The sequence below is a fragment of the Lithobates pipiens genome, unplaced genomic scaffold (assembly GCF_037356315.1).
Source record: "Lithobates pipiens isolate NorthernLeopardFrog02 unplaced genomic scaffold, aLitPip1_a1.2 Scaffold_22, whole genome shotgun sequence".
Classification (NCBI taxonomy): Eukaryota; Metazoa; Chordata; class Amphibia; order Anura; family Ranidae; genus Lithobates; species Lithobates pipiens.
This window is the reverse complement of record NW_027507784.1, coordinates 253098555-253242733: the sequence shown is the minus strand read 5'-3', so window position 1 is coordinate 253242733 and position 144179 is coordinate 253098555. Positions and strand designations below refer to the sequence as shown.

General features: G+C 43.1%; 3 protein-coding genes across 7 annotated transcripts in view; 2 read left to right on the top strand and 1 right to left on the bottom strand.

Annotated features, from left to right (window-relative positions):
* The window catches only part of TMC7 (transmembrane channel like 7), a 149289-nt gene extending 140120 nt beyond the window's left edge, over positions 1-9169 (top strand). For all 3 annotated transcript variants that reach the window (XM_077448950.1, XM_077448951.1, XM_077448952.1), the window contains exons 15-16: positions 848-926; positions 5317-9169. In XM_077448950.1, the coding sequence (XP_077305076.1) occupies positions 848-926; positions 5317-5379 (142 nt within the window). In that variant the 3' untranslated portion in view covers positions 5380-9169. The remainder of the gene's footprint in view (positions 1-847; positions 927-5316) is intronic.
* A 16500-nt stretch (positions 9170-25669) lies between these two features.
* Positions 25670-120787, bottom strand: LOC143924570 (uncharacterized). 2 transcript variants are annotated; one of them, XM_077448947.1, is made up of 14 exons: positions 120707-120787; positions 99531-99621; positions 93505-93699; positions 90155-90207; positions 78767-78875; positions 77020-77059; positions 76777-76940; positions 64085-64258; positions 62934-63012; positions 58039-58188; positions 51981-53188; positions 47772-47920; positions 44906-44975; positions 25670-43664 (listed from the first exon to the last, which is right to left on the bottom strand). In XM_077448947.1, exons 1-14 carry the CDS (start codon positions 120757-120759, stop codon positions 43464-43466), a joined length of 2736 nt encoding a protein of 911 aa, XP_077305073.1. In that variant the 5' UTR covers positions 120760-120787; the 3' UTR covers positions 25670-43463. The 2 variants fall into 2 exon arrangements, 1 of the variants encoding a protein (XP_077305073.1); XR_013261891.1 differs by lacking the exon at positions 47772-47920 and having other exon boundaries at positions 43520-43664.
* A 281-nt stretch (positions 120788-121068) lies between these two features.
* On the top strand, positions 121069-140185 carry COQ7 (coenzyme Q7, hydroxylase). Of its 2 annotated transcripts, XM_077448945.1 has the most exons (7): positions 121069-121223; positions 128715-128914; positions 130954-131068; positions 131158-131297; positions 132858-132926; positions 136194-136293; positions 139701-140185. In XM_077448945.1, the coding sequence occupies exons 1-7, from the start codon at positions 121163-121165 to the stop codon at positions 139766-139768; spliced, it is 753 nt and encodes a 250-aa protein (XP_077305071.1). In that variant the 5' UTR covers positions 121069-121162; the 3' UTR covers positions 139769-140185. The 2 variants fall into 2 exon arrangements, with proteins under 2 accessions (XP_077305071.1, XP_077305072.1); XM_077448946.1 differs by lacking the exon at positions 136194-136293.
* The last annotated feature ends 3994 nt before the right edge of the window (positions 140186-144179 follow it).

The following is a 144179-nucleotide window of genomic DNA, read 5'->3' as shown; positions in this document are numbered from 1 at the left end:
ATGCATTTTTTTTAAATGCATAGTGAATTTTAGAAGCACTGCTATGCAAAAGCTACTGTGCTGCAGTGTCAAAGCAGCCCAACATCACAGCCATGTCAGGACCTGCTAGAGAAAAACGGTATTTGGAAAGGGTTGCCAAACTTTTGCCAATGAGATCCTTAATAAATTAGGAGTGACATGAAGACCTTGAGAAGAAAAATGCTGTCCGAGCCAGAAAAGGTAGCCCCAGTACCTGTCAGGGCAGACAGTAACCCTCAGCACAATAACCCCCAGCAAGTATCAATGCAAGCTATACCCCCCCCCCCCCCAAGCTCTGCACAATAATAATCCCCAGTGTAGGTGTTCAGTAGGTTTACTCACCTGATCACCCACTACCAAGAAGCTCCCTCTTTCCCCACTCCTCAAGCCCTTCCTTCCTCTCCTTTGCTTGCACCAGCCCAGGCATAATAGCTATTGACTCTAGGGCTGGCATATCAATCCTCAGGGGACAGCCCCAAGCCCAAAAACTGTTTAGTCTTCAGGAGCTGCCAAATTACTCTGTGGTTGTAACACAGGTAAGGAATTGCCCTGTCTGGCATGATTGCTAATTGCTAGAGTAAAAGTCAGTGACTGTTAATAAATATATCAATATTGTTGCTGGGCTGGCACTTGCTGCTGATGGGGATGCTAGGAGGTGCTATTGAGACTTTGGGAGATGCTATAGCGCAGATAAGAACTCCCCTGGCAATGACACTGATTTAAATACACTGAAAAGGCTATGCATAATCTTTAAGATACTACTTGCCTTTCATACACTGCTTGTATTTTATGTGCCATTTAAAAGTTACATGATTTTCTATCTCTACAGTCTGGTCATGTTCTATTTTATCGCATTGGCTGGAGCCCACAAGAAGGTGGTCGAGCAGCTGCAAGAACAGCTGGTCATGGTAAAAATTATACTATACATAAATAATATACTGTATTCTTATGATCTAAATTTACAAAAACTAAATGTGTTAACATTATCTGTTGTGTGTTTTTTTTTTTTTTGCTTTTTTATTTTTTTATTTATTTATTTATTTGTTTATTTATAAATAGGTTCCTAAAAAGCAATCAGTATAGTACACTATTGTCATCACACTAAAAAAACTAAGCCTAGGCAGTGGTGGCCGCTCCATTAGGGGCGCAGGAGCTGTGCCCTCTAATCCATGCACCCATCCCCTAATCCACCTGCAGGGTGTCGGACGCCTGGATTTCAATGGGGTTTATTTTCTATTTTTATTATAAGCACATGATTACATGAAAATTTATTTCTAAAGGTGCTATTGACATAAAATTTTCAACTCCGTGTTGGTAACAACCCATGCAATCCATACATTTAAAGAAACCAAAAGAATAAGTTTAGAAATATAAGTTAAGTGTAATAAAATGCAATGACACCGGGAAAAGTATTAAACACATGAACTTATTTAATACTTCGTACAAAATCCTTTGTTGGTAACGACAGCTTCAAGGCGCCTCATGTATGAAGAAACTAGTTGCATGTATTGCTCAGGTGTGATTTTGGCCTGTTCTTCCACATAAGCAGTCTTCAAATCTTGAAGGTTCCATCGCCCTCTTCTGTGAACTTTGATCTTTAGTTTTTTCCATAGATTTTTCTATTGGAAGCACGTCATGTGATTAGTTGAGCCAATGACTGTCTTGCTGAAATGTCCATTCTTGTTTCATTTTCATCACCTGGTAGATGGCAGCAGATTTTTATCAAGACTGTCTTGGTACATTTTTCCATTCATACTTCCTTCAATGATATGAAGTTTGCCAGTACTATATGCTGAAAAACAGCCCTGCACCATGATGTTCCCACCTTCAAACTGAACTGTTAGTATGGTGTTTTTGTGATGTACAGTGCCATTTAACCTCCAAACATGGTGTCTTTTATGGCATCCAAAAAGTTCAATTTTGGTCTCATCTGACCAGACTATATTCTCCCAGTATTTCACAGGCTTGTCTATATGTTGTGCAGAAAACTTATTATTGTTTTCTTTGAAACAATTATACCTGCTAATGACAGGTCTAATCTGTGTATCACATGAGCACATACTGTAGCCAGTCTGTGGGAGACAGAATTATTGTTGGTTGGTAGGGGATCAAATGCTTATTTTACTCACTGAACTGCAACTCCATTAATAACATTTGTATCATGTGTTTTTTCTGGATTTTTGGTTGATATTTATGTCTCTATAATTTAAAATACAACTATGATAACAATTCTAGACCCTTCATTTCTTTGTAAGTGGACAAACTTGCAAAATCTGCAGGGGTTCAAATAACTGAATTTCTGAACGTATTTGCTTTGGTTTCTTTGTATGTACAGTATGTATTGCACAGGTTTTTACAGACATGGTGAAAATTTCATGTCACTAGCACCTTTAGAAATATATTTACCCAAAAATGGTGACGTGTTCAATGCTTGTGTTACCCGCTGTCTGTATACTTAGTATATGTACAGTATATGCAGTTCTCTGAAATGACACTAACCACTTCCCCTCTAAATCCGTTTTTTACATTTTTGCAAACATGTTAAAATCCAGCATTTTTGGGCTAGAAAATTACTAAAAATGTGTGGAATTGTTCACAAAGTAAGTTTACAAACCTCAAGATTGATCAGGTGAATAGAAGTAGCCTTTAATGATTGTACATTTTGACCATAGGTATGCTTTAACTTCATTGCTTTCACAAAAAACACATAGATATACTGTAATATTCCGATTTATCAGGATTAACCTTGAGTTCAAAAATATTCCCAAACTCTTTTGGAAAATACCCTGAAAGAGTTTGGGAACATTTCTGAACTCAGAGTTAAACCTACTCTTTATCATGGATGGGTAGAATTGCTACAATAAGATGACCTTACTGCCAAGAGTGTTATACTACTTCCAAACCTAACTTTCCAACATCCCCTCCCCTTCCTTTCAAAATTTCAATCTTGTATTATTGCAGAATCTGGGGTTCTTGGGGGTGTAGGTTTGCCCAAAAGACAGTCTCACATCAGTGGGCGGATTAGGGGTCCCAAACCTTTTGAAGTAACACTACAGGACAGTACACTTGGCTCAACTGATCCAAATAATTTCACCCACTGATAAACCTGACTGGGTAAACATTGAATACCTGGCAGGCACACGTCCCACAATAAGCATCCTCATGTAGCCATCATTGGAACAATGAAACTACCATAGGGGATATTATGTCTCACACTCTTATTCACTTCCCCCTATTGGACAGCTACTGTAAATTGTCTACACTCAATCTGTGCATACCTCTGTAGCTCCACTTTTTTAAAAAATCTTGTATTCACCACAGGTCTCTAACGCTAACAACTCAATCGTGCCTAGATAAAGGACTGTACCATATAAGGCACGTTCTTGGCCATAGAAGCGTTGAAAACCCAAAATACTTCCCCCAAACGCTTGAGATACCCTCCTCAGAGGGCATGCACCAAATCTTAAACTTCTTGAATTTTATTAACCACTTGCCGACTACCATCTTGGCATTTTATGGCCTTCAAAACTGTAATAGGTAGTGAGAAGTGAAATCAAAAATTTACGCCCTTAGAAAGCCTGAAGGCGGTGCTTGGTTTTCGGGGCCCGGTACGCGGCTAGGCTCCCAAAAAGTCCCACATATGTGGTATCCCCGTACTCAGGAGAAGCAGCAGAATTTATTTTGGGGTGTCATTTCACATATGCCCATAGCATGTGTGAGCAATATATCATTTAGTGACAACTTTGTGTAAAAAAAAAAAAAAAAATTTTTTTTGTCATTATTCAATCGCTTGAGGCAAAAAAATAAAATATTCAATGGGCTCAACATGCCACTTATCAATTTCCTTAGGGGGTCTACTTTCCAAAATGGGGTCATTTGGGGGGGTTTTGTACTGCCCTGCCATTTTAGCACCTCAAGAAATGAGATAGGCAGTCGTAAACTAAAAGCTGCGTAAATTCCAGAAAACGTACCTTAGTTTGTAGATGTGACAACTTTTGTGCAAACCAATAAATATACAGTTATTGACTTTTTTTTACCAAAGACATGTGGCTGAATACATTTTGGCCTAAATGTATGACTAAAATTGAGTTTATTGGATTTTCTAATAACAAAAAGTAGAAAATATCATTTTTTTTCAAAATTTGCGGTCTTTTTACGTTTATATCGCAAAAAATAAAAATCACAGAGGCAATCAAATACCATCAAAAGAAAGCTCTATTTGTGGGAAGAAAAGGATGCAAATTTTGTTTGGGTACAACATTGCATGACCGCGCAATTACCAGTTAAAGCAGCGCAGTGCCAAATTGTAAAAAGACCTCTGGTCATTGACCAGCAAAATGGTCCGGTCTGAAAGTGGTTAAATACATTTTTGACATTACAGTGAGATTTGTTTTTGAAAATAGATGCACACAAGACACAGGGACGTAGTGGTGGCATGTTTGTGTTATACCAGATGTTTTTCACCTTTTCAACTAAATTACCTCATCATTTGGCATGGAAAGCTGATTTAAAAGTTGAGATCAATTAAACAAACTGGACCTCTTGGACTACTAGAATACCCAAGAGCATGTTAAACTTGACCCTAATTGAAGCTAACTATAAAGTATTCTACTGCCTCTAATCATTCATCTCTCATCTGGTATCTCTTGTTCTCTATATAGCTCTAAATGATACATGATTAATGTCCTGTTGGCATTGCTAATATAGGTACTTGGGGTGGGGCTCCGAGTATATAGTGAGGTTGATGTGCTATTTGTCCACTGCACTGGGCCAATGGACTTGGAACCTACTCTCTGACTGAGATTGACACAATACTGCAATACTGTCAGACTTTTGCTTTACATGCTTTAATTTTTACTTTTTCATCACTGATCTTGAAATGAGAAAAAAAAAATTGATTACTTTACTCACAAAAAATTTATACAAAGAAACCGCTTCTGACATAATATATGCTGGAAATTTTTAGACCAGTTTAGGTAAAAAGAGATTTTCACTGAGATCTGCATTGGTTTATACAGTGCCATTTCAGTTTTAAGGACTTTTGTAAAGTAGAAGTTCATTTGAAACATTTTTTTTTGTGTTAGAAAAAATGGGTCATGGTCAAAACCCATGTTAGGGTTTTTTTTCTGGCTGGAATTTAATTTCAATATTTGTTTTGTTTAGTTTTAATCGTATTATGATTTTGTTTTAATTGTATTATTGTATTATGAGAAATAAGTCTACAGATCACACAAAACGTTACTAATTTACAGTTTATCTAATTTAGTATTTTTTAATGTTTGTTTTTGTTTCCTGTAGGAGAGCAGAGACAAGATGTTTCTGATCAGACGTCTGACTGAAGCACACAGCATTTCCATTTGACAGCTTTGTTGTAGTTGAAGCTAAATGTTACATTGCTCTTTTTAATTAATTCATTAATTTATTACTGTGAAATTTACTCAAGGGAATAGTTTACCTCTGCTTGTACATTCATTTGTATTATTAAAGGAAGTTTCCATGTGTGACAGGGTGCATTTGCATCCTCACTGATGCAACAAAAACCTGCAAAATAACAGTTTTGGAAAGTGAAAGCTTTCCTTTACTGCCACATGGCTTAGCTTTTCTTGAAAGAGTTGAACAATGGCTGACTGCATTCAGTGAATGACAGTGCACTGCTATAGTGTTGAAACAATGGGGATTTAAGATGAAAGACTGTTATGTAAAATCGAAGTAGTGGCCATCTGTATTTTTTTCTTTTTTCTTCCTATGTCTAGAGAAATATGCAAACTGCCATTGCGATTTCCTGAAAATGCAGATTACCTTACTGGTATGCCAACTCATGGGTTTCAATATTTTTCACCCAGTATAAATAAATATGCAGATTAGGAAACTCAAATTAAAGCTATTTGTGTCTACATAGTTGTTTTAGGTTATGAATTCAAAGTTCCAAAGCCAAGAAGCAGGACAGCTAGATAGCTTGCATTTTCAGGAGCAGAGATTATACACATGAACAATGTGTTGCCAATTTGAAGAATTTTCAACCAGTACCCATTAGCTAAACAAATTAGTGGGTCAAGGCAACCTAAAAATATCCCTTTTATATAAAGTTGGTGGTTGCATGTCCTCTACTGTTATGTAAGTTTGTGCATTCAAAAGCTGGCTGAAATGACTACAAAATTGCCCCATGTATAAACCGTGTAAGGTAGTGAGTGTTGTTTTGGCTACTGGGACATTGTGATCGGATCGTGTGGCAGGGCTTAGCTCAGTTGTAGCAGATGAGCCCCTAGTCAGAGAGTTCCTTCATTCCGTTAGTTGCACAGAACAGGGTTTCTACTTGAATTAAGGTAATAGTATTGTTCAGCATGATTTTAAGTGTTCGCTTAAAAAAAAAAAAAAAAAGCCTTGGTGTCAAACCACCCTTTTTTAAGTCTATGTAGACTTCACTGCTCAGCATAAAACAGGGCAAGATATGTCACCGTGGTGTCACGGTGACCAGAGTAATCTGTCATGGGTGGATTTGGTAGTATTCCAAAGGAACACAAACTGCAAGTATACCCATCCAAATTGTTAATGAGGTTTACAAAATCAGTTTATCTATAGAATTGTATTTTTCATTATTTTAATGCTGACTAGAAAATAAATGGTTACAGGTTTACATATTTAATTTTTTTAAATTGTAAATACTGCTGTCAACTTACATAAATGTATAGTCTACAAGATGTAGTATCTGTGGCAAGAGTGCTTTTTCTTTTAAAATAAATTCTGTTAATCATTTCATAAAGGTTTGTTTATCAAAGCTAACCTTACATTTCAAATTTCTAGTGCAACATACAACAAGTATTGGGCCTTTTAAACGGCACAATCCTGAAGCATAATAGGTTAATGAAAGATGAGGTAGTATTACAGTTAGATTCTAGCTGTTGATTTTTAGTGACTGATTGCAGACCTAAAAGTTGTCTTTGCTAGAATAAACCTTTTTCCTCTACTTCGCTTATGAATTGGCCTCACTGCCTTTCTATACCAGTTACTGTATGGCCCTATTTAAGTGTATATAAAGAGGTTATTCTTTACACTTGTGGAGGCAGTTTATAGGATAACTATTTTCCCTCCCCTCACTCCAGATGTATTGCATACTTAATTGAATTCAACAAATACTGCCTTCCGAAATCTTCTTTCCATTCTGTAATCAACCTTCTAGACTTCTGTGGGGTTGTGTCCTAATACAGTAGACACTTGGTATATAGTCCTTCAGAAGTTTATGCAAATCAACTATGTAAGCATTGGCAGTGGAAGGAAGATTTTGGCTACAGCATGCAAAGATTGGAGCAGGCTGCGGTATTGGGATTCAGGTAAATACATCCTGGTCAATGGAGCAGGAGTTATGTTTGGCCAGAGGGACCAGGAAGGCAGTAAAACTGTACTTTCTGTGAAAACACAATTATCCTTTCAAGCAATTTACTATATGGCATTAGTTTCATTAATATACACTGGAGAACTTTTATTTGAATTAAAGTGTTTTTAAACCTATAACAGTTTTGTTTTTTTAAATAACAAACATGTCATACTTACCTGCTATGTGCAATGGTTTTGCACAAAGCAGCCCCTAGCCTCCTCTTCTTGGGTCCCCCGCCAGTGCCCACCATAATAGACCACTTGCTTTAGAGGTACTCGTGAAGGCTTGCTCCTGAGCCCCGCTCTGTGCATCCATTGACACACACACACAATGTTGCTCCACCCCACACCCCTTTCCCTCCTCACTGATTGTGATCGACTATCTGACCCTATCAGAGTGAGAAAATGGAGAGAACCTTTGCTCTTGTGCACAGCGCTGGATTAATATTGGGCTCAGGTAAGTATGGGGGTGGGGAGCTGTACTCAGTTTTTTACCTTAATGAAGAAAATTCATTAAGGCAAACAACCTTCAGCCTTTAGAACAACTTTAAACTATTGATGGCCAACCAGTCAATTTCAGCACAGCAGATTTCTAAAGGGTACTGGGCCTTCATACAGCCCCGTCTTAAGCTTGCGTGTTACCATTTGATTATACAATCTCTCAACAAATATACAGTGCAAGGGCCTGCCTGACTGGATATGAATTGATTAAATAGTTCAGGTAGGTTTTCATATTACATCGTTTTGGTAGCTCTAAATTTGCATGTACAAAGATTGTATGATCAGATTCAAACATGTATGGTGAGCGTTAAAGCTGTCAGTGAGCTGGGGGCAGTAAAACTGGCTATGCATGTATAGATTTATTTATTTATTTTTTTGTTTAGCCTGCAGGCTGAACAAAAGAAACCTAGCACATTCTTCCATCCTTGGTAGCAGTGTGGGTGGGAATTCCTCATTGGCTGTTGTCAGGTTACCCGAACAGTACCTGCATCTGGTTCAATACAGGTGCTGTTCATCTGAAAATATTCAGACAGGCTTTTTTAAAAATTCAATGGACTCTTAAGTGTAAAGTGTCCCCCTCTTTTCTGATGAGTTGCTTTTAAAGAAAAGGTAGCAAATTACATATATATGCACTAATGAAAAAATTATGCCTTTTTAGATGTAATTTTCAGATGCTCAATGATAACCATTCTTGAGGGGGGAAGTGATAGGGTAACGGCGCCAAATACAAATACCACATGATTCTAATGCTGCACCTAAAATTTGTAACAACTAATAACTTGTGAAAGATAATAATAAAGGGCACAATAAACAATATATTATTAATACACATTGAAAATTAATTAATAAAGTGCATAAAAGATTAATAAATCTGAAATGTCCATGACATCACAATGTTTGTCATGGACATTTCAAAATGATTAATCTTTTGTGCACTTTATTAATTGGTTAACACTGTGTATTAATAATTTGTCTATTGCGCCCTTTATTATTATCTTTCATAACCATTTTTGGGCCATTATTTATTTTAGGTAAATTTGCATATTACAAAGAGTAGTTTTATTTAGTCTGTCTATAGTAACGGGGTCATGTGGATTGTAAATGAATAGCACTTTATTCCATGTACATTACTTTATTTACGTATTAGTAATCTGACACTGAGATTGGGAAGGAATAAGCCATTTTAACAATAAACCTGGTATTTTATGTTTTAATGAAATGTTTTACTCTGTTACTATCTGCCAAAGAACATAATAGAATAAAATGTGTATTTTAATAATTTCATGGAGTATGTTTGTTTTTCTTTTTGTTGAAATTATTCTGTAGTCTAAAGTGAACCTGTGTCCAATGGAAATCTGCAAACAGAAGGACATACTGTTATATGTACCGTTTCTTTTAGGCCCTGCTCACATTTCACAATTTGAGATTGTAGGCAGAATCACTGCGATTCTGCCTGTGATCCCAAATGGTGTGGTGATTGCTGCACAATGTGCAATGTACGTTTGAATGCATTATCCCTCAGGCCCCGTTCACATCTCGCGATTTGGGATTGCGGATAGAATCACTGCGATCCTTCCTGTGATTCCAAATCATGTGGCAATCGCTGCACAATGCTTGTTTGGGTGCCATGATCCCTTAGGCCTCGTTCACATCTCAGTTTGGGATCTCACATGAATTGCTGCAATCCTGCCCATGGCCCCAAATCATGTGGCGATTACTGCACAATGTGCTTTTGGGTAAAAATGGCCCCTAATGGCCACCCAAATGCAATGCGATTCTGCCGTTATTGTTGCCTGGTAAATCATCCCTTTCAAAATCACGTGAAGCTTGTCATATGAAATGAAGCAGAAGCTCCTCTTCAAGCAACAAATCTGCATAGAGCAGCCCAAAAAAAAAAAAAAGCAAGAACGAGAAAGTGTGAACAGGGCCTAGGCCCAAAGTCCTGAAGAATCTAATTTACAAATCAGATCGGCAAACATGAGTTCTTGCAGTAGCACTGACCCCATCTATCTAACAAATTGCATGTTATTAGCATAGCTTTCACACAATGGTCAGCTGTGAAAAGGGGTTGGTTTGGTGTCAAGTGCAACTTCAGCTTTTTTAACTACATATTGCAGCTGCCTGTCAGATTTAAAGTACCGTATGCTACACTACAGTTTCTTTAGTAGTGTTACATGTACCCCTAGTGGTGCTGCTGCTTGTTAGGCTAAATGACAGCTTTGTGTTTTTACAAAAGATTGTACAAAACACTCTCCAATTTATGTCTATCATTAAAAAAAAACCCACAAAGGGTCTCTCAATATTTAAATAAATTTTAAAGTAGAAATCTCCTCAATTTGTGTATGTAGAGTATGGAAGGATTAGAGCCATTGTTTTAGTACTGTGTCCCATTAGTAACTTAAGCGGAGGTCCGCCCACCACTGCGAAACCTAAAAGCCAGCAGCTGCACATACTGCAGCTGCTCACTTTTCAATAATTGGACACTTACCTGTCCTGGAGTCCAGTGATGTTGGCACCGCAGTTGATATTTCCATCAGCTGTCGGGTGCATACGGCCTCCATTGCGAGTAAGGGAGTAGTGAAGTCTTATGGCTTAAAGCCGGGAACCCTATTGCGAATGTGCGAGGTTCGCTCCTGTCTCTTACTGGCCTGGGGAAGGAGGAGGGAGGGAGCCCGGGCGGTGATGTCAATACCCGCTGCTGAGGCTCCCAACAGTGGGAACAGGATACCGGTGAAAGACAGACAGGTTTCTTTAATCGTACATCACGGGACACAGAGCCATAGTAGTTACTATGTGGGTTATAGGCCACCTTCAGGTGCTGGACACTGGCACACCCTAAACAGGAAGTTGCCTCCCTATATAACTCCTCCCATACCGGGAGTACCTCAATTTTTTTTGAGGTGTTGGTCACGAGTAAAGATGTGCTGTGCTGAGCTCCACTGAAGCAATCCTTGCTTGGGCTAGCTGTGCAGCTGGATTCATTCAAAGTATCTTTTAGGCCGAATTGGATGATACCCAGGCCTCGTCTCCGAAGAAACGAGGTTTTGCCTGTAACGCTTCTCCTTTTAGAGAGCTAGACCCCAGGATCCAGTACTTTGGTATTTTCAGCCATAAAGTTTACTGGCAAGGTGCTATTACAGGTCCAGGAGTGTGGGTTCCTCAAAGGTCCCCGGTTCTTGAAGGTTTGTTAGTTGAACCCACCGTGAAGGATGAAGATTGGGTCTGTTGGTTTTACCACAGAAAACCCTGCGGTGGGAAAGGTAAGTGGAGTTTTTCTAAGGAATTTTACATTTTCTTATGAAATGTCTCCCCTAACCACTTCAGCCCTGGACTATTTGGCTGGCCAAAGACCAGAGCATTTTTGGCGATTCGGCACTGCATCTCCTTAACTGACAATTGCACGGTCATGCAATGTGGCTCCCAAACAAAATTGACATCCTTTTTCCTCAAAAACAGAGCTTTCTTTTGGTGGTATTTGATCACCTCTGTGGTTTTTATTTTTTGCTCTATAAACAAAAAAAGGGACAATTTTGGAAAAAAATGTAATGTTTTTTACTTTTTGCTATAATACATATCCCCAAAAAATATATAAACTTTTTTTTTCCTTCAGTTTAGGCCGATACGTATTCTTCTACATATTTTTGGTAAATCACAATAAGCGTGTATTAATAGGTTTATGCAAAAGTTACAGCGTCTACAAAATAGGGGATAGTTTTATGGCAATTTTATTAATATATATATATATATTTTTTTTACTAGTAATGACGGCGATCTGCGATTTTTATCGTGACTACGACATTATGGCGGACAGATTGGACACTTTTGGCGCTATTTTGGGACCATTCACATTTATACAGCAATCAGTGCAATTAAAAACTGATTACTGTGTAAATGTGAGTGGCAGTGAAAGGGTTAACCAGAAGGGGGCGCTGCAGGGGTTAAGTGTGTCCTAGGGATGTGTTCTAACTGTGGGGGGGATGGGCTACGTGTGTCGCAACACTGATCACCGATCCCGATCACAGGGAGCTGTGATCAGTGTCCTGTCACTAGGAAGAATGGGGAAATGCTTGTTTACATCAGCATTTCCCTGTTCTTCCTCTCCGTGACATGATTGTGGGTATCCCCGTGGACATCGAGTCTGCGGGATCCGAGATCACACCCAAGGAGCTTGCGGCGTGCCTGCGCGCCCACAATGCCGTGTCTTAAAGGGCAACGTACAGGTACGTTAATATGCCTGTACGTGTCAGCAAGGGGTTAAAAAAGTGTTGTCATGCCTAAGAGTCACCACTAGGGGCTGTATAGAGCACATACTTTCTCATGCTTTCCTCAGAAATCGGGCTGTGTCAGGAAGCAGCAGGCTTTTTTCCTCCGGCTAGCAGGCAGACCTCCAGTAAGTTTGGGGGGGGGGGTTCTTCCCCCATACACCCCACCACCTGGACAAAGCTCTCCCCCTCTGCCTGGAAAGGGGAAAACTGAAAACGATCGGCATGCCGCTCTGTTTTTCTTACCGCCCCTGCATTAGCGGCTTATCTAGGTATCCTCCTTGCCATCCTTCCCTCGCACACAAGCTGATCCTCTCGGATCGGAGGCATACGCTCAAACTAGAAAACTCTTTTGATAGAGAGAGGGGGGGGCGCGATGCGATGGAGGAGACAGAGCTTAGCACAGCGTTGTCGTCCTCCAACATTCGGTGCGGGAGTGTGTTTAAAAAGCTAAATTTTTGCTGCTGCAAGTTGTCAGAGGGGCATGTAAAAGGTTTGGTGACACAGGCATTCCTATTGACACATTTACTATTTCGCATCAGGCTGAGTGTTAATACCAGCGGCAGTGGCTGGACTATTGCTCAAACCAGTGGATGCGATTCTTCTGGTAGTACCTCTGCATTTATGCAATGGACTATGGTCAGAAGGGAGGTAGAAACACCCCAAAAGAGGGCTAAAGGGATCTCCCTCAAGCTCTGAAAGCCTAAAACTCATCTCTACAATGGCATCCTATTTCTAAAAAGGCTTTTTTTCCTCAGCCATAATAGCATGGGAAAAAGGTTTGTGGTTTTAATCGCATCCCAGATTGGGATAAAATGTGACAGGTGCCCTTCCATTACCCAAGGACCCTCACACTGAGGATCTGGGGGCGGGAGAAGATGTTGTCTCTCAGGGGACCGTGAACAGGCTGATGACGAGGGGTCATATGCAGAAGGATCAGCTTCACGTTGTGGGTGCAATTCCTTACTGAAATCAGTCCGCTCCACTTTTTATGCTACCCTTAATTGAGTGTCCACTTCTTGTTTTGGGTTTGCTAAAGCCTTCTCAAAGCTGTGTATGCCTTTCCTGTCTATTCATTGTTGGGGGGTAAATTTATGTATTCTGAGTGCAATCACCCAGATAAGCATTTTTTCCCTCCTAAAAACTTTTTCACACTTTATCCTATGTAGGAAAAAACTTATTAAAGGTGGAAGATACCAGCAATTGATGCTGCTATATCTTCTGATTAAAAGTTTGACTTGTCCGACAGACAGTGCTCAAATACTTAGGGATCCAACGGATAAAGAGTTGGAATTCCTATTAAAAAAAAAAAACATATTGTTTACCTGACAGGTTGAGTGTCTTGGCCTGTGCTGATAGTAATTGGTATATGTCAAAATCATTGGGGGACCAGTTTAAACAGGTGCTCAAGGTTATCCCTGTTCAGCAGGACCAGGATCTGGAAAGCTCCTAGTAGCTTTATGTTGGCAATAGAAGCTATGAGAGATTCTATCTTCAGGCCTCACGCCTTTCTCTGGGCTGGTACATATGTATAGAATACTATGGTTGAAAAATTGGTCAGCCAAAGCATCGTAATTCCTTTTTGCAGTGAACGACTGTTTGGGATATGTTGGATAATTCCCCCAAAGAATTTCTATTGGAAAGGTACCCCTTTGCCATTTAAGAAAAGGAGTAAATGTATTTCATTTAAACATGCTCCTCTCCAGTGCCAGAGGCATCAGGCTCCAGGCAGTCACGACGGCTTCCGCAGTCAAGTTCAAGAGGTAATCCTCAGGGTCAAGCCCAGGGACAAAAGAAACCTGCAAACAAGATACTAAAGCCTCCTTAGGAGAGGGCGCCCCTGCTCGCGGGGAGGGGGGAATACTTCTGCAGTTCTCAAGAGTCTGGCAGAAAGAATGTCAAGACAGATGGGTGGCTTCTTCAATAGCTCTAGAGTACAATCTGGGGTTTCAAGAGTTCCCGTCTCCTCGTTTTCTCAGATCAAACGTTCCTAAAGATCAAGAGAAAAATAAGTCTCTCTTTCTAGCATTGGACCATCCTTTGGCAAAGAGTGGTCATGTTGGTCCCCATGAAAGAGCTGGGGTTGAGGTTTTATTCAAACCTTTTTTTCAAGGCAAAATTGAATGGAGATGTCAAACCCATTCTGGATCTCTACAATCTAAACTGGTTCCTGGATATACGCTCTTTTTCGCATGGAGTCAATTCAATCCGTTGTCTCCATCTTACAAGGAGGAGAACTTTTGACCTCAATCGATGTCAAGGGTGCATACCTCAGGGGGCATATTTCTCCGCTCACCAGTAATATCTACTTCAAGGTAGAAAATCGTAATTTTCCGTTTGTAGCCCTATTTTTCGGTCTAGCTACTGCACCTTGGGTGTTTACAAAGGTTCTGGCCCCTCCTCTAGCCAGATTAAGGGCCAAAGGTATAATACCTAGACGATCGTATTTTGATAGACCAGATGGTAGCCTGCTTAGACCAAAGTATGGTCACCACATTCAACTACCTGGGATACCTAGGTTGGATTCTCAACCTAGAGAAATCTTCCTAAAAACCATTGAGGTTAAGGGTATTCTTGCCCCAGTTAAAGATCAGCGCCATAAAGGAACTGATTAAGGTGGTTGAAGCAAGATGAATCCTTCTATTCAGCTTGCATGAGGAAAAGATGGTGGCTTCCTTCAAGGCCGTTCCTTATGCTCAGTTTCATTCGAGACTGCTGCAAAACAGTGTCTTATCGGCTTGGAACAAGAGGGTTGAAACTCTAGTTTTTCCAATGTGGCTGACTCCAAAGGTGCGCCCGAGCCTCAGTTTATGGTTAATAAACAAAAATCTGCAAAGGAGAAAATCCTTCCTATAGTTACCTGGGAAGTTGTAACAACATAGACCGGCCTTTTTTAGGTTGGGGAGCAGCCCTGCAAGAGGCAACTGTCCAAGAGAAGTGGTCCAGATCAGAAATTACCTTGCCCATTAACATTCTACAGATTCAGGCAGAGTGCTTGGTCCTGAGGGCCTGGACATTTAATTTATGGAGCTATCCTGTCAGGATCCAAAAACAGCAGTGGCCTATATCAATCACACAAGAAGTTGTGCGGCCCAGTCAAAGGTGAACCATATCCTATCTTGGGCGGAAACAATGTACCTTGCCTATTGGCAGTTTTTCATTCTAGGGATAGAAATTTGGCAGGCGGTCTATTTTGAGTCGCCAGCAGTTGTTCCCAGGAGCATGGTTCCTCCACCCCGATTTTTTTTTTTTCCATAAATGTTATTGAAATCAAGCACAGGTAAATGTCATAAGAGCATAAACTTCATTTGGCACATTGGTAACGTATCTAACCATTGTTCTATGTACATTTTCTGCTACCCTGCTTTGTCTGGTACATTAATAATATCAGGAGCCCGAGTTTTAGAGCGAACACTGGAAAAAGTGTGAGAGAAAATATACATGAAGGCTGAAAAGAGAGAGAAGAGAGGGAAAGAAGAAGAAAAAAGAAAAAAAAGGGGGGAGGGGTAGGAGGGGAGAGAACAGCAGGAAAGGGGGAAAGAAGGGGGAAAGAGGGACACTAGAGAGGAGTCTGCAAGGGAGAGAGAGTGATGAGCCATGTCGCCTATGCTCCCCCCGCCCCCCCAGCCAAAGCCTTTTTGATTAAATTATCGTAAAGTATATGTATAGTGCGCAAATCGGCACCTTGTCTAGAAGCTGGCAATTCGGAAATAATCGGTTGTTTTAAAATGGGTCCAGCATGCCCATGTTCTTGTGAATTTTTGTATCCGTTCTTGGGAGATGTGTATCAGTTCCTCCTCTCTTCTATTTTGGAAAGTTTGGTGAACCATTCTCTAATTGTTGGGGTATTAGATCGCCAGTCTTGCTGCATTCACCATGTGCATGGTTAGGGATTTGTAGTAAGCACTTTTAGACAATGTAGTGTGATGTAATAAATATTGCGCTGGAGTGTAATTTAAGGTATATACATGGTGACCCGTGAGATGATGTCATGCACCTCCTTCTAAAATGGCTGAATGGAATCACAGTCCCACCAAATGTGGAGCATAGTGCCTTCTGCTTTACCACATCTCCAGCATGTGTTAGGTATGGATGGTGATAATATTTACGGAGGGAGTTCTGTACCACCGCGTTTCGATTTTATAACCGTTTTCCTGGATAGCTACGTTCATGGATCCCTTGTGTGCATATTTGTGTATAGTTTCCCACTCCTCATCGGCTAAGGAAATCTGAAGTTCCTTACCCCATGTGGTGCATGCAAGATCTCTGTTGGAGGTGGAGACTTCTTCCAAATGAACGTTGAACAGGCCTGTCTGTATGTCATGAAAAAGGCTGTCGGGAGACGTATTGGGATGGTCTACATCAAGTAAAGAAAGCGTGGGAGAATAGTCATTTTAACCACTTCAATACAGGGCACTTTCGCCCCCTTCCTTCCCAGCCCAATTTTCAGCTTTCATCGCTCTAGCGCTTTCAGTGACAATTGCGCAGTCATGCTACACTGTACCCAAATTAAATTTTTATCATTTTGTTCGCACAAATAGAGCTTTATTTTGGTGTTATTTATTCACGACTCCGTTTTTTATTTTTTGCGATATAAGTGCAAAAAAAGTGGAAATTTGGAAAAAAAACTATTTTCTTTTTTCTATTTTAAAAGAAATCCAATAAAATCAAATTTTTTTCATAAATTTAAGCCAAAATGTATTCTGCTACATGTTTTTGGTAAAAAAAATTCCGTTAAGTGTATAATAATTAGTTTGTGTGATCACGGACATATGTACGCAAATGATCACGTACATATGTGTGCAGATAATCATTGGGACATGTGATTTTGGTGGGACATATGTGGGGGACATGTTTTTATTATTAGGGACATGTGTTTTTATTATTTGGGGACATGTATGTTTTGGGGACATGTGTGTTTTGGGGACATATGTGGGGACATTGTGTTTATACTGTGTGGTGTGTTGTGTGTTTACACTAGACTGATGATCAGTGAGTAAAAAGCTGTAAAAAACAGCTCATACTCACTGATCATCAGCCGGCTGCAGCGATCTGTTCTCCTCTCCTCAGCAATGACTTCTGTGTGAGGAGAGGAGGAGCCGATTGCCTAGCAACCGGCTGTTTGTTTACATCACATGATGGCCGTGATTGGACACGGCCGTCATGTGATCAGGAGGGCCAATCACAGAGCCCTCCTGCCGATCTGAGATGCGCCGTGTCCGGGTGACACGAGCACATCGGGATCGCGCCGCTGCGTGGGCACGAATCCGCTCCTTCTGAAGGACGTTCCTGAACATCCTGTCAGAAGTAGACGGCTCCCACCCAGCCGTATATGTGCATTGGCCGGGTGGGAAGTGGTTAAGCAAGGCTGAGCGGCCAAACTAGGAGACATTTAAGCCAGCCCAGTCCTTTTAGATCTGATTTTGTTTTGTTCAGAGTTGCATGAAAATTGTATTTGTATAAATCTGACAGTTTAGTGGTGATCTGGCTACCCAGGTATGTGATTGCATCTCTCTGACATTGGAATGGGAAGTAGCCCTGGCAACAGTCTGTGTCCTGTGCGGGAAGTGAAACATTTAATGCATGCGATTTCGTATAGTTGACTTTAAAATTTGACAGGGCCCTAAAGTGTTCTACATCTTTCAATAGGTTTGGCAGGGTAATGAAAGGTGACCTGAGCGATAGCAAGATGGCGTCTGTATAGACAGCCACCTTAAATTCCCTGTCCCCTATCTGGATTCCTTTGATATCGGTGTTTGATCTCAGTTTGTTTAAAAAGGGTTCCAAGGTAAGGACATAAATAAGGGGAGACAAGGGATAGCCCTGGTAGGTGCCGTTGCCTGTGGGGAAGGCATTCGACAGGTGTCCATTTACCCATACACATGCGATAGGGTTAGAGTATAATGCCAGAATATGAGAGTATGAGACTGCATGCGTGATTGGAGACCTGTCATTTTCAGGACTTCGCGCATATAGTTCCAGGCCACTCTGTCAAATGCCTTCTCTGCATCCAATAACAAAAAGAAACCTGGGGTTTTAGATGATGTCATCCAATGGTGGACATTTAATGCATGTATAGTATTGTCCCTGGCCTCTCTACCTAGGACAAAACCCACCTGGTCTAAGGAGATGAGGCTGGGAAGAAAGGGTAGCAGTCTATTGGCCAGGATCTTCGCATATAGTTTAATAGCCATGTTAAGCAAGGAACTGGGTCTATAGTTTGATACTTGCGTGGTATCTTTACCTTCCTTAGTGAGGACTGTTACCGTATTTATCGGTGTATAATACGTGCCGGCGTATAACACGCACCCCAGGTTTAGGAGGGAATTTAAAAGAAAAAAACTTTTAGGAGGGAAGTTTAAGGAAAAAAATTTGCATTTAAATGCCCATCAATGCAGCATTATCAGTCTCATTTGCAGCCTTGCGATGCAGCCTTGTCAGTCATTTGCAGCCTTGCATTGCAGCCTTACATTGCAGCCTTGTCAGTCCATTGCAGCCTTGTCAGTCCATTGCAGCCTTGTCAGTGTATTTGTTGTTTAAAAATGGCGCCGCTGAGAAACAGAGCGGATGTCCTGTGTATCTCAGCGGCACTGTAGTTATCGGCTTTCGGGTATTTTCGGCCGTTTGGCTATTTTCGGGCACACTCGGCCGTTTCCCGAGAAACGGCCGAGTGTGGCCGAAAATAGCCGAGAACGGCGGAAAATAGCAGAGAACGATCGAGTGTCGGCTGAAAATACCCGGAAGCCGCAGAGAACGGCAGAAACGGGTAGCGAGGGAACAGCGGGGGATCGGCGTATAACACGCACCCCCGATTTCCCCCTGATTTTAGGGGGAAAAAGTGTGTGTTATACACAGATAAATACGGTATATGTGCATCTAACATGTGTCCTGTGAATGGATTAGGTGCTGAGAAGGCATTAAAGGTAGAAAGCATCCTGGAAGACAGAACATTCACGAAACACTAATAATATTGTAATGAGAGCCCATCAGGGCCTGGGCTCTTGCCCAGTTTCATCTGTCTCATGGCGGCCTGTAGTTCCTGTTTTGGAAAGGGGGCTGCCCATCTCCTCAGCCTGTTGTTTAGTAATTGCTTGTGGGCCAAATTGGGTTAAAAAACCCTCAATTTCTTCCCTCCTCGATTCTGGGGACATTGGGTTTGTGGCTTCTGAATGTAAGTTATAGAGCCCAGAATAATAATGGTTAAAACTTTTACCTATGTCCTCATTAGTTGCGTGAAATGTGCTATGTCGGTCGTGTATGTGGTGAATTGTGAGAGATGTTCTAGAGGCTTGCACCGCCCTTACTAGAAGTCTTCCACTTTTATTACCATGCTCGTAGAATACTTTCTGATGGAGCACATATTGATGTTTTGTACGTTTCCCCAGTTCTTCCAGCAAGAGGGAGCGAGTGTGTAATAGGTCCTGCAATGCTGTTTGAGAACACGAGTGCTTGTGAAGAGTTTCTAGTCTGTGAATTTTATCTATCAGTGTCTGGACCGTTTCCTGGTGTTTTCGTTTGGCATCTGCTGCTAGAGCCAATAGTTCTCCTCGGACCACACGCTTATGAGCCTCCCGTAGTGAGGTTGAGGAGATATCAGGTGTGTTGTTTTCCGTGAATAAAAACATTTCTGTGTGAGGTAGGTTAAATCTTTGGGAAAGAAAAAAGTAATCTATTCTGGAATATTTCTGAAAAGGGGTAGAATAGAACGTATGGTCTCTTTCCGTTGGGAAAAATGTACGCCATGTATCGCGCAAAGTTAGATTCTGGAGTTGCAATTTGATCTGACGTAAGGCCCTGTATGTCAGTGTGGATGTACCTGATGAAGTGTATGTCAGGGTTCAGTGGTGCATTGAAGTCCCATCCCAGGATGATCACTCCCTCTTTAAAAGTAAACAGTAGGTTGCATACCTTTCTTATAAATGAAACTTGGTGTTCATTTGGGCAATATATGTTGGCTAGTGTTACTGGTTTGGAAGCAAATTGACCTTTGATGAAAATATATCTACCCTCTGGATCTATGAGGGAATCTTTCATATTGAAGTGGGCATATTTGGAAATCAGAATGGATACTCCCTTAGTTTTTGCAGAGGCATTAGTTGAATGCATTGCTGTCCTCTGTCTCAGAGGAGATTCTTTTTTTGAGATCTTCTGCATGATACACTGAGGCGTGGGCCTAAAAGGGTTTGGTAAGTCAATGAGCAAGAGAAACTCCAAGTCTCTGCAAAGGGCTTACCGAGGGGGTGGGGGGGCAGAGACGAGCCGGGTGTCCTAAGCATGGGGAAAGGAAGGTTGGGACGAAAAAAAAAAAAAGGGGAGGAAGAGAGAAAGAAGGAGAGCAGAATAGAGAGAGAAGAAAAAAAAGGGAAATGGGTTAGTTGAGAGAAACGGAGGAAAAAGGTAAAGTTGTGAAAGAGTAGATACTGTAGGTGAAGATAGCAATTATATATCACCTAAAGAAGTGGGAGGGGGGGGGGGGGGTATAGAGCCGGTGGGTTAGCTGATGCAGTATAAATACTCGGATAGTGTGGGTGAGACCGACAACACCAAGGACTTACATGAGCCTATAATCTAAAGGTGAGTCCTGGGGGCCTGAACCTTAGGATAACAAAGCAAATAATAAAGCAACAACATGGATTTGACTATGCAAACAGTAAAAACATTGTTTCATAAATATCTTGTCACAAAAACAGAGTTGTCAACCCTCAACTCATACTGAAATTAGGTAGTATTTCTGAACTAATAACAAAAACCAACTATCATTTTTCTCTTATATTTCACCCAAGAGATAGTCAGACTGTTCTGTGAGCATTATTGTTTAGGAGAAAGGGGTTAGTCATTAGCATAAGTTTAATTTCCACCTAAGCTTGCTATTCGAAAGACAGCTGAACACTTTAACACTAGAGCATTGCTAAAACAAAGTGCACCATAGTTTGAGTAAGCGTCTATTCCCAGCGCTGCTAGAGGGAAGGGGCGTGGCTTAAAGCCCCATCCAGAAATGGCATGGCCCTGCATTCTCTAGGACATGAGTATTTCGATGTCCCATGATAGGGGCGCTAAAAATGTAGAATTTTGATTAAGCAGCAAATTAGGAGTGCCAAACCCATGTACGGCCTAAAACCTACTAATTTACACTTGCAGATATAAGGTTGTATCATGAAAAGTTTTATTGCCTTGTAGTGCCAAACTTTCTGGTTAGAGGCAGTGCCACCCACTACAGCCAAAAAAAAAAAAAAACATTCCAGTTAACAGTAATGGTGGTAGCCATAGAACGGTACTTGCGTGCCACTGTGTTTTTTTAAGTGTCTTGTCGGTCTCTATGTGAGGTTTCTGCAGTTTCAGGACTTTGGTTGTTCAGGTCTCTGTGCGCGAGGTTCGGGTGAGATAGGATTTAATCTGCGACGCCTTGAGCGGTGTCTTTGGGCTTTTGGTGATGGGATAGATGAGACTTGACACCAGGGTTCATTTGGGAAATAGAAGGCATACAATTCTGGCAATTCAATTTTTGCGGTAAATCAAGTTGATCACAGAATGATTGTAGATCTTCTGGTGTGCGTAGCAGTGCAGAGAGGCCCCTGGCGGAGGCCGACAGATCAAATGGGAACTTTCACCTGTACTGGATATTACGGGAGCGGAGAACTTCCAGAAGAGGATGCAGCGCGTGCCTGTTTTGCAGTGTAATTTGGGATAAATCTTGAAAGAGTTTGATGTCAGTGCCATTGTACATAATGTGCCCTCTTTCTCTCGCTTTTATGAGGATTTCCTCTTTAAGTGGAAAGTTCACAATACAACATATGACATCCCTCGGGGGTTCTGAATCTCTAGGTGGGGGTCGTAGTGCATGGTGGGCTCTCTCCATTTCAATAGGGGAGTCTGCTGGGCGGCCTAAAAGATCATTGAAAATTTAACAAATAACCTGCGGTATGGCTGCCGGCTCAATCACCTCCAGGACTCCTCTCACCCGTATATTATCCCTGTGACCGTGGTTATCAAGATCCTCCATGTGGCAATGCAGTTCTAGTAGATGGGGCAGCTGAGTGTCGTGTGCACTGCTGTGTGTAACTGTGAGGCCTGTTCCACAGTATCAAGGCAGTGGGCTATTGCTTGCGCATCAGATTTTAGGTCAGATATTGCTGCTGCCAAAGAGCTTTTAATGTCCAGGGCTACAGCTTGTAGTTCAGGGAGGCTTACAGGAGGAAAATATCTTTCAATGCCTGTGTCCTCTTTGTCTGCCTGCATGTCAGAGCCCCTACTCTAGGAGTGTGGCGCAGAGGCCTGTGAAGCCATGGACTTGCCTGAGCCCCGAGACCAAAATATGTCCGGTATGTTGTGGCTGAGCTGCGTGTCCATCTGTTTCCCCGTGTGGGGGGTAGAGGCGCTCCTATTGGGCTTACCCATCATTGTGGCAGCGGTGTTGGGTCCCGGGAAGAAGAAGATTAGTCAGTCGGCAGGAGCGCTCCGTTTAGGCAGCCATCTTGGGTCCGTTCAGGCCACGCCACCCAATATCTTTCTGACAATAGGTCAAAGATGGGGGATCCCAGACGTAGATCTGTTTGCGTCCAGAATCAACAGAGAGTTTGACATCTTTATGTTAAGAACAAAGGATACGCTAGCATGCAGGAACAGGTGCCTTGGTGTTCCCATGGAATCAGTTTTACTGATTTATGCATTCCCTCCTTTTCTGCGTGCGTCCACGGCTTCTTTGCAGGATCAAGCAGGAAGGGAAGTTGATGATTCTTGTGGCCCCGGTGTGGTCCAGAAGATCTTGGTATGCAGAGATCATAAGGATGGCGGTAGGGGTCCCATGGACCCTACCACCCCGTCCAGAGCTTCTCTCGCAAAGGTCTGGTATTCCATCTTACCTTACAAATGCTAAATTTAACAGTTTGGCTATTGAGGCCCACACTGAAGAAACGTGGGCTGTCAGGTTCAGTGGTATCTACCTTGGTTAAATGCAAGGAAGCCGGCCTCCATAATTATATATTATGGAGTCTGAGAAGCATATGTCTCCTTGTGTGAAACCAGGGGTTGGCACCCCAGGAAATAGGTCATAGGTAGAATCCTTGATTTTCTGCAGATGGGGTAAGATATAAAGCTGGCCTTGAGTACTTTCTAAGGACAGGTCTTGGCCTTATCAGTATTATTTCAATGACCACTTGCTTTGCATTCTTTGGTTCGTAACTTTATTCAGCAGGTAACACGGCTTAATCCCCGTTTTAGGTCACACCTGAACCCATGGGACTTGAATTTATTTTTGTCGGCATTACAAAAACAGCCTTTTTCTGAGCCGATACAACATATTCCCTTGGTCCTTTTTGACAAGGAAACAATTTTTTATGGTAACCATATCTGCTGCATGAAGCGTATCAGAATTGGCTGCTCTTTTTTGTAAAGAGCCATATTATTGTTCACAAGGATAAGATAGGATTGCATCCTCATCCTAATATTGTACCTTCATTTTTTCCAGAACCCTGTTCTATGGAAGAAAAATCACCACATTCTCCTGATGTGGTGACAGAAGTCTACTTAAAGGCGACTGATCAGATTCGGAAAACTGATGTTTTGTTCATATTGCCTGAATGTCCTAAAAGAGGACAGGCAGTATAGAAATCTACTTTACTATTTCTAAATGGATTTGACAATTAATCGTTCAAGCTTATGGTTTAAAGAGGTAGATTCAAGCCTCTCAAATCAAAAACGCACTCCTCTAGGGCTGTTAGTGCTCCGTGGGCAGTGCATCACTAAGCCTCCATGGCTCAAATCTTCAAGGCCGCAACTTGGTCTTGAATACATACATTTACCAGATTCTATCAGGTAGATGTAAAAAGGCATGAGGATATCTCCTTTGGGTGTAGTGTACTGCAAACAGCAGTATAACTCCTCTAGTCTCATGTTGCTATAATTCTGTTTTGTCTCCCTCCCCTCAGTTGGCATAGTTACGGGACATCCCACATAGTAACTACTATGGCTCTGTGTCCCGTGATGTACGATTAAAGAAAATAGGATTTTTATAACATCTTACCTGTAAAATCCTTTTCTTTAGAAGTACATCACGGGACACAGTGGTCCTGTCACTCTTTCTAGCATACACGTGTATTGCTTTGCTACAAAACTGAGGTACTCCCGGTATGGGAGGGGTTATATAGGGAGGCAACATCCTGTTTAGGGTGTGCCAGTGTCCAGCACCTCACATAGTAACTACTATGGCTCTGTGTCCCGTGATGTACTTCAAAAGAAAAGGATTTTACAGGTAAACTGTTATAAAAATCCTATTATCCTGCCCCCCCCCCCCCAAAAGGTGAGGTGGGAAGGAATACAATGAGTGGAAGTTCCACTTTTGGGTGGAATTCCGCTTTAATGGCAAGTGAACATTTACAGAATAGAATTTTATTTATTTAACCGCTTGCGGATCAGCCGCTGCAGTCTTACTGCGGCAGGTTGGCTCCACTGCGCAAAATCACGTTATTGTACGTGGTCTCACAAGGCTTGGATAGCAGGGACACGTCCGACTGTGGGCCATCGTGATCGTCTCATGGAGAGGAGTAACGGGGAAATGCTTGTGTAAATAGTGCCAAGTGACACTGTCACTGATCGCAGCTTCCTGTAATCAGGAGCAGTGATCAGTGTTGTGTCACACACAGCTCCTCTCCCCCCACAGTTAGAATCACTCCCTAGGACATACTGAATGCCTGCAGCGCTACCTAGTGGTTAACCCCTTCACTGCCAGTCACAGTTACACAGTAATTGGTGCATTTTTAATCGCGCTGATCGGTGTATAAATGTGAATGGTCCCAAAATAGCACCAAAAGTGTCCGATGTGTCCGCCATAATGTCGCAGTCATGATAAAAATCGCTGATTGCTGCCATTACTAGTAAAAAAAATATATTAATAAAAATGCCATAAAGCTATCCCCTATTTTGTAGACACTATAACTTTTGTGCAAACCAATCAGCCACTTATTGTGATTTTTTTTTTACCAAAAGTATGTAGAAGAATATGTATTGGCCTAAACTGAGGGAAAAAAATGTTTTTTTATATACAGTATTTTTGGGGGATATTTATTATAGCAAAAAGTAAAAAATTAGTTTTTGTTTTTTTCAAAATTGTTGCTTTTTTTGTTTATGGTGCAGAAAATAAAAACCACAGAGGTGATGAAATACCACCAAAAGAAAGCTCTATTTGTGGGGACATCAAAAAGGACATACATTTTGTTTGGGATCCACGTCGCACGACTGCGTAATTGTCAGTTAAAGTGATGCATCGCAAAAAGTGCTCTGGTCTTTGGCCAGCCAAATGCACCCCTGAAGTGGTTAAAACGCAAGGCTTTTGTGATCTTCCCTTTTTGTGGTCTACCGGCATTGTACATGGTTTTTCTTTAAAGTCTATCCAGCCAGATAGTATTCACCCCACAAGGTAATTATAGAGGTCTTTTCTGCACTTTCGAGTTTCTAGTCCGAGAGGGGAATCCTGTAAGTTTCTGTTTCAATTGTTTTTATTCAGTTTTCAGAACGTAATACAAAAGAGTGCAAAATGGTTTTGTCAACATAAACAGTAAACAAGAAGTTAACAATGATGGCATGTTTTAGGGGTATGGAGTGTAGAACATGAATACATGGAAGTCCACCTTTGGGTATCAGGAACTGCACCAAAGTGAACTTGAAGACTTGTAATACGAATCATGTTTGGTTATACAGTGCATCCGGAAAGTATTCGTAGCGCTTCACTTTTTCCACATTTTGTTATGTTACACCCTTATTTCAAAATTGATTAAATTCATTATTTTCCAAAAAATTCTACAAACAATACCCCATAATGACAAAGTGAAAGAAGTTTGTTTGAAATCCTTTGCAAATGTATTAAAAATAAAAAATGAATAAAAATCACATTTTCAATAAACTGAAACATTGGATATGCGAAACCATATAAACACGCAAAGTGAAAAACCCCATATTCACATGGGTGAACACAATAAACCAGTGAATGTGAAAATTCAAATGAACTACTAAAAAAACTAAAATGAACTACTAAAAAAATTGTGTCAATCTAATAGATGACTTGTGAGTCCTCAAATGGGATTTAATAGTGGTGCAAACCATATAAAGCTGGTTGTGAAGCTGTTGAAACAAGGAAATCTTCTGTCAAAAGAATATGGATGTGTACTCTTACCAGATGGGGGTGGACCCACTTACCAGCCGTAGTGGGTCAATCAGGCTTGTGCAGGCCAAACGCCTTGAGGTTAAGAGTTGACAGGAAGATGGTCACTCCAGACAGGGTAATTCCACTCCTCGGCAGTAGTAATCCAGCCGGAGTTCCAAGATTCAGGTAGCTCACAAAAGAAGCACGGGACCTCCACCCAATAGGGGAGCCATCTGGAGGCCAATGGTAAATGTAGGATAGGCTCAATCAAACCGGGGTAGGAATAAGAAAAAAATTGAGACGCTCCATATGGTGCAGGTCAAAAACCGAGAGGTTTCTTTTTTAAAAGTACAATACATCATAATAGATGAGTACAAAAATACTGGTGATCACGAGTTATAAAATTGTAAAAAGCAATGTAGGAAGCAGGCTAAGCGAGTCCAACGCTTTTCGTCCCAACGGACTTCAACTAGGGCATGACATTTCTCCCCCACATTGCTCACATTTATAATGTATCCTAATAATTGGGCATGTGACATTGCGAGAAATTGGCTCCACCCTCGGTATATGAACCAGGAAGTGGTAACCACTCCTCTTAATTCCTTGTCTCATTGTGGGACATACTAAGGCATGGTTACACATACAGGGGAGCATGGGTATGGTTGCATCAGTGCCACCTAAACCCGGAAGGGGTTGGCGAAAATAGCGTGCCTTTTTGAAAAATGGCCACAATAGCATGTCCCATAAGGAAGGGGCCATACTAGGGAAGAAATGCGTCAACGTCATCATGTGACAACAATTTCACGACAACGGAAACACTACATCCGTATGATCCACCCATAGAGGAAATATGTGCGCATCATATGACAAGACACGTCACTCGCAGTATGACCGAGGGATTTACGTGACCACAACCGAGGACTGACAAGTCATGTATTAGATTTTTTTAGTAGTTTTTTTTATGTTCATTTGAATTTTCACATTCACTGGTTTATTGTTTTCACAAACATTGGACTTTCATTTGGCATGTTTATAACATATGTGTATATGTTTCCACATATCCATTGTTTCAGTTTATTGTTGTCACGTTGCTATATTTAGCACTACACTTTGTTTTTTTTACATTTGGTTGAGACTTTGTTTCAGTGTTAGCAGCTTTTGTTGTCACATTTGGGTTTAGCGCAGTAATTTCCCCAAATTTCTCCTTATAAGTATTCACAGCCTTTGCCATGACACTCAAAATTGAGCTCAGGTGCATCCTATTTCCACTGATCATCCTGGAGATGTTTCTACAACTTGATTGGAGTCCACCTGTGGTAAATGTAGTTGACTGGACATGATTTGGAAAAGCACACACCTGTCTATATAAGGTCCCACAGTTAACCATGCATGTCAGAGCACAAACCAAGCCATGAAGTGCAAGGAATTGTCTGTAGACCTCCAACACAGGATTGTATTGAGGCACAGATCTGGGGAAGGGTACAGAAAAATTTCTACAGCATTGAAGATCCAAATGAGCACAGTGGCCTCCATCATCCCTAAATGGAAGAAGTTTGGAACCGCCAGGACTCGTCCTAGAGCGGGCCACCCGGCCAAACGGAGCGATCGGGGGAGAAGAGCTTTAGACCGAGAGGTGACAAAGACCCCAATGGTCACTCTTGACAGAGCTCCAGTGTTTCTCTGTGGAGAGAGGAGAACCTTCCAGAAGAACAACCATCTCTGCAGCACTCCAAAAACCAGGCATGTATGATTGAGTGTCCAGATGAAAGCCACTCCTCAGTAAAAGGCACATTACAGCCCGCCAGGAGTTTGCCAAAAGGTTCCTGAAGGACTCTCAGACCATGAGAAACAAAATTTGCTGGTCTGATGAAACAAAGATTGAATGAACTCTTTGGCCTGAATGGCAAGCGTCATGTCTGGAGGAAACCAGGAACCACTCATCACCTGGCTAATACCATCCCTACAGTGAAGCATGGTGGTGGCAGCATCATGCTGTGGGAATGTTTATCAGCGGCAGGAACTGGGAGACTAGTCAGGATCGAGGGAAAGATGAATGCAGCAATGTACAGAGACCTCCTTGATGAAAATCTGCTCCAGAGTGCTCTGGATCTGACTGAGGTGAAGGTTCATTTTCCAACAGGACAACGACCCTAACTACACAGCCAAGATAACAAAGGAGTGGCAATCGGACAACTCTGTGAATGTCCCAGCCTTGAACCCAATTGAACATCTCTGGAGAGATCTTAAAATGGCTGTGCACTGGAGCTCCCCATCAACCTGATGGAGCTTGAGAGGTCCTGCAAAGAACAATGAGAGAAACTGCCCAAAAATAGGTGTGCCAAGCTTGTAGCATCATACTCAAAAAGAATTGAGGCTGTAATTGGTGCCAAAGGTACTTCAACAAAGTATTAAACAAAGGCTGTGAATACTTATGAATATGTGATTTTTTTTATTTTCTTGTTCTTTGAAATTTTTGCAATTTAAAAATAAACTTCTTTCACGTTGTCATTATGGGGTATTGTTTGTAGAATTTTGAGAAAAATAATGAATTTAATCAATCTTTGGAATAAGGCTGTAACATAACAAAATGTGAAAAAAGTGAAGCGCCGTGAATACTTTCCGGATGCACTAGTCCAAGAAGCCAAGCAACCAATGGACCTTACATCCATCCAATATTGTACATTGTGTGGAGGGGTCAAGCAGGACAACACTTTCCACCAATGCAGGCTATAGACGTAATAATGGAATTAAAGCAAATGTAGTGACCTCTATGTCATGTAATACCAGACTTCTTTATCCTACCCTGAAAATATTATGTACTTAGATCGAATGTATCTGCAACATGTCCTTTTGAGATATATTGTCACCTAGACGGAAACCCTACAGCCCAGACAAAGGGTCTGACTAGAGGGCCTATCTTGTACCTGAGTAAAGAGATCGAAAAGAGCGAGTCAGAGAAAGGAAGGGAAACAAAAAAGAGCAAAGAAGCGAGACCACACCTGTCCAGGAGTCCAACCCTGCACTGATCCAATGTCAATCCTAAGTGTTCGGCACCTGTAGGTAATAGAGCTAAGGGGTCCAAACCTTTTTAAACAGGTAGTTTGTCCCGTAGGACGTTTACCAGTTTTTCGTGGAGCATAATACAGGTCTGTTCTTGCTTCATTAAAGCTAAGTCGATCACCGGACGTTTCCAAGCGGTAGAGATGTTTTTTTTGTCCGCCAAAAACATAATAATAATAATAATAATAATAATAAATTGGAGTTTGCGTGGACCTTGTGATATTCTCCACAGGTTTGTTAAGCAAAACTATATGAGGGTCCTTTTTAATGTTAACCATAGTTTCCAAATTAATTAAGGAATGGACCTCTATCCAGAAACGACGGACCTTAGGACAAATCCACCATATATGAAGACCAGAGCCCATCTGACTACAGCCTCTAAAGCAGGAAGGAGATGAATCCAGATATATTTTAGAGAGAGGTTCTGGCACAAGGTACCATTGCGCGATCACCTTATAACCTGCTTCTATCAGGGCAACATTCATTATGCCCTTATAAATGCGTTTTGTCCAGGATTGCCAGTCCTCCACTTCAGGTGCAATGCCCAGATCCCTCTCTCAAGCTATCTGATAAGGAATTTTTGACGAGGGGTAACAAAGGATTTGTACAACATGGAGATACAACCCCTCTGAAAAAGAATAATGTAAGTTTAATAGATTTTAAAGTAATCAATCGATTGAACTACAAAAAAACTGAGAAGAGACGGAAGACTCTGTAGTCCAAATCAGGAGAACATCCTATGGTGACAGCACTGCTTATTCATCGATACAGTGCAAAGTGAATGTTGTCACTGAAAAACAGTTACTACCGTCAGGATTGATAATTACAATTTAAAGGGAAAAAAGCCACCATATCTGGGGGAGCGGCAATTTATTAAATTTGTGTATTTTGGTTTAGATATGCTTTAATCTTAAAGTGCATTTCCTGGCACATTTTTTTCCCTCGAGATCCAGCCTATATCTATAGTTCGAGATTTACATCAGTCACTGGCCATAAAATATCTAGTTTCTTGCCTGCTGTAAAGAGGCTGCGGTCCTCATTTTACGTCCTTTGTTTACATCGGAAGAGTTGCAAAACTACATTTCCTTCTTGTTCTTTGAGGGACACAGGAAGTCTTAGGCAAGGTTCACACCACATGTGGTACTGCGTTGGGCAGCTATTCCAGCGTCGTCCCACTGCATGAAGAAGGAAAAATGCCTTGTCTCCTCTGTTCCCAGTTAGCAGTACTGTGTTGCAGTGGTATCCAGGCACTATGCACTGTCAAAAGTACTGCATGCAGTGTTTTTCCGGCGTAGTGCAATGTGAGGCACCATGTGGCCGACAAGTGAACTTTGAGATGTCTGTGTGACAAAAAGGTTATTAAAAAAAAAAAAAGGAAGCAACGCAATGTTCCAAGCTCAGCGCATTATCACTGTGCTGATTTTCACTGCACTGCACAGCGATCCCTTAAACCTGCAGGTTGCAATGGCATCAACAGGAAAAATGGGTGCTAGCAAACAGTTTACTAGCTCAGGATTACCCTGCCCTCAACCAGCATGGCTTATATTTTTTTTATGTCCTCCAAGAAACAGGAAGTGTTTTTGTTACCTCTGTTAAAGAATGCTAGTCCCACATCTCCTTTAAAATTTCTGCTTTAGTTTCTGGACATAGGTATACTTTCTATACAACTTTGCAGCTAGATAGTGGATCACACCTGTTAGAAACCATGAATTATGAAAAGTACAGTTACATCTCACTTGTTTAATAATAATTAAAAAAAAAGGTAAACAGAGTAAAGGTAGTCAAAACATAGCCAGATTTCAGGAACAGGAATGGATAGTCAGACAAGCCAAAACGTCAGGGAGCCAGAGACAAGCATAGTAGAACAGCAAGCAGGATCTGGAGCCAGAAGGAATGGAATGTCAGCCAAGCAAGTCTTTAACAGGCACGCGTCTCTAGATATGTGACCAAGGCAAAGGCAGAGATCATCTGGGCTGGACAGCTTAAGTAGGCAGGACTGACGAGCAGGATATCATCAACAGGTGAGTACTGTGGAGCGATAGGAGCTGGCAATTAGCCAACAGCTGAGCGGCCAGCTCAGAGAAGGAAGGGCTGAGCACAGCTCTGACAACACCTCTATATTTCTGCTTAGAGAATGGTTTCTGATTAATTTTCTCACATCTTCCTTCTCCCTAGCAGTTTACGATGCAACTCTAAATCAGGAGGACCATGCTTGCACTCTATATACTGTGCTGGATCAGGGACTTGGCTTCGGAGTCCCCTGTGGTTCAAGAGCTTGAGTTTGTCAGGCATGCTGTTGCTAAACAGACATCACATTTCAGCACAGCTTCTCTGGGTTTTAGCTGAGGCTCCATGCAAATACAGACCACAGTTAGTTTGTACTTGTGGAGCCTAGTTTTAAAGCTGGCTGCCAAGAATTAGGCCGGCCATACATGGGTCGAATTCCAAAAGAATTTTCTTTAGAAAATCTTCACTAAGAATTTTTGATGGAGTTGTGCATCATTAGGGGGCCACAGCAACAGCCTGATTTTCATGCAGCCCTTGGATTTTTAGTGATTGGGCTTGTTGGAAATTTTTTGAAAAACCTAATGATTTTCTAATTAATGATGGGTGAAACGAGCGAGAAATATAATCGATGAGTTGAATGCATGAGCGCAAGAAAAGAAAATTTTTGGTCATGAAAATTATTTTCTGTAGCTACATGAGGTGAAATTAAAGGCTTGGTTGGTCTAAGTGGCACCATCGGATCACAAAACGCACAAAATTTCAGATTTTTAAAAGAAAATTAGTTTGCAAGTCAATCCATGTATGGTCTGCATTAGTGTATTGTGCAGCAGATAGCTCAGCTCAGATGGATGCAATCGGCCCTGTCCCAGCATGCTTGTGCAAGTCAATGATAGGTGGCTGTGGCTGTTTTAATGTAATTGCAGATCTAGCACTTACATGTGATTGGGGCAGATCGGCATCGGTGAACACAAAACTGCTTGAAGCAAAACCCTTCCATTACCAAGATGGCTGCCTCTACACAAAGACACAGTACAGTATTGAAGGTGGCTTAGTGGGAAACAAACCACTATATAGAGTGCTACACTACATACACTCCTTAAAGGAAAACCATGTATTGAGTGACTTTTAAGCTGTTGACGACTCCTGAAAATGTTAGTTCGCTGGATGTCATGCTGATTTTATGGCTTCACTATTTTCTGCCCAATAAAAATATGCAGATCAGATGCTATGACTTTCCTTAACTAGGGTCCATGTCAAGGGCTCTAACTACTAAATTCAGACAGCCAGTGAATTTTTTTTTTTTTTAATAAGTCAGTGAAGAGGTCAGTTTATCTCAGTACAGTTTTTTCTTGTAAACCTCTATCATAGCAAAATAAAAGCATGCAAGTGTGGGATTTTGCTGAACAGTAAGAACCACTGCAGTTCTCCTAATCTAGGGTGACCAGACATCTCTGGACTGAGGACACTGTCCCTGGACCAAGTCTGTCCCCTGTTTTGTCCCCAGCAAGGGCGGCGCCAGGTGGGTGGCTTTAGCACCCCCAATAATTATTTAAGCATCCTCATAGCTCCCCAAAATTTAGATGCCACTACTTGCATATGTCACAATTTTATTTTTATTTTTTTGTACCCCCACAACCTCTATTGATGCCAGAAGGGGACTATTTTTTTACTCTGGAGGGATACAGCTGCTCTGACCGCATACGCCAATAATCTTTAGTTAGACCCGGCAGCCTGATTTCAGAGGGGGATTGATATATAGCCTCTCTGCTGTTTCCTCAGCCAATGAGAATGCTTTGTACCCACCCCCTTCCTCAGCCCCCCTGATTTGACTTCTAAGCTAAGCTGTATCAGAAGGAGGTTCTGACAAATCAATAGGAGAGGGGTGGAGAGAACAGCCTGCTATGGAGGATGGATTTACAAAAGGCAGACGGATCATTTCTCATCCTCTGCAGTGAAGCCCGTGAGTCTAAAGAAACAGCTTCTGCAAGCAATGAGAGAGCAGAGACTGTTTTCACAGTGTGTGTGATACAAAAAGTTAGAAAAGCAGGACAGGATGTCTGTGTTATCCCTCTCCCCCTGTATACCTCCATCCATCCATCCCTCCCTCCCTCATCCATCCCTCCAACCAACCATTTCTTGTTTCATCCATTCAAACATCCATCTATCTATCCCTTACTCCATCCATCCCTCCCTCCATCAGGCCATGGCTCTTGTACACAGGTGGCTGAGCCCATTCAGTGTAACTGCATCTCAGGTGGAGTGTACAGCCCGTCACTGACATGAATACTGGTAGTTGTGTGCTGCTGTATTACTCTATACAGTGATCATAAACATGAGTACAGCAGCGTACAACTATTTTTTTTTTAACTCCATAAAAGTTTTATTGAACAGAAGCAGTGTTATTATTACAACAGTACAGTGACAACATAATAGTACTTATAATGAATGCAGTTCTGATCAATCATCTTGCGCTTGAAATTATTCATTGTATAGACAGTATGTGAGAATCTATCACTGAATATTATTAAACTTGCCGATAATGCAATTGAAGTTACCAAAGGTTTAATGGGAGAAATGTAAGAAAGTAAGGAAAGTGTAGGAAAGTTTAAGCAGAAGGGCAGAGAGAAGAACCTACCCAGGGGAGGGCTGGCAGGCTTAGGCCTGGGTGGAAAGTCCAGTCAAGTGGCCCATAGAACCGGTGGTGGCAAAGTGGTGGATCAGGAAAACAGTCTCTAAGGTTTTTCATGATCACAAAGGTGGGGGGTGCAGGGAGGACAATGTGGCCCTCCAGGGCCTGTGGGGGACTTGTACTACCATGGCCTCCAGGAACTAAACCGCAAGCAAGTCCCTGTATGAATCCCTCAGAGCTGAGGACCTGACCCCCCCCCCGCAACTAGACAAACTACAAGTCCCAGCATTAACCCCTGAGATCTAAGGATGTGTCCGCTTAGATCCCATGGGTTCATGCTGTGCCCTGTAGTCCTTCACTAGTTGGGGGGGGGGGGGCAGGAGTGTGTGACACATCCTGAGCTCTGAGGGGTTTATGCTGGGACCTTTAGTCCTTCACTTTTGGGGTGTTACATCCCAAAAATGAAAGTACTACAAGTCCCAGCATGAATCCTGGCTGAAATTTAAGGATGTGATCTCCTCCTCTGCTGCTGGCTCATGCTCCAATGACACACGTATGTTCTAATTCATTCACTTCTCCCAACCTCACCTCAGGCAGCTTGACCATAGGCTCTAATAGGCTTCAAAATAGGGTGGACTCGGAGCGCAGAGCATTGCGCTCAGAGCCCACCCAGGCGTGTTAGAAAAGCAAATGAACATTTGCTTTTCTAACACTGAACTGCCTCTCTGCCAATCAGGAAGAGCGGGTCTGATATCCGTCACCTGATTGGCTGAAAGGACAGGCGCTCCTATTGGATGTCTAGCAGGAGGAAAAGCATGGAGTAAGCATAGAGAACACAGAAGCCGCTGCCTGTCTCACAGCTCCCCGCCATCACTCGCTGCCTGACCCGCCACAAAGATGGGATAAGTGTTGGTCAGACAGCGGGCGAGGTGGATTGCTGGTTAAATGCCAACGGGGGGGGTAACATTGGCTGCATTGATGGGGCACAGTGAGGCTGCATTTGATGGGGCACAGCGAGGCTGCATTTGATGGGGCACAGCGAGGCTGCATTTAATAGCAGAGTGAGGCTATTTTTCAGTATTTTTTAGTTTGCATCCCCCCCCCAAAAAAAATATTTTGAGTACCAGCCACCAGACAGAGAGAGACATCGCTCCAAATTGTCCGCACAGAGAGACCACTCCTCAAGAAAATTGCTTGATTCCAGCCACAACACCCACCCAAAAAGCCTTTTCTTTATCGTACGTCACAGGACACAGAGCCACAGTAATTACTGTATGGGTTATATAGGCCCCTTTAGGTGATGGACACTGGCACACCCTAGACAGAAGGTTTAACTCCCTATATAACCCCTCCCCTTCCCAGGAGTACCTCCGTTTTTTTTCACCAGTGTCTTTGTGCTGAACTCCGCTGGAGTAATCCTTGTTGGGGCAAGCCATGCAGCCAAATCCATTCAAAGTGTCTTTTTAGGCCAAATTGAATGGTACCCGGGGCTCATGTCGGAAGAAATGAGGTTTCACCTGTAACGCTTATTTATTTAGAGAGCTGGACCCCGGGATCCAGTGCCTTGGTTTTTTCAACCATATTTCTTGGCGGGGTGCTTTACGGGTCCAAGGGTGTGGAACTCCTGATAAAAAGGGGCCTGGTCCTTAATGGAGCCCACCGTGAGGGGTAAAGATTGGGTCTGTTTGGTTTACCACAAAACCCTGCAGCAGGATAAGGTAAGTGGAGATTCCTAAGAATTTTTTTAATTCTTATGGGTTTTCTCCTTTAACCACTTCAATACAGGGCACTTATACACCTTCCTGCCCAGACGAATTTTGAGCTTTCAGCACTGTCGCAATTTGAATGACAATTGCGCGGTCATGCTACACTGTACCCAAACAAAATTATCATTTTGTTCCCACAAATAGAGTTTCTTTTGGTGGTATTTGATCGCCTCTGGGATTTTTATTTTCTGCTAAACAAATAAAAAAATACTTTTTGGGCACCGATGATGTGGCACCAATGAAGTTGCACTGATAGGTGGCACTGATAGACGACACAGGCACTGATAGGTGGCACGGATTGGCATGGATATGTGGCATGGATGGGCATGGATAGGTGGCATGGATGGGTATGGATAGGCAGCATGGATGAGCATGGATGGGCACTGATAGGCGGCATGGATGGGCACTGATAGGTGGCATTGTAGTGTAAAGTATTGTACGGATGGATGCCAATCAGTGCCAAACTATAATGCATGTGAATCAGTGATGCCCATTGTGGGCACTGATTGGCATCCATTGTGGGCACTGACTGGCATCCCTGGTGGTCTAGGGTGACATACCTGGTGCCGGGCATCCCTGGTGTTCTGGTGGCATCCCTGGTGGTCCAGTGTGGGCATCCTCAGGGGGGCTGCACTGATAATTGATCAACACAGACCCCCCCCCCCATCAGAGGAGCAACCGATCGGTGCGAGCGAGGAAAAGCCAAGCAACGGCTCTTCCTATTTACACTTTGGTCGGAGACTCTTTACCGAGATCGTAGTTGCGGTGTGTCAGACCACTTGCTTAACCACTTGCCAACCAGCGCACGCCGATGTATGTTGACAGAATGGCACGGGCAGGCAAATGGGCGTACATGTACGTCCCTTTAAATTTGCCGCCCTGCCATCGGGAGCGCGCCGGTGGCGGCGCGCTCCCGTGCTGGTCGGGACCCCCGTGAGTTCGGTCGCGGGACCCCCAGACTCGATCGCCGCGGGCATACCCGCGATCGTCTCACGGAGCGGCCAAATGAAGAAATGCCGTTGTAAACAGCATTTCTCCATTCTGCCTAGCAACTAGTGGCGCTGATCTCTGCTCCATGTGATTGGAGCAGAGAGCAGTGTTCACTAAATGAAAGCCCAACCCCCCCACAGTTAGTAACACACCCCTAGGAACACTTAACCCCTACACTGCCACCCACTGGTTAACCCCTTCACTGCCAGTGTCATTTACACAGGAATCACTGCATTTATATAGCAGTGATTACTGTATAAATGACAATGGTCCCAAAAATGTGTCAAAAATGTCCGATGGGTCCCCCACAATGTCGCAGTCACAATAAAAATCGCTGATCGCCGCCATTACTAGTAAAAAAAAATAATAAAAAATTATTAATAAAAATGCCATAAAACTATCCCCTATTTTGTAAACGCTATAACTTTTGCGCAAACCAATCAATAATCGCTTATTGCGATTTTTTTTACCAAAAATATGTAGAAGAATACGTATCCGCCTAAACTGAGGGAAAAAAATTTTTTTTATATATTTTTGGGGGATATTTATTATAACAAAAAGTAAAAACTAATGCCTTTTTTTCAAAATTGTCGCTCTATTTTTGTTTATAGCGCAAAAAATAAAAACCGCAGGGGTGATCAAATACCACCAAAAGAAAGCTCTATTTGTGGGAAAAAAAGGACGTCAATTTTGTTTGGGAGTCACGTCGCACGACCGCGCAATTGTCAGTTAAAGCGACGCAGTGCCGAATCGCAAAAAGTGGTCTGGTCTTTGACCAGCAAATTTGTCCGGTCTGAAAGTGGTTAATATTCTGATCACGTCATATGACGTCTGGTCAGGATATTGAAACCACTTTGCCGCCGTCATTCTCCTATATGGTGGGTGGCAAGTGGTTAAGTAAATGTTGTCATGCCTAAAGTCACCACCGGGAGCTGTCAAGAGCACATACCTGTTTCATGCTTGTCAGTCTCGCTCTGTGTCAGTAGAAGCTGCAGGCTTCCTCCAGTCCCAAGCCTCAGGTAAGATGTGGGAAGAGGGGGTGCTTTTCTTTTAAACATCCTCCACCTGGACAGGAGCATTTCTTCTCTCTCCAGGAGGCAGAGGGAGCACGGACCAGTCAGCGGTATGTCACGCCCCTGCCACCGCCATAGCACGGCAGTTTTCCTTCCATTGGCTCTCCTCTTCTCCTCCACCACACCCTCCCCCCACATGCCGATCCGGTCGGATCAGAGGCACGCTCGCGCGGGAAAACAATATTTTTTTGAAAAGTGTGGGGGGTGGGCACGGTGGGAAATCAGAGGAAGGCGGGGGCAGGGCTTAGTGCAGCATTGATGTGCCTCAGGCGTCCACAAACGCGGGGCTGTGTAGGCTATAAGTACACCTTTTGCAGGTGCATTCAGCTGACGGAGGGACACAGAGCAGACGGGGGGTATGTGAGTGTTGGTGACACAGGAATTTCCAAGGCACGTTTACTTAGCATCAGGCTGGGCATTAATAGCAACGGCAGTTGCTGGACTATTTGCTCAGCAGTGGGTGCATTGTTGGCAATACCTCTGCATTTGTGTTTAGCACTATGGTCAGAAGGGGAGGTACAAATACCCCAAAAAACAAGGGCTCAAAGGGATCACCCTCATGCTCTGAGGACCCTCCCTCTGCAACACCATTCCCCCTTGAAAGGCCTAGGGAGGCTGGTCAGAGTGAGCCATCGAGTTCGTCAGGGGTTGCAACTGCTTCCGACATTTCAGCCCCTGTCTATTTTACTGAGGAGGTTTTCATGATTGGATTGGAGGAAAGGTTAGCGGCTTTAATTGCATCTTCCCAGAGTGGAAGAAAACGCATTAGGTCCCATTCTACCACCCAGGACCCTCAACAGAGGAACAGTGGGAGGGGGAAGATGAATTCCCCTCAGGGGACCGTGACGAGGCTGATGACTCCTCTTCCGAAGGGATCAAGTGGTGCAGGACCTTCTTCAGCTTCTTCAGCTTCACAAGCTGAAAAATTGCTGGTGTAATCTTACTGAAATGGTCCCCTTAACTGAGTCAGATGAAAAGCCCACTTCTTGTTTGGATTCACTAAAGAGTCCTCAAGCTTTGCGTGCCTTTCCTGTCCATTCATTGCTGGAAAAGCTTATGTATTCTGAGTGGGATCATCCAGATAAGCATTTTTTCCCTCCTAAAAAGTTTTCAACACTTTATCCCATGGACGAAAAATTTACTAAGATGTGGGGTATACCAGCAATTGACGCTGCTATATCCTCTGTGAATAAAAGTTTGGCAACGCACAAATGCTTAGGGATCCAACCGATAAAAAATTGGAATTCCTGTTGAAAAACATTTTTTCTTTGGCAGGTTCAGTAGCTCAACCTACAGTGGTGGCAATTGGGGTATGTCAATCCTTGAGAGGCCACTTGAAACAGGCGCTCAGGGTTTCCCTCAGGGTTTCCCTGAACAGCAGGCCCAGGATTTAGTAAAGCTGCCATGGGGCTTTGTGTTTTGCAATTGAAGCTATCAGAAATTCTATTCTTCAGACCTCTCGCCTTACCCTTGGGTTGGTGCATATGCGCAGAATCTTATGGTTGAAAAGTTGGTCAACCGAAGCGCCATGAAAAAAACTCCTGGCTGGTTTTCCTTTACGTGGCAAGAGGCTGGAGATGATTTGGACAGATATATGCAAAAAATATCAAGTAGGAGAAGTACCCCTTTGCCAAGAAAAATCCCTCATTTAAACAAGTTCCTTCTCCAGGGCCAGGGGCATCAGCCTCCAGGCAGTCGCAATGGCCTCCACCATCCGGTTCTAGAGGTAAACCTCAGGGTCAACCCCAGGGACAAAAGAAGTCCTACAAGACAAAACACTAAAGCCTCTTTATGAAGGGGTGCCCCCGCTCGCTCGAGTGGGGGGGGGGGGAGACTTCTGCAGTTCTCAAGGGTCTGGCAGGAAGAGTTTGGAGACAGATGGGTGGTCTCCACAATAACTCTAGGTTACAAAATAGAGCTCTGAGAATTTCCGTCTCCTCATTTCCTCAAGTCAATTGTCCCCAAAGATCCAGAGAAAAAGAAGTCTCTCTTTCAAGCATTAGACCGACTTTTGCCTCAAAAAGTGGTTATGGTGGTCCCCACGAAAGAGTAGGGGTTGGGGTTTTATTCAAACATTTGCACGGTGCCAAAACCAAAATGGGGATGTCAGACCTATTCTAGATCTCAAGGATCTAAACCCATTCCTGAATATATGCTCATTTTGAATGGAATCAAACTCGATCTGTTGTCTCCATCCTACAAGGAGGAAAACTTCTGGCGTCAATCGACATCAGGGATGCATACCTGCATGTGCCTATTTTGCCCGCTCACCAGAAATATCTGCGTTTTGAAGTAGAAAAGCAAAATTTTCAGTTTGTAGCCCTGCCTTTCGGTCTAGCAACTGCACCTCAGGTGTTTATAAAACTTCTGTCTCTTCCTCTGGCCAGATTAGGGACTCAAGGTATATCAATTGTAGCATACCTAGATGAACTGCTCTTGATAGACAGGTCAGTAGCCCGCTTAGACCAAAGCATGGTCACCACAATCAACTACCTGGAATACCTAGGTTGGATCTTCAACCTAGAAAAATCTTCTTTAAAAACATTAAGAAGACTAGAGTACTTGGGTCTGGTCATAGATACAGCCCAGAAGAGGGTGTTTTTACCCCAGGCAAAGATCAGCGCCATAAAGGAGCTGGTACAGGTGGTCAGGGCAAAGAAGGGTCGTTCTATTCGCCTTTGCATGAGGTTGTTGGGAAAAATGGTGGCTTCATTGAAAATGGTTCCCTATGCTCAGTTTCATTCGAGACTGCTGCAAAACAGTATCCTATCTGCTTGGGACAAGAAGGTCCAAGCGCTAGATTTTCCGATGCATCTGTCGCCAAAGGTGCGCCAGAGCCTCAGTTGGTGGAGGATATCCAAGAATCTGCAGAAGGGGAAATCCTTCTTACTAGTTACCTGGAAGGTGGTAACAACAGATGCCAGCCTGTCAGGTTGGGAAGCAGTCCTGGAAGTGCTGTCCAAGAAAAATGGACCAAGGAACGAAAGGACCCTGCCCATCAACATTCTAGAGATTCAGGCAGCGTGCCTAGCCTTAAGGGCCTAGACCTTCAGGTTGCAGAATTTTCCTGTCAGAATTTAGTCCAACAATGCCACCGCAGTGGTTTATATCAATCACCAAGGGGGCACCAGAAGTCATGCAGCCCAGGGAGAGGTAAACCATATCCTAGCCTATGCAGAAAAGCATGTGCCGTGCATATCAGCAATCTTCAGTCCAGGGATAGAGAATTGGCAGGCAGACTACTTGAGTCGCCAGCAGTTGTTCCCGGGGAATGGTCCCTTCACCCCGACATCTTCCTGGCTATATGAGAGGGGGGATCCCGGATGTAGATCTATTTGCATCCAGGTTCAACAGCAATGTCAACAACTTTGTGTCAAGAACAAGGGATCCACTTGCATGCGGAACAGATGCGTTGGTGACCCCGTGGGGTCAGTTTTCACTGATTCCCTCCTATTCTGCTGCTACCACAGCTTCTTTGCAGGATGAAGCAGGAAAGGAAGTCAGTGGTGCTTGGGGCCCGAGCATGCCCCAGAAGATCTTGGTATGCAGAGATCATAAAGATGGTGGTAGGGGACCAATGGACCCTACCACCACGTCCAGACCTGCTTTCACATGGACCAGTGATCCATCCTACCTTATAAAAGCTAAATTTAACAGTTTGGCTTTTGAAACCCACATTCTGAAGAATCGTGGGCTTTCAGGCTCAGTGATATCTACATTGATTAATGCAAGGAAGCCAGCTTCCAGAGTAATTTTTTTTATAGAGTCTGGAAGGCATATGTTTCCTGGTGTGAATACAGGGGTTGGCATCCCAGAAAGTATGTCATAGGTAGAATATTTGCCTTTCTGAAAATGGTGTTAGACATGAGGTGGCCTTGAGTACTATCAAAGGTCAGCTCTCGGCCTTATCGGTATTGTTTCAACGACCACTTGCTTCGTATTCTTTGGTCCGTAGCTTCATACAGGGGGTAACACGGCTTAATCCAGCAGTTTTGGTCATCCCTGAAACCTTGGGACTTGAATTTAGTTCTGTCAGCATTACAGACACAACCTTTTTAGCTGATATGGCATATTCCCTTGGTCCTTTTGACAAGGAAGCTAGTTTATCTGGTAGTCATATCTTCTGCAAGAAGGGTATCAGAATTGGCTGCTCTTTCTTGTAAAGAGCCATATTTAATTATTCACAAGGATAGAGTAGTATTGCGTCTTCATCTTATCTTTCTGCCGAAAGTGGTTTCAGGTTTTCATATAAACCAGGATATTGTTCCACATAAATTTTTCCAGAACCCTGTTCTATGGAAGAAAACTCTCTGGATGTAGTGAGAGCAGTCAAAATCTATTTGGAGGCAACTGCTCAGATTCGGAAAACTGATGTTTTGTTTGTCCTAGAAAAGGATAAGCAGCGTTGAAATCTACTATTTCTAAGTGGATTTGGCAAATAATTATTCAAGCTTATGGTTTGAAGAGGAAAGTTCCACCTTTTCAAATCAAAGCGCACTCCACCAGGGCTGTTAGTGCTGCGTGGGCAGTGCATCACTAAGCCTCCATGGCTCAAATCTGCAAGGCCGCAACTTGGTCTTCAGTCCATACATTCACCAGATTCAGTGGATGTAAGAAGGCATGAGGATATCGCCTTTGGGCGCAGTGTGCTGCAGGCAGCAGTATAGCTCCTCAGGTCTAATTGCACCCTACTTTTGTTTGTGTCTCCCTCCCCTCAGATAGCATTGCTCTGGGACATCCCATACAGTAATTACTGTGGCTCTGTGTCCCATGATGTACGATAAAGAAAATAGGATTTTTATAACAGCTTACCTGTAAAATCCTTTTCTTGGAGTACATCACGGGCCACAGAGGTCCCTCCCCTCTTTCTGGTTACACGTGTATTGATTTGCTACACAACTGAGGTACTCCTGATAAGGGGAGGGGTTATATAGGGAGTTAAACTTCCTGTCTAGGTTGTGCCAGTGTCCATCGCCTAAAGGTGCCTATATAATCCATACAGTAATTACTGTGGCGCTGTGTCCCATGATGTACTCCAAGAAGAGGAAAAGGATTTTACAGGTAAGCTGTTATAAAAATCCTATTTTAAGTGTCCATAAAGCAGAGGCAGCACCTGGGGTGCAACAGGTGGTCAGCCACAAGTTAATGCGGCCAGGTAATTGGAGCTGCTTGCACAACTTGCTTGGTCCTATGAGGTGAGGACAAGAAAGGAATGCCAGCCTGGAGAAGGGAGTCAAATTTATGAGTTAGGCCCTGACAGGTGAGGGTATGGTTGGGGCATACCAAATGGTAGACTGACATGGAGCCACAAGGAAAGCTAAATTAAATAGTTTGTCTCAATCCTCTACCTGTTACATATGCAGGACAGTTTGTTCAGTTGAAAAATAACTGACTTACTGGATGGATCACCAGGTGAAAAGAAAGAAAGCCAAAAAAAAAGAAAGAAAACAAATGCAGCCATCACATCAAAGAAGTAGTAGGCTGCAATATAATAAATGTTTGCTTTTAGCTTATTACCATTTTAAATGCATAAAATATGAATCTCTCATAAAAACATATATTGGAAAGCAAGAAAAATACATAAGAGTGCACTACAACCACATACGTTTTTTTTTAAAATATATCAGGTTTTGAAGGCTATCTTGCATTCAACTAGTTAATTAGAAATTTTCTCAATGCAATATCCAAAACAGTCTTTGAACCTTTATCTGTAATTTCAACTCGTGCTCCTCTGTCCAATAGTAGTTTTATCATCTTTGCATTCCCATTTTCAAGAGCATAATGTAAGGCTGTTTTATTAAATATATCCTCTTGATCTATGTTTACCATTCCAACAGTTGTGTCCAGGAGCACCTGATTGATAAGGAAATCCAGATGTTATAACAAGGAGAAACATCTAAAGCACATGTGTCAAACACAAGGCCGAATGCAGCCCGCCAGGCCGTTTAATGTGGCCCTCACATTTCTCCTACTCCTGCAGCTGCAGCCCTCGTCTCTGCTCTCACCCTGTCTCAGCAGTTGGCAACAGAGGAGGACAGAACTCCTCCGCCAGATCCTGCACTTCTGCGGGCAGCAGCTCAAAGGCTTGTGTTTGCATCCTTCCCCCCGTCGGCAGCAGATAGGAGAACAAAATGCCTCCTACAGATCCTGCCCATCTCTGTGCAGCCGCACCAACTCCTCGTCTCTGTCTTCCCTGGTCTCAGCATTCCACACACTTTGGCATCCCTCCTCTGGTCCTCCTTCGGAAACCTGCACTTTCTGCTTCCGGCAACAGCACAGGGTAAAAGGGGGGGGGGCTCTTGACTTCTGATGGAGGAGGGGTGCTCTTGATATCTAATGAAAGGTGAGTTGGGGTGTTCTGGACTTCCAGTCTTACAGGTACCACCGGCCCTTTTTAGGGCAACCATAATGCTGATGAGGCTTGGTGAGGCTTGGGATAAAGTTCAGTTTGACACCCCTGATCTAAAGCAATACTGTATAAGTATTTATTTTTAAATAGACTGGGGAAAAAACCTGAAATCTGCAACATTTGTGTTGTTGCCTCTGTGTCCTCATTGGGTAATTTCATCTCATATCCTGTGTGGCCACAATACCAGGAAGTGAGGGGAGATTCCGTCAATGATGGCAGAACAATTCGATCTAACAGAGGTTCTACCAATTCCCTGCTTTACAGCCACTTGCCTTGAGCACTATGTCACAATAAAATAATTTTTTTTGGAAGAATTAAATTGCTACTGATTACATTGACCTGCCAGGAATGTATTCATGCGGACTTACAATGTTACTGATAGGCCTACGTTAAAGAAGCTTATCTTTGGCAGCCCACACCACCAATGACCTTCTGGTAGTGTAAGGTGACTCTTGCTGACTCTCACATGTGCAAGCCCCTAAAATAAATAAAAAAACAGTGGGTATTCAACCCACTGACATCTACCTACAGTTTGACCTTTGTGGACAGCATCACTAGGAATGAAAAATTCCAACTACTGCGCTACATAAGAAGCAACCACATTGAAAGGTAACCAAATGCAAAATAAGGTCCATGAAGGGAGTATAAGATCTCTTTAGTAGTGTTTTATTACATTTCCACATACCTGACTAATGTGTGGGTTTTCTTGAGAAGCTGCATGATGTAATAGAGTTTTACCCTCCTCATCTTTGATGCTGCAGAAGTAAAAACATATTTTTCAACAAGAAGCCAAAAAACAAGGTACAGTACATAACAAAACATTTGAAGTTTGCCAAGTTATTATACCAGCAAGCACCATTTATCAAGCTTGATTTGTCTCACTAAACATTCATGAGATGACATATGGGAGATATGTAATAATTATAATGGTCAAGTGATTTCCAGGAAATAAAAATCATAACCAAGAAATCTTATCTTAGATACCAAACCCTGGATTTAGAAAATTGGCTGCCGAGTTTTGATAAAGTTATAACTGACTACAAATGTGTTGTAGCTGCACAAAACTGGTATAATGTACATCTATAAAAAACTTAGCATTTGTTTTCTGTGAAAACCTGTACATTTCAATCTTACTGAACGTTAGATCGTAAAGCACAGTTGGCAAAGCCTAGGTCTTTACTAACTTAGTTAAATAACTGCAGTTAAATCCATTAAATATGCCATAATCATGGGTAAACAAGGATGATTTAGATCATATTTTGAATGCCTGTATACTCTGTGGACTTTAGTGATGAGCTTTCCTAACTGGAGACTACCCCACACACGTCTTAGGCCAGGTTCATATATGTGCAGCCAAAGATTCATGCTTGGGGTCCGATGCATTTCTGTTCAACAGTTCAGGTGCAATTCAGGTCTGAATATTTGCCTGAATTTGCACCTGAACTGGACCCAAAAACGCACAGGACCCTTTTGCAAACCACACCGCAGCCGTCCTGGACCTGTGTGAAGCGGCTCCATTGAGAGCCGGTCACACTCACATGTCATGCGAATTGGATGTGGTGAAAAACGCTTTTAATTCATACATATGTGAACCCAGCCTTACTATTTCTGCTGCATTATTCTAGCAGAGAAGCCAAAAATGGTAGCAAGATAATAAAATCCTAACTGAGAATTCATATGTAAAGATCTTACTGCCACAGTCAGAAAATATATACATTGCCTTGCGAAAGTATTCGGCCCCCTTGAACTTTTCAACCTTTTGCCACATTTCAGGCTTCAAACATAAAGATATAACATTTTTATTTTTTGTGAAGAATCACCAACAAGTGGGACACAATTGTGAAGTGGAACGAAATCTATTGGATATTTTAAACTTTTTTAGCAACTAAAAAACTGAAAAGTGGTGCGTGCAAAATTATTCGGCCCCTTTACTTTGAGTGCAGCAAACTCACTCCAGAAGTTCAGCGAGGATCTCTGAATGATCCATTGTTGTCCTAAATGACTGATGGTGATAAATAGAATCGACCTGTGTGAAATCAAGTCTCTGTATAAATGCACCTGCTCTGTGATAGTCTCAGGGTTCTGTTGAAAGCGCAGAGAGCATCATGAAGACCAAGGAACACACCAGGCAGGTTCGTAATACTGTTGTGGAGAAGTTTAAAGCCGGATTTGGATACAAAAAGATTTCCCAAGCTTTAAACATCCCAAGGAGCACTATGCAAGCGATCATTTTGAAATAGGAGTATCAGACCACTGCAAATCTACCAAGACCTGGCCGTCCCTCTAAACTTTCAGCTCAGACAAGGAGAAGACTGATCAGAGATGCAGCCAAGAGGCCCATGATCACTCTGGATGAACTGCAGAGAACTACAGCTGAGGTGGGAGAGTCTGTCCATAGGACAGCAATCAGTCTTACACTGCACAAATCTGGCCTTTATGGAAGAGTGGCAAGAAGAAAGCCATTTCTCAAAGATATCCATAAAAAGTCTCGTCTAAAGTTTGCCACAAGCCACCTGGGAGACACACCAAACATGTGGAAGAAGGTGCTCTGGTCAGATGAAACCAAAATCGAACTTTTTGCCCACAATGCAAAACGATATGTTTGGCGTAAAAGCAACACAGCTCATCACCCTCAACACACCATCCCCACTGTCAAACATGGTGGTGGCAGCATCATGGTTTGGGCCTGCTTTTCTTCAGCAGGGACAGGGAAGATGGTTAAAATTGAGGGGAAGATGGATGCAGCCAAATACAGGACTATTCTGGATGAAAACCTGTTGGAGTCTGCAAAAGACCTGAAACTGGGACGGAGATTTATCTTCCAACAAGACAATGATGCCAAACATACAGCAAAATCTACAAAGGAATGGTTCACAAATAAACGTATCCAGGTGTTAGAATGGCCAAGTCAAAGTCCAGACCTGAATCCAATCAAGAATCTGTGGAAAGAGCTGAAAACTGCTGTTCACAAACGCTCTCCATCCAACCTCACTGAGCTCGAGCTGTTTTGCAAGGAAGAATGGGCAAGAATTTCAGTCTCTCGATGTGCAAAACTGATAGAGACATACCCCAAGCGACTTGCATCTGTAATCACAGCAAAAGGTGGCTCTACAAAGTATTAACGCAAGGGGGCCGAATAATTTTGCATGCCCCACTTTTCATTTTTTTATTAGTTAAAAAAGTTTCAAAAATCCAATAGATTTCGTTCCACTTCACAATTGTGTCCCACTTGTTGGTGATTCTTCACAAAAAATAAAAATGTTATATCTTTATGTTTGAAGCCTGAAATGTGGCAAAAGGTTGAAAAGTTCAAGGGGGCCGAATACTTTCGCAAGGCACTGTATGTAGTCCTTTTTTATATTAACATCCGTTTAAAACTACAATACTAATTTTGGTTGAACAGACTGTATACTTATTAATATCAACATATCCTCTAGGATTCATATTTAGGATTATATGACATACGCTGCTTGAGATCACTACAATGCTGAGTTTGAATCTAGCTAGGATCCTATTATGGATATAATGCATAATATAGGTAGATTAAATACCTGGGTAAAAAGAAATGAGAAGAGCAAAATTTTTTTAGACTGCTGATATCAGAACTGTGAATTGCAGTCAGGGATCTTTGAAAATTTTTAGCATTTTCATTGCGGGAATGAACTCTTCTCTCCTTATGAATACGATAATTGTTTGTGTTCTACATAAAAAAATTAAAAATAAATAATAAGAATTTTTTGCACAAGAGTGGTACAAAATCACAGACATACAGTCAGATCTAATTTGAAATTACCCAAAGCTAGGGGATGGCTACAGGCTGGCCTGATAGTCAGAAACTGTACGTTGGGGCACAATTTTCACAATATCACATGAAATACTGATATTTTGAACAGATAATTTGATATCTGCAAACCAAAAAAATGTGTGCTGCCAGGGCTCTTGTTACATGATGGAGGAACATCCATCATACTAGAACTAGAGATACTAGAGATACCTAGTTCCCACAGTACTTGTTATTAGGAGGGAGAATCCAACTGTAGCTGCTCAGACATAGGTTGGTGGTGTGTCTACACAGGTTTCAAATAGCTAGAGCCAGTTATGTAGGTTACAGCATGGATATAATTTAACAAGTGATGGCGCCAAACAAAAACATTTTTTTCAAGTGGAATCAAGAAAAAGCTGCCCCTTTTTCATGTGAACAAATCACCCATAAAGAGATACAGCGCTAATTTATCAATATATAAATAAACAATAATTGCATCACAAATTAATAATTATGTGTATATATTACAAACAAATTCCTAATAGAAAAGTCCACACACCAAAAAGGAAAAATTTGTGTAGCAGTAGGTGATCTTAATTATCCGTAATCCAATAACACTCGTGTGGATGAAAAAACAAACTCACCAGATGCTAAATCAAGGAAATCAAATCCTTAGAAGGACAGGTAACATCAAGGAGGGATGATCTTTTAGCTTAGTAGGATCAGCTGGTATATCTTTGTATTCATATGAAGACAGAAACTCAAAAAGAAACAAAGTTCCTCACATTGCACAAAATAGCCTGTGCAAACTTGAAATAAACAGCTAGCTTGTGAACTTGCATTCGTCTGTGCTATGGGCTAGCATTAGCATATACAACGGGGATACACACCGTTCCTAAGCTGCTTGAAGATGTGGAAACACGAAATGCATTGAGGCAGTAATGCCACTTCCAGTATGCCTGGTTCCAGTCTCTGGTGTGTTGAAACACATGTGATTCTTAGGAACGCCTTGTATCTCCGCTGTTTTGCTGTATATGCTAGTGCTAGCCTTTAGCACAAATGTAAGTGCACAAGCTGTTATTTCAAGTTTAAACCATCAACCCATCTAATGGCTGGTGTTATAACTGATCACATGTGCAGCACCATGGCATTTGCAGATTAAACAAAAGCAGCTTCCTTGGCTGTAAAGGATAAAAGGGTTTAATTTTGCTTTAACGCTGTCAGCAGATCGGTCTCTACAAAATCATCAATGCCTAAAAATGGAGCGCAACTGAGCATGTGCAAAACAGGGTGAGACAGTATATTACTGTATTTTTAAACAGTATAGGCACTTATTTTTAATGTTTTACATACATAGCTATACCTGAAATCCACTAAAGATGCCACCATCATGGGTATATGGGGCCAGCCTTAAAGAAATCTAGCAGGACTTAATTTTCTGACTAAAGTTTCACTTTAAAGTCACAGTTATATTAGCCATTTCGGCTCCCTCCCCTGAATACCCTTTAGGGACCAAAGCAGATTTCTGCTATGGTATTATTGATTCCAGGACAATTGCTTAAAGTATATTTCAACACAAAAACAAAAATGTAATATATTGCAGCTTACCAGTCCTTAAAGGCATTGTATGTTTTCAAATGTTTTTTTTTCAATGTATTAAGGTATTAGTGTAATTATAATCCCTTTGATATTGGTTTGCTTTTACTGTATAATGATTGGCTCACATGTTGTGGTTGCAGTTTGTAGTATCATGGATGATTCCTCTATCGGCATGCATTAATCCACCTACTTTGTCCCTATTCCCCAGCAGGACAAGGAACGTCTTGTTCCAGGTCACATGCATGTCTAGCCATTTCTTTGTGTTGAACCACAAATGCATGCTATTTTGTGAAACACATCTCTTCCTGCATGGTAAGCGGTAGTAATTGCTTTCACCTTTACCAGTACAAGGCCCAGGGATTGTGGGATATCTAGTTTCTTTCTCAGGAAGGGTTGGTTCATACAGTACAGACAGAGGTTATGCCGATGTCGTGCCGTGCTGCATGCCTCGTGTTTCAAACATATTTCTGACACTGAACTGTGGCATACAGGCCAACAAATAACATCACGATTCTACGTGATCGATGTACATATTATGCAGGCAAAAAACACAAGTAGGAAGATTTACAATACCTTTAAATGTGGTAGCTGATTTGTTTTCTTATGTTTTTTATTTTTATTTTTACCTGGTGATCAGGCCAGTAACACTTGCTATCTTAGGGTAGCAATATTGTCTTGCAAAAATTATTATTTTGTGGACAAAAAGATGTAACTAGTTTGTAATTTCTGCTGCTATGACTAGTGGGTGTTACTACAGATAAAAAGTTTACATTTTATTATACAGTTTGTCCTGATTATAATGACATTACAATTTACTCTTCTGGTACTTATAAATGTAATAAAAGGTTTTTTTTCAATCCAAATGAATAAACAAAATAAAAGATACAATAATTAAAAAATAAAAAACAGTAGAAAAATATAAAAACAAAGGGCTGACTAGGGTTAAACTTAGGGTTAATAATTGGATAAACAGGAAACATTTTAGTTAAAATAATGTTTTGTTTTATTACTAATTGTGAGGTTGCTTTAACTGACGTCATATGTAGATCTAAGGTCATCCTTTTGATGTGCACAAAAATAAAACATAAATTAAGAAAGATAATTTTTTTACAATTTATTTCTCAGTGAAGCTTCTGAATACGGTTTGAAAGCTTCATTTTATACAGCATGTTATACAGCAGTGGAAAAATATAATGGCTTGGTCAATTTTATATATATTTTTATTTTAATGTAGGAGTTTATAAATGTATCATTTATAAGATTTTTTTAAACTTCCTGTTACACAAAGCCCAAATCTCAGTACAACACATTTTTATTTTAGGACAGGGTGGGGAAGGGTAAGCCCACGTACACACGGTCAGAGATTTTGCCAACCAAATCCGTCGGATTTTGCCCGTCGGATTTAGTCCGACGGATTGTGTCCGAAACTGTTGCATACACACGGTCGGGCCAAGTTGGCGAAAAATCCGATCTTTCAGAACGTGATGACGTAATTTCATTACGATAGGACTACATTCAGGCTAGTAGCCAATAGCTTTGATGTAGGAATTTGATCTGAGCATGCGTGGCACTTGGTTCGATGAAAATGCTCTACACATGATCGGATTAGGTCCGTCCGGCCCAGTTGGTCAGGAAATATTTCCAACATGTTGGAAAATTGGGTCGGACGGAGATTCGGACGGAATCAGTCCGATGCATACCACACACAGTCGGATTATCTGACGACACGGTCCGATAAGACTCATTCCGACAGATTCTCTGACCGTGTGTACAAGGGCTTAGAATTTCTATCAGTTGTCTGTGGACTCACTATGGAGATTCCCCCAAACTTTTTGTCCTGGTGAAAAGGGGTAAAAGGGATTGGAAGTAATGAAAAATCCCTCCAGTTGTAGAAGAGACTGAAATGTAACACTTTTATGTAGAGAGGTGAAAGGACAGAAGCTCATTCAAGTTTTTAATGCTAGCTGTATGCTAGCTGTTCCTTCCACAGTGACTCCATTTTATCCCATGTTGTCTTGGTGTAACAAAGAAAAAATGTCAAGGGAAATCTGTGCAATGGGGACACAGATAACAGCAGACATTTGCCATAAGGTCTAAACATCTATTCTATTCAAAACAGCAAAAAAAGATCTGGCTGTAATCAGGCTCTAAAAACTGAATGCAGTTTTTTATATTTACCTTGAAATTTACATAAAAACGGAACATGCACGCTACATAGGCCACACGATTCATGCATAAATATCCTGTTTTCTAATATTGCTACACAATTATGAACACAAACTCCCATATAACACTCCCAGAAGAGAAAATGAGGTGTTCAATCAATAATGATGGGAGTTTATGTTCAGGAACCCCACACTGTACAATATACATGTATGTCATGCATTGCAGTACCTACTTGAAGCATTTGTTGTGGCAATTCATTTGTGTCTTTATCCAGATAAATCGATTTTGAATAGATTTGACATTCTTCGTCTTCTGAAGGACTTGGAGCCAAAGAGTTATCAGAGAACAAGTACTCCTCATTGAGTGTGGAGTCTGACTCATTGCTGCAGCAGTCTTCACATGAACAGAGGCAGTCTGAATTTTGTACAGCCTCAGTGTCTAGTGGGTAATATAGGCAATCACAACCACCATCCTGTGAATGAACACTGTGGGCTTCATGGTCTTGATCAGATTTATCATGCTTACTCTCTGTTTTTTCTAGATTTACCAAGTTAGCTATAGAAGGGTGAGAATTGGCTCCAGGAGGGCTATCTGTACAAACGCCCTCTGATTTCAATAGGATTTGTTGTAATAAATAAAGTTGTGATGCTCCTTCCTTATCATCAACTTTGTTGTCATCAGTAGATGAATCCTCAGCTCTTTCCCTAATGCTTTGAGCTGGTTCTGTGCTTTCACCCTTTGAGATAGGATTTATTGAACTGCCCGTGTTTCTCCTGGCATTAATATTTACTTCCTCAAGGACAGCTGGCCCTTGTCTTTCATGGGAGAAGAATACATAGCCAACTGGGCTGCTTGCTCTCCTATGTTCTACTGTAGGAGGATCATTTGTCTGACTATTTTTATGTTCCTGGAAATCTTCATAGGTATTTTTTCTTCCCTTGGTTATCATATCTGTGATATTATTAGCAATCACAGGTTCAGGTACACTATCTTCTGTTGTGGTATTGAAGCGCTTGTCTTCCAGGATAGAAATCTGATCAGATTCTTTTTGATCTCTTCCACTTTGATTTCTTATCACCGTGGCCTCTTTAGAACAGGGGACGTTTTGGAGTTTTACCTCTGAAGAAGCATGTCTTTTTGCCATTGTCCTCTTTGATGCTTTATTTTTATATCTCTTGGATGATTCAGATGACTTAGTATTGATTGTTTGAAAACCGTTTATTTTTTTAGCTTCAATCTTCTTAGACACTTCTGTCTCAGTATTGCTTTTTTTATAAACAATATCCTCTAATTTAATGCTTTCGACCTTTCCAGTGGTTTCACATGAATTTAAGTCAGCCATTTTGGATGTTATCAGAAATTTATTATTATTGCTGTAGAGTGCATTGCTACTGTCAGCAGATAATCTACATGTTTTTCGTGTTTGATGGTTTTCTGTATCTGAAATAAATCACACGTCACAAAACTATAGTCAGTAGTCGTCTAGGAATACAAAGAGGTCCTAGCATATTAACCACGTTAGTAGGGTCAAATTGATGGCTATTTGCGATCATAGTGGTGAGAAAAATTGAAGAAGCAGGATGGAAAATTTTCTCAAACAAAATACATTTTAACAGTGTATGTGGTTTATGCTCAAGAAATTACATTCATCCCAAAATTGAATTTTAAAAGCAAACAAAGTTTTGAACAACACTTGTCAAGTCCCTGTAGGCAAACATTTTTCATACGAAAGATCATATGAAAATCTACCAGTGTATGGCTAGCTTAACTCTGTTAATCCCATTAGAACACTATTATTTATTAGTTAAAGGGAAACTGAACTTCAGAAGCTGTGCTCAAAAAAGACTAGCAGAGGACAAAGGACTATTCACCAACATTGCCTTCAGATTCCCTGCAGCTGATCTTTTCAACATTAGTGACTTACCATACCTTGTTCTGCACTTTGTTTCTGTGTGGGGGCTTCCATCTTGGTAGAGGAATATGGCTTTGTTTCCTCATATCAGCAATATCCCCTGATGACTTGTGATCTGAGAACTGCAGGGTGAATATTCAAGAAGCAGCAAAAGCAGCAAGAGAGGTTCACAAAGCACACATAAACAGAAAGAATTAGGCAGAAGCAGGAAGAAGTGTATGGTGCAGACTCCCCTCCAGCAAGCAGCACAGTAATGACATCAACAAAACTTAATTCAAATCTCGCCAATCTAGCAGGCAACAGTGCTACCACATTGCAGATATACAGCTATGTGACTGTATGCACAGTTGTGCCTAGGCAACTTTACATACCAGGAAGTGCACTGCTGTTTTTTTTTTTTTGCGTAGTGCTTGGACACAATAACATACCAAATTTACATTTTTTGAGTTCAGGGTCACTTTAATGTCACACAAATAACAAGTGATGGAAGCTAAGTGCAGACCATATGCTGCAACATATTTTTACTGGCTGGCAAGAAATAATATCCATGTCTGATTTTAATCCATATGAGCCAAACTGAAAGTCATTTGATGTATCATAGGGTCTATTATTATAAAGGATTTGATGTAAGACTTGCCCAAACATTACCCAAAATTTAGAATGTGCAGTTCTTTGTACATTCGCCTGATGAAAAATTCATCCTGTCACATCTGTTTTTACAAAATAAAATATTTTTTAACTAAAAAGATGCCCCCATATATATCCCCCCCCCCCAACACTCAGGGGAAAAAAACAGCCCAGTACTCCAATCAGTAGTCACTAGTCAGTGCTGCCCCTTCCAGTCAAAAAGTTTTAGCTGGCCTACTGGGTCATAGACTGGAGTAGCAACAACTATGAGTTGTTGAAAGTTAACATGATTTAATATCATATTTATGGTATTTCATTCCATGGATGATACAAGCAGAAGGCCCCAAGTTGAAATGTAACCAGTTACACATCAGAGCTTGTAGCGTATCAAAATCTGCATCTGAAATCTAGAAAGGCTTGTCTCCGGATCGTCTATTGCTATAAAGAAATCTTCAAAGAGCCATGGCTGCCAGGTTGATTGATGACGGTGGGTGACAAAGATCAAAGAATCACCAGCACCTAGAGATACATGGACAATGCTGCCCCTATAGGCCAATACAGCAGGATGAAGATATTAAAAGGACAACCTCTTGGCAATACCTCATTGGGCAGGAGGCTAGTGGGGGTGGTTACAAATGGGTCTGAGTGAATGTGTAAAAAGGGCACAAGAAGTAATTTGTCTCTTTTTTATTCTTGGTTCAAGCAGGGTGAGCCTGATGGCTCTCTGAGCCGCATGGCTATCTCTTTAATATCTGAGCCTAGCCAATGATACAAAGCCTCGCGGAGAGCCTTGTGATAAGTATCTTTGATATTCTGATATGATGTGTCTTGTTGGTATATGTTTGTAATATCTTTTAGTACTTACATGTCAGCGTTTCCCATTTTCTTGGGAAATAGAGGGAAAGAAGACTTTTTTTTATTAAGCCGTGTGCTTGGTTTCATAGCTAACCTTGTATTATTGTGATATCAACAGTAACATGTGATAAGAGTTTTAATAGACTAGCTAACTAGGGGAATAGACAAGTTAATACACAGGTGCAATATAGATAGAGGAAATTCCATAACCACCCTCTGCTACCATTACTTCACTTGGCACCCTAGATGGGACAATAGATAGGAGTCCATAACCACCCTTAATATTATTTATTTGCACAAAATTACTTCACAAGTTTAAAGGGGGAAAGGGGACACACCCTCTTGTTACTAGGAGTGATGGATTTTTCTTGCTAACTTTCCTGACTTGTTGACTTTCCTAGTCACAGTGGATCTTATTCAATATTTGAAGCATTTCTTATTAGCAGCACAGTCATATGGCTGCACTGACCAAAGTGCGCTTGCCATTGTGAGAATTACAATGGATACTCACTTTAAAGGGGATGGCCAGAATATTTGGAGATGGTTTGATTTTTTCTTGAGAATGTGATCATATTCTTTAAATACTAGCATGATATGCTGACAGTTGCAGTGAGATGGGCAATTGCTTTTCAGCAAAAGCAGAGCTAGAAACTCCAGGTAGTACAGTACTGTCTAAAGTGGAGGCTCTGCTTTATTACAGGATGCTAGTTTGGGGAAGGATGTTCCACCATTTTGGAAACTCTGGACAATGGGCAAGAAAAAAAATTAAATTCCCAAATAGAACAGGCCATACTTACTAGAGTGATTGAAAACTTCGCCCTTTCAAAGCTGAATGAAAATAAAAGTGTTGGCATAAAGAAAATGTCCTATTGTGAGCTCAGTTGACATATCTGAATTTATGCTGCTGCAAAACTCTATGAAGGCCATACAGCTGGAAAAGCATATAAAACAATGTCTTTGCGTAAGAGTGTCATTATTACCTATGAACATGACATGTATCATAAATTCCCTGATTGTAATATGGCTGGTGTGACCCAGATTGAAATACTCAGATATTCCTCTTGAAAACTTGCTCATTAGAGGCCTTTGAAGTATCCCTGGGCAACTTAAGCCAGTGTGGTGACATACAAGTGTAGATAATACTTCGCATACTTGCCCTTTAAATGCTGTTTTGGCAGCTTAGCAAGCAGAGGTATCTTCAAACAGAAAACATATGGGAGAACATATTCTCGTGAGAAGCCATACAGGTCCTGCAGTGGCAGGCAGGCTTACCTTTATCAGCCTAGGACTAGGACCAGGCAGACAAGGCGTTTGTGTCCATTGTAACGCTAAACAACTCCTGGGTGAACAAAACGCTGTGTTTCTTTGATGTTTGGATCAATAAAAGTGGGTAAAAAGCCCTGAAATGCATTCTGCTGAGTGGACCAGCACATTTACCAGAAAATCCTTTATAAACAGACCCCTAATTCTATTTAATTGTCTATTCCCACAGTCAATATACATTTGACAGAATTGCCAATATTTTATGATACATGTATGGTATTTAAATTTAAAGTAGGAGTATAGGCACAACTTTTTTTTTAAATTTTGGATATCGTAAAGGAGGGTTATTATGCCTGTAAGGTGTATTTGTGCTATCTGTGTCCTATTAGGGAGTTTTACTTTCTGTACAAAACAGGAAGTGAGAGGAAATCCCAAAACAGAAAGTGAGAGGAAATCCCTAAAAATTAAGGGAATCTCTTGGGGCCCCCTAGGTCAGTGTTTCTCAACCATTTTTCAGTCAAGGCATCCTTTAAAATTATGGACAATCTCGAGGCACCCTTTAAAATTATGGACAGCCTCAAGGCACCCCATTCTAGAATGTAAAAAGCTATTCTAATAGTTTTACATAATGCATCAATATCCACACATGTAGGACAACCAATGTTAGAAGTGTTTCCCTTCTCCTTCAGTTTTTCTCCATCACTCAGCTAATGTGACCCCAGAGCTGACGGATACAAACAAGGATACTGTGCAGACGACCGACATCCTCCTTATCAGCTGATGACGCTATTGGTTGTTAGGATGCCGGAGCCTACAAGGTCGTAATGGTGCACAATGAAAACGTGCGACTTTGTGTAACTAAAAGGCAGGCTTGATCCACCTGTTGGCTTGTATACGATTTTTGGGCAATTTTTATGCATTTTGCCAAGGCACCCTGGTTAAAAAAGGCTGCCCTAGGTCACCAGAACTAGTGACCCCATTGGAAGATTTCCTCCATATTACTTTTCTGGGGAAACCCTAAAATTTGGGATTTTCTTTTATTTTTACTTTCAATGATAATGGTAAACAGGAAAAATAGAGAGGGTGTTTCTCTTTAATGGGGACACAGCAATAAAAACGGATAGGTGTTCTAATCTTTCTCCCCTCGATCTAAAACTTAAAAAAGTTTTGCCTTTAGCCCTTGTACACACGGTTGGAGATTCCGACGGAATGTGTCCTATCGGACCGTTTTTAATCCGACTGTGTGTGGTCTCCATCGGACTGTTTCCGTAGGAGTATTCGACGGACCAAGTTTTCCAACTTAAAATTTTCCGACAAAATGCTCCGATCGGACATACTCCGATCATGTGTAGCCTACTCCGACGGACAAAGTGGCACGTATGCTCAGATCAAATTCCTAGACCAAAGCTATTGGCTACTAGCCTGAACGTAGTCCCGTCATAACGAAATAACGTCATCACGTTATGTACAATTGGGTTTTCCGACAACCTTGTCCGATCGTGTGTATGCAACAGTTTCCGTCGGACAAAATCCAACGGATTTGGTTGTCAGAATGTCCGACCGTTTGTACAAGGGCTAACAATTGGGCAAAACAGACTTGCATACGAAAATTGCATTTTAAACTATTCGTTACCTTTTAATCCTGCCTGTGAATTGCTGTCCAGAGAGTCACATTCTCCAACGTAGATCATGACAATTTGATGTGAGAGCCATTTGTTGCAGGGGAACACATATTTTGTTTTTCCTTTCAATATAGAAATGTTTATGCAATAGCACCTACAATCTAATAGAAAATACATATGTTTTAAAAGCTTACACTTAGCTTCTGTAGGTAGTATGTATATATAGATAATAGGTATATACAGTGCCTTGAAAAAAGTATTCACACCCCTTGAAATGTTCCACATTTTGTTATGTTACAACCAAAAATGTAAATGTATTTTATTTGGATTTTATGTGATAGACCAATACAAAGCAGCACATAATTATGAAGTAGAAGGAAAATCATAAATGTTTATTTTTTATTTTTTACAAATAAATATGTGAAAAGTGTGGGGGACATTTGTATTCAGCCCCCTGCGTCAATGCTTTGTAGAAAAACCTTTCACTCCAATTACAGCTGCAAATCTTCTTGGGTATGTCTCTACCAGCTTTGCATATCTAGAGAGTGAATTGTTTTGACCATTCTTCATTGCAAAATAGTTCAAGCTCTGTCAGATTGGATGGTGAGCGTCCATGAACAGCAATTTTCAAGTCTTGCCACAGATTCTCAATTGTATTTAGGTCTGGACTGTGACTGGGCCATTCTAACACATGAATATGTTTGATCGAAACCATTCCATTGTAGCTCTGGCTGTATGTTTAAGGTCGTTGTCCTGCTGGAAGGTGAACCTCCAACCCAGTCTCAAGTCTTCTGCAGACTTCTAAGATTGCCCTGTATTTGGCTATATCCATCTTCCCATCAACTCTGACCAGCTTCCCTGTCCCTGCTGAAGAAAAGCATCCCCACAACATGATGCTGCCACCACCATGTTTCACGGTGGGGATGGTGTGTTCAGGGTGAAGTTCAATGTTAGTTTTCCTCCACATATAGCGTTTTACTTTTAGGCCAAAAAGTTAAATTTTTGTCTCCTCTGACAGAGCACCTTCTTCCGCATGTTTGCTGTGTCCCCCACATGGCTTCTCACAAACTGTAAACGGGACTTCTTGTGGCTTTCTTTCAATAATGGTTTTCTACTTGCCACTCTTTCATAAAGGAAAAAATTGGTGAAATTACTGCACTAAACCAGATGCAAAGAAAAAGCTGCTGACACTGAAACAAAGTCCCAACCACATTTGAAAAAACAAAGTTTAGCGCTAAATATAAAACAATACAACAGCAGTGAACTGAAATTGTTACTATATGAAACATGTACAGTGCCTTGCGAAAGTATTTGGCCCCCTTGAACTTTTCAACCTTTTGCCACATTTCAGGCTTCAAACATAAAGATATAACATTTTTATTTTTTGTGAAGAATCACCAACAAGTGGGACACAATTGTGAAGTGGAACGAAATCTATTGGATTTTTGAAACTTTTTTAACTAATAAAAAAATGAAAAGTGGGGCGTGCAAAATTATTCGGCCCTCTTGCGTTAATACTTTGTAGAGCCACCTTTTGCTGCGATTACAGCTGCAAGTCGCTTGGGGTATGTCTCTATCAGTTTTGCACATCGAGAGACTGAAATTCTTGCCCATTCTTCCTTGCAAAACAGCTCGAGCTCAGTGAGGTTGGATGGAGAGCGTTTGTGAACAGCAGTTTTCAGCTCTTTCCACAGATTCTCGATTGGATTCAGGTCTGGACTTTGACTTGGCCATTCTAACACCTGGATACGTTTATTTGTGAACCATTCCTTTGTAGATTTTGCTGTACGTTTGGGATCATTGTCTTGTTGGAAGATAAATCTCCGTCCCAGTTTCAGGTCTTTTGCAGACTCCAACAGGTTTTCATCCAGAATGGTCCTGTATTTGGCTGCATCCATCTTCCCCTCAATTTTAACCATCTTCCCTGTCCCTGCTGAAGAAAAGCAGGCCCAAACCATGATGCTGCCACCACCATGTTTGACAGTGGGGATGGTGTGTTGAGGGTGATGAGCTGTGTTGCTTTTACGCCAAACATATCGTTTTGCATTGTGGGCAAAAAGTTCGATTTTGGTTTCATCTGACCAGAGCACCTTCTTCCACATGTTTGGTGAGTCTCCCAGGTGGCTTGTGGAAAACTTTAAAACTTTAGAGGAGACTTTTTATGGATATCTTTGAGAAATGGCTTTCTTCTTGCCACTCTTCCATAAAGGCCAGATTTGTGCAGTGTAAGACTGATTGCTGTCCTATGGACAGACTCTCCCACCTCAGCTGTAGTTCTCTGCAGTTAATCCAGAGTGATCATGGGCCTCTTGGCTGCATCTCTGATCAGTCTTCTCCTTGTCTGAGCTGAAAGTTTAGAGGGACGGCCAGGTCTTGGTAGATTTGCAGTGGTCCGATACTCCTATTTCAAAATGATCGCTTGCATAGTGCTCCTTGGGATGTTTAAAGCTTGGGAAATCTTTTTGTATCCAAATCCGGCTTTAAACTTCTCCACAACAGTATTACGAACCTGCCTGGTGTGTTCCTTGGTCTTCATGAAGCTCTCTGCACTTTCAACAGAACCCTGAGACTATCCCAGGGCAGGTGCATTTATACAGAGACTTAATTTCACACAGGTCGATTCTATTTATCACCATCAGTCATTTAGGACAACAATGGATCATTCAGAGATCCTCGCTGAACTTCTGGAGTGAGTTTGCTGCACTCAAAGTAAAGGGGCCGAATAATTTTGCACGCACCACTTTTCAGTTTTTTAGTTGCTAAAAAAGTTTAAAATATCCAATAGATTTCGTTCCACTTCACAATTGTGTCCCACTTGTTGGTGATTCTTCACAAAAAATAAAAATGTTATATCTTTATGTTTGAAGCCTGAAATGTGGCAAAAGGTTGAAAAGTTCAAGGGGGCCGAATACTTTCGCAAGGCACTGTAAATGTAATGCAAACATGCAAGGTGCAAATCCAATAATCATATGCAAAAAGGAAAATCAGTGAAGATTTAATATATTAAAAGCAATGTGGGAAGCAAGTGAAGCGAGCCCATCGCTTTGCTTGCTTCCCACATTGCTTTTAATATTTTTTTAACATGTGATCACCAAGTATTTTTGTACTCATCTATCATTGATGCATTGTACTTTTTAAGAATAAATCTCCCTGTTTTTGACCTTCACTATATGGAGCCTCTCTGTTTGATTGAGCCTACTCCCTCACCTACCATCAGCATTACGGCTCTCCTATTGGGCGGTAGTTCCACCTCTCCCTGGAAGAGTTATTAGAATCTTGGACCTTTGGTCGGATCCAGACTGCAGAGGAGTGGACCTATCCCATTTGGAGTGACCATTTTCCAGCCAACGCTCCATCCTGAGGTGTACAAGCTCGGTTGACCCACTGCCGCTAGGTCCACCTTATCTGGTAAGAGTACCCATCTACATATTTTTAACAGAAGGCCTTCCTGTTTCAACATTCTCACAGCCAGACTTATGTTGTTGCACCGTCACCATCCCTACTGAAGACTCACAAGTCACATGTTTGATGGACACACTTCTTAGGAAGTTTATTTTGTTTATTTTTTGTTTTAACTTTATCTTCACTGTTTTGCCTTTTTACATATGAATATTGGATTTGCACCTTGCATGTTTGCATTACACGTTTACATGTTTTATATAGTAACAATTTCAGTTCACTGCTGTTATATTGTTTAATATTTAGCGCTGGACTTTGTTTTTTCACTCTTCCATAAAGGTCAGATTTGTGGAGTGCACCACTAATAGTTGTCCTGTGGACAGAATCTCCCACCTGAGCTGTGGATCTCTGCAGCTTCTCCAGAGTTACCATGGGCCTCTTGGTTGCTTTTCTGATTAATGTTCTCCTTGCCTGGCTTATCAGTTTAGGTGGACGGCCATGTTTTGGCAGGTTTGCAATTGGGCCATACTCTTTTCATTTTCAGATAAATTGAACAGTGCTCCATGAGATATTCAAAGCTTGGGATATTTTTTTTATAACCGAACCCTGCTTTAAACTTCTCCACAATTGTATCCCTGACCTGTCTGGTGTGTTCTTTGGCCTTCATGATGCTGTTTGTTCACTAAGGTTCTCTGACAAACCTCTGAGGGCTGTACAGAACAGCTGCATTTATACTGAGATTAAATTACACACAGGTGGACTCTATTTACTATTTATGTGACTTCTGAAGGAAAGTGGTTCCACTAGATTTTAGTTAGGGGTATCAGTGTAAAGGGGGCTGAATACAAATGCATGCTATACTTTTCAGATATTTATTTGAAAAATTTTGAAAACCATTTATCATTTTCCATCCACTTCACAATTATGTGCAACTTTGTGTTGGTCTATCACATAAAATCCCAATAAAATAAATTTACGTTTTCAGTTGCGACATGACAAAATGTGGAAAATTTCAAGGGGTGTGAATACTTTTTCAAGGCACTGTATGTCACGTATTGTAGTCAGAGCTTATATATGATCATTCACATGTCATTGCTGACTTCTTTCTAAAATGATAGTAGTCTGGTGGTCTGTGGCTTCATTACTATCTGAGTTATTGGCATGAAACAAGCATGCAGCAAGTGAAGTCAGGATGAAACAAGAACCTATGGCAGTGATGGCGAACCTTGGCACCCCGGATGTTTTGGAACTACATTTCCCATGATGCTCATGCACACTGCAGTGTAGTTGAGCATCATGGGAAATGTAGTTCCAAAACATCTGGGGTGCCAAGGTTCGCCATCACTGACCTATGGTATTGTATTGTAAATATTGAAGCTACCAGACAAGTATGGCAGTTGGGCAAAGGGTATTTTTGGAAGGGGGTAATCATATTTATATCCGAACAGGTTTCTTTTATGTTTTTACATTTTTAGATCATAGAAGTAGACCATTTAGAGGCACGCACCTTGTTTTTTTTCATCAACTCCCACCATTATTTTCTTCAGTTCTCCAACATCTTTTGCTTTAACGTAGGAAGAAACTACCTTCAAAACAAAACAAATTATGGTGACATTATAAATGTAATATCACACCCTCTCTTGGCTACACTGCCGTCACATCAAACTACAAAGGAGTTTACCAATGTACACATCCTGAGGTATCACCGAATAACCTTTAGGGCCCATGCACATAAATACAGGAGTATGGGTGTGCAGTATAAAATACGCCTGTATTTGCAACACCCAGGAGCCCTAGCTGGTATGTAATTCTGCCCATAGGACTGTATTGACAGATTGAGCTGTATGCTGGTACTTACCTTTATATGAGCGTTAAGCCCCGTACACACGAGCGAACTTTTCAACATCCAAAGTCCGACGGACTGAGTCCGTCAGACTATTCGATCGTGTGTGGGCTGCAACGGACTTTTGACTCGCCAAAGTCCGAAGGACTTTAGAATATGGAACATGCTTCAAATTTTTCCGAAGGAACTCCGCCGAACCCGGTCCCTTCGAAAAATTCGCTCGTGTGTATGCTATTCCGACGGACTAAAACCGACGCTAGGGCAGCTATTGGCTACTGGCTATGAACTTCCTTATTCGAATCCAGTCGTACGTCATCACGTTCGAATCCGTCGGAGTTTAGTGTGATTGTGTGTGGCCAAGTCCGCTCAGCCGAAAAGTCCGTCAGAACTCTGTCGGAACTCCGGCAGAACTCCGACGGAACTCCTTCGGAAGTCTGTCGGACATAAGTCCTCTCGTGTGTACGGGGCTTAAGGGTGAAGTCTCCCAAAAGTTAAAGTTTTGCGTTTGAGAATCTATGCCAGGACGTGACCACCTGTTAACATAAGGACCAATGTTTACAGGCATATGTATGGGCAGATTTACATACCAGCTGGGTCTCTCAGGCATCACAAACACAGATATGCATTTTATGCTGTATGCCTATATGCCTGTATTTATATATGTGTGCATAAGCTCTTAGTAGAGGTAAGTTTAGTCTTCCTGCGGCCTCAATAGTCTCAATGTCCAGGTATGTTTTTTCGATTTCCAAATAACCTTCAATATGGCACTGATTATAGGCTAAAAGTAATTTAGAAACAGGAAAAAAATGTCTTACCTGTCCAGTACTAGAGGTAGCACTGCTATACAAAGTGTTCTGGAGGAAAAGTGTTTTTGACTTTCCATGATCACCAATTAGACTCATAAACAGGGGTGGTTTGGCTTCTTTTGGAGAAATGGCTCCTATATGGACTATAATTTCATAATCTATATTCTTACTCTTTTCTGTCACCTGTAGTCAACACAAATGTAAGTGAATTTATTGGTTATGCAACACACATCACACGTTTTTAAAGGAGAAATTACTTAAATTATATTTAAAGTGAAACAATAAAGATGAAAAATTCCTTTACATATAGTGCCTGGGGGTCCCTTTAGTCTGCCTGTAAAGTGGAACATCTTTACCGTGTATAGAACCTGTAAAAAAAAAGGCTTCCCCCTGAGTGGGTGGGATTTTAAATGACCATCAACTCTAGACACACATGGACACAATAATATACAATTTTTATTCATAAATTACACAATGTACATAATATTACCAGGAAGTGCAAATGGGCTAAACAATGTCCTCCTGGTATATTAATAAATAAACAAACATATATACAGAACAAAATATGATTAAAACAATGCTTGTCCTATATCACCAACACCCAAATGTATAATGTGTATAGAACCTGCTGCAGCAAAGCTGATATTTATAAAGAAACAAAATGACATTTAAATAGATTTTCCCTACAAGCTTTCTTTATTTAGTATACAATGGCTTAGGCAGACAGCCTGTATGATGCAGTCACATTTTAAGGCACTTGGAAAAAGGTTAGAGATTTTTTGGATAAATTCTGGTGTCTCTTTGAGCGACTTTGAAAGGAAATAACAAAGTTTTGCACCACAGCGAGTATGCCTAATGTGAAGAAGCCAAATTATAGTACACTCAGGCCAAAATTAAAACATTTTTTTAGATAAAGTCTGGCGTCTCTTTCGTAAACTTTGGATAGAAGTAACCGGTGTGGAAAAAATGGGCTTTGGGAGTTAGTGGTGCCTTCACCCCATAACCTTCTAGAGGTACTCTTGATGAAAGCAAGAATTGGCCTTGCTATAAAAAAATTTAATTTGATGCACCTGACTTGTTTTTTTTCTGTCTGTTGTTTATATTATGTACCAATGTCTTCTTGTTTCTTCTTGTTACCTGTCAAACAGGTGCATAACAATTGGTCCTTGGGTATTAATTGTGCCCATGAAACCTATACCAAAAAATGACTTCAAGATAAAATCCACACCCCCGGTTTCGCAGAGATTTGAGATCCCAATAATACTTAATCAGTGAGATTGACATTAGGGGCTTGATAGCTGCTGCTAATCCAGGACTGATTCCTTTTGACAAATGTCAGCCGGTCAACTGAGTTTGTGGACAAACACGCTCTTTTATCTGTCACAAAAACTCTGACAGCACTGAATACCCGTTCAGAAAGCATGCTGGATGCAGGGCAGCCCAATTGCATACTGGGCAAGTTCTGGCCAGTTGTCAATTCTCATGACCCAGAAACCCAGTGGATCATCTTCAGTAGTGATGGCCGAACGGTTCGCCCGGCGGTCGTTTCGCGGCGAATTTCCGACATTCGCGGTCCGCACGTTCGAACGCCTTTTTCCGTCGTTCGCCGCGGCGGACTTACGTGTTTAATGTATACAAGAACTTTAACCTTTGGTGACACGTTTATCATGTGATACAGGACAGCCAATTGAGACATGACAGCACATGGACACTTGTACATTCCCCCTAACCTATAAATACACCCGATCCGGTGGCCATTTTACATTCTTTCTTCTGTTAAGATAGGGACAGGTTCCTGTGTGGAGTAGGGAGAGATAAACCACTAGCTATTTGGTACACAAAAGTTCTTTTCAGGACTGGTATAGGTGTTAGGTGTTGATAGGTTTGCTGTGCTGCTGATTCTTGCAGCAGCCTGAGTGTCTTTTGTTAGTTTAGAGAAAGGGAAAGGACGGTGTATGCTACAGGGACAGCCAGATTAGTCTTTCATCATCATCATCATCATCATCATCATTAGCTGTTACTATCAAGGTCCACAAAAGAGCTGTTCCAGTAACCACTAATCGTTCTCTTTTTTTGCCAATTTGTATAGGGACAGGAAGGAAGCAGTGTTGTCAGGCAGTGAGGGTAATTTTAAAGACTTGCTGTTATTATTAGTTCCACAAAGGTTCTTTTCAGGACTGGTATCAGTGGTACAGTAATAGGCTTGTACATGTATAATATTCTTTCTTCCAAATATAGAAAGGATATTATACTTGACTGCTGCCCTTCTGCTGCAGTCTGCTAAACATTCACAACTCACTTGTTCCACAAAAGTTCTTATAAGGACTGGTAACTTGGTATAGGGTGCTACGGTACATAGGCTTGAGTGCGGTACAGTCTGCTGTTCTGTAAGGACCGCTATCGGTCCACAATAGATAGGGTTGACGTGCACCACTGCTGACCGCTGCCCTATACTGCAGCAGTCCTTCAGCGGTATAGGGACTGACGTACAGTCTGCTAATCACTAACACACAACCTGCTTGTTCCACAAAAGTTCTTATAAGGACTGGTAACTTGGTATAGGGTGCTACGGTACATAGGCTTGAGTGCGGTACAGTCTGCTGTTCTGTAAGGACCGCTATCGGTCCACAATAGATAGGGTTGACGTGCACCACTGCTGACCGCTGCCCTATACTGCAGCAGTCCTTCAGCGGTATAGGGACTGACGTACAGTCTGCTAAACACTAATACACAACCTGCTTGGTCCACAAAAGTTCTTATAAGGACTGGTAACTTGGTATAGGGTGCTACGGTACATAGGCTTGAGTGCGGTACAGTCTGCTGTTCTGTAAGGACCGCTATCGGTCCACAATAGATAGGGTTGACGTGCACCACTGCTGACCGCTGCCCTATACTGCAGCAGTCCTTCAGCGGTATAGGGACTGACGTACAGTCTGCTAAACACTAATACACAACCTGCTTGGTCCACAAAAGTTCTTATAAGGACTGGTAACTTGGTATAGGGTGCTACGGTACATAGGCTTGAGTGCGGTACAGTCTGCTGTTCTGTAAGGACCGCTATCGGTCCACAATAGATAGGGTTGACGTGCACCACTGCTGACCGCTCACCTATACTGCAGCAGTCCTTCAGCGGTATAGGGACTGACGTACAGTCTGCTAATCACTAACACACAACCTGCTTGTTCCACAAAAGTTCTTATAAGGACTGGTAACTTGGTATAGGGTGCTACGGTACATAGGCTTGAGTGCGGTACAGTCTGCTGTTCTGTAAGGACCGCTATCGGTCCACAATAGATAGGGTTGACGTGCACCACTGCTGACCGCTGCCCTATACTGCAGCAGTCCTTCAGCGGTATAGGGACTGACGTACAGTCTGCTAAACACTAATACACAACCTGCTTGGTCCACAAAAGTTCTTATAAGGACTGGTAACTTGGTATAGGGTGCTACGGTACATAGGCTTGAGTGCGGTACAGTCTGCTGTTCTGTAAGGACCGCTATCGGTCCACAATAGATAGGGTTGACGTGCACCACTGCTGACCGCTCACCTATACTGCAGCAGTCCTTCAGCGGTATAGGGACTGACGTACAGTCTGCTAATCACTAACACACAACCTGCTTGTTCCACAAAAGTTCTTATAAGGACTGGTAACTTGGTATAGGGTGCTACGGTACATAGGCTTGAGTGCGGTACAGTCTGCTGTTCTGTAAGGACCGCTATCGGTCCACAATAGATAGGGTTGACGTGCACCACTGCTGACCGCTGCCCTATACTGCAGCAGTCCTTCAGCGGTATAGGGACTGACGTACAGTCTGCTAATCACTAACACACAACCTGCTTGTTCCACAAAAGTTCTTATAAGGACTGGTAACTTGGTATAGGGTGCTACGGTACATAGGCTTGAGTGCGGTACAGTCTGCTGTTCTGTAAGGACCGCTATCGGTCCACAATAGATAGGGTTGACGTGCACCACTGCTGACCGCTGCCCTATACTGCAGCAGTCCTTCAGCGGTATAGGGACTGACGTACAGTCTGCTAAACACTAATACACAACCTGCTTGGTCCACAAAAGTTCTTATAAGGACTGGTAACTTGGTATAGGGTGCTACGGTACATAGGCTTGAGTGCGGTACAGTCTGCTGTTCTGTAAGGACCGCTATCGGTCCACAATAGATAGGGTTGACGTGCACCACTGCTGACCGCTGCCCTATACTGCAGCAGTCCTTCAGCGGTATAGGGACTGACGTACAGTCTGCTAAACACTAATACACAACCTGCTTGGTCCACAAAAGTTCTTATAAGGACTGGTAACTTGGTATAGGGTGCTACGGTACATAGGCTTGAGTGCGGTACAGTCTGCTGTTCTGTAAGGACCGCTATCGGTCCACAATAGATAGGGTTGACGTGCACCACTGCTGACCGCTGCCCTATACTGCAGCAGTCCTTCAGCGGTATAGGGACTGACGTACAGTCTGCTAATCACTAACACACAACCTGCTTGTTCCACAAAAGTTCTTATAAGGACTGGTAACTTGGTATAGGGTGCTACGGTACATAGGCTTGAGTGCGGTACAGTCTGCTGTTCTGTAAGGACCGCTATCGGTCCACAATAGATAGGGTTGACGTGCACCACTGCTGACCGCTGCCCTATACTGCAGCAGTCCTTCAGCGGTATAGGGACTGACGTACAGTCTGCTAAACACTAATACACAACCTGCTTGGTCCACAAAAGTTCTTATAAGGACTGGTAACTTGGTATAGGGTGCTACGGTACATAGGCTTGAGTGCGGTACAGTCTGCTGTTCTGTAAGGACCGCTATCGGTCCACAATAGATAGGGTTGACGTGCACCACTGCTGACCGCTGCCCTATACTGCAGCAGTCCTTCAGCGGTATAGGGACTGACGTACAGTCTGCTAAACACTAATACACAACCTGCTTGGTCCACAAAAGTTCTTATAAGGACTGGTAACTTGGTATAGGGTGCTACGGTACATAGGCTTGAGTGCGGTACAGTCTGCTGTTCTGTAAGGACCGCTATCGGTCCACAATAGATAGGGTTGACGTGCACCACTGCTGACCGCTCACCTATACTGCAGCAGTCCTTCAGCGGTATAGGGACTGACGTACAGTCTGCTAATCACTAACACACAACCTGCTTGTTCCACAAAAGTTCTTATAAGGACTGGTAACTTGGTATAGGGTGCTACGGTACATAGGCTTGAGTGCGATACAGTCTGCTGTTCTGTAAGGACCGCTATCGGTCCACAATAGATAGGGTTGACGTGCACCACTGCTGACCGCTGCCCTATACTGCAGCAGTCCTTCAGCGGTATAGGGACTGACGTACAGTCTGCTAAACACTAATACACAACCTGCTTGGTCCACAAAAGTTCTTATAAGGACTGGTAACTTGGTATAGGGTGCTACGGTACATAGGCTTGAGTGCGGTACAGTCTGCTGTTCTGTAAGGACCGCTATAGGTCCACAATAGATAGGGTTGACGTGCACCACTGCTGACCGCTCACCTATACTGCAGCAGTCCTTCAGCGGTATAGGGACTAAGAGTTTTGTCACAGGGTCATTTAAAAAATGACATGCAGAGGAAGAGGCAGGCCCTTCCGCAGGGGTGGTAGGGGTAGGGCAGGAGCAACAGGCTTGAGCCAAAGTGGGAAGTTGCAGAAGGTGCGTTCAATTACTTTAAAGGATGCACCAGACTTGGTTGAGTGGCTCGCTCAGCCTTACTCTTCTGCACCCTCCTCATCCTCTCGATCTGCACCCTCTTCTTCACTCTCTGCTATGTGCACCCCCAAAGACACTACCACCAACAACACGACCACCACCACCACCACCACATACCTTCCGCTTGAGTCACTGGAATTATTTTCCGATCCATATCAAGAGGACATTTCTGATGCGCAGCCACTCTTGGTATTGGATCAGGAAGAGGAGGTAGCAACAAGCGCTACTCAGCAGTCTGACGCCAGTACCCAGATCAGCCCAAGGAGGAGGTTGGTCCCCGGTGTTGCTGCCTACTCCGAGATCTCTACTTATAGCGGTGGGGAAGGTGACGTTGATGATGACGTGTCTAGTGATGTCACGTGGGTGCCCACAAGAGAGGAAGAGGAGGGGAGTTCAGAGGGAGATATGGACCAGCAGATAGGGAGGAGAAGCAGCAATGACTTACATTGCACAGCAGGGACAAAGCAGACTGCAAATGTATCAGGAGCGAGTCATCGACCATGTACGGTCACATCTGGCGCTCCCAGGACACCGGCACATGGCTCCGCAGTGTGGGCTTTTTTTAACGTGTCCGCTGCTGACAATAGCGTTGCCATCTGCAATCTTTGCAGTCAACGCGTTAGTCGCGGTAAGCCCAATACTCACCTAGGGACGACCGCCTTAAGAAGGCACATGAGCAGCCATCACCGAGCCCAGTGGGAGCAACGGAACACACAAAGCCACACTGCAGGCTCTCACCGTCCAGCCTCGTCTTCTACTTCTCCTTCTCCTCTCTCCTCACAATTGTCCTCCACTCCACCTTCCATCACGCCAAGCTCACATTTTTCTGCAAAAAGGCAGGCTTCCGTGGGCCTAATGTTTGAGCGTAAAAAAATGATGATGCCGGATAACCCTCTTGCCCAACGGTTGGCGGCTGGCTTGTCAGAACTCATAGCCCGCCAACTACTGCCATATAAACTGGTGGACTCGGAGGCCTTTCGCAAATTTGTGGCCATTGGAACACCACAATGGAAGGTCCCAGGAAGGAAGTATTTCTCAGAGAAGGGCATCCCAGAGCTATATGGCCATGTTCAGCGGCAAGTGAATGTATCTCTGGCACACAGTGTCGGTGCCAAGATACATCTGACCACAGACACGTGGTCTAGCAAACACGGGCAGGGAAGGTATATCAGTTTTACTGCCCACTGGGTGAACCTTCTGACGGCCGTCAAGCATGTAACCCGTGGCACCCGTGTAGATTTGGTTTTACCGCCACGGATTGCATGCAGGCCTGACTCTTCTTCTCCTCCTCCTACTCCATCCTCCTCCCTCTCCTCCTCAGCTGCCTCCTCCTTTTCCGCTGCTAGCGTCTCTTCCACTGCACCGCCCAAGCTCCCCAGAACCTATTCCACATGCCAGGTGAGACGTTGCCATGCCGTGCTGCGTCTGTTGTGCCTGGAAGCAAAGAGCCACACTGGCCCGGCACTCCTTTCAGCTTTGCGTTCACAGGCAGATGAGTGGCTAACACCGCTCAATTTGACAGTTGGTAAAGTGGTGTGTGACAACGGTGCCAATCTGCTTAGCGCATTGAAACAGGGCAAAATCACGCACGTGCCGTGCATGGCACACGTCTTAAACTTGGTCGTGCAGCGATTCCTTGTCAAATACCCTGGGGTCCAGGACATCTTGCGGCAGGCAAGGAAAATCTCGGCCCATTTCAGAAGATCTTACACGGCCATGGCTCGCCTTGCTGACATTCAGCGGCGACACCATCTGCCGGTCAGACGTCTTATTTGCGATTGCCCGACGCGATGGAACTCAACCTTCTATATGCTTGATAGGCTGCTCCAGCAGAAACGTGCAGTTAACGTCTACCTGTATGAACTCTGCGAAAGAAACGGTTCTGGGGAGCTGGGTTTTTTTTCACCGCGCCAGTGGCTGCTCATGCGCGACACATGCAGACTTCTGCGGCCATTTGAGGAGATCACCAAACTGGTCAGTCGCAGCCATGGCGCCATCAGTGACATGGTACCTTATGCCTTCTTTCTGGAGCGTGCATTGCGTCGTGTCATTGATCAGGCTGTGGAGGAGCAGGAGCGGGAAGATGAGGAAGTCGCAATGCTGGATGAATTCCCAGGGGGGGCTACTCTATCTGAGACAAGTCAACAACAGGAGTCTGATGAGGAGTCAGAGGAGGATGGTGCCGGGGCGGATGAGCAGGAGCAAGAAGAGCATGCTTTAAACCTTTCTGGGATCCCTGTTGTGCGAGGATGGGGAGAGGAGAATGAAGAGGACGACATTATCCTGGATGATGAGCAGGAGCCAGGCCACCACACCGCTTCCACTTTAGTGCAAATGGGGGCCTTCATGCTCCAGTGTTTTAATAGGGACCCCCGTATAAAAAGCATGAGGGTCAAGGACCAGTACTGGGTGGCAACGTACTTAGACCCCCGGTACAAACACAAAATGGCGGAAATGTTACCGCCGTCGCAGAGGGCTGTCAGAATGCAGCACTTCCAGGCCTTGCTTCGAGAAATGCTGCATTCTGCTTTTGCGTGCGCTGGCAGAGGAGCAATTCCCACTCCCAGAGAAGGATTTGCGGGTACCAATCCAACAGCGCCTGCAAGAAGAGGCCGGTTTGAAGATGTGTTGGTGACTTCGGATATGAGGTCATTCTTTCAGCCGACCCATCGACAGGTGTCATCCGGATCCAGCATCAGGGAACGCCTAGACCGTCAGGTGTCCGACTACATTGGGTTAACGGCCGATGTGGACGCTCTGAGGAGTGATGAACCCCTAGACTACTGGGTGGGCAGGCTTGACCTCTGGCCAGAGCTTGCCCAATTTGCAATCGAACTGTTGGCTTGCCCCTCATCCAGTGTCCTGTCCGAAAGGACGTTCAGCGCAGCAGGGGGGATTGTGACCGATAAGCGTACTCGCCTAGCTCACCACAGTGTTAACTACCTCACATTTCTAAAAATGAATGAGGCATGGATCTCGGAGGAATTCAACACATGTGACCAGTAGACCATGTATATGTCTATAAACTATTTTTTTAATCAAGCACACAGACCTTCTTAATTCATTTGGCTCACTTCCTTGACCCAAAAAAGCACACCGTACTATATGCCCCTACCCTCCTCTTTGAAGAGGTTGAGCGGTGTCATATTTCTACTGGGGCTGCTTATGATATCCCTGTGCTGTGCTGACTTCCTCCTGGGGGTTCTTATTATGAAGGGATCACACTATCCCTGTGCTGTGCTGACTTCCTCCTGGGGGTTCTTATTATGAGGGGATCACACCATCCCTGTGCTGTGCTGACTTCCTCCTGGGGCTGCTTACGGTGCTGCTGTCAGTGCTGTATGTCACGGTGCTGCTGTCAGCGCTGTATGTCACGGTGCTGCTGTCAGCGCTGTATGTCACGGTGCTGCTGTCAGCGCTGTATGTCACGGTGCTGCTGTCAGCGCTGTATGTCACGGTGCTGCTGTCAGCGCTGTATGTCACGGTGCTGCTGTCAGCGCTGTATGTCACGGTGCTGCTGTCAGCGCTGTATGTCACGGTGCTGCTGTCAGCGCTGTATGTCACGGTGCTGCTGTCAGCGCTGTATGTCACGGTGCTGCTGTCAGCGCTGTATGTCACGGTGCTGCTGTCAGTGCTCTGTATTACGGTGCTGCTGTCAGATGCCTCTATCACGGTGCATGTGTCATTCCGGTATGTCACGCTGCTGGTGATCATCTCCTGCACCCTCTTCTTTGCCTACCCTGGTCCCTGACCTTCCCTCTCCTCCATTGCCTTCATTAGCTCCATAGTCCTGAATTGTTAGAACAATTTCCCAAATAAAATAAAAATGCTTGTAGTTATCGATCCCAAATTCACCTCATACATGTATTATGTCATTGTCCAGATGGTGGGACTACGTTTTACCCCCTAATAATTACCACGTGGCCGCAAATTCGACATGAAGGTTTGCAAAGTTCGCCTCCCATTGAAGTCAATGGGGCCCGCGGCGAACGGTCGGTTTCGCGAACGTTTGGGTCCGTTCGCATTTCGCGTTCGCGAAACGTCCCGTCGGAAGTTCGTCCATCACTAATCTTCAGAAAGCTCTCCATGCCTATTTTCACCCCTAGATAATCTTCCTCCATATGATGCAGATGCTGCCGATGGGATCTTGAAGCTGTCATCCCTGGGCACTGAGGGTAAAAAAAAAATGTAAAATGCATCACTGAGGCGACCCCCTTCTCCACTGCTCCTTCTTTGACCAACAAAAGCCTCAAAACTAGACTTCCATGAGACTGTAACTTACCAGAGTCTGGAAAGGCATTACATAAACTCCTCTTTAAGGTGTCCTCAAGATAATTCATCCTGTGCTCCCTCGGTGAGAGCAGGACAAGTTCAGAGTCCACCTTGTAATGGTGGTCAAGGAGAGTTGCCAACCAATAATGATCCTGCTCCTTGATGCCACAAATTCTCGGGTCCTTTTTGCAAGCTTTGAAGAATAAGGGAGCAAGTTTGCGGAGGCATGAGAAGCAGAGTCCTCGGGGTCACTGAGGATTACAGTATCTGGAACTGCCTCCTTCCAGCCACATACTACTCAGAAGGTTTCTGGGGACTGAAAACCATCTTTTAAGGATTGATGTTTGTCTTCCTCTGCGTCTATGACTCCAAAACTACCAGAATCCTCCTCCCTCTCCTCTTGTGTGTTCTGTGGGGTCGCAAGAATTGTGTCTGCATAAAGCGAGCATTGAGAGGAATGCAAGTGCTCCTCTTCCTCTCACTGCTCTGCCTCGAGTGCTCTGTCCATAATACCACACAGAGTATGCTCCAGCAGGATGCTCCATGCTCCATCAGGGATTGTGTCACTGATGCATGCATTGTCACGTCTCACCATCTTTTTCGCCTCCTTAAATGGTGACAGTACAGTGCATGCATCCTTTATTAGCAGCCATTAGTGAGGGGAACAAAAGCCGGGCTGACCAGAAATGCAGTAGTTGTAAAGCCAGCAATTTGGACAAACGGAATTTAGATGCTGAGCATGTGGGGGGCAGGGGTTGTATTTTCTTTTTCAATGCAGAAGCTGGGGCAGAGAAATCTGCCTGCTATACTCAACAGCTGGTGGTTTGCTGCTGGCAGACATGTTGCAAGGGCCTGTGACACCCTTTGTTATACCATCATCTCTGTCAGTGGAGGCTGCTGAGAGGTCATGAGATATAGATGGGGTAGACATGAAAAGTGAGGAGTGAGGAGGAGAAGAACTGTATTGTTTATGTGTGGTTTTCAGGTGCTCTTGCCAATGGGCTGAGTGGTGGGAGGCTAAATGCCTTTTCAAGCATGTGGTACCCAAATGGCTGGTGTTTTTTCTATGTTCTGCTTGCAGCAGAGATTGCAAATTGCAACAGTGCAATCAGCTGTACATGTGCTAAAAAAAGGCCCACACAGCTAAGCTGTGGGAAGTAGGCCAGGAGATAACTGCTCCACAATCTGATGGAATTTTGATTGTGATCTGATGGCTGCCTCTGGAGGGCATCCTGCCTTGTGGGGCTGTTTCTCCCCCTCACTTTACTCCTCTGCTCTATCAGCACCCAAGTCCCATCAGTGACCTCATCATCCCCTCATCATCACTGGTGCCAACTTGGCAATATGCTGCAGCTGGGGGAACATGACTGCCAATTTGTTGTTTATCAGTGTTCTCCCCTCTCTGTAGGCTCAGGTTAATATCTTCTACTATCTCCTCTACCTAAAAACCAACATCAGAATCAAGTAATGTCTGTGCATCCCCAAGAAGCAAGTGACTGAGGCTGTGTTCAAATAATTCAGCTGACTCCTCAATGCATGATGCTGGGGCTATGGCAGGAGTGGCTGTGGACCAGGAGGCAAAATAAGCCACCCTGGCAGCTGCAGTGGACTGTGCACTAGTGTCAGCTTGGGTCATAGAGGATGAGGATGGTTTAGTAAGCCAGTCCATCACCTCCTCTGAATGCTGTAGCTGGATAGCACGGACAAATGTGCCCTGCCTGAGGATGGACCATGTCCACCTTTGTCTGTGAGCAGATGCTGTTAGCCCCCTCATAGTGGCATGGGAACATCTGCCTTTTTACACAAATTTAATAGAAACTGGGAAATGTGTGATTGGATGCACTTTATTGAATGCAAAGAGGTGTTTGGTGCACTTTAAATTGAGGACCGATGCTGACAGAAATGTAAAAAAAAAAAAAAGGGGGGAACACCAGTGTCACAGTCAGAAAAACTGTGGCTGTCAATTCTAAATAAAGGGGCAGGAAGGGGACAAAAAAAGACAAAAAAACACACAGCAACCAAAAAAATAAAAAGGGGTATACAGCATTAAATGTTATGCAATGCTGTGTTAAACACTGCACTACACTAATGCATTACACTATACTGACAAACTATACGCACACTATACTAACACTGCACTACCACTCTACACTCAGACTAACAATAAGTGAACACGCTCACTGCTAGTAACAAACTGAGCCCTGCTCTATCTATCTCATCTCCAACAACACACTGCAAAAGCTTCCTATGGGAAGGTACCTTTTATAGTGTAGGTTGGGACTATGAGCACTGAGCTGTGATTGGACAAAGTACTTTGTGCCCTAATTGACCTAGCCTTGCAGGTCACGTGCAAGGCTTCATTCAAATAGGGCCTTAAATGCACTGTTGAGCGGTTCACTTTACAAGCCTTTCCAAGGCAGGTTTTGTACAGCAGCTGTAAGAAACGTCCTAGTACATTCCTTTTTTAAGCATCAGGCTTTGTGTATATGTGTGAGAGAGGCTGCAAGGGGCATGTTTCAGTATTATTATCAACATTTCCTTTTCAGGATCGTTATTTTACAGATCAAAGGGAGTAGAGCGGGTTGGTTCACTTGAACAAAATTTGAATAAAAATTGAACTATTCAACCATTAAACTGTGTCTCCCTGAATGAATTTCAAATTTTCCATTCCAATATAGATTAAATACCTTTGAAGAGCCCTTCTCTATAGGATGGAGCTTGGTAGAACCATAATCCACATTCTCTACATATAGGGTGTGACTATTTAGAGTAGATGGCTCTTGCCTGCAGGTTGGTATCTTAACACATGTAGATGTAAAATATTGGCCTTTGCCAGCCTTGGCACCATCCTCTGTCATAGAAAAAACAAATACATGATTTTATTAAATATATTTATTTCCCATCCTGATCCTTTGTGTAGTATAATTTACCTTTATGTTGATGAAGATGTGGTAAAGGACAGCCTGGAGTCTATAAAAAAAGGAGAGCCAAAAAAAAACACAACTGTTGGAAAATATACCACAATTGTTTAGCTGCACATCTGTATATTTTACCTTAATGCAACAATTCACTACCAAGCTATTATGTGAAAAAGTAACCTACACGTTTTAGTTACAACAGTCTCTATATCAAGTACACTCTTATAATACCAATAAGTTATTCGATCATTTGGATATAACCAAGCTGATAGAGTGACCCTATTGCTTCACAGAAAAGGGCACACCTGTATAAAGACAGTACATACTGTACCTTTCACGCTACTTCCACAAAGAAATACTACTCAGATCCCGAGACAATCTTCTGCTGAAGTCTGCAGGAAAACTGGCATTTCTGGTAGTGTCGACAATCATAAATTTTAATTTTCCTGTGGTCTTCAGAAGAAGATTTCTCAGGTTTAGAGCAATTGCTGATGCAGGGATGATTGAGTGAGAGGGAGCTAGAAACTATATCATTTTCTAATTCCTCCCTAATTCCCCACTGGAGAGACAATAGAAAGTGGAGTTGAATATGCCCAAAAAGCATACAAGATAAAAAGTTCCTGACTCTACCCAGAACAGAGAAAATTGGGCACAAATTCTAAATCTCTGAAGTCTATGACTTAAAATCATATCAAACCCTCTGATTTTTTAAGCACTTTCAGTAGCTGATTTATTCACTTACTAGGTATGCAGCTTCTTTGTTTATTAATCCTTACTTATGTTCCTGTTTAGGTTGATGCTATGACCACTGCCCCAGGTTTCCATTTTTTTTCGGGGTGGCTCCTTTCTCTTGCAGCATCCTATGTAGCCACCCCTGTGTGTTTCAATAGAAAAACAAAGCCCTCTCTAATACGGCAAGGCACTTCCCTGCTCCTCCCTCCACTTGCTAAGCTAACAGACTGGGGAGACTGCACTGTCCACTGTGCCAGATTTAGCACTCTCCAGTTTTAGTAAATCAAACCCACTGGGTTTAATATTACTTTAAGCTAAAAATTGCTGGGGGTTTAATACTACCTTAAAGCGGAGGTCCACCCTAAAATGGACCTTCCGCTCATCGGATTCCTCCCCCCCTACGGCGCCACAATTGGCACCTTTCAGGGGGGAGGGGGGTGCAGTTACCTGGATAATCCAGGTAACTGCACCCACTTCCGGGCTAGCTCTCTGCGGAAAGGGGCGTACGTTACGCCCCTTTCCGCAAGCGCCCGCCCCCTTCAGCAAGTGCCCCGCTGCCTGCTGGGAAACACACAGCTCCCAGAGGCAGCGGGGACCGTCCTCATTGCGCAGCGCGGCTCGCGCATGCGCAGTAGGGAACCGGGAAATGAAGCCGAAAGGCTCCATTTCCTGATTCCCATACCCAAGATGGCGGCGGCAGGACCCGACAGACGACCTAGCGATCGGCTTTGGGTGCCGACATCGCGGGCACGCTGGACAGGTAAGTGTCACTATTTTAAAAGCCAGCAGCTGCAGTATTGGTAGCTGCTGGCTTTTAAAAAAAAAAAAAAACGCGGAGTCCCGGTGGACTCCCGCTTTAAGCTAGTTCTTTTCCATCAAATACTATTTACCCGTAGTTAAAGCTTTGTTTACCCTGCATTTAATATATGGGCAGTAGGTTTAAAGATAATGACAAATAAATAAAAGTATGTTTTCTTCATTGTATAAAGACATCATATTTCATTATAGTAATGTGAGTTCCACATACAGTGGCTACAATAAGATCTGCAGCCAAGGCAACAAGTCTTTTAAATTCTCCATGTGAAATGTCAGGTGGATGGTTATAAATTAAGTTTGATGAGAGGCCTTCCAGGTCACTGCAGAAAAAAAAAAGTTACATATGAAAAATAGATACCTACAGCACTGAGATTATAAATTAACATTTTAAAACCTGAAACCTGGACAGGGTGGGAAAATGCATTTTTTTTTTATGACCTACTGTGTATTTTTATGTCAATGAATTCTCATTTGTTTTCTGTTATCTGAATGCTATATATGTTTAACAATTCAATACATATCTGTAGATACACAGAGACTCCCTATGGTACATGGTCTCAAGTGACTTTGTAGTCTTATAATCGCTAATGTAAACACAGAGCAAGAACACAGGGGAAGAAGAGAGCAGGGTGCTGGGACCTGATTTTAAAAACTTTGTATACTTTTAACAGGGCTCAAAATTTCAAGTCCTGAGCTACTAGCCAAACCTTAAGCGATATGCCGCGTACACACGGGCGGACTGTATGGCGTACTTAGTCCGTCATACAATCCGACGGACAGTCCGTCATACTTTCGACTGAACGGACTTGACCACACACGGATGCACAAACAGTCCGTCGAAAGCTTGCGCGATGACGTGCACAGCACGTATGACGGGACTAGAAATAGGAAGTCCAATACACAGCAAAGCACCCTTCCGCCGTGTAAATCCTTTCTGAGCATGCGCCATTCTTAGTCCGTCGAACTAGCCTACTGACGAGCGGATTGTCCGCTGAAACCAAAGTACGACGGACAGAATTTTGAAAAATCCGAAATACTTAGTACGCCAGACTGCACGCTGAAAAAGTCCGCTGAAGCCCACACACGAGCGGACTGTCCGCTGAAATGTGTTTCGACGGACTAAGTACGCCATACAGTCCGCCTGTGTGTACGCGGCATTACTCGCTACCAGTTGTCCCACCTAACCCGTACCCTGCCCCGCCCCTAAATACACCCTCATAAATTATCTCATGAAATGACACTGTTAAATGATCTATGCAGAATTAAGTTACAAAAATAAATTAACGACAACTTGATCAGCCTCATCAGTACCCATTATTGCAGCCTATCAGTGCAGCTTATCAGTGCCCATAGTGTCGGCTCATCAGTGCTCATCAATGCAGCCTCACCAGTGCCCATCGATGCATCCTGATTAGTGGCCATCAATGTAGCCTCACCAGTGGCCATCAATGCAGCCTCATCAGTACCCATCAGTGCAGCCCAATCAGTGCCCATTAATGCAGCCCGATCAGTGCCCATCAATGTAACCTGATCAGTGCCCATCAGTACAGCCCGATCAATACCCATGAATTCAGCCAGCCGATCAGTGCCCATCAATGCAGCCTGATCAGTGCCCATCAATACAGCCTGATCAGGGAGGAGGAGAGGGGCGGTCCCAGGCAGCGGACTGCTCCTATGGAAATGGCCCTGGCTGCAAGCCTATGCAGGAGGGCGGGGACGAGCGGCATGAGGGAGGTGGAGAGGGGCGTTCCCAGGCGATAGACTGCTCCTATTGAAATGACCCGTGCTGCGAGCATGTGCATTCCCGGTACAGCACAGCCCTGTCTATACTCGCACCCCTCATAATTTCACTCGCCAAATGCGAGCAGGCGAGTTGAAATATTGAGGGCTGCTTTTAAGATAAGTTGCTCCACACTGCCTGCAGCTGAGGTAAGTTTAAAAACTCTCTTAAATTGCACTTTTCCTATTTTCCCCTTTACCCTGACCTAACCGGACAAAACCTAATCCACCTTCCCAGACGCACACTTACCTATATCTAACAGCCACATTGTCCATCGTTTAAACCATATGCTGAAAGTCTGACTCTTCTGCCTGCGTCTACAAGTTACTGCTCAATTGACTGCCTTCATCTCCAGCCTTATACAGGTCTATAGCTAATTTTATGGGGCTGTAATGCACAGGCATGGTCTGGAGAGTGAGACTTGGTGCACTGGCTGTAAACAAATGCAGCACCCTCTAGTTAGGTAGGTGCTAGAGTGGAGATTTTTTGTTAGTGGAGTAGGTACATTTAAGCAGGCCTGGCTGGTTGCTAGGCCTGTTTGTTTTCCTTCTGGTCTGGGAGTGGCTCAGGGTAGCAGCTGGTGACTCACAGGCTGCATCACTTCACTGTCACCTCCCCCTTTCTTCTAGAAAGTGATGAAGGAGAGGATTGGCAGGGGGTGGCCTCCTTAAATACCTGGGGTTAGCCTAGCTGGGGAGGAGTTGGGTGGAAGAGCTGGAGTGAGGGAGTGTGAAGGCTGTTGGGGCCCACAGGGAGCTCCCCAGTCTGAAGGGGGTGGTGACTGGCTGGCAGGACCTGAAGAGAGATATCTGGAAGTGGTAGTTGAATGGAATATAGCTAGCACCTGAACTATTTCTACACCACAGGGGCCCGGGGTCCCTGCCCACAAAAGGCAGTTCATTGTGGCCTGGCTGAAGCAGTGTCAGGCCTACCATGAGGTGCTAGCTAGTCTGGAGAAGTAACAGTCTGCAGCAAGGGAAGTGCTGGTGAAGTAACAGTCTGCAGCAAGTAAAGTGCTAGAGGATGAAGTATCCCCCCCCATGTTGCCCGGGGTGATCTGGGTAAGCCTGCAGGCAGGACTGTGCTAAATGTGTTCCCTTTAGTGAGGCATGGGTTAAAAATTGTATTGTTGCTACCGGCAACCACTGGGGAGATCCATCTATAGGGACAGAGTGATGGTTGCCAGGATGGGGTGGCCTACAAAGAGTCACTCTGTCTCCATCAGGGAGGAAGGAGGTGGCAGGAAGAGGTTGCCTGACCCGCACTTTTATGCCTGAGAAGGACTGTTGGAGTATAGCTGTTCTAAAGTGAGTGTGTCCTTCATTTCGCCCCGCCTTTGCAAGGCCTGCCACCCTGGGTGCCCAATAGATGAGACGTAATGCCCATTAACACGAGCGAGCCAGGCTTGAGCGGAATTCCGTCGGAAAAACCATCCAAGATTTTTCCGACGGAATTCCGCTCAAGCCTGGCTTGCATCCACCTGGTCACACAAAAGTTCTCTGAACTTTCGACCGTAAGAAACGCGGTGACGTACAAAACTATGATGAGCCCAGAAAATTAAGTTTAATGCTTCCGGGCATGCGTCAAATTGTTTCCGAGCATGCGTTGGAATTTTGCACGTCAGAATTGCTACAGACGATCGAAATTTCCGATGTGAACTTTTTCCGACTGAAAAATTGAGAACCTGCTCTCAATCTTTTGCTGGCTGGAATTCCGCCAGAAAAAGTCCGATGGAGCATACACACAGTCGCATTTTTGGACTTTTGCTGGCAGAATTTCCGATCGTGTGTACGGGCATAAGGGTAAGGTCTGTTCTTAGAACTAACTCTTTAAGGAACCTTTTTGCCAGGGGAGGGCCCTTCTCCCACAAGGAATTTCAGGAATAATGTTACCTTTGAAAAAACCATACAGTGGTGTGAAAAAGTGTTTGCCCCCTTCCTCAGCTTAGCTCATTCCTGTCGGGCACAGGCCCACAAGATGGCAGCGGCTGCAGGCCAGAGCGATGCATGGCTTCCCACGGCAGAATCTCTGCTCAATATCCCCTCAGGAGGGACAGAGAGGAGCAGAATGGCAGGTTGGCTGTGTTGTTTTTGGCTGACAGATGCGTGGATGGCAAAGGATTGAGTCCAGGATCAGCTCCTCTCAGACACACCCCCGATGGTGCAATTCTTACTGAATTTGTCTGCTCCACATTTTCTTGCTAGAGAGTAAGGACCACCTCTCCAGGCCGATCCACCAGGACAAATGCTTATCCTTCAGCTAGCTATGAGTAAGCATTTTTTTAGGAATTCCCAACTTCTTATCCGTTAAATCCCTAATGCCGCGTACACATGATGTATATATAGATTCCACCCCATTTAAAGGTAAAAGGGAAGAAAAAACATATAGCGATCAATCGTAGTAATATGAAACATCCCATTCAAAATGTAATCCTACTGGGTCAATGGGGGAGGGTCAGACTCTAAAGCCAGGTCATGTAAATCTAATAATGCACAGGTATCCTGAAACATAATGGAGGAAGGTAGATCAAATGACTCACCTGGCTCGCGATTGTCAGAAGAGACCTTTGTATCTCCAGAAGAGATACAAGAATGAGAATGAAGTGCTTTTTAAGGGTTAAAGACCGAGAAAACCTATTAACATCTAAAATGGTTCCAAATACAGTAGTGTGAAATAGTGTTTGCCCCCTTCCTCATTTCCTGTTCCTTTGCATGTTTGTCACACTTAAGTGTTTCGGAACATCAAACCAATTTAAACAATAGTCAAGGACAACACAAGTAAACACAAAATGCAATTTGTAAATGAAGGTGTTTATTATTAAAGGTGAAAAAAAATCCAAACCATCATGGCCCTGTGTGAAAAAGTGATTGCCCCCTAAACCTAATAACTGGTTGGGCCACCCTTAGCAGCAACAACTGCAACCAAGCGTTTGCGATAACGTGCAATGAGGCTTTTACAGCGTCCTGGAGGAATTTTGGCCCACTCATCTTTGCAGAATTGTCCTAATTCAGTTACATTAGAGGGTTTTCGAGCATGAACGGCCTTTTTAAGGTCATACCACAACATCTCAATAGGATTCAGGTCAGGACTTTGGCTAGGCCACTCCAAAGTCTTCATTTTGTTTTTCTTCAGCCATTCGGTGGTGGACTTGCTGGTGTGTTTAGGATCATTGTCCTGCTGCAGAACCCAAGTTCGTTTCAGCTTGAGTACACGAACAGATGGTCGGACATTCTCCTTCAGGATCTCTTGGTAGACAGCAGAATTCATAGTTCCTTTTATCACGGCAAGTCTTCCAGGTCCTGAAGCAGCAAAACAGCCCCAGACCATCACACTACCACCACCATATTTTACTGTTGGTATAATGTTCTTTTTATGAAATGCAGTGTTCCTTCTACGCCAGATATACTTGGACACACACCTTCCAAAGAGTTCCACTTTTGTCTCATCGGTCCACAGAATGTTGTCCCAAAAGTCTTGGGGATCATCAAGATGTGTTGTGGAGAAATTGAGACGAGCTTTGATGTTCTTTTTGCTCAGCAGTGGTTTTCTCCTTGGAACTCTGCCATGCAGGCCATTTTTGCCCAGTCTTTTCCTGATGGTGGAGGCATGAACGCTGACCTTAACTGAGGCAAGTGAGGCCTGCAGTTCCTTGGACGTTGTTGTGGGGTCTTTTGTGACCTCTTGGATGAGTCGTCGCTGCGCCCTAGGGGTAATTTTGGGACGGCCGGCCACTCCTGGGAAGGTTCACCACTGTTCCATGTCTTCGCCATTTGTGGATAATGGCTCTCACTGTGGTTCGCTGGATTCCCAAAGCTTTGGAAATGGCTTTATAACCCTTTCCAGACCGATAGATCTCAATTACTTTCTTTCTCAATTGTTCCTGAATTTCTTTGGGTCTCGGCATGATGTGTAGCTTTTAAGGATCTTCTGGTGGACCTTACTGTGTCAAGCAGCTCCTATTTAAGTGATGCCTTGATTGTGAACAGGTGTGGCAATAATCAGGCCTGGGTGTGGCTAGAGAAATTGAACTCAGGTGTGGACAACCACAGTTATAGTATGTTTTAACAAGGGGGGCAATCACTTTTTCACACAGGGCCATGATGGTTTGGATTTTTTTTCACCTTTAATAATAAACACCTTCATTTACAAATTGCATTTTGTGTTTACTTGTGTTGTCCTTGACTATTGTTTAAATTGGTTTGATATTCCGAAACACTTAAGTGTGACAAACATGCAAAGGAACAGGAAATGAGGAAGGGGGCAAACACTTTTTCACACCACTGTATGTTGTGTTTTCCCCTTTGATGTTCTGTTGAAAGGTTAAATAGAAAAATGGAAAAATTGATTTTTCAGGCACAAATTATAGAAAAAATATGTAAACTTTATTATACACATAATACAGAAAAAGACATTTAAAATATTGCAATGCACCAGCCATGAGTTGGTGTGGCTTAGATATATCTATGATATATTTATTATTTGGACTGGTTCACAACAGGCTCTAGACACCTTTGTTGACCTCCTTAACAACAATACATACAATCTGAAATTTACTGTAAACAGCGATTCATGCAAGATTTAATTTCTTGATCTTTCAATTTATAAGGACCAAGACAACTGCCTGGCCACCACATTATACCGTAAGGAAACAGCTGGAAACACCCTCCTGCACGCCTCTAGCGCCCACTCTACCACACTTCTCTGTAGTATCTCCTACGCTCAATACATTAGACACAGAAGGAATTGCACACGTGACAGCGATTTCAAATACCACGCAGATCTTCTAAGGGGATGACTCCTTCAACGTGGGTATTCAAAGTCACTCTTAGGTAAAGCCTTTAACAAGGCATACCAACAATCTAGGAACACACTACTTTACAAAACCAAAATGAAACTAGAAGGCCATTCCATGGTAAAATTTATTACGCAATACTCTCACCAACAACATCAATTAAGAAATGTATTGGCCAAACACTGGTATATCCTATATGAGGACCCCACTCTGAACAAATATATCAGCGATCGCCCTGAGATTGTGTTTAAAATGGCAGCGTTTTTATGTGAAAGACTCACCAAAAGTCACTATGTCCCTTCTCATGGACAAACTGCTGAGGAACAGGGAATTTACAAATGTGGTCACTGTGTCTACTGCCCTTGGGTTTCCGCAAGTCATAGATTTAGACTACCCAATGGGAACTCTTCTACCCACATTTTTAGGGCTGATTGTAGTACCCAGGGGGTGGTCTATCTCATGACCCACAAGTGTGGAGTATTCTATATTGGAAAGACTATTCGCCAACTACATAAGAGAATTAATGACCATATTTACTCTTCAATTAATGGTAGGATGTTAAGTCCCATAAGTAGAAACCTTGACCTCTATCACAGATTCGACACTTCTGTTGCCACCTTCATAATATTGGCAGTGATATTGCAAGATCCGAGGGGGGGTGATTGGCACAGGAGAATACTCCAGAACGAAACTAAATGGATAGAACGCCTTAACGCCACACATTGGCCAGGCATTAATGAACTACAATCTTATAAATCATTTTTGTAAAATTACTATTAGTTTATATTTTTATAGAATTTTTCTTTTTCTCCCCTTTTTTTAGCTATATATATGATATCTTCTATCCTGTTTTTTGCTGCCGTATCTCTGTGTCCCTTCCCCTCTCTCCCCAATAAGTGATATATGCCTGTTACTGTCTGGGTTTATTTGCCCAATAATCCAATAATCTTTTGATATTCCTTTTTTGTTCATATATTTTTATTCACTGCCCAAAATGTCATTTCATATATTATAACAATTGTTATTGTTAACGGTGTATTGTATTTTTACAAATTTTGTTTTATTTTTCATAGGTTCTACCTGTTTCAATTTTTTTACAAAGGCTTTTTGTCTCTGGCCTGCAGTGGATACTTTAATGGCATCATTTGGTTGGCTTATGTGGCGTGTTGTTGCTGCGGGTTACATGTGCGGATGGACAGACGCAGTCCGTCCCCTTGTGGGAATGACATATGCGGCATTGTGGTCCGTGCCTGACATTCTCCCCCGTGGTTTTTCTCTCCCCTCTCTTTTGGCCGTCTTACTATCCACTGTTTAGGCTTCATTAATCTGCCCCATGCAACGCGGACTGCGCATGCATGGCCGTTGCGGGGTGCGTGCGCACCTTTTTCCGGCAGAGTCAGGTGATGTGGAAGCCCCGCCACACACCTGATTGGGATGTGCATATAGGGCTGGACATCCAGCCTTATATCACGGCAGCCCTTCCATACGCTTGTCCGTCCGTTTATCTATTTACCCACCACTATTACATATATCATGGTAAGGTACTTCTTTTTTTTTCACTGAATATTCACTGAATATTCTGGGGCATCCCATAATTCCCCATTTACCATCCAAGTTTAATCCCTCAAATAAAAAACAAAAACAAAGCTTAGGGACTGTTCTATGTCTCTGAGTGACTGAGATGGATGTCTGGCTGGCAGGGGACAGATGATTCACTACATTCCGCAACCCCTATGGGGGCATGGCTACACAAAAAACGGAGGCCATGGCCATTGAACTGTGGTAAGCATCTGTGAAGGGGGAGGCTGATTAGGTTATGTCAGGGCAAAAAGGGCTCTTGGACAGTTTCCTGGCTTGGAACCCCCCTTAACAAAAAGTCATGAGTTCATTATTTTTACAAAATGAAGAACCTGCAGAAATGATACATATTTTGTACACGGAGCTTGAATTTATATGGTAGACACTGTTAGGTGCAAATGCTGTCAACTTGCCTTTGTGTCTACTACACTAGCAGACAGGGATGAGGTTGGAGTTTGTCGTTACTATGGGTTTGGGGTGAAAAGTTTTGTGCCAACTTGTCCCGGAGATTTTTTTTTTTAAAACATAATGGACTGCTTGTCTTTTTAACCATTAGCAGCAGGCTTAGAAGGGCCAATCATGGGGTTTTTGGATATACCAACTCCCTCACTATAAAAGGGCATCTTTGCTGCTTTTTTTTTGTGTTCCTATCATTGGAGACTTTTTTGTCTTTAATCGTATTTTGTAAATGATATGAGATCAGTAGTCACTTTTCGCTTCTGTCCTGAATTTGTTTTTACTACTGCAAGGCTTCTTTTTAAAATGGTATTTTGGGGATATATTTTTTGTATTGTCAAGTTCCTGATTAATTTCCTGATTAAAACTGTCCCACTACTGCGTCCATTTTGCACTACTGTATCCTCTATTGCCTTCTCATTTTTTATAGTAAAGCCTCATCCTGTGTTCTTTGTTTCTAGTAAATGTAGTAATAAATATAAATGCAGGGCTAAATGTGATAATTCAAATAAATAACATAATTTCATAAACACATTATCAACAAAATAATAAATAGTGCAAAATAACACAATTATTTGGTTGATAATGATATTACTGTGTTTTTGCATTTTTTTTAATTCACATTTTAATATTCATTATTATAAAACATTATTTGTTTGAGTTATTACATTTGGCACTGCAATTATATGTAATAGTTATCAGAGACACACATACAGTATAGCAGTCTTTTTTGCTAGTGCAGACATTTCTTCCTTTTGTGATTCTCTAGAATGTACTAAAATGTAAGCAGCCAATTTTTCTCTACCTGTACTCTTTATTTTAATTTTTTTATTTTTCTATTACGTTCGGGCCAATTCTGTCTTATTAAAAATTTCCCTGTAACCAATTTTACACTGCTGTATCATCTGTGGTCTATTAATTCTTAATGAGAGTCTGAAAGAAATTGGACAGTGGCAGGACAATATTGCTTTAATGAGCAAAAGGACAGCCTTAGCTAAACTACCGACCAGTTTCTATCTGCTGGCCAAAGGGGGCCTATTACTGCTTCGTGAAAAAGTAAGTGTTGCTGCTTAAAGTAAGTTTTCACTAAGTGAGTACTAAGAGGCACTGTGAATACTGAGGGAGCACTGTGAGTACTGAGGAGCTGGGGGTACAGCCTCTCAAATACTTTTTCCTCTACCCTGCATTCTAACTGTAACACTGCCTCCTCGCCTTTTGCCAAATGCTCTCTGAAGAGCAATCTGATTATGGATTGCTCTTTGAAGAACACAGCAAGTGTAAACAAGCCCAGGGCTGGACTGGGACAAAAATGTGTCCCTGGACTCCATCCAGACCGGCCCAGAACACATCAGGGTACGGTACATCAGGGCACAGCACATCAGGGTACAAAACATCAGGGTACAACACACCAGGCCACATCAGGGTACAGAGTCCAGCACATCAGCGTACAGGGCACATCAGGGCACAACACATCAGGATACAGGACATCAGGGCAGTATTTCTCAACTCCAGTCCTCAAGGCGCCCCAACAGGTCATGTTTTCAGGATTTCCCTCAGATGAAATGGCTGTTGTAATTACTATGGCAGTGAAACTGATCAAATCACCTGTGCAAAATAATGGAAAGCCTGAAAACCTGTTGGGGCGTCTTGTGGACTGGAGTTGAGAAACACTGCATCAGGGTACAGAGCCCAGCACATCAGGGTACAGAGCCCAGCACATCAGGGTACAGCACATTAGGGTACAGGTCATCAGGGCACAGGGCATATCAGGTCATGGGGCCCATCAGGGCATAGGACATCGGGGCACATTGGGGCACGGGGCACATCAGGGCATGAGGCACATCAGGCCACATGGCACATCAGGGCACATAGAACATCAGGGCAGGGGGCATATGGTACATAGCACATCAGGGCACGGGGCACATCAGGGCATGGGGCACATGGCACATCAGGGCACATCAGGGCTCGGGGCACATCAGGGCACATGGCACATTATGGGGCACACGGCACAACAGGGCATGGGGCACATCAGGCTGCATGGCACATCAGGGCACATAGCACATCAGGGCAAATGGCACATCAGGGCAAATGGCACATCAGGGCACATGGCACATGAGGGCTCGGGGCACATCAGGGCACATGGCACATTATGGGGCACATCAGGGCACATAGCACATCAGGGCATAGGACATTGTGGCACAGAACACATCAGGTCACGGGGCCCATCGGGGCATAGGGCACGGGGCACATCAGGGCATGGGGCATATCAGGCCACATGGCACATCAGGGCACATAGCACATTAGGGCACATCAGGGCACATTATGGCACATAGCACATCAGGGTACAATATGGCACATGGCACATCAGGGCACATTATGGGGCACATAGCATGTCAGGGCACGGGGCACATGATGGGGCACATTATAGGGCACAGCTGTTCGCTCCCCGACGGCCCCTTCTCTCTTCTTGTCTATCCCCACTGGCTTGTAAGATCATCTGGCATCCCATGATATGCCCCCTGATGTGCCCTATAATGTGCTTCCTGTGCTACTCTGCATGCATCTCGATCTACCCGTCAGGCACCAGCTGTTGGCTGTTGACGGGTAGATCACCGTGCACCGAAAATGCGCCTGAAACCGGCTCACACTGGCCATCCCTGAACAAGCCTGAAAACAGCCTTTTTTTTCCAAACTGAAAATAATACAATTGGAGTGCTACTCCTGAAAGTAAGCCAAGTTAATTCTAAAAGTAAAAATCAATTGCACATCCCAAATGTGCTGCCAGTGCATGCCGTCACTGAAAAAAAAATTGTACTGCTATGTAAAACCATGTACAGATCGAAGGCACCCCCCCCCCCTAAGCATGTTATTTAAATGCCTATTACCCCTAAAAAATAGCTAAACTCTTGACAAATCAAACCCAGAGAGATTTGCTACTCCGTACTAGCAGATAAATGAAAGAAAGAACTGTCATGATTAGAGGGAATTATTACCATAATTTTTGGTTTAGGCTGCTTGGGTAAACACAATTATCTGAAAAACGGTCCTGTAAATATACAACAGTTAAGATACACATTATATAATGCAAATATTCATAATTGAAATGAAAAGCTCAGGCATAATAAATAACAAAGAACAACTCACAGCAAAAACAGATATTAAGAACTCACTTTTTTTGCTTAGAATAAAGATCAGGATTCTCGTGGCGTAACATCATCTTTCACAGTATACAGAAAGAATTGTGATAAATTTACTGTTTATTTTATTTTTTTAATTAATTCAAGTATATTTTTTCCCCAAAAAATTGCGTTTGAAAGAACCACCATTTTATTCTCTAGGATTTCTGCTAAAACAATATATATAATGTTTGGGGGTCCTAAGTAATTTTCTAGCGGAAAATACAGATTCTAACTTGTAAGCAACTAAGTGTCAGAAAAAGGCTTAGTCTTTAACAGCTTCCTAACAGCCGTGCTCTGATGTAGGTCGGCAGAATGGCATGGGTGCGCAATAGGGCGTACCCATATGTCCCTTCGTAATCCTGAGCTAGCAGGCACGTACACGCCGGCGGCGTGCCGTGGGAGCGTGCTCGTGGTTGGTGCGGATTCGATGTCTCGGTGGCCCGCAATCGCGTCGAGGAGAGGTAGAATGGGGAAATGCCTATGTAAACAAGACATTTCCTTGTTCTGTATAGTGGCATGACAGAGATCTACTGCTCCCTGTTATCAGGAGCAGTGATCTCTGTAATGTCATAGGTAGCCCATACCCCCTAGAGTTAGAACACGCTGAGGGAACACAGTTAACTCCTTGATCGCCCCTTAGTGTTTAACCCCTTCCCTGCCAGTGACATCAATACAGTAACCAGTGGCTATTTTTAGCTTTGATCACTGTATAAATGTCAGTGGTCCCAAAATAGTGTCAAAAGTGTCTGATCTGTCCGCCGCAATGTTGCAGTCCTGATAAAAATCGCAGCTCACCACCATTACTAATAAAAAATAATAATAATAAAAATGCCATAAATCTATACCCTATTTGTAGATGCTATAACTTTTGCACGAACCAATCGATATACACTTATTGCGGGTTTTTTTAACAAAAATATGTAGAAGAATACAAATCGGCCTAAACTGAGAAAGAATTTTTTTTTTATATATATTTTTGGGGATATTTATTATAGCAAAAAGTAAAAAATATTGCTTTTGTTTTCAAAATTGTCAGTCTTTTTTTGTTTATAGCACAAATAATAAAAACCGCAAAGGTGATCAAATAACACCAAAAGAGAGCTCTATTTGTATGAAAAAAAAGACGTCAATTTTGTTTAGGTACAGAGTCGCACGATCGCGCAATTGTCAGTTAAAACGAAGCAGTGCCAAATCGCAAAAAATGCTCTGGTCATTAAGGGGTTAAAATCTTCCAAGGCTGAAGTGGTTAAAGAAGAACTGCAGTCTGCTCACATAATTTGTAATAAAAAGATCTTTGCCATTCGGAAGCTTCCCCCCATCCACTTTGTATATTCATTCATGTATACTGTGATACTGTACTTGCCAAATATGCTGCAGAAGTCTCCCTCCACTAAGTCTGGGTGCAATCATTTTAAATGTGGGCCACTGAAGCTACTGCCTGTTCACACCCTGGATTTACATAGACACACCTCCAGCTCTGTAGCTTTCATTGGCCCTCTTATGACTCATCCCCCTCCCTTCCTGGCAAACTCTCACAAGAGTGAGAGAGAGAAAGAGCTGTGCATGATGTCATAAGCCCAGGCTTTTTTCCAAACAAGAAACAGGAAGCGGGCTGTATAAGGTATTTACTGGCAGAAAAAAAAACGTTTTACTATCCAAAGTTAAAACAACAAGGGCAGAATATTTAATAGATGGAAAGATGAAAAAAATGACTGAAGTTCCGCTTTAAGTGGTTAAACTGACCTCATTTACAGACTGAAGTTTATCCCCTTTTATCTAAAAGAACAAAATATTACAATGTTTTTCTTTATCTCCCAGAGCTGAGGAATGTTGATAAACATTTGCCGACTTTTTTTTTACAGCTCTGAGCAGAGAACGGCTCTGCACTTGTTACATAGAATCGTGGAAATGCCCGATTAAGATCGTGAGGGGGGTTGAATTGAGATTGTGATTTTTTTAGCGATTAATCGTGAAGCTCTACTCCATATTAGGGATAACTAAATTCTGACTGGCTACCAAAGGTAATTATTAGCCATAGCTTTTTGAACTGTTATCTAAGAAGCGCAACAATGCCAATGATATTTAGATGGTGCTATCATGAAAGCGGGTTGTATACCCGCACAAACAAATATATATTTAAAACAAAAAAAACCTGTAAAGTAAAAGCATAATGAGCTAGTATGCACTGCATACTAGCTCATTATGAAATACTTACCTTAGAACGTGGCGTCGGCATCTGTTCCTGGTCACCGCCAAGGGAGCTGACATGTTACCCATGGCGTGTTTTCCGGGTCCGTGGCTCTGCCACTGTGAGTAGCCAGAACCGCGATGATATCACTCCTGAGTATGTGCGTGGGAGTCTTCTTTCCGGCAAGGTCCGGCAGCATCTGCTGGACCTTCAGCCGGATCTTCACAGGGCATGCGCCGCTGACGTCAGCGGCTACATGCAAAGTGAATATCTCCTAAACCATACAAGTTTAGGAGATATTAATTTTACCTACAGGTAAGCCTTATTATAGGCTTACCTGTAAATAAAAATGTAAAAAAAAGGGTATACAACCACTTAAATGTCAAATAAGTAATTCTACTTTATACCGCCAGAAGCATGTAAGACGCATTATATGCCCTTGTACACACGGTCGGAGAATCCGTCGGAATGTGTCCTATCGGACCGTGTCGTCAGATAATCCGACTGTGTGTGGTATGCATCGGACTGATTCCGTCGGAATATCCGTCAAACCCAATTTTCCAACATGTTGGAAATATTTCCCGACCAACTGGGCTGATCGGACATACTCCGATCTTGTGTAGAGAATTTTGATCGGACCAAGTGCCACGCATGCTCAGATCAAATTCCTACATCAAAGCTATTGGCTACTAGCCTGAATGTAGTCCCATCGTAACGAAATTACGTCATCACGTTCTGAAAGATCGGATTTTTTCGCCAACTTTGTCCGACCGTGAAACAGTTTCGGACAAGATCCGACGGGCAAAATCCGACGGATTTGGTTGTGGAAATCTCCGACCGTGTGTACAGGGGCTATGAAGGTCTGATGTTAGAAAAAGATCTGAATCTAAAACATCTTACTTTATGTTTTGGACTTATGATATGGTTTAGGCAACTTCTGACATCATAGAAACTGTATAGCTTTGAATAAACTTACAGGCATGGTTAAAGCTGACATATTCTTTTTTATTTTTCTTTGCACTTTTATCCTTCTCTCTTGTTTTACTTCCATTCTGTCCTTTTTATTTGCTTCAGTCTTTCCTATGTAACGCCGAAGAGCAGCCTCCATCCGCTTGTCCAAAAAATGATTCTTGACTCCTTGACTTTGATGTACCATATGATTACCTGCCTGCTGAATATTGCAAGAAAATACAGTTAGCTGTTAAACAGTAAACAAAAAGCTGTTACTTTTTTGTAAGGTGATGGTTTATGCGTGGTATGAGGAGTATTTTCCTCTCCCCTTCCTACCATGAGGCAGCCCTGAATTGTGAGCAGATGTGTCATATGGGGTTTGGGGGAAGTCTATCTGGTTTATACTGGGATTTTTTTTTCACTCTGGCAGCCAAATCGGGTGCTGACTGAACAAAGGGCCAAAGGGTGGTGAATAGGTGAATATAAAAAGTTAAACATTTGGTGCCAGTTACAGATGGAACCTGTTGCTTTGTCCTGCATGGGCAAAACACAGGTGTAAGAAATCTATTATTAATTACATACGCACAAAAATAAACATACATATTAGTAAATTATAATATAGTTGCTCCTCAGCACAAAAAAAATTTACAACAAATATCTTGGATAAAGTACATAAAAAGAGCAAGAGTATTGGGACTTTAGATGAGGCATGTCATTATAAATGATGATACATAAAATAAACATAAAATTATTGTTATTATTATTGTTATTAGATTATTATTATAGTTTGTTAAAACCATCACATTTGCATTCCATAATTTTTAAAAGAACATGTTAAATAAATGAATAATTGAATAATGTAATCAAGAGACTAGCATATTAAAATACAAATAATTAAGGGACATGATTAATACAGTGAATGCAAGCTGGGTAATAGCGATCATCAATAGACATCATTGGCAAAATATATTTCAGGGATTATTCATACATCAGTTGTCAAATGTACAGACAAACATTATATAATGCGTACTGTTGAACCAGACTTGTCTTGGCACCCTTGTTGAAAGCGCTATGCGTTTCGTGACATTACAGTCACTCATCAGGAGTATGATGAAAAATGTTACTGTAAAATGGATAGATAAAATATCTATTAGTATAAGTGCCCAACTATGTGTTCCCACAAAGGAGCTACCATTAATGTAAAGTGATTTGTGTATTAAGTGAAAACAAATTCTAATAAAGTATGTTCCCAGTGTGCCACATCCCGTGAGGATAAATAAAAAGGGAAACACCCCTAGGGGTAGGACTTTAAAGGCACTACCAAAAAACAATGAATTATAGGAAAATATATTTATTACAAAAATAGTATAAACAAGGTACAGAATATGGTCATGAATGCTGAAAAATTACGGTATACAACAATACGTGTGCACATCCCGCCGACACGGAAGTGTCTTCCAGGAGGCCGGGAAAGCAGTCGCCAAGGAGACAAAGGGGGAGTGGCAGGTAGAATCTGTCAGAAGACAGGCGACTACCGCAAAGCATCCTAAAGAGGAGAGTCTTACCCGTTCTGGGCATACGGGGCTATTTCCAATAAAAAAGCTATATTCAAAATAGGAAATTTAGAAAAAATCCAAAAATGAAAAATAAAAACTGAATCGATGTAAAGCTTGTATTTATAGGGTCTGAGTGTATTAGCTTAAAAAAACAGGTTGCGGCCAGGAAAACGAGCGCCCCATTTGGCAAAATGTACATCAAAGACATGCAGCATGTCGCATCACTCCGCAGTGTGTGCGTATGACGTAATTTTGTCCACGCACGGTATGGAAGTGCGGCGCAAGCTTGACTCGGGGGGCCTTTGAGGAGTCCTCCTTCAATTCTGGCCACACACAGCTGTCACCCATTTGGTGGACAGGGCGACTGAGGTGTGCGGGTCTATATATATATCCGGCCCCATTTCCACGGCGTCATGGACACCGAAAGGAACAGCCTGGGATATCCACTGTAGACTTCAGTCTACTAGCAGTAAGTACTCTGTTTCTGCAATGAAGCACACGTTTTTACCAAGCGCTGCTCTCATTCAACACAGGGGCTATCTACTCTATGTTCTCTGCCCACAGCAGCGATACTTACAATATATGTTTTCTGGATTTTTTTTCAGCATCTCCAACATTCCAGTCCTCTCAGGCTCTGACACCGTGTATGTTTTTTGGCTGTTGTTCCTATTACAGGTATGTTTTTGCCAGAAAGCAATTTTTTGTCTGCAGGACTATTTTTATATTGCAGATATATATCTATATACCTACATACATTTTGTACTTCTTTTCTAGGACTCCCTTTAATAGGACTCAGTATCCGGGCAATTTACTAAAACAGGAACCCCTACACACAACCTCAAACACCCTCTTTTTATTGAGGGCGGTGGTGGGGTGCAGTCCCTGCATTTTTTGCATCTGTGCATATCAAGACGCGACCATCATAGATGTCTATTTACAAGCAGTCACAATGCGGGCAGGGCTGCTGACGACCCCATGTGGCAATGTTTTAAAATATGAACATTGATTTTTCATGTATATACAACTGAACTAGTTGTGAGTTGCCAATTATATTTGGCTTTTACATGTTTGTATGTTATTAGATTGATGTTTTAATTTACTGTTGACTGTCTACTTTTGGATTTCATAGACTACATATATCCTGTTAAACCCCTGATGAAGGAGACAACAATCAGCTCTGAAACACGTCGGGTATAGGATATTGTATCTCCATTGTTGTATACCTTGATTTTTCAGTATTCATGACCATGTTCAGTACCTTGTTTATACTATTTTTGTAATAAATATATCTTCATATAATTCATTGTTTTTTGGTAGTGCCTTTAAAGTCCCACCCATAGGGGCTTTTCTCTTTTTCCTTGTGTATTAAGTGCGGCCACAAAAAACAAATGGGTGCAAACCAGTTTTGGGACTGTTACGATACACTCCGGTAGGAGTGCTCAATTACTAAAAAAACTAAAACAAATCCACTGTGTGTGGTCAGAGCCATTGAGTGACCCCCAGTTACCTGAAGTATATGATTGCGTGAAGAACAACATGTAAGGAGTTCTTGCCTGGTCACAATTGATGTATGAGTAATCCCTGAAATATATTTTGCAAATGATGTCTATTGATGATTGTTATTACCCATCTTGCACTCACTGTATTAATCATGTCCCTTGATTATTTGTATTTTAACCACTTTAGGACCGCCGCATGTAATTATACGTTGGCACAATGGCACGGACAGGCACAAGCACGTAGCCGTACGTTCCTGCCTTCCAGCGGGTGGGGGGTCTGATCGGACCCCCTCCCACTGGCTGCAGCGATCTGGGATGAGGGGATGGCCGTTGTTTTCTGGCCATCCCCTCTCGATCGCTCCTGGCGAATGAGAAGCTTCCCCTGCCTGTGTAGTGTAAACACAGGCAGGAGGAACTGATGTCACTCTCCTCGGGGCAGTCTTTTTGACCAGACGGCGAGGAGAGAAAACATCATAGTAAGTGCACCAATACTACACTGACATGTAGGTACACATAGGCACACTTTAACCCCCAGTCACCCCCTGATCACCCCCCCCCCCCCAGTCACAGTGTCACTGATTGCAGTGATCATTTATTTACTGATCACTGCATTTAGTGTCAGTTGTGACTGTAAAAAGTGTCAGGGCAGTTAGTGTTAGGTCCAGGATAGCCCCCTACCCCCCAATAAAGGTTTAACCCCTTGATTGCCCCCCCAGGTATCCCTTTCACCCCCTTTTGCCAGTGTCACTAAGCAATCGTTTTTCTGATCACTGCCTTAGTGTCACTGGTTCCGCTAGGTAGCTAGTTATTTTTTATGTTCACCGCCAGGTTTTTATAGCGTTAGGTACCCCCATATACTACCTAATAAAGGTTTTAACCCCCTAATTGCCCCTAGAGTTAACGTTTCACCAGCGATCACCAGCGATCACCAGTTAACCCTTTCACCAGCGATCACCGTATAAGTGTCACTGGTGACGCTGGTTAGCCAGTTAGTTATTTAGGTTCCCCGTCAGGTTTTTATATAGCGTCCGGGACCCCCATATACTACCTAATAAGGGTTTTAACCCCCTGATTGCCCCTAGTTAACCATTTCACCAGTGATCACTGTATAAGTGTTACGGGTGATGCTGGTTAGTTAGTTTGCTTTTTATAGCATCAGGGCACCCACCATTTATTACCCAATAAAGGTTTAACCCCCTGATCACCCGGCGGGTGATATCAATTAGGTTTTAGGGTCAGATAGGGTCTGTGTCGCCCCAGGCAGCGCTAGGTTAGTGCCAGTACCGCTAACACTCACGCACAAAGCAAAAACCTCCCCTAGTGGTATAGTATCTGAACAGATCAATATCTGATCTGATCAGATCTATACTAGCGTCCCCAGCAGTTTAGGGTTCCAAAAAAACGCATTGTTAGCGGGATCAGCCCAGATACCTGCTAGCACCTGCGTTTTACCCCTCCACCCAGCCAAACCAAGTGCAGTATCGATCGATCACTGTCACTTACAAAACACTAAACACATAACTGCAGCGTTCGCAGAGTCAGACCTGATCCCTGCGATCGCTAACAGTTTTTTTTGGTAGCGTTTTATATTTAAATCCTGAAGGCGGTGCTTGGTTTTCGGGGTCCCGTACGTGGCTAGGCCTAGGCTCCCAAAAAGTCCCCCACATGTGGTATCCCCGTACTCAGGAGAAGCAGCAGAATGTATTTTGGGGTATAATTTCACATATGCCCATAGCATGTGTGAGCAATATATCATTTAGTGACAACTTTGTGCAAAAAAAAAAAAGTTTGTAATATTCCCGCAACTTGTGGCAAAATATAAAATATTTCATGGACTCAACATGCCTCTCAGTAAATAGCTTGGGGTATCTCCTTTCCAAAATGGGGTCATGGGAGGGGGGGGGGTTGTGTTATTTTGGCATTTTATGGCCTTCGAAACTGTTATTGAGGAGTGAAATCAAAAATTTGCACCCTTAGAAATCCTGAAGGCAGTGATTGGTTTTCGGGGTGCCGTACGCGGCTAGACTCCCAAAAAGTCCCACACATGTGGTATCCCCGTACTCAGGAGAAGCAGCAGAATATATTTTGGGGTGCAATTCCACTTATAACTATGGCATGTGTGAGCAATATATCATTTAGTGACAACTTTTTGTAAAAAAAAATTCTTTTTGTCATTATTCAATCACTTGGGACAAAAAAAAATATTCAATAGGCTCAACATGCCTCTCAGCAATTTCCTTGGGGTGTCTACTTTCCAAAATGGGGTCATGGGGGGGGGTATTTGTACTGCCCTGCCATTTTAGCACCTCAAGAAATGAGATAGGCAGTCATAAATTAAAAGATGTGTAAATTCCAGAAAATGTACTCTAGTTTGTAGACGCTATAATTTTTGCGCAAATCAATAAATATACGCTTATTGACATTTTTTTTTACTAAAGACATGTGACTGAATACATTTTGGCCTAAATGTATGACTAAAATTGAGTTTATTCGATTGTTCTTATAACAAAAAGTAGAAAATATCTTTTTCTTTCAAAATTTTCAGTCTTTTTCCATTTATATCGTAAAAAATAAAAATCGCAGAGGCTATCAAATACCATCAAAAGAAAGCTCTATTTGTGGGAAGAAAAGGACGCAAATTTCCCTTGGGTACAACATTGCATGACCGCGCATTTACCAGTTAAACAGTGCAGTGGCAAATTGTAAAAAGACCTCTGGTCCTCAGGCTGACAATTGGTCCGGGGCTTAAGTGGTTAATATGCTAGTCTCTTGATTACGTTATACAATTATTCATTAGAAGTGAAGGAAATTTAACTTTGTTCCACTATTGTGTCATACACATATAATTAACTGCATATATTCTTGATAACATTTGCCTACTGAAATCCCTACCTAGGTTCACATTAAAACAGAGAGATTTGATAATAAATTTGGAAATGTTTTGATGATTACAGTTCAAAATGTTCAGTACAAACATCATTTTTTGTTTTACTTACTTCATACAGTCTATATTTTTCATTTGTATCCTTTGGATGTAAAGATAAATCAAAACCAACTTCTTTTCTTTCTACATCAACATAATATTTTCTGTAAAAACCCAGTAAGCATTTATTAGCATTATAATCTAAAGTAGCTTTAAATAGAAGTTAGTTATTAAATAAAACAATTCTACCCAAACTATATTAAAAGGCCAGTTAACCCAAAATTGATATATGATATTTAGGTGTTTGATGGCAGATTCTCAGATCTGTTGGAGTGAATAATACAAAAAAGTGATTAGACGATTGTGATTACTTCATCCCTTCTACTGCCAAGTACTTCAGCTTTCAAATAAAGCTTTTTAGGTTGTGTTTTCCTTCTTCATTGTCCAAGTTAGGAGAGAATTCCGAAAAACTGTGTCTCGTGTACTCATTTTACACCCCTCAAATGTACTTCCAACACTCAAAATCATGTAGCCAGATTCAGTTGATTCAAAGTATCAAACCTGCAGTGCTTGAAGGCACTTTTTTTAATATGTTTGAACAGGAAAAAATTAGATCTTCATTTAAACAGTGCCTGCAGATAATTGTGTTATACAGTAAAAAAAACAACAACGAAGATTTGCCTTTGTAGTTCACTTCCACATGGGGCGGGCTCCATTGGAGTCAACCTACTCAGCGGGGAATAGGCCCACTGATCCCTGCTGAGAAGATGGATGACTGGTCTGTGTCTACTCCGCTTATGTAGAGTGGACATGGACACAGCCTGCTCTCCTTTATGGACGTGCGGATGTAAATGAACCACCTGCTTGTTTACACCTGACTACCATCCGATCTGATTCACCAGACAGATGGGGATAGGATTGGATCATTTGTCCATGTTGACGCCTGCCGCTCCATAGAGGAGACTGGAGGGTCCAATTGGGTCCATCTAAAAAACTGACAGGTGGACCTGTTCAGCTCTCCCATGTGAAAGGGGCTTTAATAATTTATTCAACAAAAATAATGATTGATGTAATGGTGAATTGTGGAAAAAAGAATGTACACTGTTGGTATCGGAAGCTGGTATTGCCCCCTTCATTAGAAAGGACTTCCTGTAGGCATTTTGCATTAATCCCTACCAGTCTTTGACACCTCTCCATACAAAATGTCTTTGATTGCAATGTGACTAAAGCCCCATACACACTATCAGTTTTTCTGCTGAGTTTTTCCTTCAGATTTACCAAAACCATATAATGTGAGGTCAAACCTTAGGAGTTTCAATTTGTATGCAATCAGGCCAGCCCTTGCACTACATGGTTTTGGTAAACCTGAAGGAAAAACTCTGCAGAAAAACTGATGGTGTGTATGGGGCTTTAGTATTTTATTGAATAACCTGCCTATTTCAAATACTTCCATAAAATTAGGTGGGTGTCAAATCAGAGACTTGACTGAGCCAGTCCTTGGTGGATTTTCTAGTGTGCTTTGGATCATTATGTTGAAAGATTCATTTTTGGTTCAAAAAGTAGAACTATAGGCAAAACTTTTTTCCACATTTTGGATAGAGTAAGGGAGGGTCATAACACCTGTCAGTTTATTTGTTGCCTTCTGTGTTTCCATGGGGAGATTTTCCTTTACTTCTTGCCACATAGCCAAAACAAGAAGTGAGACGAAAACCCTGAAAATCAGGGGAACCACTTGGGGACCCCCATATTACCAGTACTAGTGTCCCCAGTGGAAGATGGAAGAATCCCTCTATTACCTTTCTGGGGACAACCCAAAATTTGGGATTTTCTTTTCAATGATAATGGTAAACAGGACAAATAGAGAGGGTGAATCTCTCTAACAGACAACAATAGAAACTGATAGGGGATCTAATCCCTTTCCATGCTGTCCAAAAGAAAAAGAAAAAAGTTTTTTTCTTTAGTTATACTTTAACTACAAGCACATGCCCTGATACAGCAAAGCAAATCCACACCATAACAATTTTATCACCGTGCTTCACAATTGGTATGAGGTTTTTCTCCTGAACTACTGTCTTTAGTTTGTGCCACACAAGTCTAATGTTACTGTGGCCAAACAACTCTTCTCTGTGATTTCTCAGTCCACAGCACATTAATCCAGAAGGCCTGGTCTTTCCCTATACTGTATATTCAAAGGCAAGTTGTAATTTTATGTTCTTTTAGGATCGCAAAGGCTTTTTCTCTGTTCGTAGATGCATACACCAACTGTTGAAGAATTACCTGCAACTTCTTTTAGTCAGATCTTGTGCTTAATTTGCTGGGCTGTCCAAGTCTGGACAATTTAGCAGTCATTTGAAATCTATACAAATATTTGAAAACTATGTAGAATATTAAGGCCTCATGCACACTGGATGTTTTTACAGCTGTTGTTTTAGGCTTCAGACATTATTTTCTTGAGCGAGTAAACTCCCCAGCAAGTCTGTGTTCACATAGGCTTTTATCAGTGTTTCTTGACAGGGGAGATTTCTGGCTGGAAAAAAAAACCTAGAACTAGTGAGTTTGAAGAGGAAACTCAGAAAAAGATCAAAATTGTGGCTATTTTGTGTTTATGAGCGTTTTTGAGCCATAAGCTCTTGTGGGAGCATAGTTTTGATAAAAAATGCTAAAAAAAACGCTAAAAAAGCTAATGCAAAAACACTGCAAAGCGTTTTTAACACAACATTCTACAGCTAAAGCTACTGGCATTTTTATAACGTCCAGTGTGCATGAGGCCTTATAGAGGAATGATTGATTTTGAAAAATGTAGTGATCTTTTTTGATCTTGGCATGATAGCATCACACATGTCAATAGCAAACTCCAGCATACTCCCTAAAGAGGTTCTAATCATTGTCATCTAACCTGGAACATCTAAATGATATTTTTATGGATTTGAAGCTGTGGTAAACATAGGGGTGTAGAAACCCTTTCAACAGTTCACTAATGTTGAAGTCTTGCTTGATGCAAAATAAAAATGCAGCTGTATATTTTAATGTTTTAAGCCTTTTACAGTTTGTAATTATAAACGTACAAAGAAGTGGCCATAGTTATATATTCATATATGGCCTATAAAACAGATTATATCTTATCTCAGCCTGCCATCTAGTGTCTAATGTTCAAATCTCTATTTGAAACAAGAAAAGTATAGAGAAAGCTTGCAAAAATGACTTTCAAGAGAACCTGAAAGTAATAAAAAATGACTTTGCATAGGTATCGGTGCTTGCTACTACCTCATGCCCCCTACATTTCTACAAGCCCATACTAATGGGCAGCCTCAGTGGCCAATAGGAATGCTCAGGAGGTAGAAAGGGGCATACCTAATGTTGGATCTTTGCTTGTCAGAATAGCTCAGCATCTGGCTATAAGAGCCCTTTGACACTGCTAGCGCAACTGCGTTAGAGGTAAAGCACTGCTAGTTTTAGCGGCACTTTGCCACTGTTATAGTGGTGCTTTTAACCCCGCTAGCAGCCATGGAAACAGTTAAAACCGCCCGCAAAGTGCTTTGCAGGCGCTTTGGCAGGGCTGGCCATTCACTTATATTGGTGGCTGTATGTGGCACGTGCAGCTCTCTCTGGGTGCCGGATATTTTACACCTCAGCACACAGAAGCTGCTTATCATCTGTGCGCCTGAGGCCTAATATTGTAGCACTCAACCAGGAAAGATATTAGTGTCTTTCTTAGAGCAACTGTTTAAATGGTAAAATGTAATGCTGACCACAGTGTTAATTTAGTCAACTAAAACATTTTATTCGACTAAATAAATACTGTTTTAGTCAACTAAAATACGACTAAAACTAAAACAACTGATATGACTAAAATACGACTAAAACTAAAATGCCATTTTAGTCAAAAGACTATGACTACCACTAAATTGCAATTACTGATTTACTGATATGTCCTACGTTTTAGTCGACTAAAATGTACTGGAGATTTAGCCGACTAAATACGACTAAAACTAAAACAATTGCAGAAGACTAAAATGGGACTAAAACTAAAATGCCATTTTAGTCCTAAGACTAAAATTAACACTGGCTGCCCATAAATGATTGATCATGACTGTTTTTAAGCAACATTAAACCCAAAAGCAAAAATGCACCATATTACAACTTACCAATTCTTAAATGTGGAGGCTGCATTCGTTTTCTTTTATTTCAGGTTTTTTTCCCCCTTTATTTAACCTGGTTATCTTGTCAGTAAGTCAGTTTTTTTTTAACAGAACAAGTTGTCCAGCAAAAGTAGCAATTAGAGGGATGAGATGACCCATTAACACTGACAGGGGTGCTTATAGTGATCAGCCTTTATTCATTTATGTAAAACCTTTATCCCAAAAGGAAAATAAAATGCTACTGCAACTGCCTAAAAAGTGTTACCCTGTTTCGGCAAAAATAAGACCTAGCGTGATTGTCGGTGATGGCTGCAATATAAGCCCTACCCCCCAAATAAGCCCTTGTTAAAGTCCTTGTAGGTCTTATTTTTAGGGAAACAGGGTAGGGCTTATTTGGGTGGTAGGGCTTATATTGCAGCCATCACAAACAATCACGCTACATCTTATTTTCAGGGAAACAGGGTAGCTGGATTTAAGCTTTAATTTGTTACTCAAGTCCATCTAAATCTGCTAGTATATCTAACACTACCCTCTGCACATGTTGACAGCACTGCTGTATAAAGGTGTCTCTGTTGTTCCTGCATCCAAAGTGGAGACACCCCAAGACAGGAAGTGTGTTGATAAAGAAAAAAAGCCAAAAAAAAAAAGAAAACAAATGCAGCCACCACATCTAAAGACTAATAAAAAATGTTTGCTTTAGGATTTATTGCCTCCTTAAAGCGGAACTTCACCCAAAAGGGGAAGTTCTCCTTTAAAGTGATTGTAAAGGCAGAAGGTTTTTTTTTTATCTTAATACATTCTATGCATTATGATAAAAAGCCTTCTGTGTGCAGCAGTCCATCTCAGCCCCCTAATACTTAGCTGAGCCCCATCTAGATCCAACAATGTTGTAGTGGAGTGGAGTGTCTCGGCTGCCTGGGACTTCCCTCCTCGTTGGCTGAGACAGCAGCACGGCACCATTGGCTTCCAGTGCTGTCAATCAAAGTCAGTCAGCCAATCAGGAAAGAAGGGTTGCGGGGCCGGGCCACGGCTCAGTGTCTGAATGGACACAGGAGGATTGGGGCTGCTCTGTGCAAATCCACTGCACAGAGCAGGTAAGTATAACATGTTTGCTATTTTTAACAGAAAAAAACCTGAGACTTTACAATCACTTTAAGTCCTTCTCTCTCCTTCCTCATTTGGCATGTCATTTTTTTGGGGGGGGGGGGAAGCAGGTGCCTAGTTTTAACAGGTACCCACTCGCACTTCCACTCAGAATGCCTAGGGGATCAGATCAGAAGATCTACTCCCTCCCTGCAGTCTTCTAGGAAATGCCACAGGTCTTAGAAGACCGTGGGACCATTCACAAAGTGCAGCGCAGCTCACGCATGCACAGTGGGCAGCCGGCTGTGAAGCCACAAGCAGCACAGTTGGCTGTCCACAGTTAAGATGCTGGTACCAAGAACCCTGGACAGGTAAGTGTCCTGTTATTGAAAGTTAGCAGCTACAGAATTTGTAGCTGCTGACTTTTATTTTTATTTTTATAACCTCTTTAAAGCCCCATACACACTATCAGATTTTCTGCAGATTTTTTCCTTCAGCTTTACCCAAATCATATAATATGAGGTCAAACCTTAGGAGTTTCAATTTGTATGCAATCAAGCAGGCCCTTGCACTACGTGGTTTTGGTAAATTGAAGGAAAAAATCAGCAGAAAATCTGATAGTGTGTATGGGGCTTTAGGCAGCCATAACGATACAACCATATAATTACTCAAAGAATTGGACATTAAGATCGCATCAGGCAATTACTGAAAGGGGCTGTAATTCATTATTAACCAGTCCTGATGTAAACCCATCAATTATATCCAAATTAGTCCAATCAGTTGTGGTGGAAAACACAGTTGTATTAAATATCTATATTGATAAAATCGCTGTGCATATGGTCTATTAAACGATCGTTTCAAAAGATTCATTTTTTTATTGATTTTCACAATAAGTACGTACAAAAGAAAACACACTGTGACAGGCTGAAACCCAGGCGACACTTAACAAACAAAACAAGACATCAGCACTAGGCCCCCAGTGTCACTTCGAGGCTAATACAGAACATTTCTTACATATTGATGTTTTCTGTACGTGTGCCAAAAATCATAGCCCTCTATGAATGATTGCCGGTGTTCTGTAGAGAAATGCCCACTATCAAGAAGTGCCTGGGACGAACGGCTGTTGTGACGGCGAGATGGCGCCTGCCCACAATAGCCGACAGAATAAAGAATTTTGTCAGATTGTGCCCCACGCTCCCGTGACGAGTTTATGTCGGTGAGGGCCGGATTTCTATATTATGTTGGGGGCAGATTTATAAATGATGAGCAGCTGGGGGTGGAATTTAAAAACTGCCATCATTTATAAATCTGCCCACAACATGTAGAAATCCAGCCCTCACCAACATGAACTCGCCAGGGGAGCGCGGGGCACAATCTGACAGAGAAATTTATTCTGTTGCCTATTGTGCGCAGGCGCCGTCTCAACAGTTGATTGTAAAATCAGCTGTTGCGCTGTTCCGTACTGTGCATGCACAGTACAACCAAGGCACTTCTCGATAGTGGACACTTCTCGACCGAACACTGGCATCCATACCCCATGACTTACATATTTTATATTAAATATATCCACACTCCATCTTGACAATTTAGATATGACCCCTGAATAAAGTATCCCAATGAACCGTCCCAGGTCCTGAAGAAGCTAGGGTTTCCCAGTGAAATGCGTTGATGTCACTGCTTTGAGCTGCAGACACCTTCCCAAGCATCCAGGTAATACCACCCCCTCGCTTTCATGCCGACCCGTGGCCCGGACCGCACCCTGGGAACAGTGGAACACGGGAGTTGTTTTAAATGTGCAGCAGCTGTGGCCCACCAGTCATCTCCGTAAAGATTCCCCTGCTCTCCACACCCCATGAGTGAACTGCCTCTGGAGGTGTGTGTTTGGCAATCTAGCCTTGAAGAAAAAATACGGGAGTTCTGTTTTGCTGGTACAGTTGTGCTGGACAGTGCTGCCTTTATAACTTTCTGCTGGCAGTGAGTCACATAACTATGCATTTTATTTGCAAACTGAATCCCGGCGTCCATCTTACTCTGAACACCGTTTAGCCATCCGGGAACTATTATCCACCTTACTGCTTCCCCAGAAACACTGAAAAGCTACAGGTGGTTTGTTTGGTCTATGGTCATCTATCATCCAGTGGATGTCACAGTATCTGCGGACACGAAGTCCTTTACTGTCCTTTGCCCTCCCCTTATCCCCAAGATTGTTCCACAATAACGGTCTCTCCAGCCACAGCCTGGCACCTTTTTTGTTTTTTTCATTTTATTTTGAAAAGGCCGTTGCTTGTATTTCTACCAATAGGACTGCTTGGCTGATGGTACAGCTACTTTAAATTGGCACTCATTGATAGTGCTCTGGTGCAATATAGATTTGAGCAAATGGAAAAAATTATTCCGCGCTAGGAAAAAAACGAAAACAAATATACTAAATGTGAAACAGGCAGCAGCAATAGATGTGATACAACACCAAACAAATATATAGAAACAAAAAACTGCGCCAACCCTACAGTGAAAAATGTCAGAAAGTGATAACAAAATAAATAGGCATTGACCTTAAATGATTATAACAATGGAAAAACACCTTAAGTGCATAAAAAACACAGCAATGTGTAAAGTGAAAAAACATAAATAAAAGTCCATTCAAGGGAAATTCCTATGTGGATCCAAATAAGCGTTTGTGACACCACGGTGATTAGAAACGATCCAGAAGCTCATAAAAGTGCCCGTCACCGTACAATGAATGTGCTTACCAGAAAATAAGCAATTTGGGCGTTTGTATATAATCGATGGGTCCCATCAGAAGATATCCTCCTTTTTAGTGGGTCAAATCTCCATCTCCCAATAATGCCCTCCAGATATTAATATGCTTCGTGGAGCTCAGTAATTCCCGAAAAAGAAAGGGGCTAACATGGCATGATATCGTTTGAACAATTTATTAAAGAAAAAGGTAGCACACTTACATGTGGATGAGTAAAAAACAGCTTGTATAAACAATAATAAGAAACCGGCCGGTAAAACAGGAGCCCGTCCTCCTCTCAAACAGCGTGGTGGCGTCACTGCGTGCCCTCCCAGACGCGTTTCGTCATACCTGACGTTGTCAATGGGGAACGATTCCCATTGACAACGTCAGGTATGACGAAACGCGTCTGGGAGGGCACGCAGTGACGCCACCACGCTGTTTGAGAGGAGGACGGGCTCCTGTTTTACCGGCCGGTTTCTTATTATTGTTTATACAAGCTGTTTTTTACTCATCCACATGTAAGTGTGCTACCTTTTTCTTTAATAAATTGTTCAAACGATATCATGCCATGTTAGCCCCTTTCTTTTTCGGGAATTACTGAGCTCCACGAAGCATATTAATATCTGGAGGGCATTATTGGGAGATGGAGATTTGACCCACTAAAAAGGAGGATATCTTCTGATGGGACCCATCGATTATATACAAACGCCCAAATTGCTTATTTTCTGGTAAGCACATTCATTGTACGGTGACGGGCACTTTTATGAGCTTCTGGATCGTTTCTAATCACCGTGGTGTCACAAACGCTTATTTGGATCCACATAGGAATTTCCCTTGAATGGACTTTTATTTATGTTTTTTCACTTTACACATTGCTGTGTTTTTTATGCACTTAAGGTGTTTTTCCATTGTTATAATCATTTAAGGTCAATGCCTATTTATTTTGTTATCACTTTCTGACATTTTTCACTGTAGGGTTGGCGCAGTTTTTTGTTTCTATATGCAATATAGATTTGCTTGGGTTTTGTCTGTTGCTTTGTTGTTTGTTTCTATGTGTGTTTGTCCTTTGTCTCAGACAACGTTGTCTACATGATGTTAGCTGTAGGATTTTTGCTTCATTGTCATTTTTTATGGTATTTGGCATACTCTTTTTCATATTATTAATAAATTATTTAAATAGAATTAATATCCATGGTATTATTTCCCTGGGCTCTTCACATGTGGCACTTGGCACTTACCTTCCTTGGTATAGTGCAATTTTTTTCAAACCATACCAGATCACTTGACCACAGCACTTCATACTCGATATATATACTGCACGCTCTCATGAAAACAAATCCATCTATTCTGACACGGTACAGTAAAACCTTGCATTGCGAGCATAATTCGTTCCGGAAACATGCTTGGAATCCAAAGCACTTGTATATCAAAGCAAATTTTCCCATAAGAAATAATGGAAACTCAGATGTTCCACAACCATTTATTCATAAGGCCTTCAGTCTATAGTACATATAAAAAGATTATAGCAATGTTAAGGCTAAGTCGCCTGACAAGTGTGAGAACCGGCTCTAAGTGTATCAATATGGTTACATTTAATGAAGGTACAACATTTCGCAACTCACATGGTTGATGATTAAAAGAGGCACCTCTAATGCCGCGTAAACGCGATCAGACTATCCGGCGGACTTAGTCCGGCGGACAACCCACCGGACTTTGCAGCGGAGGTCCGCCGGTCTTTCCAAACGAGCAGACTTGCCCACACAAGCCCACACAGGACCAGAAGAAGAAGAAGGTGACAGCGACAAGACCGGGAAAAAACGCTAGTAAAAGAGCTGTAAGAAGATAGCCGAGGCCCGGCAAGAAGAACCGAAGAGCGGGACAAGACCCCCGAAGTCGGAAGAAGACACCCAAAGTTGGAAGAAGACCCCCGGCTGGCGGCAGTGAAGAGGGAGAAAGCCAGGCTCCTCCGCTAGTGAAAGAGCTAGTGGTAAAAGAGCAGAAGATAGTGGAGGAGTCCAGTGAGAAGACTCCCGAAGACGGAAGAAGACCCCCGGAGCTGTCTAATAAAGTATTTTAAAAACCTGTGCTGTGTTTTTTTATTAACACTTTTTTCCCCAGTTGAATGGGTAGGAGTACATCATACCCCATACTCATTCACATAGGGTGGGGGGCCGGGATCTGGGGGCTCCCTTATTAAAGGGGCTCCCAGATTCTGATAAGCACCCGTCCGCAGACCCTGACAACCAATGGCCAGGGTTGTCGGGAAGAGGCCCTTGTCCTCATCAACATGGGGACAAGGTGCGGCCCCCCTTCCCCAAAGCACCCCCCCATATTGAGGGCGCACGCCTGGTACGACTCGGGGGGGGGGGGGCAATCGCTCATCCCCTCTCCTGACCGGCCAGGCTGCTTGTTCGGATAAGGGTCTGCTATGAACTTTGGGGAGACCCCCCACACCGTTGTTTCAGCATAGGGGTTCCCCTTTAAATCCATACCAGGTGACGGGGCGAGCGAGGTGTCAATCGCACTGATGGAGGCAGCGACATTTACTTCCGTCGCTAGTTCCATCTACCTGGAGCCACGTTCAAAATGAATGGACTTTACTCCGTGTGTGTGGGCAAGTCCGTCCATTTCAAAAGTCTGGTGAACTAGCACACAGACGGGCGGATTGTCCCCCGGACTGCTGAGTCCGGCGGACAATTTTGAGTCAAGACTTCTTTCTAAGTCCGCCGTACTTTTGGGAACAAAAAGGCCGCCAGAGCCCACACACGGGCGGATTGTCCGGCGGATAAACCAATTGTGTGTACGCGGCATAAGTGTGCGAGCATCTGGGATAAAGCTGTGCTCTGCACCCCTGGCTCTCACTGCCGTCAGTCTGCAATCATGACCAGGAAGACTACCCTGCAGTAGAGCGATCTGAAAGCGAGGATTGAAGCGCTCGTGGAAGGGATGACTTCGATGGCGGTGTGGATGACGGTCAATGTGGACAGCTTTGCCCCAGTTGCCTGCATACTTAGATGTGCCTGTTTTAATCATCAACCATATGACTTGCTAAATGTTGTACCTTCATTAAATGTATCCATATTGCTACACTTAGAGGCTCCTTTCTTCTCTTTTATACTCAGTTGTGACATGACGCTACTTTTATATCAAGACATTTTGCTTGTCTTACAAAACACTCTTAAACCAAGTTACTCTCAAACCAAGGTTTTACTGTATTCATATTGTTTACCCATCCAGTCCACACCTTGTCATACTCATTTGGCTCCCCTCTGCTACTATATGTAGCCTTGTAAAAAGGTAGGGTTTTGTTGATTAGCGCTTTTCAGCCAGGAACTGCAGGGGCTGTGGATTTCTTCCATGAAAGAATAATCAGCTTTCTAGCACATTAGAGCAGTAATGTTAACAAGGTGCGGATAAACCTTCCTTGGGGCCAAGGAGTCTACCAAGCCCAGAAGACATATTTCTATAGATGGCCTGACGAAAATAGTCGTAACTTCTTGGATGCATTGTGTAATAACGCATACACACGATCGGAATTCCGGCCAGAAAAAGACCAATGAGAGCTTTTCATCGGAAAATGGGACCGTGTGTATGCTCCAACGGAATTTAGCTGTCCGAATTTCCACCAGCCAAAAATTTATAGCATGTTCTCAATTTTCCAGACGGAAAAACTTTCTATCGGTAATTAAGATTCTGTGTATGCAATTCCGACACGCCAAAAATCACGCATGCTCAGATTCAACTACAAGACAGAAGCTATTGGCTACTGGCTATTGAACTTCCCTTTTCTAGTAACGTCATCGGAATTTGATGTGACCATGTGTAGGCAAGACAGCTTGAGTCGAATTCCGCTGGAATTCCGTCGGGAAAACCATCAGAGCTTTTTCGACGATAATTCCGATCGCGTGTACGCGGGATAACTTGTACCTAGAACTGTTGTATGGTTGTGCATTCCCAAAATACGTGAAGGAATCTGCCCTAGATGAAGTACACCACCAGCAGCTGAATGATTGAGTGTGAAGGATCCTAGCTAATCTGGCTGGAATGAGTTATATTCTGTGTAAAAATTTGTACAGTATTAAATGGTCTCTAGCCAACACCAGTCTGGAAAAGTTAACCTCCCAAAGATCATCCCAATCATGCCCATCAAGCTGAGGAAAAACTGCCACCCAGGCATTTTTACAAGGTGTGAGAACATTGCCTGTATAAATACACATAGTTAAAGAGTAAGGCCGCGTACACACGGGCGGACTGTCTGCCCAACTTAGTCCGCCGAAACACATTTGAGCGGACAGTCCGCTCGTGTGTGGGCTTCAGCTGACTTTGTCAGCGGACAGTCTGACGAACAAAGTCTTATGGAATTTCCGTAAGATTGTCCGTCCAAACTTGGTTTGAGCGGACAGTCCGCCCGTGTGTGTGCCAGTCCGCTGTACTTTCGAAATGAGCGGACTTTTCCCGCCCGGAGAAAAGTCTGCTCATTTCGAGCGCGTCTCCAGGTAGGCGGAGCACGCGACGGAGACGTCGCGGGCCCCGCCGCCTGGTATGGACTTAAAGGGGAACCCCAACGCCGAAAAAAATCGGCGTGGGGGTGCCCCCCAAGTCCACAACAGACCCTTGTCCGAGCACGCTACCTGGCCGGCCAGGAAAGGGGGGCGAGCGAGCGCCCCCCCCTCCTGAGCCGTACCAGGCCACGTGCCCTCAACATGGAGGGTGCCTTGGGGAAGGGGGGGCCACGCGCCCCCCCCACCCCAAAGCACCTTGTCCCCATGTTGATGAGGACAAGGGCCTCTTCCCGACAACCCTGGCCGTTGGTTGTCGGGGTCTGCGGGCGGGGGGCTTATCGGAATCTGGGAGCCCCCTTTGATAAGGGGGCCCCCGGATACCGGCCCCCCACCCTATGTGAATGAGTATGGGGTACAATATACCCCTACCCATTCACCTGTGAAAAAAAGTACAAAAAAAACACAACACAGGGTTAAAATATTTTATTGCACAGCTCCGGGGGTCTTCCGTCTTCGGGGGTCTTCTCACCGGACTCCTCCGCTATCTTCTTGTAGCTCTTTTGCTAGCGGAGGAGTCCGGCTTTCTTCCTCCTCGCCGCCGGCCTCTTCTCCCGACTTCGGGGGTCTTGTCCCCCTCTTCGGTTCTTCTGCTGGGCCACCGCGCCTTCTTATAGCTCTTTTACAGGCGGTGGCCCGGTCTTCTGTCGCCGCTGTCGCCGCCGCCGCCTTCCGTTCTTCTTCTTCTTCTTCTTCTTCTCCAGGAGATGTTGCCTTGACGATCTCTCCAGCCGGAATGCCAGAGCCGCGCTGCGCGGCCACTTATATAGGGACAATGGGGCGGTGTCACATGGTATATGTCACATGGGTTGGTCACATGGGTTGATGTCACATGGGGACTATGACATCGTAAGGGGCGGGGTCACCATGTGACACCAACCCATGTGACATATACCATGTGACACCTCCCCATTGTCACTATATAAGTGGCCGAGCAGCGCGGCTCTGGCATTCCGGCCAGAGAGATCGTCGAGGCAACATCTCCTGGAGAAGAAGAAGAAGAAGAAGAAGAAGAAGAACGGAAGGCGGCGGCGACAGCGGCGACAGAAGACCGGGCCACCGCCTGTAAAAGAGCTATAAGAAGGCGCGGTAGCCCGGCAGAAGAACCGAAGAGGGGGACAAGACCTCCGAAGTCGGGAGAAGAGGCCGGCGGCGGGGAGGAAGAAAGCCGGACTCCTCCGCTAGCAAAAGAGCTACAAGAAGATAGCGGAGGAGTCCGGCGAGAAGACCCCCGAAGACGGAAGACCCCCGGAGCTGTGCAATAAAATATTTTAACCCTGTGTTGTGTTTTTTTTTGTACTTTTTTTCACAGGTGAATGGGTAGGGGTACATTGTACCCCATACTCATTCACATAGGGTGGGGGGCCGGTATCCGGGGGCCCCCTTATCAAAGGGGGCTCCCGGATTCCGATAAGCCCCCCGCCCGCAGACCCCGACAACCAACGGCCAGGGTTGTCGGGAAGAGGCCCTTGTCCTCATCAACATGGGGACAAGGTGCTTTGGGGTGGGGGGGCCGCGCGGCCCCCCCTTCCCCAAGGCACCCCCCATGTTGAGGGCACACAGCCTGGTACGGCTCAGGAGGGGGGGCACTCGCTCGCCCCCCTTTCCTGGCCGGCCGGGTAGCGTGCTCAGACAAGGGTCTGTTGTGGACTTGGGGGGCACCCCCACGCCGATTTTTTTCGGCGTTGGGGTTCCCCTTTAAGTCCATTCCAGGCGGCGGGGCCAGCGACGTCTCCTTCGCGGGCCCCGCCTACCTGGAGACGCGCTCGAAATGAGCGGACTTTCCTCCGCGTGTGTGGGCGAGTCCGTTCATTTCAAAAGTAGAGCGGATTGTATGGCGGACTTAGTCCGCCGTATTAGTCCGCTCAAAAAGTGCCGTGTGTGGGCAAGTCCGTTCATTCAAAAGTTTGGACGGACTGTCTGTCGGATTGTCTGACGAACTTAGTTGGCCAGACAATCCGCCCGTGTGTACGCGGCCTTAGGTTGAAAAAAGTCTAGTACAAAAGTCTATCCAGTTCAACCACAAAAATAAAATAATCTCATACAATCCCATATACCCAATTCTATACCCACAGTTGATCCAGAGGAAGGCGAAAAACCCCAGCAGAGCATGATCCAATTTGCAACAGCAGGGGAAAAAATTCCTTCCTGATCCCCCTTCAGGCAATTGGATTTTCCCCTGATCAACTTTACCTATAAATGTTAGTACCCAGTTATATTATGTACCTGTACATTTATCAAAATAATCCAGGCCTTTCTTAACCGCTTCCCACCCGCCCTATGGCCGAATGACGGCCTTAGAGCGGACGGCTTCCTTCGCCTGGCCGTCCCTGGACGGCCTGGTGTTTACTTCCGCAATGCGCGCCGCCGGGGGTGCGCATCGCGGAAGTATTGTATTTGCCGTGTCTCCCGGAGACAGGCAAATACAGATCGCCGTGAACGGCCAATCAAAGCGGCCGTTCACAGCGCGATCGCAGCTGCCAATGGGAGATGATCTCATATGTAAACATATGAGATCATCTCCCATTGCCGTGTCTCTCCCTCCTCACACAGAGACAGCGTGTGAGGAGGGAGAGCGATCTAAGTGTCAGCCCCAGTGCAGCCCCAGTGCCTGTCTCAGCCCCAGTGCCTGTCTCAGCCCCAGTGCCAGTCTCAGCCCCAGTGCCAGTCTCAGCCCCAGTGCCAGTCTCAGCCCCAGTGCCAGTCTCAGCCCCAGTGCCTGTGTCAGCCCAGTGCCTGTGTCAGCCCCAGTGCCAGTGTCAGCCCCAGTGCCATCTGTCAGTGCCAGTGCCATCTGTCAGCCCAGTGCCATATGCCAGTAGTGCCAGTGCCACCTGCCAGCGCCTGCCGTCAGCCCCAGTGCCGTCAGCCCCAGTGCCGTCAGCCCCAGTGCCGCCAGTGCCGCCTGCCAGCCCCAGTGCCGCCCGTCAGCCCCAGTGCTGTCCGTCAGCCCCAGTGCCGTCCGTCAGCCCCAGTGCCGTCAGTGCCGTCAGCCCCAGTGCCGCCAGTGCCGTCAGCCCCAGTGCCACCTGCCAGCACCAGTGCCACCTGCCAGTGCCACCTGCCAGTGCCATCCGTCAGCCCCAGTGCCGTCAGCCCCAGTGCCGTCAGCCCCAGTGCCGTCAGTGCCGCCAGTGCCAGTGCCACCTGCCAGTGCCACCTGCCAGCGCCAGTGCCACCTGCCAGTGCCACCTGCCAGCGCCATCCGTCAGCCCCAGTGCCAGTGCCGCCAGTGCCACCTGCCAGTGCCACCACCAGTGCCGCCAGTGCCAGTGCCGCCAGTGCCACTTGCTAGTGCCACCTGCCACCTGCCAGTGCCACCTGCCAGCGCCAGTGCCACCTGCCAGCGCCAGTGCCATCCGTCAGCCCCAGTGCCGTCAGCCCCAGTGCCGCCAGCCCCAGTGCCGCCAGCCCCAGTGCCACGTGCCAGTGCCACCTGCCAGTGCCACCTGCCAGCGCCAGTGCCACCTGCCAGTGCCACCTGCCAGCGCCAGTGCCATCCGTCAGCCCCAGTGCCATCCGTCAGCCCCAGTGCCTCCAGCCCCAGTGCCACCTGCCAGTGCCACCTGCCAGCGCCACCTGCCAGCGCCAGTGCCATCTGCCAGCCGCAGTGCCATCTGCCAGCCCCATTTGCCAGAGCAATTAGCCAGAGCAAATAGCCAGCACCATCTGCCAGTGCCATCTGCCAGTGCCAGCCCCAGCCCCATCTGCCAGCGACATCTGCCAGCCCCATCTGCCAGCGACATCTGCCAACCCCATCTGCCAGCCCCATCTGTCAGCCCCATCTGTCAGCCCCATCTGTCAGCCCCATCTGCCAGCCCCATCTGCCAGCCCCATCTGCCAGCCCCATCTGCCAGCCCCATCTGCCTCCAGTGCCATCTGCCTCCAGTGCCATCTGTCAGTGCCACGTGTCGTCAGTGCCACGTGGGGTCACTTTGTGGGCATTTCCATTGTCCTGGTGCTCCAGGGCCTTCAAAACTGTAATAGGTGGTTGAGAAATAAGATGTGTAATTTATGCTCCTAGAACGCCTGATGGTGCTATTTCAATATTGGGCCTCTGTATGTGGTCAGGCTGTGTAAAAGTCTCACACATTTGGTATCGTTATACTCAGGAGGAGTAGTAGAACGTATTTTGGGGTGTCATTTTTGCTATGTACATGCTATGTGTTGGAAATATCTTATAAATGGACAACTTTGCGTAAAAAAAATGCGTTTTCATTTTTTTCCACATTTTCCCAAAACTTCTGGAAAAAAAATGAACCATTCAAACGACTCATTATGCCTCATAGATTATACGTTGGGGTGTTAGCTTTCCAAAATGGGGTCACTTTGTGGGCATTTCCATTGTCCTGGTGCTCCAGGGCCTTCAAAACTGTAATAGGTGGTTGAGAAATGAAATGTGTAATTTATGCTCCTAGAACGCCTGATGGTGCTATTTCAATATTGGGCCTCTGTATGTGGCCAGGCTGTGTAAAAGTCTCACACATTTGGTATCGTAATACTCAGAAGGAGTAGCAGAACGTATTTTGGGGTGTCATTTGTGGTATACACATGCCATGTGAGAGAAATAACCTATTACATTGAAAATTTTGTGAGAAAAAAAAAAAAAAAAAAATCTTCATTTTGCAAAGAATTGTGGGAAAAAGATGACAACATCAAAAACCTCACCATGCATCTTAGTAAATACCTTGGAATGTCTACTTTCAAAAAAGGGGTCATTTGGGGGGTATTTGTACTTTCCTGACTTGTTCGGGTCGCAAGAAATGAGATAGGCCACCAGTACATCAGATGTGATCAATTTTGTGCGATTCGCACCACAGCTTGTAGACTCTCTAACTTTCACAAAGACCAAATAATATCCACTAATTTGGGTTATTTTTACCAAAGATATGTAGCAGTATAAATTGTGGCCAAAATTTATGAAAAAAAAATTATAATTTGCAAAATTTTATCACAGAAACAAAGAAATATGCGTTTTTTTTCAAAATTTTCGATCTTTTTTCATTTATAGCGCAAAAAATAAAAACCCCAGAGGTGATCAAATACCACCAAAAGAAAGCTCTATTTGTGGGAAATAAAGGACACAAAATTCATTTGGGTACAGTGTTGCATGACTGAGTAATTGTCATTCAAAGTGTGAGAGCACCGAAAGCTGAAAATTGGTCTGGTCAGGAAGGGTGTTTAAGTGCCCAGTAAGCAAGTGGTTAAAGCAATCTACTGAGCCGGCCAGAACCACCTCTGCAGGGAGTCGATTCCACATTTTCACAGCTCTTACTGTGAAGAAACCTTTCCGTATTTGGAGATGAAATCTCTTTTCCTCTAGACGTAAAGAGTGCCCCTTTGTCCTCTGTGTTGACTATAAAGTAAATAAGTCAACACCAAGTTCACTATATGGATCCCTTATATATTTGTACATGTTGATCATATCCCCCCTTAATCTCTTCTTATCAATAGTGCATAAATTCAGTTCCTCTAATCTTTCCTCATTGCTGAGCTCCTTCATGCCTTTTATCATTTTGGTTGCCCTTCTCTGCACTTTCTCCAGTTCCCCAATATCCTTTTTGAGAACTGGTGGCCAAAACTGAACTGCCTATTCCAGATGAGGTTCCGGACCCAGGAACTCAGCACAGGGATGGTGGGAACCCCTCATAATGGGCACAACAGGTGTACAGACCCGGGAACTGAGCACAGGGATGGTGGGAACCCCTCACAATGGGCACAATAGGTGTACAGACCGGGGAACTGAGCACAGGGATGGTGGAAACACTGTGTGTCATCAGATTCTGGTAAGTCCTCCAAGTGAGCCACCAGACCCTTCGGAGAGAGAAGTCTCCATCCTGCCTCTCTCTAGCTCTTCTGGATCTTCTCACCTTGCTACGGCTTCCTCCATACCGGGCAGGACAGCCTCAGGACCACATCAACATATGTAGGCCTCTGGGCCCTACAATAGCCTCTCCTCAGGCACAGCCAAAGGCAAAAAAGGCAAAAAAGACCATGCCCATCAATTGTGTCAAATATATATATCCTTCCCCAGAATGCATCAGTGGTAGAAAACCTGCAGTATTAGTGCCACCTACAGGCGACAGTGGGAAATCCTCCCCCCACTGGACTTATCAAAAAACAACAATTTGAAAACTATAGGATCAATCTGAGCTGCCTACAGTCCAGCCAGACTAAATTTACATAGTAGCCCCAGTTTAGGACCAGGGGGCTTAGGGATGCCACCTCATCCCTTTCAAACTGAACGCATATTAATTACGCAGGTTCTCTGGCTGATTAAGGTGGTAATTAAACTCACTTGGTGCCTTATCTGCATTAAATTAGCCACAGAACCCGTGTAATTCATATGTGTTTGGGTTTAAAGGGGTGAGGTGGCAACCCTAAGGGGGCTACACAATTATGTATTGCCATTGCTTTCTGAAATATAAAATTCTTTTAACAAAACAATAATTATATCAGTCATATTGTATCATTATCATATGTATAAATGCATGACCAGCATACCACTAACATGAAAGGAATAAGACGTCTGCCATATATACAGTGTAATAACACCAACAACATTAATAACAATAATAATATGATGATGATGGTTCTTTTTGTTATTATCCTTACTAATTTTGAAAACGGGCAAAATTAAAAAAAACGTAGGTGATATTATTAAAGCAATTTTTTTTTAATTGAGATGCTTCTTGCAGGACTGCCACATTTTACCCTATTTTCTTTCGTTTTTATCCTCTTCTCTTGCTCCTCCTCAGGTATATGAGGGTGCTCCCTGTGCCTGTCCGGATGTATGGGGTCACGTCTCCCCATTGTGCGCACTCCTTATTTGATCTACAAGCCTCCATGCAGCCCCTCTCAGTGACGCACACAAAGGCAGTACGTGAAACACAGAACCAAATCTAAAACCTCTGCCAGTCACCCCTGTGGAGGAGGAGGAGAGGTGTGGATCTGGTTTGGTATTTCTCACACTGCAAACCTCCAAACTTTTTTAGATGGGAATGAGCGACACCTATTAGCAAAAGTATGACTGCATTGGACACACCCCCTGTCACGCCCCCTTAGGCTGGGTTCACACTGCTGCGGCTAGGAGACCCGGATGTGATTCGCACCGCACTGCAGTGCAAATCACATCCGATCTCTGTGCGATGCGAGTTTAGCCATACAGATAGTATGGCTGAATTCGCATCGCACCCGCTCCAAACTCGCACAGGACCCTTTTTTTGGTCCGCAGCAGAATCGGATCGCATGGGTGTTCACACAATGCGATCCGATTCCTGTCCGAGTTTGCAGATCGCACTGCGATATGCGAACTGATCTGGGGGTGTCATTAACGTTTCACTGACACTCCCAGCAGTTCGCATAGGGCAGTGTGAACTGCTGGCATGCGGAGGCATGCGATGCGGGAACCCGCCGCGGATTTGCGGCGTTCCCGCATCGCTTCAGTGTGAACCCAGCCTTAAAGGAGAATTCTTAAAGAAAAAATTATTAGTTAAGACCACAAGTGCTTTTTTTTTTTTTTTTTTACAACTACTATTACTTTATACTGGCTTTTGAAATCTACAAATGCAGCAATTTGGAAATTGGATGAAAGGTTTAACAACGGGAAACATTTTTTGAAAGAAAAATAGTGCATTTTATATACAACTATATAGATCAGACCAAAATGAGGGACAAATAAGGAGGAAAGAGGGACAGAGGGACTTTGTTCCGAATGAGGGACAGTCCCACGAAATCAGGGACAGTTGGGAGCTATGTATGTGTAGTGCTGGGAGCAGCTGCATATTATTATTATTGTATAGAATTTTATAGCAGTGTTTTACAATATAAGGGGGAACAGTACAATTACAATACAGTTCAATACAGAAGGAATAGGAGAGCCCTGCTCATGGAGCTTACAATCTGAAGGGAGGGGGAGATTGTTCAAAAGGTGGAGAAGGGGATGATCTGGGGGAGGTGACTCAAGTACGGCTTTTTGGGTGGAGGTGGGGTAGGCATATAAGCTTACTGTTTAAAACGGAGGTGAGCACAAAGTGGAGCCTGCTCATGACCCCATAGATCCCACCCGGTGTTTCGTCAGAATCGGCGACCCATCAGATTAGGTAACGACAGAACACCTGCAGTTAGAAGAATCTTACTACACCCAGCTATGTCTTGAATTTGACAGTAATTTTAGCAAAAAAGCGAGAATGTTGAATGTTACATTTTGAAAAAAGCTGGACATCAGCAGTAGGAAGGTGGCGGAGGCCATGTTGGTACACCCCGCACTGCTCATCGCTAAACCTTTAGGCTTTCAAAATTACACATCCAATCAGCATCACAGATGTCAATATACTATATTTATTTATATCCGTTACTTTATTGCTAAATTACTTTCAAATTCAAGGCGTAGCTGGGTCTAGTAAGATGTCCGCTGCCCCCTTCTGACTGCAGGTGTTTTTTCAGATGAGAAAACCTGGTATAGCGATGGAGCGCATGCGCAGCTGACGGAAAGTCTCTTCCGTTAGCTAATCTGATGGGTTGCCAATTTTGACGGAACACCGACAGGCACAGGGAGCACCCAAATACCTGAACTCAGGCAACGCAGCCAGGGAACAGTATGAGGAGAAAGCACAGAGGAGAAAAATAAATAATGAAAATCATGCCAGTCCTGCTATAAGCATCTCATAAAAAAAAAGTCTTTAATATCGGTGTAAGAAAGTAGAAGTGCTTCTCCCACATAACTCACAGCCTTGCAGCCACTGCTGGAATAACGGCGCTGGAGGGGATGTTGCAGTCCATGCCTGGTGTCCCCTGCTGGTGAATGTTGTCTGTGTTGTCATAGCAACCATGGAGGCGGAGCCGGGTGTACACTCTATCTAGAAAGGGTGTACCTCCTTCTTGTTACCAGTCATATCCCATATAGAAGGCATCACTGATGTTACAATTCACAATGACATAAATATAATCATAGTCTCTAGGAAAGATTGCATGAGCTATAAGGCTTTATTAATACGCTGGTCAGAGGACTACAACAAAATGGCTCCTGTATTGCAGACATGCTTGGGAACACATTGTCTCTGGAATGGGCGGAGCAGAGTCAGCAGTAGCCTGTTAGCAAGCTCATGGTAAATGATGTCAGAGGAGGCGACAAGAAATGTTCGAGTGACAGCAGGTGTAGGCAGAGGAAAGGTCGTTTTCGGGGATGGATAGAGCTGCAGGGCTCCGGATCAGACAGCTGTGCTTCGGCCTCCAGAGGAGAGCAGGTACAGATCACAGTGTTATGTATGATAGATCTCAGGTACAGATCACTGTGTTATGTATGATAGATCTCAGGTACAGATCACTGTGTTATGTATGATAGATCTCAGGTACAGATCACTGTGTTATGTATGATAGATCTCAGGTACAGATCACTGTGTTATGTATGATAGATCTCAGGTACAGATCACTGTGTTATGTATGATAGATCTCAGGTACAGATCACTGTGTTATATAGAACTCAGATACAGATCACTGTGTTATGTATGATAGATCTCAGGTACAAATCACAGTGTTATGTATGATAGATCTCAGGTACAGATCACAGTGTTATATAGATCTCAGGTACAGATCACATTGTTATATAGATCTCAGGTACAGATCACAGTTTTATATAGATCTCAGGTACAGATCACAGTGTTATATAGATCTCAGGTACAGATCACAGTGTTATATAGATCTCAGGTACAGATCACAGTTTTATATAGATCTCAGGTACAGATCACAGTGTTATATAGATCTCAGGTACATATCACAGTGTTATATAGATCTCAGGTACAGATCACAGTGTTATATAGATCTCAGGTACAGATCACAGTGTTATATAGATCTCAGGTACAGATCACAGTGTTATATAGATCTCAGGTACAGATCACAGTGTTATATAGATCTCAGGTACAGATCACAGTGTTATATAGATCTCAGGTACAGATCACAGTGTTATATAGATCTCAGGTACAGATCACAGTGTTATATAGATCTCAGGTACAGATCACAGTGTTATATAGATCTCAGGTACAGATCACAGTGTTATATAGATCTCAGGTACAGATCACAGTGTTATATAGATCTCAGGTACAGATCACAGTGTTATATAGATCTCAGGTACAGATCACAGTGTTATATAGATCTCAGGTACAGATCACAGTGTTATATAGATCTCAGGTACAGATCACAGTGTTATATAGATCTCAGGTACAGATCACAGTGTTATATAGATCTCAGGTACAGATCACAGTGTTATATAGATCTCAGGTACAGATCACAGTGTTATATAGATCTCAGGTACAGATCACTGTGGGATGTATGATAAAACTAAATCACACTGTTGTGTAATGATTAGGACTAGGAGTACTTAATTAAAAAGTTTTATACATACAAACACTAAAACGCTACATTGCAATGACTGTGCACATCAGAATGCAGAGTATAGCACAGACTTCATCTGGATTGTGTAGAAGTGATCAGGGGGTGTCACAGCCATGCAGCTCATTTCTACAGGAAAGTGCAAAGACAGCTAATAAAGCCATACGGATGTGATAGAAGAGACAGTCAGAGAGTGCAGACGCGATAGAAGAGACAGTCAGAGAGTGCGGACGCGATAGAAGAGACAGTCAGAGAGTGCAGACGCGATAGAAGAGACGGTCAGTGAGTGCGGACGCGATAGAAGAGACGGTCAGTGAGTGCGGACGCGATAGAAGAGACGGTCAGTGAGTGCGGACGCGATAGAAGAGACGGTCAGTGAGTGCGGACGCGATAGAAGAGGCGGTCAGTGAGTGCGGACGCGATAGAAGAGGCGGTCAGTGAGTGCGGACGCGATAGAAGAGGCGGTCAGTGAGTGCGGACGCGATAGAAGAGGCGGTCAGTGAGTGCGGACGCGATAGAAGAGGCGGTCAGTGAGTGCGGACGCGATAGAAGAGACGGTCAGTGAGTGCGGACGCGATAGAAGAGACGGTCAGTGAGGGCAGACGCGATAGAAGAGGCGGTCAGTGAGTGCGGACGCGATAGAAGAGGCGGACGCGATAGAAGAGACGGTCAGAGAGTGCGGACGCGATAGAAGAGACGGTCAGAGAGTGCGGACGCAATAGAAGAGACGGTCAGAGAGTGCGGACGCGATAGAAGAGACGGTCAGAGAGGCAGGAGACTTTCAGAGACTGTGAACATGCTATAGGAGTTTTCGGAGACTAGGAACATACTTTAAGCTATTGTCATACACTGGAGACATATTACTTGAGACTGCTAGAAAGCACTGCTATAACAGGGCAAGGGGGAAATGCAGATTAGTGTCTACAGCGGCCCAGAGGACTGCACAAAACGTGCCAAAGGGTGGCAAGTTGGGCATGAGTGATGTAAAGCATTGCAGCTGCACTCAGAGGTTCAGTCACATGCAATCTGCGGAAGAGCCTGAAGAACAGGGTTAGAGCAGTTTTATGGCTGTGATTGCAGATGTGAGGTTGTTTAACCACTTGAGGTCTGGGCCATAGCCAAATTACGGCTACAGCGCAGACCTCAATTTCTGGGAGGCCGTCATAGGTTGTCCTCCCCTGTGCATGTTCCCTGCGCACGCCCTGCAGGGCGCGCGGGGGGGGGGGGGGGGGCACGCTGTGATCACCGAGTCACTGAGACTCGGCTGATCACCGATTCTAGTAACGGGCCAGTCCCTGCCCCTTACCATGTGATCAGCTGTCAGCCAGTCATCGGTCCCAAAGAGGAAGGAGTCACATCTGCCTCCTCTGCCATTCAGTACCCCCTGCCAGTGCCACCTGTCATTGTCACCTGCCACTGCCCACAGTGCCCATCAGTGCCACCTATCAATGCCAATCAGTGCCACCTAGCAGTGTTGCCCATCACTGCCACCTATCGGAGCCCATCACTGCCGCCACATCAGCGTACATCAATGAAGGAGAAAAATTACCTGTTTGCAAAATGTTATAAACATTTTTTTTTTTTATTCGGTCTTTATCAATTTTTTTAACAAAAAATAAAAACTGGAATGCCACCAAAAGAAAACACTTTTTGTGTGAAAAAAAATCTATAAAAATTTAACCACTTTTAAGGTACCCATCTTAGCCCTTGTACACACGATCGGATCGGACATTCCGACAACAAAATCCATTGGATTTTGTCCGAAACTTGTGTTGCATACACACGGTCAGACAAATCCGATCGTACGTAACATGATGACGTTATTTCATTACGACGGGACTACGTTCAGGCTAGTAGCCAATAGCTTTGGTCTAGGAATTTGATCTGAGCATGCGTGGCACTTTGTCCGATTGGAATTCTCTACACACAATCGGAACAAAGTCCGATCGGATCATGTTGTCGGAAAGTTTTATAGCCCAGCTCTAAAACTTTGTCCGCCGGAATATCCAAAGGAGCCCACACACAGTCGGATTATCTGACAACACGGTCTGATGGGACATTTTCCGTCGGAATGTCTGACCGTGTGTACAAGGGCTAAGACCCCTTTCACGCTTAGGTGCTTTTTTTAGCTTGACTTTTCGGGTGCTTTCAAGCTAAAAAAAAGAGCCCCTGAAAAGCTCATGAAAACCTATTTCCAGAAAAATCTATTAATGCTTTCACACTGGGGCAGTGGCAGGGCAGTAAAAAAATGCCCCTCTCCATTGAAATTAATGGAAAGCTCCTCAAAAGTGCTCAGTGTTTTTACTGGCAGTTTAGAAGCACCTCAATGTGGAAGGGGCCTAATGGTTTCTGAAACTATCGGTGCTCCTCGCTGATACCATTACTTGTGGAAGAGATTCCACATCCTTACTGCTCTGACAGTAAAGAACCCTCTATACAGTTTAAGGTTAACCTCCTTAGCGGTGATCCCGAGTCTGGCTCGGGCTGGGATTTCAGTACCACGATCGGTAACCCCGAGCCAGACTCTGGATCGCATCGCTGGATACAGGGAGATGTTACTTACCTTGTCCCCTGGATCCAGCGATGTCCTCCATGCTGTGTGTGCAGACCGTTATTCGCTCGATTCACACAGCACCCGAGTGCCGCCGTGCTCCGTTCCCTGCGGCGTTACAACGCATGGGAGCGGGGATCGGCGCCAAATTCAAAAAAGTAAAAACACACACAGTACTGTTATCTGACAGATTACAGTACTGTATAAAAAAAAATACACACCCCCTTTGTCCCTAGTGATCTGTGCAGTGCCCTGCATGCACTTTAAGACCCCATTCACACCTGAGCGTTTTGTAGCTTGACGCCTAAAGCTACAAAACACTGGAGGGGAAAAAATCCGTTATTCTCAATGGAGATGGTTCACATCTCCACTCCAAGTCGCCTGAAGCTCAAACAAGTTCCGGACCCTTTTTTGTCGTGCGAATCGGGCTGATTTGGGCGTTTTTCTTCTTTTAACATTGGTGACCTTTTGCCCTGCACAAATTCGCAAATCGCGGTAAAAAACGCTGCAAATCGTGGTAAAAAACACTGCAAATCGCGGTAAAAAACGCCGCAAAAAACGCTTGAAAACGCTACGCTCAGGTGTGAATGCAGCCTTATATTATGAATACAGTTTTTTTCTGCCAGGAATTTGGAGATTGTCCATAGCAACCAAAAACTGTCCCTTTATGTCAAAAGTGGTTTTAGACCAACTAAAAAACAGCGATAATAAATTCTAATCACTTGCAGAATTGAGCGATAGCGATTTATGGGGAAATTCGTCATCAAACACTAAATCTAATGACAGCGACAATTCTGCAAATGAGCAAGTTTCAGTGTTTTTGGATTTGATTACATTATTGAATAATTTTTTATTATTATCATTATTTATTATATTATAAATTTTACGATACCCGGGATGTCTACTAGACTCTTGTTTGAACAGATTTAAGTTATATTGCAGGCCTACAATATATAACGCCAAATTTTCATGCAAAATAATTGTACCGCTTTCAGCACCTAAAATCAGAGCTAATCATACTGCCAGGGAGGTTAAACCACTTCTCTTCCAATTTTAGTGAATGGTCGCGTGTATTTTTAAATTTCCTTTCACTAAAAAGTTTTTTTCCCTATGCTAGGGTCACCAGTACATTATTTGTACATTGCTATCATATCCCCTCTCAAGTGTCTCCTCTCCAGAGAGAAAAAGTTCAATGTTTGCAGTCTTTCCCCATAGCTGAGATCCTCTAGACCAGGGGTCTCATACTGGTTGACCTCTAGTTGTTACAAAACTACAAGCCCTATCACGTCTCTATCTGTGGGTGTCATGCTTGTAAGGCCGCGTACACACGGGCGGACTGTTCGCCCAACCTTGTCCGCTGAACAGTGTTTGGGCGGACAGTCCGCTCGTGTGTGGGGCTTCAGCGGACAGTTTCAGCGGACAGTTGGACGAACAAGGTCTTACGGAAATTCCGAAAAACTGTCCGCTGAAACAAGGTTTCAGCGGACTGTTCGCTCGTGTGTAGGCTTGTTCGGCCAACTAAGTCTCGCGCATGCTCAGAAAGGATTTCCACGTCGGAAGGTTGCATTGCAGTGTATTGGACGTCGAAATTTTCGATCCGTCGTGCGTGCCGAAACGTCATCGCGCACGGTTTCAGCAAACTGTTCGTCCGTCGTGTGTGGCCATGTCCGTCCATGCTAAGTTTGAGCGGACTGTTTGCCGAAACTGTTGGACGGACAAAGTTGGGCGAACAGTCCGCGCGTGTGTACGCGGCCTAACTGTCAGCCTTGCGATGCCTCATGGGACTTGTAGTTTGGCAACAGCTGGAGGGCCACCAGTTTGACACCCCTGCTCTAGTCCCTTTTTTAGCTTTGTTGCCCTTCTCTGGACTCTCCAGTTCCAGCACATCCTTCCTGAGGACTGGCACCCAGAACTGGATGGCTTATTTAAGATGCAGCCAGCTGGAGTCTTGTAGAATGGGAAAATTATTGTTTTATGTCTGCAGTGAATGTCCGTTTTTTTAATACAGGCCAGTATTCTGTTGGCTTTGCTTGCAGCAGTTTGGCATTGCATGAAATTTCTGAGCCTGTCCTCTACTAGGACCCCCAGGTCTTTTTCCATCCTGGATTCCCCCAGAGGTTCACCCCCTAGTGAGTAACTTGCACTAGAGCTGCACGATTCTGGCCAAAATTAGGTTTGCGATTTTTATTTTTTTTGCTTAGGATAAAAAAAAAAAGGGCTAACTTTACTAGTTAGTTTTTTATTTTTTTTAAATTCATTAAAGTAATATTTTCCCCCAAAAATTGTGCAAATACAGTGTGACAAAAAATATTGCAACAACCACCATTTTATTCGCTAGGGTGTCTACTAAAAAAAAATTGTAACCTTGGATTACGAGCATAATCCGTTTCAGGAGAATGCTTGTAATCCAAAGCACTCGCATATCAAACCGCATTTCCCCATAGAAGTCAATGAAAACAAAGATAATTTGTTCCACATTGACTTCTATTGCATGCAGTACCGCGTGTGGCCAGAGGTGGGGGGGGGCAGCGCTGGAGAGCCTCAGAAATACTCTGGGACAGCTCGGCTGAACTCGGAAACACTCAGGAACGGAGTATTTCTCAGTGTTTCCGAGTATTTCCAAACGGCTCCAAACTGATCCGAGTGTCACCGGCGCACCCGCTCCTCTGTACAAAGGTGGTACTGCACACCTCATTGGCTTGAATCATGCTTGTTTTACGAGACAACACAAAAAAAAAGTTTCTAGTTTTTAAAAATGCTCGTAAACGTTTGTGGGGAACTGTATCAAATGCCTTTGCAAAATCCAGCTGCAACACCTCCACAGGCCTTCCTTTATCTAGATGGCAGCTCACTTCTTCATAGAACATTAATAGATTTGTCTGGCAAGAACGATTCTTCATGAATCCATGCTGATTACCACTAATGATAAAATTTTCATTACTAAAATCATCCCCTCCAATAGCTTGCAGACTATTGATGTTGGGGGCTAACTGGCCTGTAGTTCCCAGGTATATTATATCTTGGCCCTTTTTTTTAATATTGGTACCACGTTGGCTTTCCTTCAATCAGCTGGTACCACCCCTGTCAATAAACTGTCCAAAAATTAGGAACAATGTTCTGGCTATCACCTGACTTAATTTCTTAAGGACCCTCAAGTGTAAGACATCCTAGAACAAAAAGTCTTAGAATAGCAGAAAAAAGCTTGAAATTTGAGAGGTGAAACAAATGTGTCAGTTTAATCAGACACCCCACCCACCCACTTACTTTCAATATGCTGCCACCCCGATTCATAGTAAATAACACGCAAAAAAAAAACAAAAAATACACATGGACAAATCTTTTCACATTTTTTTTTCAAACAGTGGGGGTTATTTACTAAAGGAAAATCCACTTTGCACTGCAAGTGCAATTGGAAGTAAAGTCGCTGTAGATCCGAGGGGGTCATGCAAGGAAAAAAAAACAGCATTTTAGCTTGCACATGATTGGATAGTAAAATCAGCAGAGCTTCCACACATTTCAGATCTACCCCTTAGATTTAGAGCAACTGCACTTCCAAGTGCACTTGCAGTGCGAAGTGGATTTGCCTTTCGTAAATAACCCCCAATGTGTGCCATGACCATGAAGGTAGGATATCTAGCCTGTAGCTAATGCATAGAAACTGTGTTATGACACAGTTAGAGTGATGTTACTTGTCTGGGATCATTACCTGTCTGTCTTATACCTGAACTATACAAAATTAAAATACTAAAAACAATCTTAATAGTATTATTGAGTTTTTCTACTGTACTTTAAATCCAAGGTGTAAAGCAACCATGCTCCTTATCGGTGTGTGCGGTGCCAGCCAGACAGTGCAGCTCAGTAGGCTACACAGATGACGGAGATAGAGCATTGCTGGATCGTGTAATAAGAGTAGATCATGCTGGGGAATATGGAGCGAATCGCATCTATGCTGGACAAATGGCCGTATTGGGCAGATCATCTGTAGGACCTATCATTCAGGTTAGTAAATGTACAGATATTTTTTTTTACAGGCTACGTCTTATATGTCTATGGTAGTGCTGGAACAATAGAAGCAAGGCTTGGTTCTGATTGATATACAGTGGGGTGAGCCTTCCTTCAAAGGAGATAATACCTAATGAAGGTGCAGTGTAGGTGAACCTTGTTCTGGTCCTAGGCTGCTACCTCTCTGATTGTGACAGCAAGAGCACTGGGCAGATAACAAAGGAGCTATCAACTCGTAATGCCACTAAGATTTGACAGTCTTTATCGAGCCCTAACATAGGTATTCTATTGCATCTCATTATGATCCTAATAGCATTCACTGCTTCAGCCCTGAGGAAGGAGGCCTATACTCTGAACCATGTTGGGTTTACTTGCTGCTCCTAATCAATAAATATTTCGAAAAGACCTCTGAGTGCTATGAACTTTTGTACTAGGCGATTCTCAAAACCTACCCCAGAGGCTACTTCTTAGGTTGACATGTATTTTAGGGGTCTCTTTATGGAGCTTGTCATTATACTGCATATTAAGTAAACACTGCTATCTACAATACAAGTAAAAAGTAATAGCACTTTAAAAGTACCTATAATAAATAATTGGAAATGTTTATAATTTACAGTCTAAAGCAGGGGTCTCAAACTGGCGGCCCTCCAGCTGTTGTGAAACTACAAGTACCATGAGGCTTTGCCAGGCTGGCAGTTACAAGCATGACTCCCACAGGCAGAGGCATGATGGGACTTGTAGTTTTGCAACAGCTGGAGGGCCGCCAGTTTAAGACCCCTGGTCTAAAGTTTGAGATTAGTGTGCTTCAACAATGCAAAGTCCTCAAGACCAACCAAGTCTTGCTTTTTTATTATTGTTATGCGGGTAGACTGCATAAATGCAATCCTCTGCATGCAGAATAGTAATTTATTCAGGTCATTGGAATGAATGAAAACCTTTTCATGAGCTTAACATGTAGCCTGACCTTCTGAAAATACTAGCTACCTGGCTGTCCTACTGACTGGTTTGGCTTTCACGTGATGACTCTACCAGTTTATAACCCAGATCAAGTGGTCTTCTTGCTTGTTCTGGGTTAGTGGCTCAGATCGTATTGAAGCCAGAGGGTCAGCGTAAAAGCTACTGAATAGCGATGAGCTTGGGCGTATTCAGACAAAGATCTGAACCCACCAGGAAGCTGTCAACTGCATACATAAACACACATACTAGGGGCAGATTGGACAGAACCAAGTTAACCTGTCTTTGGAGTGTGGGAGGAAACCCACTCAAACCCACTCAAGAACCCCAGTGCTGCAAGGCAGAAGTGCTAACCACTAAGCAACTGTGCCAACATTGTTAAAGATCATGCTGTATACAAAATTCCCTCTTTTTGTTTCTCATATAGAAAATGTTAGTGGAATAAGAATTTTGTGGCACATTTTATAAAACATTTTTATTTAATCCATACTAGTAAATCTTGCAAAGAACATTATCATTGCATATACATTTTTTTTATATTAGAACAACCTACTATAAAATCATTTTGACAACAGTGCATCATATCCAGAATTGGTGATCCTTTGTGGCCAAATGTGTTTCATGGATTTAGTCCACCTGCTTTGGGAGTCATTACCACATTTATACACCAGATAATCTAAATAAAATAACATCAATCAGTATTACAATATAGTATAATATGACTTTTAACATCCCGCTGAACAAATATAAATGTAAATGAAAACCCAGAGTGTGCCAATAAGGGTAAAGGGGACCCGGAATGAGGGCAAAGGTGGGGACCCCCAGCACTTAGACCCCCTATCTAGTCCCGTTCCACTATGCATTTTCTGTATGATGCACTGCTTATAGGGATGTGGCACCCTAGTTTCCTCTATGTCTTGTGTAAGGTAAACTAAAAGAGGTAGTACCAAATGCTAATATCCCTGTTGCGGTAATAGATTGATTTAATTAAACATTAATATACATTTAAAAAATCTGAAATTATTATCTAAAGCTACGTTAACCACAGCTTCTCTCAGTGTTAACCAAGGTATATTTTACAGCATATGTGGAACCAGGAGAAAGATCATTTGAAAAAGTTTGATGAACTAATGGTTGCAAACAGGGTCCGGCCTACCATACTGCTGCCATTGTGGAATGTGGCTGGATTTGTATTAGGTATGCTACTTCCGCTTTGCTTTTTTAATTTCTTATATTTATTTTTTGAATGCATGAGCTCATGGGTTGTCACATCTTGTCCCACCCAGGTGCTGGTACTGCTCTGCTGGGAAAGAATGGCGCAATGGCATGTACAGTGGCGGTAGAAGAGAGTATATCAAACCACTATAACAATCAAATCCGAGCTCTTATGGAAAGGGATCCTGAAAGGCACAAGGAATTACTACAGGTGCTTACATGGAATTACACCATATAACATGGTTTTCAAAGGGTACAGAAAAATTTAATTAATTTATTAGGTGAATTACACAAACAATCCATTAGTTATTGTAACCTGCAGTCTTGAAATCAACCTCAGTCTAAACTATATAATTTACCCATAGCCCAGTAATACCATATGTGCGAGAGATGGCATTACCAGTTTGGGTTTTCTGGTATTAAACCCCCAAAAGGGAAGGCAGAAGAGTTTCTGCTTAGCCTGATCTGCCTGCCTGCCAATATAGGGAAAACCTACTGGCAGGATAAATGGGTACATTGAAAACATTTATACTGCTGTAAGATGAAGACCCTCACATGCCAACATCCAAATTGTCATATAGGAAAGAAAGTGAAAATAGAATCCTAATTTCTCAAAAACTTGGCAGACCTTGTAGGCACAACATGAGACAATCTGTTTAAAATATATATCAATCTTTATTCTAAAATTATTAAAAAATCATTATAGCACCCTCTACATTCATTAGGTCAACCAAAACCCAATCCCAAGCATGGAGATACAGATCTAGCCAAGCAGTATATATGATGTATGGAAGTCCGTAGATGGAAGTAATATATGTGGTGTCGGCGTTGATATTGAAAATTGAGTCCACAGTTCCTCTATACTTGTTAGTCAACACGTTTTACAAGATTTACTTGCTTCCTCAGGACTGATTGGGTGGGTGCTGATTTACTTTAATGTAGGAGTATGGGCGATAGCAGATCATGGGGGGGGCTAACACAGGGCTCCCCTTAAGGGAGGACGGGAGAAGGGGGAACACTGAATGTTGTACCCAGGTCCCCACTTTTCCCTAACCCAGACCAACCAGACATAGAGATATAAAGTAAGTTGATGAAGCACAGCTCTCCAAGTGGTGATAGATGAAAACAAAAACAGGAGGCACTGGAGCAAAATAGGATCCATCGGGTCACCAGTTTAATGAATCAGAGATATAGTTACAGTGTTTGATATTCTATGTCAAGGGGATCTCAATGTAAATCAAAAGGTGTAGAGATAGGATGAAGAAGAGCAGAGCGTGAGCGAAAGCCTGCAGTGCACCAATGGGAAAGGTGGGCCTCAAAACAACAATCTGTTGTTGTGGGGAAGGATTGGAATTCCTGCTAGTTTTACTACTATTTGGGACCTCTTTGGAAAGATTTACCCTCACTTCCTGTCCAGCTGATAATAGTTGCAGTTGGAGCGTTCCCCCCACTTCCTGTTTGATGAAATGGTGTCAGCAGGGCAGAAACTGAGGGGAAATCATTGTGACAAAGAGCCAGATAGCAGTAAACACCTGACAGGGCTTCTATCCCTTCCTTACTCTATCCATAACTAAAAAACATCTTTCCCTGGAAGTACACTTTAAGATGAAAACATATGTCTAATGCTAGGCTCACTGCTCTGCACCTCTACTGTACGAAGGATCATGGTGGTTCTTGTATTGCTATGGACATCTATGAAATGAGTATAGGTTGCTATAGCATCTATGGTTGATCTCTACATGTAAAGTGGTCTTTCTTTCTTTTACACCAGACAATAAAGAAGTTTCGGGATGATGAAATGGAACATCATGATACCGGTCTGGAACATGACGCAGAACTGGTATGAGTTTAATTGTAATGGGAAGAAGAGCCTCTCTCACATTTTCAGCAAACCAGTTGAGTTCCTGTAAAGCTGAACTCCAGGACTTATTTTAATTGCATACTTACAGCGATCGAGGTTGGCACAATCAGAGTATGCAGATTACATACCTGAAGGTCCCTGGGGGGGGGGCTGCAAATCACTACAGAAAAGGCTGCAATTTTCTGGGTCCTGCTTAGGTTCTGTGCAAGCGACTTCCCCTCTGCACACTAACCAATCAAAGGGGGGATCGCTTGCTTGGCACTGCTGCCATTCATTGAACCCTTGTATTTTCAATGAAAACAAAGCCTTCTCTGATTGGATGAGGTGGAGATTGTGATGTCGTGGCCCCTCCTCTCCATCTCTTCCAATCAAAAAAAGCTTTGTATTTATGGGCATTCCATGAATGGCAGGGGTTCTGCACCAATTGGCTTCTACCGCCGATCAGTGTTTGATAAAGAAGGAATCATACTGTCAGAATACAGTGCTACATTGCAGAGTATTCCTCTATTCACCTCGCTTGTGTGGATAGGGGAATCCGAAAAAATAAGTCATCTATGATAGGGTAATGCCTAGGTTTGCAGAGGCATTTAGTAAACACAAATGACATTTTTGGCTATTGAGGAATATCATTTTAATGACAGCTAGTGTGCCTGGAGTTCAGCTTTAGGAATCTCGCTGTTTTGGTAGAAGCAATAAACCTCCGCTTTTATATTTGATGGGGATAAGTAGATGCTAATTAAAACGCGTAACTAAGTAATGAGTTATTAATTAGCTCAGGTAAGCAGAGATGAAACTCTGCGGCTTCTAAAGGTTAATAAAACAAATTTTTCCTCCCAGTAGATTCTTTCTAGCAGCAAACTGTTGTGGGCACGATATTGTTTTCTTAAAGCTGTACTAAACCCAAAACTGAAAATATAATGTATTGTAGCTTTACCAATTATTATATTTGGTGGCTGCTTTTTTTTTTTTTTTTGGCCTTTTTTGTTCTCCCCTCAGTTTTCACCTGGCGATCTGGTCAGTAACACACCTCCTGTATCAGAATGCCCCCCCTCTGGATGAAGAAGCAACAGAGACACATTTGGACAGCAGCATTGTCAGTCGGGGGGAGGGGAGTGTTAAGGCCCGTACACACGATCAGACTTTTTGACAACAAACATGCAAATTAGCTGTTTTGGGACAACAACCGACCGCGTGTACGCTCCATCGGACAAACTTTTTCGGTTTTCATAGGACTTTTGTTGGCTGAGCGAACGGACAAACTTTTTGACAATATAAGTCCGATGGAGCAAAGTCTGATCGTGTGTACACAAAACCATCAGACTTTTGTACAAAGTACAAACACGCATGCTCAGAACCAATGCAAAAGATCAGACAACAATACAGAAGTTGACCAAAGGTGGCGCTGGAGTAATTGAACATCCTCTTTTGAAGTGTCGTCAGTATGTTGAATCGTCACTATGTCGTGTTTGTTGCCTAAAAAGTCCAATCGTGTGTATGCAATACAAACTTACGGCCAACGCCCCTTGTGTAAAAGTCCAGGGGAAATTTTGTACAAAGTCTGATCGTGTGAATGAGGCTTTAGATGTACTATCAGATTTAGATACGCTAAACAAATTGAAGCCAAACTCCAGCTTATGCTTTTTAAGCAGTCACATTTTCTGGGATAAAGGCTTTACATAAATTAATAAAAACTGATCATTGTAAGTTCCCAGTCAGTGGTAAATAGTTTGTCTCAACCCTTTAACTGATACATCTGTGGGAGAGCTTGTTCTGTTAAAAAACAAAACAAAAAAAAACAGACTAATTGGCTAGATCACCAGGTGAAGGTAAAAGAAGGAACGTCTAAAAAAAGAAAACAAATGCAGTCATCACATCTAAGAATTGGTAAGCTGCAATATAATACATTTTGATTTTGTGTTGAAGACTGATTTAAAATGTTACAAGAAAACCTTGGTTATGGAATTAATTCTAAACACTGCGAGAAATGTATTGAAAGAGCTACGCATCAAACCTTCTGTTTTTATAGTGATATGGTGGGTTCGTTAATAACATAAATTCTTTGCTAGCCAGCAGATTCTGTACTTGTAAAGATATGAGCTGCTGTCACACAATCACCTGTTCTGCCTGAGCTGAGACCTTTCAGGAAGGCAATGTAGGGGCTGCTACTATTGTCCTATTTTTAACGGTTGCTATCAATGTCCCTGCTCCCATTGCTCACTGCTACTGATCTGGAATGTCGGTCCCCCGAGGCCGATATGTCCATCGGATTGGGTGCAGGCGCCGCCATTCTAACTAAGGGAAACAGGCAGTGGAGCCTTGCTGCTTCACTGTCCTTTTCCTACTGCGCATGCACGGCACTTTGTGAATGGCCAGCTTGTCTTCTGGGACACACACAGGTCCCAGAAGACAGTGGGGGGCTCGCCGAACAAAAGGATATGACGTCCTACACCGCGGCCCGGATGGATCGGAAGTACACTATGTACGTCATAAAAAGGAAACAAATTTATTTTTTTAATATGCAAAAACGAGGGGTGGTCTTTCGTTTAAGACCACCTCTCAAAAGTGGGTGGAACTCCGCTTTAAGCTGTAATTTTACATTTGACACACTGAAGTGTGACATTACATTGTAACAGTATAGTAATCTTTAGGGGATGATGTCAGGAAAACCAAAGAATTCAATTGTGAAAATTACGGATTAATCAGAATATGGTTAAGGCTGAATAACACACAAATGAATGCAGCTATGTCAATCCAGTCAGTATAAGTATCTGCATTTAAAGGGGTTGTAAGCCCTCATGGTTTTATCGCAGAATGCGTCAAGGTGAAAAACCTTCTGTTGTGCTGCAACCCCCGCCCCCGCCCCCCCGCCCCCCCCGAGGCCCTGTTTTACTTACTTGAGACCGATCTTTCTCCTGCCGGGAACAAGCACACTAGCTCTACCTGGTGTCTCGTGTTCTGATTGAATAGAGTGATAGCAGCCATTGGCTCCCGCTGCTGCCAATCAAATCCAATGATGCGATGCCGGGGGTGGGACCAATGGACACGGGTGTGGGAATCGGGACCAGGCCCACACCGATGTCCCCCAAGGAGAGCGCTTCTCCAACATGGACACTTGATGCAGGGAGGGGCCACCTGCACCACTGAGGGACCCCAGAAGAGGAGGATCGGGGCCACTCTGTGCAAAAAATTGAAAATGGGGTGATGGAGGGAGAGCCGGCAATGTGCTGACTGTGGTTTTTCTCCTAGCACTATCCAGTTACAGGCTGGTGTGGATTCAAAGCGACCTGGGCTCAGAGGAAGTGGGTAGAAGCAGAAAAAAACTGTGGGAGAAATCCCTGTATTAAAGGTGAATATTGCAGCAAAAGCTGGTTTTGTTATTTAAAAGAGAAGTGTGACCAAAGCCTTTTTGGCCATATAGTAAAACCTTGGATTGTGAGCATAATTTTTTCTCGAAACATGCTTGTAATCCAAAGCACTTGTGTATCAAAGAAATAATAGAAACTCAGATGATTCATTCCACAACTATTTATTCATTAAGTCCTTCAGTTTATAGTCCATATAAAAAGATTATAGCAATAGGTTGTGTAACCATAAAATGTCCATCCACAAACAGCAGCCTCCCCAAGGGGATTAGAAGCAAATCCATCAGGAGCTAGAGAGTATAAAGAGAAGAGAGGAAGTGTAGCAATAATATGGTTACATTTTAATAAAAGATTATAACATTTAGCAACTCACATGGTCGACAGCAGGCTTTAGGCTACTGTTGGCCGCTTCTGGGTCACAGGAGTGAAAAAGTAAGTGCACTCCTGTGACCCACAAGAGAAATACAGTAAAAACCTTGGTTTGAGAGTGTTTTGCAAGACAAGCAAAATCTTTAAATAAATTTGCATTTGATATACAAGTGATGTCTTGATATACAAGTAGCGTTGTGTCACAACTGAGTATAAAACAGAACAGAGGCACCTCTAAGTGTAGCAATATGGCTACAATTATTGAAAGTAAAATATTTAGCAAGTCCCATGGTTAATGATTAAAAGAGGCACATCTAAGTATACAGGCATCCTGGTAAAGCTATCCACATAGCCCATCCCCTGCACCGCCGGCTCTCACCACTGCCAGTCTGCAATCGTGACCGGGAAGACTACCCTGCAGTAGAGTGATCTGAATGTGAGGCTTGAAGTGCTCGTGGAGCACAGCGTGGAAGGGACGACGTTAATGGCGGTGTGGAGGATGGTCTATGTCGACAGCTTTACCCCGGATGCCTGCATACTTAGATCTACCTGTTTTAATCATTAACCATGTGACTTGCTAAATATTTTACCTTCATTAATTGTAGCATTATTGCTACACTTAGAGGCGCCTCTGTTCTGTTTTATACTCAGTTGTGACACAACGCTACTTGTATATCAAGACATCACTTGTATATCAAATGCAAATTTATTTAAAGATTTTGCTTGTCTTGCAAAACACTCTCAAACCAAGGTTTTTACTGTATTTCTTTTGTGGGTCACAGAAGTGCACTTTTTCACTCCTGTGACCCAGAAGTGGCCAACAGCAGCCTAAAGCCTGCTGTCAGCTGACATGGCTCTGGAAGGTTCTGACCATATTGTTGGGATCCATTTAGCTGCCTCATTGACAGCTGGCTCCGGCTCTCAGTGCGCAGCAGAGAGCCAGAGCCAGCTGCACCACCCCCTCTCCACCCTGGCGCTCCAGTGAGCACTGGAGGAGTACAGTGGGAAGCAGTGACTGACAGTCACTGCTCTCAACTCTGAGAGCTGAGCAATCAGTGCTCATATGATCACTTGGTTCTTAGGCTTAGAACCAGCGGGGGACAGCTGCAGCATCACACCAGTGCTGTAGCATTGAGGTGAGTGTATGTGTTTTTTTTTTTTTCCCAAGTCCATAATTCTCCTTTTAATCTTCCAATGTGCTACTCATCTTTATGTTGTCGTTATTATTAGTTTTTATCTTTTAAATGTATATATTTCAGTTGCAGCTATTAAGGTGGAAGGTTGCAGAATCCTGTAGACTGGACATTCTGAAAAAGTTTAGCAGTTGCTCCAGTAATGCCGCGTACACACGACCGGACCTTCCGGCAGACTAGGTCCAATGGTCTTCCTGACGGACTTTCGGCGGAGTTCCGATGGACTTTCCGAACGAATGGACTAAGTCGGTTCGAAAGTCTGTTCGTTTTGAACGTGATGACATAAGACCGGACTAAAAAAGGAAGTTCAATAGCCAGTAGCTAATAGCTTCACTTTTGTTGTATTTGGTCCGTCAACCAGCATACAGGAGAATGGTTTTCCCTATAGGAATTGAGACAGATTTGAAACATGTTCTATTTCTAGGTCCATCTGTTTTTTAGTTTTTTTTTGAAAAACTATCGTATTGTCCGGACTGGGTTCGTCGGACCTAGACTGTCGGAAAGTCCGGTCGTTGTACACGGCATAAGGCTTCATTCACATGGGCGATGGGGTGTGGATAGTTTGCTCCGCAGCAGCACTTTGCTGTGTCTGCATACAAAGTTACCGATTAGCTGCCTGGCCCAGGTGAGCGGTTACATGTGAACAGCGGTGTTGCTGGCCATTAATTTGTACAGAGGTGCTGGGGCTTCAGCTATGTAACTGTGTTGATGTAACCTTAAAGTATTGACCTTTTCATAAAAAAAATGAAAAGATGTACATACACCATACATCCTCCCTACCCAACAAACGCCCCCCTCCAGTCCTCCTTACCTGTACTGATCAGTGCCCACACAGCTGGTCAAGTGGTCAGAACCTGCACAGTGAATCGCTCTGGTCTGTCCCATAAGTGCTGCATAGTAAAGAGGTTGAAGAATAGGATTTTCATGTCCCTGGACCATGGGGACTGGCTGCATGGGCACTGACAGCTCAGCATCCTTGGAAATAAGTACAGCTGGGACTGGGGTGGGGATAGTGTAAGGTGTTAGTTCGTCCTTACTTTTTTTTTTTTTTTGAAAAGGTGAACTAACACTAAGGCCTTTTTCATACGGACGATGCGTTCAGGTCTGCCTGTCAGTTTTTTAGGCGGACCTGGACGGACGCTCCATAGACCTCTATGGAGGGACGGATGTCAGTGGTGACATGTCCGCTGACATCTGACCCGCTCCGAACCGAAAAAGTGTGACGGAGGAAAAACCTATTTTTCCATCCGTCTGCGGATTGGATGACGATGGACTCTACGGTGTGGCTTCTTCCAATAGGGGAGAGCGGTGCTCTGACAGGTCGGTCCCTGCACAGTGTGCAGAGACGGACCTGTCATCTGCCTGCTCAGCGGGGATGGACGTCCGTGTAAAGGAGCCCTAAGCCATTGTTTAGATCAGTTCTGGAAACAGAACAAATGTATTCTCTTATGTACAGTATGCCATGTGTTTTTTTTTTTTTTTTTTTTTTGTGCTGCTTTTTAATTGTTTAGCTGAAAATTAACAAAATAAATGTTCCCATTTTTTAAGAAAAACCATCCCATCAAAATAAAAATGTAAGTGGGTTGTGGGTGATCAGACCTGCAAGAGTCCCCCCAGGACTGATAATTAGGCACATTTTATCCTCAGACACCTGCTATATGACACGCTTTGATGCCAGATGAACTAAATTTACCTCTACATCTAGAGATCATAGGTCATTATAAAAATAGCTTGACAATCTTGTGTCTCCAAACTTCAAAGGAATAGATAAAGGACATCAACTGTCTGCCTAAGTGCCTCTGACAATGTAATACCTCTTTTCCCTGCAGGCTCCAGCTTATTCGGTGCTGAAGACTGTTATACAAGCCGGATGCCGAGCAGCTGTCTATTTATCTGAACGTGTCTAAGAAAAGGAGTTTCTTTTTCCGAGAGAATTTAAGCATATTCCTTTCTTCTGCAATGAAGCTGTTTTTACACGATGCATTATTGTGGTTAGGCAGCTGCCTTATGCTTTAGCAAGTAATGCTTTTTGCTGTTTTATAAGTGGCCACTAGGTGGCAGTGTATGTAATTTAAGCTGAAAGCTCACATAAAAATGTATGAACAGAACCAAGTGAAGTTTTTATTTGGCCTAAATGTGAACATTTCTTATTGCATTCTTCACTGGACACTTTCAATGTCATTACAACCAAACAATATACTGTAGGTTAAAAAAAAGGCTCATTTTATCGTTATTCTATCTTGTATTGCTGAAATTGTCAGAAAAGTAGAACTATGACTTGGTCAATAAACTCTAATTATTTTTCTACAATGAATTTGCCTTTTTAAAGTGATTTGTTTAACGTATATCATTTTATAGACCTAAAGCCTAGCTCTAGGCAGCATTGGATGAAAAATCGACATCCTCTTCGGGCACAGCACCCCCCATTATTCCCAATCCACTATAAGGTTGTACTCAGCCCATTTTGTGATGCAGGGTGATATGGGCTTCAGCATGGCTAACAATTCTTGGAAAAAAATACAACAGTAGGTAGGTGTGAACACTGGAGAGACAGGAAACGGGGCAGATGTTGCAATGACAGCATGCTGGTTACTCTTAAGCCTCATACACACAATCAGATTTTCCGACTGGAAATGTGTGATGACCGTGTGTCGGCGGGAAAATCCGACCATTTGTACGCTCCATGGGACAATTGTCGGATTTTCCGCAGACAAATGTTGGATAGCAGGTTTTAACATTTTTCATGGACAAATGTATGTTGTTGAATATTCTGAGCGTGTGTGCACAAGTCCATCAGACAAAAGTCCAAAGTACGAACACGCATGCTTGGAAGCAAGGACGAGCTAGAAGTGGTTGGTCTTGCAAACTAGCGGTCGTAATGGAGAATTAACATTCGTGACGTGGCAAATTAGGAAATCTCGAAATGCAGTGCACAAGTCTCTTCTTCTTTAATGGGATAATAATAAAGCTATTTTGCTGGTGATAATTTTTGTTTCTAGTGATATCAGGATAATATTATGCTTTTTTTATTTATTTATTTTTTTTTTGGGCAAGTTACCACAACACCATTATCCCGTAGTTTTTAAGATCAAAGATACAACTATGTTGGTTTCCCTTTTCAATTATACATTGTATTTATTTAAATGCACCTGCCTACTCCCAAGCTGTCATTTGAAAGTAAAACACACAGCCAAGTATTATTCTCCACAATTTTTTTTGTTGTGCGTTAAAAAAAGAAAACAAAATTAGACATGCTATCTGCCAATAGAACTTAACCAAAAAGTGCATTCTATGCATCCAAAAATATATCAAATCAAATCATTATTCAAACAAAAAATAAAATAAAAGCCTCATGCGTGTGTTCTGCCTCTTAATATAGAGGGTTAACAATGAGAAGAGTTGGTGTAAGCAGGGGTCCGTCATCCAGAGATAATTCTGAAAATCATCCGGATTATTTCCTGGAGCTCCCACAGCAAAGGCATGTGACATAATTGGACACGATTAATAAAGCAACCAATTTTTGGTCCAAGAAATCCTCCTCCTGTTCTTGGACTTGGGTCAAAGCAATAACTCAAAGGCCTATAATAAATAACACATTATCTCCTCCAATTCCGCAACATGACTGGTTGACGAACGGCTGTTCAGCAACGAACTAAAACTCACGAATCAACAAAACTTCTACTAACATGGAATTAGCAGAAGGGTCCCAAAGGGTGGCGCTAAAGAGCTGAAAAACCACATAGTACGTCACTACATTCATGTTTGTTGGCCAACAATTCCTTGCCGTTTGTATGCAAGACAAGTTTGGGCCAACGCCCTTCGGACAAAAGTCTACGGTTTTGTTGGCCAACAATCCGAAGGTGTGTACGTGGCTTAAGTTGGCAAAGTATAGGAGAATAACTTAGTCTTGTGCAGTAAGGCAGCTACTATCCTTGTCATTCTTATTTTATCTTTTGTAAAAGTATAGTAACTGTTCCAACATTGTTGCCCTTGCTACTTCATGTTTTGCACGTTCATGGCTTTTATTCAAATTAGAGATTTACCAGAATTTCTTCTTGTAGCTATAAAGTAAAAGGCTAGGCTTTATTTTTAGTTTTGTATTGTGTAGGGTACAGACAAAACCTCTATCAGATTTTTATTTCTGTCTGGTTCCACGTTGGGTAGATGTTCTCTCACATTACTGTATGTATTGGTGCCCATTGCCACAAGGACAGAAAGTGAGTGCAAATTTTGCAAAGCGAATCTGGATAACAGTAAAAACTTGTCAGTTTCAAACTCTCTCCTACCATTAATAAAAAAAGGTTTATTGCCATCCATGTTTCCATTGAAGCTCTTTCTCTTTACTTCAGGTCTGTGGATAAGGAGTACTCAGCCAGCTATAAGAACATAGCAATAACTTCAACTATTCCCCACTGGGTCCAAAACCCAAAAACAAATGTTGGCTGGAGTTCAGGTGTATCCACTTGCAATATTCTGGGGACGGGCAGCCCGCACAGGCAAAGCGACATACTGGTACGTCATTGCCTATTTCCGGTGTTTAGCTCACGCACATGGACCCCCATCGACACCTGCTGTGATTGTACACAGAGGGAGTCTGTCAGCAGGTCCTGGCCAATGATCCATGGGATCCTGGGACCTGCTGGTCAGCTGTATCCAATCAGCCCAGAGACCTGTGTTGACAATCAACACAGGGCTCTGTACAGATTGAACAATATCTCTGTTACTTATTCCTGCAAAGCAGGGATAAGATCCAAAGAGATGTGTATTAAAAAGCAGCACACATTACATATTGTTAACAGTGACAGTGTATAGTATTAGCACTGATTACTGTTTTAGTGTCACTGGTGATGTCAACGGCAGTAGTCAGTTCCCACTCAGTCAGTTAGTGTCAGATTGGCTGCTGCACTATCACAGTTCCATTATAAGTCTCTGGTCACCGCCAAGGAATTATACCAATAACATGTTCGCAGAATACTGTTTCGTCTAGATTTATGAAGAAATTACATTTTTTTAATTGCTTTTATTGGATATGTTTTATAGCAGAACGTAAAAAAATATTATTTTTTTTCCCCCTAAACTTTTGGTCTTTTTTCCTTTTTAATAATAATAATAAAAAAACAAAGTGGTGATCAAATACCATCAAAATAAAGCTTTATTTGTGTGAAAGAAATTATTAAAATTTCATTTGGGTACAGTGTTGCATGACTGCACAATTACCAGTTAAAAGTATCGCAGTGCAAATAGCGAAAAATGGCCTGGTCTTGAAGGAGTAAAAACCTTCTGGAGTAGAGGTGCATATACATATATGTAGAATGTGTTTCCTATCTCTATTCTGAGTAGGGATGAGCCAAACACCCCCAGGTTCGGTTCGCACCAGAACTTTCGAACGGACCCCAAATTCGTACAAACTTTAGAACCCCATTGAAGTCTATGGGACTCGAACGTTCGAAATTAAAAGTGCTAATTTTAACGGCTAATATGCAAGATGCTGTCCTAAAAAGGGTTTGGGGACCTGGCTCCTGCCCCAGGGGATATGGGTCAATGCCTAAAATGTTTTAAAAAATTCCTGTTTTGGCGGGAGCACTGATTTTAATGACGATTAAAGTGAAAAAAAAAGTGAAATATTCCTTTAAATATTGTGCCTGGGGGGTGTTTGTAGTATGCCTGTGAAGTGCCACGTGTTTACCGTGTTTGGAACAGTCCCTGCACAAAATGACATTAAACGGAAATAACATCATTTAAAACTGCTTGCGGTTTTAATGTTATATCTGGTTCCTGCAATATGGTTGAAAATCATTGAGAAAAATGGCATGGTTAGCCCTCCCTGCCCATTACCAGCCCCTTTGGGTCTTGTATGCATATTAAGGGGAACCCCGTACCCATATTAAAAAAATGAAATGCGTGTGGCCCCCAGGCCCTATATACTCAGAACAGCAGTATACAGGCGGTGCAAACAAGACAGGGACTGTGTAGGCTTGTTGTGTTAAGTTGAATCTGTTTGTAATTTTCAACTGGTACATTTTTAAAGTGTAGCTCCAGTCAAAAAAACTATTTTTAAGCTTTTTGGAAAACATAGGGAAGGGTTATCACCCCTGTATAATTTGTTTTGTCGTCCATCTTTTTTCATCTAACTTGCTGTTGTCTCCTTCCGTTTGTAGGAGATGTTTGTAAGTTGTATGTTTGAAAGTAGGGGCCTGCCCTATATGCTCTGCAGAAATGGCGGAACAAGGTGTTGGTTTTGCCACAACATTGTAAGCCCTCAAAGTGACTCTTGGTGGGCGCTGGAGCGCCCTGCTGTGAACGATTAT

Coding starts and splice junctions, on each gene's coding strand:
- LOC143924570 (XM_077448947.1), bottom strand. CDS start 120,759: ATGGACTGCAACATCCCCTCCAGCGCCGTTATTCCAGCAGTGGCTGCA. Junction 93,700..99,530: donor AAAAATATAGACTGTATGAA/GTAAGTAAAACA, acceptor TGCAATATTCAG/CAGGCAGGTAATCATATGGT. Junction 90,208..93,504: donor TGTCAGCTTTAACCATGCCT/GTAAGTTTATTC, acceptor GTATATTTACAG/GACCGTTTTTCAGATAATTG.
- COQ7 (XM_077448945.1), top strand. CDS start 121,163: ATGGATAGAGCTGCAGGGCTCCGGATCAGACAGCTGTGCTTCGGCCTC. Junction 128,915..130,953: donor CTGTAGGACCTATCATTCAG/GTTAGTAAATGT, acceptor TATATTTTACAG/CATATGTGGAACCAGGAGAA. Junction 131,298..132,857: donor GGCACAAGGAATTACTACAG/GTGCTTACATGG, acceptor CTTTTACACCAG/ACAATAAAGAAGTTTCGGGA.